General features: G+C 36.7%; 3 protein-coding genes and 1 non-coding gene across 10 annotated transcripts in view; 2 read left to right on the top strand and 2 right to left on the bottom strand.

The window, feature by feature from the left end:
* Positions 1-17,870: 17,870 nt before the first annotated feature.
* LMBRD2 (LMBR1 domain containing 2) lies at positions 17,871-65,808 on the bottom strand. Of its 4 annotated transcripts, none has more exons than XM_003925922.3 (18): positions 65,440-65,808; positions 56,775-57,005; positions 56,407-56,504; positions 54,986-55,081; positions 50,684-50,851; positions 49,424-49,634; positions 40,534-40,608; positions 39,286-39,399; positions 38,571-38,754; positions 35,006-35,187; positions 33,658-33,791; positions 30,824-30,929; positions 30,245-30,342; positions 26,215-26,318; positions 24,683-24,729; positions 23,282-23,387; positions 19,930-20,059; positions 17,871-18,964 (listed from the first exon to the last, which is right to left on the bottom strand). In XM_003925922.3, the coding sequence occupies exons 2-18, from the start codon at positions 56,946-56,948 to the stop codon at positions 18,904-18,906; spliced, it is 2,088 nt and encodes a 695-aa protein (XP_003925971.1). In that variant the 5' UTR covers positions 56,949-57,005; positions 65,440-65,808; the 3' UTR covers positions 17,871-18,903. The 4 variants fall into 4 exon arrangements, with proteins under 4 accessions (XP_003925971.1, XP_010334978.1, XP_074242709.1 ...); XM_010336676.3 differs by having other exon boundaries at positions 65,605-65,808; XM_074386608.1 differs by lacking the exon at positions 65,440-65,808 and adding an exon at positions 64,733-65,425.
* A 106-nt stretch (positions 65,809-65,914) lies between these two features.
* On the top strand, positions 65,915-100,758 carry SKP2 (S-phase kinase associated protein 2). 2 transcript variants are annotated; one of them, XM_010336675.3, is made up of 10 exons: positions 65,915-66,463; positions 66,676-66,947; positions 77,460-77,571; positions 80,405-80,548; positions 82,182-82,316; positions 84,230-84,328; positions 85,494-85,624; positions 94,199-94,250; positions 94,420-94,527; positions 99,023-100,758. In XM_010336675.3, exons 1-10 carry the CDS (start codon positions 66,390-66,392, stop codon positions 99,234-99,236), a joined length of 1,341 nt encoding a protein of 446 aa, XP_010334977.1. In that variant the 5' UTR covers positions 65,915-66,389; the 3' UTR covers positions 99,237-100,758. The 2 variants fall into 2 exon arrangements, with proteins under 2 accessions (XP_010334977.1, XP_003925970.1); XM_003925921.4 differs by having other exon boundaries at positions 65,916-66,161.
* LOC120365646 (U6 spliceosomal RNA) lies at positions 68,969-69,077 on the top strand. The gene has a single exon (XR_005580536.1). It is a non-coding gene; the product is annotated as a U6 spliceosomal RNA (small nuclear RNA).
* Positions 100,759-108,222: 7,464 nt separating the features above from the next.
* Positions 108,223-128,917, bottom strand: part of NADK2 (NAD kinase 2, mitochondrial) — a 49,697-nt gene continuing 29,002 nt past the window's right edge. The window contains exons 7-13 of one of the 3 annotated variants that reach the window (XM_039471286.2): positions 127,967-128,045; positions 125,245-125,310; positions 123,791-123,886; positions 114,357-114,412; positions 113,571-113,624; positions 111,114-111,237; positions 108,223-108,680 (exon numbers count right to left, since the gene is read on the bottom strand). In XM_039471286.2, coding sequence (XP_039327220.1) covers positions 108,542-108,680; positions 111,114-111,237; positions 113,571-113,624; positions 114,357-114,412; positions 123,791-123,886; positions 125,245-125,310; positions 127,967-128,045 — 614 coding nt within the window. In that variant the 3' untranslated portion in view covers positions 108,223-108,541. The remainder of the gene's footprint in view (positions 108,681-111,113; positions 111,238-113,570; positions 113,625-114,356; positions 114,413-123,790; positions 123,887-125,244; positions 125,311-127,966; positions 128,046-128,917) is intronic. The other 2 variants (XM_010336674.3, XM_039471289.2) reach the window with 2 other exon arrangements.

Raw genomic sequence — 128,917 nt, 5'->3', positions numbered from 1 at the left:
TTAATGGAACTTATGATCTACTAGACCAAGAGGCACCTATACAGTTCCTAAGTGTGCTCTTGCTAAGGAAGCATTGCTGTTAGTAGTTCTCTCAGTGGATAGAGCCAGGACGTATACACATGCAGATGTGCTTAATAGATATTCCATATATAAATCTCTACATCTCTTTCTCCACATCTTCACTATTGTGAATAGTCTTAAAATGAACATGCAAGCACTTGTGTCTTTTTGGTAGAATTATTCCTTTTATTTTGGATATATACCCAGTAATGGGATGGCTAGGTTGAGCGGTAGTTCTGTTTTTAGTTTTTGAGAAATCTCCAAACTGCTTTCCACAAAGGCTGAAGTCATTTACATTACCACCAACGGTATATAAGCATTCCCGTTTCTCCACAGCCTTGTCAGCATCTGTTATGTTTAGACCTTTTAAAAATAGCCATTCTGATTGATGTGAGATGGTATTTCATTGTACTTTTGATTCACATTTCTCTGATGATTAGTGATGCTGAGCATTTCGTCATATATTTGCTGGCTGCTCATATGTCTTCTCCTGAAAAGGGTCTGTTCATGTCCTTTCCCACTTTTTAATTCGTTGTTTGATCTTGTTGAGTTCCTTATAGCTTGTGAATCTTAGTCCTTTGTCAAAGGGATATTTTGCAAATATTTTCTCCCAATCCCTAGCTTGCCTGTTTACTCTGTCGATAGCTTCTTTTGCTGTGCAGAAACTCTTTGGTTTAATTAGGTCCCACTTGTTAATTTTTGTTATTGTTACAATTGCTTTTGAGAACTTAGTCAAATTCTTTTGCTTTGTTCATTAGAAAAAAAGATTTCTTTATTTTTATCTGACTGGGTTGATTTAAAGGATCCATCTTTGAGCTGTTAAATTATTTCTTCTGTTCAGAATAGTCTGTTGTCAAGGCTTCCAAATATATTTTGAAATTTCTGCAGTGTTTTTCTCTATTACAGAAGTTCAATTTGGTTTTAATCTTCTAGCTATGATGTCTTTCATATATTGGATTGGTTTTCTGGCTTCCTTGGATTAAATTTCAACCTTTTGGATCTCATTGAGCTTTCTCTGAAAAAGAAATTTTTCACAGATTCTGAATTGGGCCTCTATCTTTTCAGACATTTCAACCTGGTTAGGATTCATTGCTAGGGAGCTAGTGCAATTCTTTGGAGGTAATGAAACACCCTGACTTTTCGAATTGTCAAGAGTTCTTGCACTGGTTCCTTATCATCTGAGGGAACTGGGATTTCATATTCTTTTTGAACTTGGATGGGCTTTTGTTTTTATATTCTTTTTTCCCTTGATTGTTTGAATGCGGTTAATATTGAGTTTAGTTGGTTGCTTCTTTGCCGGGTGCTTTAAGAAGGCCGAGGCTCTGAATGGGTTCCTAGATTGCAGATGGGTTCCTGCCTCGGGTTTCAGAGGCATTGCATTGTTTGGTGGTGTAATTCAAGCTGCAGTCCAGTAGATGGCAATTAATGTAAGGCCCACAGACAGGCTCTTCCTCAGCCAGGCACCCCTTTTGTTTTACAGTAGGTTGGCAACAGTGCTCTGAAGAAGGGAAGCAGGGGCGAGAAATGATTTCTTTTCTGAGTCTGCTCCCAGGTGATATATCCTTCAACTACCAGCACTGCATCCACATTTCCTTTGCGTCAAGGGGGACTTTGAAAGGCTGTGCTCCCTCATACCTTACTTAGGGCCAATCCCAGCTGAGGGTTAAGTCACTAGGGGACTCACAACACCCTGGTGACATACCAATTCCTGTGCTTGTAAGAGTCATAGTAGGCTGTGGAATGTGTCTGGCTGGTGGTCTGGTGATGCAGTGAGTCAAGGGTGGAGTCTAGGTCCCTAGGCAGAACAAACTGCTTTCCACAGGGACTGAAGCAATTTACATCCCCACCAACAGTGTATAAACCTTTCCATTTCTCCATAGCCTGATCAACATCTGTTATTTTTAGACTTTTTAGTAATAACCATTCTGACTGGTGTAACATAGCATCTCATTGAAGTTTTCATTTGCATTTCTCTGATGATTATTGATGAGCAATTTTTTCTCTGTTTGTTAGCTGTTTGTATATTTTCCTTTGAGAAGGGTCTGTTCATGTCATTTGCCCAATTTTTAATGAGGTTATTCTTGTTTTTCTTGTTGGCTTAAGTTCCTTACAGACTGTGAACATTAACCCTTGGTCAGATGAATCATTTACAAATATTTTCTTCCTTATTTGTTGTTTGTTTTACTCTGTTGATAGTTTTTTTGTTGTTGTTTTGGTTTGGGTTTTTTGCTGTGCAGAAGCTCTTTAGTTTCATTAGGTCCTATTTGTCAATTTCTGTTTTTATTGCATTTGATTTTGAGGACATGGTGCCTAGGCCAATGTCCAGAAGTTTTATCTAGGTTTTTATCTAGGATTTTTATAGTCACAGGTCTTACACTGAGCATTTTATTCACCTTTTGTTAATTTTTGTACATGGTAGGATGTAGGGGCACAGTTTCATTCTTCTGCATATCTCTAGCCAATTTTCCAGCACCATTTATTGAATAGAGTACACTTTCTCCACTGTTCATTTTTGTCCACTTGCCAAATATCAATTGGTTGTAGGTGTGTGACTTTATTTCTAGATTCTCCATCCTGTTCCATTTATCCATGTGTCTATTTCTGTACCAGTCCCATGCTGTTTTGGTTACTATAGACTTGCAGTATAGTTTGAAGTTGGGTAATGTGATGCCTGGCTTTGTTGTTGTTTCATTTAAGATGGCTTCGGCTGTTTGGGTTCTTTCTTTGGTTCAATATGAATCTTGGAAGAGTTTTTTTCTAATCCTGTGAGAAAGGATGTTGGTAATTTGATAGAAATAGTGTTGAATCTGTAGATTCTTTGAGTGGTGTGGACATTTTAACAATATTGATTCTTAATCTATGAGCATGGCATGCTTTTCCATTTGCTTGTGTTGTCTATGAGTTTTTTGTTTTTTTTTTTTTTTTTTTTTTGCAGTGCTTTGTAGTTCTTTTTGTAGTGATCTTTCATCTCCTTGTTTAGATGTATTCTTGGGTATTTTGTGGAGTTCTATTGGTGATCATCAATAGGATCACCTTCTTTTTTGAGACCCAGTCTGATCTCAATTCACTGCAACCTCTGCCTCCCAGGTTTAAGCGATTCTCCTGCGTCAGCCTCCTGAGTAGCAGGGATTGTAGGTGCCTACCACCACACCCAGCTAATTTTCGTATTTTAGTAGAGACAGAGTTTCACCATGTCGGTCAGGCTGGTCTTGAACTCCTGACCTCAAGTGATCTGCCCCCGTTGGACTCCCAAAGTGCTGGGCTTACAGGCGTGAGCCACTGTGCCTGGCCTAGGGCATTTTTTTAATTTGAAAATTTTAATTTTTGTGGGTACATAGTAGGTATATATATTTATGGGGTACATGAGGTATTTTGGTACAGGCATGCAATGCATAATAGTCAGGATTGCATTTTTTATTTGGCTTTCAGCTTGAACATTGTTGATGTGTAAAAATGTTAATAATTTTGTACTTTTATTTTGTATCCTGAAACCTTACTGGTCATTTATCTAGTCTAGGTGCCTATTGGAATAAGCTTTAGGGTTTCTAGGCATAGAATCATATTGTCATTGAAAAGAGATAATTTTACTTTCTTTTTTAAAATGTGGATGTCTTACTTTTTTCTCTTGCCTGATGGCTCTGGCTGGGACTTCCAGGACTATGTTGAATAGAAATGGTAAGAGTGGATAGCCTTTCCTTTTTCCAGTTCTTAGGGGAAACGCTTTCAACTTTTGTTTATTCAGTATGGTGTTGGGTGTGGGTTTATTGTAGATGGTTCTCATGTATCTTTCTTTAATGCCTAATTTGTTTGATGTTTTTATAATGAAGGGGTGTTGGATTGATCAAAAGCTTTCCTGTGTATACTGAAATAACCAAATCTTATTTGGTTTTAATTCTGTTTATGTGGTGAATCTCATTTACTGATTTGCACATCTTGAAACATCATTGCTTCTCAGGAATAAAGCCCACTTGATCGTGGTGAATTATCTTTTTGATGTGCTGCTGATTTGGTTTGCTAGTATTTTGATTAGGATTTTTGCATCTATGTCCACCAGTGATATTGGCCTATAGTTTCATTTTTTTGTTGTGTCCTTGCAAGATTTTGTATCAAGATGACACTGGCTTCTTAGAATCTGAGTTATGGAGAAATCTGTCCTCCTCTACTTTTTGGAGTAATTTCAGTAAGACTGGTACCAGCTTTTCTTTGTATGTCTGCTAGAATTTGGCTGTAAATCCATCTACTCCAGGAGTTTTAAGAAAACAAAAACAAAAACAAACAAAAACGGTCTCACTCTGTTACCCAGGCTGCAGTGAAGTGGAATGATCATAGCTCATTGCAGCCTTGACTTTCTAGGCTCAATCTTCCTACCACAGCCTCCCAAACAACTGGGACTACTGGCACACACCACCACGACTGGCTAATTTTTGTATATTTTGTAGAGATGAGGTATTGCCATGGTGCCCAGGCTGGTCTCAAACTCCAGGGTGCAAGCATTCCACCCACCTCAGCCTCCCAAAGTGTTGGGATTACAGACATGAGCCACTGCACCTGGCCCAATTTTTTATTGTGGGTTAATTTTTTATTATTTACACAGCTCCAAAATTAATTATTTGTCTATTTATGGTTTCTATTTCTTCCTGGTTCAATTTTTGGAGGTTGGGTATTTCCAGGAATGTATTCATTTCCTCTAAATATTCTAATTTGTGCACATAGAGCATAGTAGTCTCTGAGGATCTTTTGTATTTCTATGGAATCAGTTGTAATGTCACCTTTACCGTTTCTGATTATAGTTATTTGGTTCTTCTCTCTTTTTTCCTGTATCTAGTTAGTGGTCTATCAATCTTGTTTATCTTTTGAAACAACTAAATTTTTATTTCATTGATCCTTTGTATGGCTCTGGGGTTCTCAATTTCATTTATTTCTGCTCTGATTTTATTTATTTCTTTTCTTCTGCCAGCTTTGAGTTTAGTTTGTTCTTGTATGTTTGTTCTAGTTCTTCTGTTTGTTCTTGTTCTTTCAGGTGCAACATTAAATTGTTAATTTGAGATTTCTCTATCTTTTTGATGTAAGCATTTAGGACTATAAACTTTCCTCTTACCACTGCTTGTGCTGTATTCCAGAGATTTTAGTATATTATGCCTCTATTTTCATTCATTTCAAATAATTTTTTATTTCTCCCTTAATTTTATTATGTACCCTTAAGACTTTCAGGAACAAGTTGTTTAGTTTCCATGTAATTGTATGGTTTTCAGAGTTCCTCTTGGTATTGATTTCTAATTTTATTCCACTGCAGTCCATTATGATACTTGGCATAATTTCAATTTTTAAAAATTTATTAGAATTTGCTTTATGACTGAGCGTGTGGCCAATCTTTGAGAAGGTTCTGTGTACAGATGAGAATGATACATATTCTGTGGTTGTTACGTAGAGTATTCACTAGATGTCTATTAGATCTGTTTGGTCAAGTATCAAATTTAAGTACAGAATTTGTTTTCTGTCTCTGTGTTCTGTCTAATGCTGTTATCATGTTATTATATGGCTGTTTATCTCCTTTCTTAGTTCTGGAAGTAGTTGTCTTATAAATCTGGGTGCTCCAATAATGAATGTCTATGTACTTAGGATAGTTAAATCATCTTGATGAACTGAACCATTTATCTTTGTATAATGCCCTTCTTTGTTCTCTTTTACTATTGTTGATTTAAAGTCTATTTTATCTGATACAAGAATTGCTACCCCTGCTCTTTTCTGTTTTCCACTTCAGTGATAGATCTTTCCCTATCCTTTTACTTTGAACCTATGAGTGTCATTACACATGAAATGGATGTCTTAAAGATAGCAGAAGTTAGATATGTTTTTTACCCATTTTGCCATTCTATCTCTTTTAAGGGGTGCATTTAGGCCATTTGCACTCAAGGTTAATATTGACATGTGAGGTTTTGTTTCCGTGTGGTATTGTTAGCCAGTTGCTAGTTGTTAGCTAGTTGCTTTGTGGTTTCAATTATGGAGTTGCTTTAGGTAGAGTCTATGGGCTTTACTTACACGTACTTTTGTTGAGCAGCTACTGTTCCATGTTTAGAATTCCTTTCAGCCTGCTCTGACGAGCAGGAGGCCTGGGTCTGCAGCTGCGGTTTGGGCAGCTACACTGGCACACGGGAGGGCAGAGTTTTCCTGGCCTGCTCCTGGTCCTCAAGAGCACAGTGAGCCTTAGATCTGCCTGTTCCGTGGGGCTGCGGCTCTGCCTGCTCCATGGGGCATGTGGCTCCTGCCTGCTCCTGGATCGTGCAACTCTGGCCACACCTCTCTGCTGCAGCCTGCATGATGGCAGCGGCAGGCCATCTGAAGCTGCCACAGCCATCTATTCTGCTTGGTCTCTTCTATTGTTATGTCTTCGAACTGTATTTTGAAATTTCTGTAGTGAATTTTTCTATTCCAGAAATTCTGTTTGGTTCTTCCTTAATATAACTATGTCAGCTTTCATATTCTGGATCATTTTCCTGGTTTCTTTGTATTAAATTTCAACTTTCTCTTGGATCTCATTGTGTTTCCTTGCAATTCAGATATTAGTTTATCTTTCATTTCAAACATTTCCATCTAGTTAGGATCCATTACTAGGCAGCTGGTGTGATCCTTTGGAGGTGTCAAAACACCGTTGATTTTTGAAGTTCCTTGCTGATTCCTTCTCATCTAAAGATAACTGTAGCTTCTTATTTTGAATTTGCTATCATTTGAGTGAGGCTTTAATTTTTTCCCTAGGGGGGTGTATGACTGTGGTGTATATTGTGTATGGTCATTTGGCTTAGCTTCTACATACTTTCAGGAGGCAAGTATTCTGTACAGGGCAAGTATTCCGTACGGGGTTGTGAATGGGTTCTAGGCAGTGGAACCTATCCAGAACGTATGTCAGACGCTGTTCCAGTGGTGTATTTTTGTTTAGCGGTGGAGTTCAGGTGCAGCCCAGTAGACGGCGCTAAAGAGTAAGAGCTACCAGGTATGCTGACACCCAGTGTACACGCCCTCCCAGATGCGGGTAGTGGGAAAAGATCCTGTTGGAGTACGCTGAAGTCTCAAGGGAAGGTGGAGCAGGAAGTGCACCAGCTCCTTGTCTTGAGCTGGCAGGAACGCTATCTGCTTTCAAATCATGCCCCTGTCAGAGCGCTCATGAGTCATTTACAAAGGCTTTGTTCTTGGGTTCCCGGCCACAGTGTGACTATACACTAAAGATTGATCTCTCTGACGGCTACCACTAGTATGGGGGTCAGGTGAGAACTTGCCCCAGTCCCGGGCAGGCAACTTCATGATGTGTCCTCAGTTGCCAAGGCACGGCGGCTCCATGTAGGGAGGGGAAGTTGAACCCCACCCTTCATCCCATTCTATTGTTAATGAGAATCTAGTTGTTACCAATTCTTGGCATTATAAATAAAGCTACAATGAACATTCTTATGCATGCCTTTTGTTGAAAATCTGCATTCATTTATCTTGGTATAAATCTAGAAATGGAATTCCTTGATCACAAGGTAGGGTAGGTTAAGCTTTCTTAAATATTACTAAAGAGTTATTCTAAGGCTTGTAACAGTTTCCACAACCATCAGCAATATATGAGAGTTCAGCTTGCCCTACAACCTTGCCAACTCTGGAATTGTCAATCTTTTTAGTGTTAGTTATTAATATCTCTTTGTTTTAACTTGCTAATTACTAATGATGTTCCATACTTCTGAAATATATTATTGGCAATTTGAGTAGCCTTGTTCATGAAATGCCTAATCAGGCATTTCGTTCATTTTTCAAATTATGTAGGATTTTTTGTCTTTTTTTTTTTTTTTTTTTTTTTTTGAAACGGAGTCTCACTCTGTTGCCCAGGCTGGAGTGCAGTGGTGCGATCTTGGCTCACTGCAACTTCTGCATCCTGGGTTCAAGCAATCCTCCTGCCTCAGCCTCTTGAGTAGCTGGGATTAAAGGCACCCACCACCACATCTGGCTAATTTTTGTATTTTTTTTCTTTTAAGTAGAGACAGGTTTTCACCATGTTGAGCAGGCTGCTCTCCAACTCCCGACCTCAGGTGATCCGCCTGCCTCAGCCTCCCAAAGTGCTGGGATTCCAGGTGTGAGCCACCGCACCGGCCTTTTTTTTTTTTTTTTTTTTTTTTTTTTTTTGTAGGAATTTATATATATTCTGGATCAGAGTCCTTTGTCCAATATACATTGGGCATTGTTTTCTCCCAATATATGGCTGGTCTTTTATTTGCTTAATGGTATCTTTTGATAAACGGAATTTCCTAATCATAATTCTAAGGTATTTATTATTTTTAGATTAGTTCTTTTTATACTGTCCAATACAAAATACCTTACATATTCTGAGTTCAAAAATGTATCACTTGCTTTTTCAAGACTCTTTATTATCTATTATACTTAGTTCAATGATTCATTTCAAATTTTCTGTGTATAGTGCTGGGTATTCTTTCCACATGAATATATAATTGCTTCAGCAACATTACTGGGAAAAAATTTTTACCTTTTATTTCTACATTGAATTGCATTGGGGTTTTGGTCATAAAACAAATGATCGCAATCCCAGCACTCTGGGAGGCCCAGGTTGGGGGATCACGAGGTCAGGAGTTCAAGACTAGACTGGCCAACATGGTGAAACCCTATCTCTGCTAAAATATACAAAAATTAGCTGGGCATGGTGTAATCCCAGCTACTTAGGAGGCTGAGGTAGGAGAATTGGTGAACTGGGACCCAAGAGGCGGAGGTTGCAGTGAGCCAAGATCACACCACTGCACTCCAGCCTGGGCTACAGAGCCAGACTCCATCTCTAAATAAATAAATAAATAAATAAATAAATAAATAAAATTTATTGTGGGGTTATTTCTGAATACTACTATCCTGTTTTATTGATTGGTCTTGATAGCTTATCCTAATATCTTACTGCCTTAATAGCTTGAAAGCAGTATCTTACTGCCTTAGTAGCTTGAAAGTAAATCTGGTCTCAAACTCCTCAGGCAATCCACCCACCTCAGCCTCTCAAAGTGCTGGTATTACAGGTGTGAGCCACTTCACCGGGCTCAAAGTTAAGAGATTTAAAAATTGTTATTCTCTTTAATTTTGAGAAACGGTCCTGCTCTGTCATCCAAGATGAAGTGCAGGGGTGGGATCTTTGCTCATAGTAACCTCTGCCTCCAGGTTTCAAGCCATTCTCCCATCTCAGCCTCCCCAGTAGCTGGGACTACAGGCGGTCACCACCATGTCTGGGTAATTTTTGTATTTTTTTTTTGTTGTTGTTGTTTAGAAATGGAGGTCTTATTGTGATGCCCAGACTTGTCTGGAACTCCTAAGCTCATGTGATCCACCTGCCCCAGTCTCCCCAAAGTGCTGAGATTACAAGCATGTGATTGTAATCTCATGTAAGCACTTGGCTGAGACTTTATTTTTTAGAGCAGTTTTAGGTTTACAAAAAAAAAAAAAAAAAAAAAAAAATGGAGCAGAAAGGGCAGCAAACCCCCACCTGTTTCCCTGTTAATTAACATCTTGCATTAGTATATTTGTTGATGTTAATAAGCCAATATTGATATATTAACTACAGCACACAATCTACATTAGGGTGCATGCTTTGTACAATTTAATGGGTTTTAACAAATGTGTAACATCACACATCTACCATTACAGTATCATAGAAAATAATTTCACTGCCCTAAATATCTCGAGCGCCACCTATTTATCCTTTCTCTTCCACCCTACCAACACTGGAACTCTGTTTTTACTGCTTCCATTGTTTTGCCTTTTCCAGAATGTCATATAGTTGGAATCACACAGTGTATATACTTTTCAGACTGGCTTCTTTCACTTAGTAATATGCATTCAATATTCCTCTTTGTCTTCTTATGGTTTGACAGTTCATTTTTGGGGTTGAATACTATTCCATTTTATGGATGTACAACAGTTTGCTTATTTATTCAACTGCTGAAGGACATCTTGGTTGCTTCCAGTCTGGGGCAATTAGGAATATAACTGTTATAAACATTTGTGTGTAGGTTTCTGAGTGGACATAAGTTTTCCATTCATTTGGGTAAACACCTATGAACATGATTGCTGAATCACATGGAAAAAACACATTAGCTTTGTAAGAAACTCTTAAACTGTCTTCCAAAGTGGCTTGCAATGAATGACAGTATCTGTTGCTCCACTCCCTTGCCAGCATTTGATGTTATTTAGTGTTTCAGATTTTAGCCATTCTAGTAAGTGGTATTTTACTGTTGTTTTAATTCACAATGACCTTATGATATATTCCCTTAAGCATCTTTTCATATGCTCATTAGCCATTCATATATCTTGCAAGGTGTCTGCTCAGATCCTTTGCCCACTTTTTAATTGGGTTTATTTTTGAGTTTTAAGAGTTCTTATATATATATTGGATATAAATCTTTTATATCTATTTTGCAAATATTTTTCTCAGTCTGTGGCTTGGCTTTTTAGCTTTTATTCCTTTAACAGTGCCTTTTGTGGAGCAGAAGTTTTAATTTTAATGAAGTCCAACTTGCAAGTTTTGTTCCATGGATTGTGATTTTGGTTCTGTATCTAGAAACTCATTGCCAAACCCAAGATCACCTACATTTTCTCTTATTTTCTAGAAGTTTTATAGTTTTGTGTTTTACTTTTATGTCTATGATCAGCTTTGAATTATTCAGTATCTACACTTATCTCTTTGAATGTGGATGTTCCAGGACCATTTGTTAAAAAGACTATCTCCATTAAATTGTCTTTGCTCCTTTGTCAAATATCAATGGACTACATTTATATGGGTCTATTTCTGGACTCTCTATTCTGGTCCATTGATCTGTTTATTCTTCACCAATACCACAATGCCTTAACTACTGGAGTGGAGCTTTATAGAAAGACTTGAAATTGAGTACTGTTAGTCCTGACTTTGTTCTTCAGTGTTGTGTTGGCGTTCCTAGGTCTTTTGTCTGTCTATGTAAACTTTAGAATCAGCCTGTCAATATCCACAAAATAACTTGCTAAGATTTTAAAGAAATTGCATTGAATATACAGATCAATTTTGGAAGAACTGACATATTGATAATACTGCATCTTCCTATATAAACATGGACTATTTCTCCATTTATTTAGTTCTTTGGTTAGTTTCCATTATACAGTTCCCATAGACGTTTCATTAGATTTATACCTAAGTATTTTATTTTTGGGGATGCCAATATGGATGTTATTGTGATTTTAATTTCAAATTCCACTTGTCCATTGCTGCTATATAGGAAAGTGACAAACTTTTGTATATAAATCTTGTTTCTTGTAACCTTGCTATAATGGCTTATTGTTCTAGGAGTTATTTTGTCTCTATTTTTGGACTTTCTACATAGACAATTATGTCATCTGTGAGTAAAAAAGCATCTGAACACTTTTTATTTCCCTTTCTTCTCTTATTGTATTAGCTAAGACTAATGCAAATGGTGTTGTGTTTTTAATTTCAAATTCCAATGGTTCATTTTTGGCATACAGGAAAGTAGCCTACTCTGTCTTCTTGGCTAACCTGGTTAAAATTCCATCAAATTTATTGATCTTTTCAAAATCTCAGGTTTTGGTTTTGTTTTCGCCACTGTTCTCCCATTTTCAATTTCATTGGTTTCTGATCTAATTTTCTTTAAACATTTTGTAGTGAGGGGGTTATCTTTTAAAAAATATTTAAAATGTTTTGTTTCAAATTGATACATAAGTATCTGTATTTGTGGGGTACAGTATGTTTCAACACATAATTACTTTTAAATGTAAGAAAAATTAACGTGGAAACTAAAGTACACATATTTATTTTAAAACATTTATTTTGTGATACTTGCTAATAAATTTGTAAGGAACAAAGAATGCTTGAATCTACTTAAAAGACTTTGCACACAAATGTTCATTGCAACACTGTTTACAATAGCAAAGACCTGGAACCAACCCAAATACCCATCGACGATAGACTGGACAGGGAAAATGTGGCACATATACACCATGGAATACTATGCAGCCATAAAAAAGGATGAGTTTGTGTCCTTTGTAGGGACATGGATGAACCTGGAAGCCATCATTCTCAGCAAACTGACACAAGAACAGAAAATCAAACACCACATGTTCTCACTCATAGGTGAGTATTGAACAATGAGAACACATAGACGCAGGGAGGGGAGCATCACACACTGGGGTCTGTCAAGGGGAAATAGGGGAAGGACAGTGCGGAGTGGGGAGTTGGGGAGAGAGAGCATGGGGAGAAATGCCAGATATAGGTGATGGGGAGGAAGGCAGCAAATCACACTGCCATGTGTGTACCTATGCAACAATCTTGCATGTTCTTCACATGTACCCCAAAACCTAAAATACAATAAAAAAGACCTTAATCTCAAATGAAGTAAAATGTATAATCAGCAAGATTCTTATTAACTTGTAGAAATGTAGTTTATTTCATGCGAAGCTACATACTTTCATATATTTAACAGCTAATCAAACATTTCAAAAATTCATTACATCACAATAAATTAAAATACTATAAAGGAACTGCAAGTCAATGAATTTGTCAAAACCGAATGAGAGAACACTATGCATAAATAAGGCTAAAGTTACTAATTTGCTTATAGGTAGCACTTTGCAGCTTTTTCCAAATATGTATTTGAAAACACAGTGAGAATCAACAGAGAAAAAAATAGTTAAATCTACAACTCAATGATCAGATAATAAAACATTTGTCATTACATATCAGGTAGCAATGGCTGACTAAAGATAAATTTGGCATCATGCAACAAGAATGACCACAGTAACGTTTTGAAAAATTATGATCATATGCACATTTGAAAAGATTAATTTTCCATTTCACCTAATCAACTGAATTAGATAAAGGCAAAATAGCAAGTATTTTATTAATGCAATGCAGAAATTAGGTTTTTGATATATTAATAATTTGCTTGGGTATTGGTATACATAAAAATCAAGGGAAACAGGAGTATTTTAAGCTCATACTGGATTACTGAACTTTAGAATATTATCCTAAGGAAATAGGTCTGGGCAGAACTTATTTGAGAAAGATTTTAAAACTATTCAAAAGCAATACTACAATTAGTTACTTACAAAAACATTTATAAAAATTAAATATCAGAAAGTGAGAACATCAGTATTAGAACTCTGTTGTATTATTCAATGTTATAATTTATAAATACATATTAGATTATAGTAATTTAAAACACAGAACCACATATTTTCTATCTTCTAAAATAAGAAAAATCCTTCAAATTGTTTTTAAAATATAAACAAAAACAAATCCATTGGATTGCTTTTAAAAAATAAATACAGTCTCTCCCCTATTACTTGATATACTAAATAGGGAAGATGCTCACCAGCATTGTTGAGAAATACAGTTCCAAATGAGTAGACTAATAACATTTATGCCAATATCAACTCTAAATGGCATTGAACAGTTTAAATAAATTATGATTTTACCCTACATATGTCTGCCATAGTGAACCATTCTTTCTATTCTTTTGAACTAAGTACAGTAAAATTCTTTCACAAAATGATCTGAGATCAAGAAAACTACAGAAGGAAATATTTTCAGTGAAAAGAAGTTAATTTTTCCCAAGGAGTAGGTAAAAAACAAATGTATTTTAGGATATTGATGAGAAGAGGAACATGCCAATATTCTTGCTTTATTAACATATTTTAAAAATTACAATGCGTACTCAATTGACCTCAATGGACAAATGTTTTGAAAACAGAAATAAAATTTTAGTTAAATCAATCTGGGTATGGAAGGAATCAGAGGTGAAGACATGTTCCTGCTGCAGTGGGAAGGAAGAGAGAGCAGGACTACAGCCTGCCCTGCTGGGGGAAATAGCTCCTAGGCCCTGGCCTCCAGGAGTTGGGAAAGGGGAAAACATTGCCTGGTCTTCTGAGTCTCTGGGCAAAAAGTCACTGAGTTGGAAAGAAGTACCTCATATAGATGGGAATTCATATTTTAGAAGACCTTCTGTAACCTTCTTATATTGTTTCAACTTTCCTAAGAAAAGTTTTGATGATGTATATCATTTATTAATTCCCCTTCATAAAAAGATGTCTCAAGAATCTAAATAAATCTTAAAATTTTTTGAAATCTATTTTATGTAAAAATATTACATTGAAAAGTAGGTCACTAAGGAGGACATTTCTTTTAGTGACCAAAAAGAAATTTTTCTGAGTATACCACTCATCAAAAACAACTATGTACACAAAACAGAAGGAAAATCTTTCAGCACATTACAAGTCATGCTATAAACATAGCCCTCAGAAAGGAAAAAGGTACAAAGGAATGAGAGAGGACATAAGAAAAGATGACAAAACCCTAAATCCATTTACTTCTAAACATTCAGAATTTAACACACATCCATTACATTTGGAGATTCAAGTATACTAAGATTTTCAGGGACATATTTTGTCACTTAGTGCAAATACATTTGTAATTTTTAGGCATGGTCCACTCAAATCCTAAGTACAAAACTCACCCTACTAAACAGTGTGAATTGCAATACGGAGAGTTTATTTTTTCTCTAATATGGTAATCAGTACATCATCAAGAACGTTCCCTAAACCTATTAATGCTATAAAAATGAGGTTACTGAACATAAACTAAATTTTTCCAACTATCAAGAACGTTCCCTAAGCCTATTAATGCTATAAAAATGAGGTTACTGAACATAAACTAAATTTCTCCATTAATACACTAAAATATACTTTTTTTTTTTTTTTTTTTTTGAGACAGAGTTTAGCTCTTGTTACCCAGACTGGAGTGCAATGGCGCGATCTCAGCTCACTGCAACCTCCACCTCCTGGGTTCAGGCAATTCTCCTGCCTCAGCCTCCTGAGTAGCTGGGATTACAGGCACGCACCACCATGTCCAGCTAATTTTTTGTATTTTTAGTAGAGATGGGGTTTCACCATGTTGACCAGGATGGTCTCGATCTCTTGGCCTCGTGATCCACCTGCCTTGGCCTCCTAAAGTGCTGGGATTACAGGTGTGAGCCACCGCACCCGGCTCTAAAATACACTTTAAAAAAACCATACACATTAATTTTCCTATGCTATAATTTACTTTGGGCATACATCCAGCTTAAATTTCAGAACTCATCATCTAATCAAATAGTAACCCAAAAAAATCAACTGGCAGAGTCTTTTTTTGAATGTCTGGATTGTCAGATTTTCTGATCTATTCTTTATAAAGGGAAAACTCTTGAATGTTTTGATTTAGTTCTTACCATTTTTGTAAAATGAGGGCCTCTTATGCAATGAGATTATTCAAAAGCCCTTGTATTCATTTGGTAAGAAAGCAAATTTTAATAATTAAACTTATACTTTTGTTTTTTTACAAAAATGCTCTATTGATAACAAGTTATTTATGTTGTAAATGAAATTAGTAATTTAGAGATGATTCATGAAATTAATTATTATTATTTTCTGCAATAGTTATTCTGAATTATTGGCTTACTGAAATTCTTACCTAACAACTATTTACAAAATAATTTGAAAATTTTTAAACAGATATTTATTATCGGGTAATAAAGTCATCAAAAATTACTGAAAATAATTCTTTAAGAAATGTACTTTGTGGCTGGGTGCAGTGGCTCACACCTGTGATCCCAGTACTTTGGGAAGCCAAGGCGGGCGGATTGCCTGAGATTAAGAGATTGAGACCATCCTAGCCAACATGGTGAAACCCCATCTCTACTAAAAATACAAAAATGGCCAGGCGCGGTGGCTCAAGCCTGTAATCCCAGCACTTTGGGAGGCCAAGGCAGGTGGATCACGAGGTTGAGAGATCGAGACCATCCTGGTCAACAAGGTGAAACCCCGTTTCTACTAAAAATACAAAAAATTAGCTGGGCATGGTGGCGCGTGCCTGTAATCCCAGCTACTCAGGAGGCTGAGGCAGGAGAATTGCCTGAACCCAGGAGGCGGAGGTTGCGGTGAGCCGAGATTGCGCCATTGCACTCCAGCCTGGGAAACGAGAGAAACTCCGTCTCATAAAAAAAAAAAAAAAAAAAAAAATACAAAAATTAGCTGGGCGTGGTGGTGTGCACCAGTAGTCCCAACTACTTGAGAGGCTGAGGCAGGAGAATTACTTGAAACTGAGAGGCAGTGATTGCAATGAGCCGAGATCACACCACTGCACTCTAGCCTGGTGACAGAGGGAGACTCCATCTCAAAAAAAAAAAAAAAAAAAAAAAAAAGAGAAAAGAAAGAAAGAAATTTACTTTGCATGTAAAGTATATGAATTTAGTAATTTAGTAGTACTATTTTATAGTAGATGTCATTACATTTTAATAAGCTTCTCAAAACAGAAAACTTGTACCCACTACAGTTTTTTACACAAGGTGGTTTAACAAATACTAACTTGACTCCCCAGCAATAAACTCAGTCTTCAGGGGTCAAGTCATTGCCTTCTGAATTCAAATTTATCCAACAAAATAACACTTTCATATGATCATATATAACATTCTGTAAGATAAATTCTGCTTAAAAAGTTGAATAATCTGAATCACTGAAACAACAAAATGTTATTTTAAATATAACATAAAAGTCATAGAGGAATCTATACTGTTTGTGAAGTATATGCATATATATATTTCAATTATTATAAACATAAAAAATTTAATACTAAAGAAAAGTGGTAACATTACCTTATACATGTTCCTACCAATCTATCTTAGTGCATTATTTATAACTTTAAAGTTATAAAAGTAATTGGTTAATTTCTTTTCCTTTTCTGCTTCTATTTCAATAACAGCATCTGAATTTCATGACAAACCTGATGAGAAACCACATTATACTTAAGAAATGATTCCAAAGTAAACCCAAAGACTAAATAAAACAAAACTACTTTCACAGGACTTTTGATGAATTAGTCCAAAAAGCATTTTGGCTTTAGGGACTTGTAAGCTTTTCTGTAATATCAAGAAACGAGACCCCTTTCTGGGATGATCATTTTCCCCATCTAATATTTCCAAGTATCACTAGGAAAAACAGCACAATTCTAAACTGCAGTACATAAACACCAACTTGACTTCCTTGTGATAGCTTTGTAAGGTAGCAGGTAAATAGCAAGTATCATCTCCATTCTGCAAATGAAGGTGCAGAATGAAGCTCTTGAAGCACCAAAAAGCTACATGATTTGCCCAAGGTATTCAATGAGTCAATCATGAAATTACAAACCCAGCATCAAGTTATCTCTGCTCCTGGCATACTGCTCTCTGACTACACTTCACATTAGAAGACTGTATGTATGTGTCCTCATGTGTAGTCTATATGGCCTTCAATTCAGAGTAAGTCTATCCACTGATAATTATTTTTAAAGGGATCTAATCTCAAAGATCACAAAAACTCAAAAATCAAAATTTTCAGATAATGAGAATTATGCTCTATTCCTTTCAATATCTGTATAGAGCTATGATTTTTTAAAAACTTACATGATAATATTTATTAAAGAGAAAAATAAAAAGTTTAAATTTATGTCTTGGAGAAAGAGTAACTTCAAGTTAGGGGAACTATACAATTCATTTTCAAACTGGGATACTTAAGGGTGAAACTGAGCACTAGTAATAAACAGGATACTAGGTGTTATACTGAGATTGTATTAGGCAAGCTGATGTATGGTCACCTAATGTAGCACGGATTCAGTAAGAGTTGCAAATATTCTAGGAACATAAGAAACTCTCTGCAAGCATGCTGTAATCAAACATGTTCACTTTGCAATAAAATACTAGTGCTTTAAAGTATAATACATAAATTTAGCTTAAACACAAAGGTTAAAAAACAATCTATTTAATAAGAATGTTTAACCAACAAGTTATTACACATTTCCATTCTAATATAGTTTTGTTTTATATAACCCACAAATTAGGTATCAGTAATAACAGTAAATTGATTCACTTTTTACCTTTGAATAGCCAATTTTTTTCTCAAAAAGTATAAACAGGTACCTTTAAATATTAAAGAATTTTGTTGGACTCTTTGACTACTAAAAAAGAAAAACTATTTTCCATTAATGCCTAGAATTTATCCTTGAATGGCAAGATTTAAATCAATATGTTAAATGATAATTGTGAACATAGCTTTCTGAAATGAAAACTTTTTATAAAGCAATATAGGAAGCATAAAAAAATCCAGTTACTACGAAGATTGAAGGAATACTATTATCACCTGATTACAGTATACATGCTAAATATACAAACACTTATCAGTTGAAGTATAATCTTAATCTTATACATGCAAAAATCCCCCACTAATTTGCAAACAGATTTGAAAAAGTACTTTTTACATTCAGTTATGTCTAGTAAGTAAGCCTTGTGTTTAAGACACGAGTTTTACAAATACAGTTATTATTTAAGGTCTCCACTCACATTTCTTTGGGAAATACAAGTTGAATATAGTTTTTAATAATAACAACAAGGTAACAATAAAACTGTATAATATTATTTAGTATGACTTATGGCTTCCTTGAATCTTTAAAATAACTCTCCTGAAAAAAAATATTAAACTGAAACAAACTGAACTGCATGTTCTTAACATATGTTGAGTTTTTAAACAATTCTTCCATTGTAACTGTACTTCTAAGGCAAATGCTTAGGAAATGATATGTAATAAATCTTGTTGGAAAAGATGATACTGTATTCAATGAACATTAAATGATTATTCCTAAGATTTAATTATCAGGGCTTTTTTTGTTATCTTGACACTTTTTACTGAGTGTATAGAGGAAATTCTAGGGTACACAGATGTTCATCAAGACTGATCTGATGTGTTGACCTTGGTTAGTGGTCCCACAAACTTTTTCAGACTTTAAACATCATTAAATATGTCACTGCGAGACATTGAGAGATATCGTCCACCAGGCTGATACCTAAAAGATGAACATAAAGAAACAATCTGAAGGGTCAAAAATAATAAAGGAAGAGACAAAACCAAGAGTACATTAAAAGGAAGTGGCCACATAATTTGTAAGCACTGTAAAATCTAGTCAGTAGCTGAAAGTAGAAACTTACCCTCCAATTACATTTTCCAAAAGGACTTAATTATAAATCAACCACCAACTGTTTTAGAGCCTAGAATATATGCATGACAGAGTGAGAGATGTAAAAAGAAGAGGCGGGGATGTAAGACACATCTGGGAGATTAATCAATTTAATAACCACTCTCAATTGTTGCATATAAACATAACCTAGGTTTTTACTGCATATAGGCAATACTATAGTAAACATTTTCATGCACATGATATTTTGCTTTTATTTAATTATGTCCTCATAGCACAATGGCTGAAAGTACAGACTCTGTAGCCAGAGTACTGGGGTTTGAATGCCTGACTTGCCATTTACAAGTTGTGTGACTCTAGGCAGTTTACTGAGCCTCTCTGGACTTAAATCCAATTGAATTTGCAACCATGCAATTACAATATTTTTGTTAAAGAGCTTAGAATAGTTCTGGCATCTAGACACTGCAATGCAGCAGTTACTAAATATAATAAATTTCACAAATGGCACAGTCAGAAATAGGCATATAAATATTGTCCCCATCCTTTGCTATATATTTCAAAATTATACTTTTTTATTTATAATACCAACTAGTATTGTGTGACGATAACGATTTCATTTACCGCTACTGGATAATTTTTAAAATATAAAAGCATTAAAAAGTCTAAAAAGGTATCAAAAATTACTTAACACATTTTTTATTATTAGAGAAAATGAACATTTTCGTTTACTTATAACTTGTTTACTTTTACCTTTATTCACTTGTTTTCAACCTTGTCAATAAGTTATCAAAATTGCAGAGGAATGCTAGAGCTAAAATGTCACAGCCAGAACTTACCTTCCTGATTCAGATTCAAGAGGATCATCAGTGAACGTTTCTGCATTAAAATCCAAAGGTTCTGCATCTTGGAGAAGTTCTATCCGGTCCCTTTCAGTCCTGTTATTAGCCCTGGTATATTTGAATGCAGCTGCAAAGGAAGGAGGAAAAATGTCTACTTCCCTACTGTATTTTAATGTATGGGTCACAGTCTATGGAGCTACAGAGAGAAAAATCAAAATTCTAAGGAAAGGAATCTGAATTTTCATTGTGAAGACAAAGAACATAAGATAACTACATGTTTACTTAAAATCAGATTAAAATTATAAGCAGTATGATAGAATATAGCAAGGAAAAGCAGATACAGTGTAAACATTTCAATAATATAACTCAGAATTAACATTTAACTATGGTATCACAATGGAGAAACTGTTCATTAACAAAAGTAGTTAGAGTTGGTTTCATAGTTAACTTCATTTCTTGGCTAGGACTTTAAGGTGTAATCAGCTCAAACTCTTAAAAAAAAGTGTCAGTCTTTTGACCATAAGGCAAGAGTATGGGTAGCACTAGCCCACAGAAATAGAATGCACGCCGACATTTAATTAGAAATTTTCTAGTAGTTATCTTAAAAAGAAACAAATGAAATTAATTTTAATATATTTAATTTAACAAAATATATCCAAAATATTATCATTTCAATATGTTGCAACTGCTCAACAGTTACACGTGGCTAATGATTATCATACCAGACAGCAGATATAGAAAACTAACTCTCCTTTCTCTACATAGACGTCGATTTCTTTATAAACAAACCAAATTTTCACAATGTTGTCCAGAGGAGTCCAAGTAGCTTTACAATAGCTTTATGACACAGTTCTTTCTGAAAACTTAAGGCAAGCCAATTCTCTCACATTTTTATATTTCTGTAAGCTTGGACTTTGTCCTAAATGCAAGTCTCTTCATCTTTTCTCTCACTCATTCAGCAAATTGCAATTGCCCAATACATGCAAGATTCTCTCTAATTTATCATCCTATAGCTTTGTGACTCCTCTTCTCCTAAGCATTGCCAGAGCTTTCCATTCTGAAAACTTCCTTCCACTCTATGGTAAGCAAGTGTCCAAATCCCTTTACGGAATCCTCACTATTTCCTAGGTTTAACTAAAGCTTTAGCTCTTTCCTACTTATTCTACCCTGAAGTCCTTCAAATAAATCCTTTTCTTTTCATCTCCAGGACCACTGCCTTATTTTATACCCTAATCATTTCTTGACTGCATCACCAAAACAGTCTCTTAAATGGTTTCTACGTCTCACTTCCCTAAAAATTATGCTTTACACTGCCATCAAATTCATCTTTTGAAACCACAAATCTTATCATACTTCCTCCCAGATTGAAATCTTACCATCAGGTCCAAATCCAACCTTTTTTTTGAGATGGAGTCTTGCTCTGTCACCCAGTCTGGAGTGCAATGATGCAATCTTGGCTCACTGCAACCTCTGCCTCCTGGGTTCAAGAGATTCTCCTGTTTCAGCCTCCTGAGTAGCTGGGATTACAGGTGCCTGCTACCATGCCTGGCTACTTTTAGTATTTTTACTAGAGATGGGGTTTCACCATGTTGCCCAGGCTATTCTCAAATTCCTGACCTCAGGTGATCCGCCCACCTCAGCCTCACAGGTGTGAGCCACCATGCCTGGCCCCAAATCCAAACTTTAGAGCATGACAATATCTGTTCCCCAAGCAGCTCTGTGGCCTCCTCTCTTGTTACCCTCCCGATGCTTAGGCTTTAGTTACAGAGAAAAACATAACATTTTCCCAAAGGTTCTCTTATGACACAGCGTCCTGTACTTAGCCTCCCTTCTAATTAAAATACCCTTCACCTGGCTAAGTACTATTCATTCCTAAATACTCAGCTAAGCATATCTTTATTACAGAAATATTTCTTCATTATAAAAATTCTTTCCTAAGATAAGCCCTCTTTTTCCATTCCCCAAGCTGAATTCCTTCTGCATCAGGTGTGCATCCTTCCATCAGAGCTGTCATGAGAAGTCTACAATATCATACATAGTCTGTAATTAAAATATTTTTAACATTTCTATTTAGTTCTTTTGTATAGTTTCCATCTCTCTGGTGAAATTCCCCCCATCTGTTCATGCACATTGTCCAAGCTTTCCACCAGATTATTTAACATACTAATTGGTTATTTTAAAGTCACTGCACTGTCTGATAATTTCAACATTTGAGCCACCTCTGGGTCTGGTATGTTCACTATTTTATATTTTGAAAATGGCTCATATTATCTTACTTTCTTGTATTTCTCATAATTTTGGGTTAAAAGCCATACATTATGCGTAAAGAAAGAAAAAAAATTGGGCACACCTCTTCTATTAGATCATCACTGTTGAGAGCTGATGTAGTTGATCTGCGTCTGGACTTGGTTATTGGTTTAGTTTCTTTAAATCCCCACAGACTTCACATTTCTCTAGTGATGAAATGCTATGACCTTGTACTTAGTAGGGCCTCAAGTGTCAGATGGTTTCTCTCAGTATTCTTTTTCCACTCTCAGATTTCAGTAGTCTTTTCATGGATATTCCACAGAGGGAGTCTTCTCCATGTTTCTATTCCTCATCCATTGGTACTCAGTGCAAAACTCAGAGCTGAGTGGGAGAGGATGTTCAGTTTTTCCTCCCCCATCCTCAGTCTTAAATCCTGTGCACCAAAGCCTCACCGGTGGGGCTCTTTCAGCAATCTTACATCTCTCCCAAAAACAACCTCCTCCTCCTACTCAGCTCAAGGTCCTAGGCAAAAACTGGTTTCTTGGTACCTCCTAAATAGCTTCTGCCTCATTTCAGTGTGGGATCAGTGATACAGGAAGGTCTCCTAACCCACCTGATGGCAGATGACTTCTGTCCATTTTCAGTCCCTCACTCAGTTATGACATCCTAAGGACAAGAAATATACCTTCTTTGTGTTGCCGTACACCTGGGAATATGCCTAACTTATATGGGTCAGTCAATAAATTATTATAAAAATGATCAAATAACCTATACCTACTAATAGGAAAGAAAAACATCAAGGTAAATGGTAGAAATAAACACCTGCCTAGAAAATACGTGGGATGAGTGCTTACATTACGTAGGGTTAGTATACTTACTACTATTCATTTGATGCCCCAGTTTCTCCTTTCTCTATCAGAGTACATATTTGAACTTCCCTTCTTTCTATATATTGAGAAATGTTTAAAAAAAAAAAAGTCACTGCAAATACACATTTATAATTCTGCAAAGGCATTTCTGGATGAGTTTTCTAACACTCAATCTCTATGCAAGCAAGCATAAGAAAACACTTTCCAAGTGAACTAGAAGATAAACTACTTACACCGGTTGGTATTAACATCTGAGAAGTTTGACTCTTTTGGGTCAGTATGAATATTTCTGTTCCTAGTGGAATCTTCTCTATTGTGTCCATAACGTTCTTTCCATTCCTAGAAAAGAAACACAAGTAAATATATAACAAGAGAACAGAAAATAATTCATTAATGTCAAGAGATGACATATGCAATGTAATATAACAATTATTTTCATCAGAAATTCATTAGTAATCAATATAATTATCCTAGCATCTTTAAAAATCATAGGTCAATGTTTTCATTTTTCCATGATTTATTGAAGTCACAGTCTCTATAAACTTTAACTTTTACAAATGACAGAGACATTCTGCTAACTTTGATTGTTACTCATCTATCTAAAATGTAAAACAATATTACTATGACAAGTTTGCCTTGACCATACAAAAGTTATGAGAACCCATAATGACTAATAGATGTTAACAAAATTTTCTTTCACTCAAATAAACTACAAGTAGTAAGAGCTAAAACATCAAGAGCTAAAGTTGTATACAAACATAGTCTATGACTCACATGGCATTATGAGTTATCCTAAATGCAGTAAAAGCATATTAACTGGATTCTACTCATTAAATTCTTAGAATTGAAAGGGACATCAGAAGTCACCTAAGGCAACTTTCCATGCAGTGCGGGGTCTCATTCTAAAACCTCCTTGCCAGATGCTTTTTGGCTCTCTGACTAGACAGCATGTAATTTTCTATGTCTGAGAAGCCTATTGCAATTCTGGTAAATTGCATAAATTAGAAATTCTCATAGAGAGGAGAAATCTATCTCTAGTAACTTCTACTCTTTGGTTCTAGTTGTGCCTTCTAAAATAAAGAAGATACACATATATGAAGATACACAAAGATAACTATAAAGTTTCCTGTTAGTCTTTGCCAGTATATACACCCATTTGTTAAAATGTGTGGTAATTATAATTAGATTTTACTCATTTTTTGCCTTTTCACTTTCTAGGTTAGTTTATCTCAGAAAATGGAGGCTTAAAGAAAAATTAACAAGGAATAAAATTAATGTTACATCATCAAAAAAGAGAAACAATTTTAAAGCAATCAAAGCCATTTTAACAGCAAGAATATATGTATTTATTTATTTACTCATTCAACAAATATTCATTGAGCAGCTACTTTAGGCAAGAAGCCCTCGATGCTAAATAGGAAGTAATTTATTACTAATGACTTTTAGAACAAGTCTATCAGGATACTTAGTGTGTACACCTGAAAGTATTAAAATTCCCTTTCTTTAAAAATATATATTTTAACATTTTCCCACTTTTTTTCTGTCTTTAGCTAATTATTCCAAATTAATAATATTCTTAAGAAATTTTATTTCAAATTAATCTTCAGATTATAGAAAATTAATACTGTACTTACTCTTCTTCGATTTTCACCTTCTTCTTGCCTTTGTCTTTTTCTCTTCTCTAAACACAGAAAAATAGTGTCAAATATGGCATAACATGGTTTAATCAGACATAGTGTAACTGAACTAAAGATATTGAACTATGTGATATTTATTTTAAATTGCCACAAAATCAAATGTTACAGGTTATTGCTGGAAAGAATTTTGAGAAGTTATCTCACTCAATAAATAGTGAATACCTTCTCTATTTTTGTTGGAGGTGGCCCTGTAGTCTCTGTTTAAATAACTTTAGGGAAGAAAGAGTTCTTTCTCACAATGAAATTTGTTTCTCTGTAAATCATATTCTCTTTTATTCCTGTCTTCTAAGTTAAGTTCATACTTCTTTTCTTTCTGTATGAGTCTCTTTCTATGTTACTCTCTTCAGGTTACAGACATGATGTTTTTCACTTTTTCCCCATAGGATGCACTCTATAGACTCATAAATCTAGCTGTCTGTCTCTAAATACTTTCTAATTTATCAGTCTTATTCTTTAAAATCTTACCTAGGACTGGATGTGCTACGTCATATGAGGTCTAACAGGAGAACACGTGAAGGCTACACTAGATTATTTTGGAGCTGTAATACATTTTGGCTTACACTCAACTTATAATCACACAAAGCCCCAGACTCAAGTAGGGAGAATGTGTAAGAACCTATAGCCCAAAAGTCAAGATTTTTTTTCCCTCCGTGGTACCATCATTTTGAACATCAACAAATTTAATACACTCAGTTTTGTGATTTGATTTGGCACTAGAGTGCCATGTATTCTAACAGGCTGTTAATGATCATCACACTCTAAAAAAGTAGCCTTTGCCTGAGTGATCTTCTATTCAGTATCAAACTGATGATTCTTTAAATTAGTTAGTTTTATAGTTGTACAGAACTTGGCAAATATGTTTCAAGGTAAACATGAAAATGATTCCAAGACCATACAAGGGTGTTATCTAGCTGCAAACATACTAATATTTAAGCTTCAGAATTTCTTTTTCTTTTTTTTTTGAGATGGAGTTTTGCTTTTGTTGCCCAGGCTGGATGGAGTGCAATGGCACAATCTCGGCTCACCTTAACCTCCACCTCTGGGTTCAAGCAATTCTCCTGCCTCAGCCTCCCGAGTAGCTGGGATTACAGGCATGTACCACCACACATGGCTAATTTTGTATTTTTAGTAGAGACAGGGTGTCTCCATGTTGGTCACGCTGGTCTCAAACTCAGACCTCAGGTGGTCCACCTACCTCAGCCTCCCAAAGTGCTGGGATTACAGGTGTGAGCCACCGCACCCAGCCTTAAGTTTCAGAATTTCTTAAAGACAAATAAAATAATTATTTATGTTTACAAATTATTTTTGCTAGGAAGGCTATATGTGCCTTTTTAGCTAAAATTTTGCATTAGTTTATAATTTTTTAGGATAGAGTACAAATTATTCACAAACTATACAAATATTAATTTTGTATTTTGAGCTTAGCATTTAGCATTTTCCCTTCATTTATTTTAAAAGACAAATCTTACCTTTTCTGATTAATTCTTTTCCTTCATTAACTAAGTCTGATGTCATATCATCATCTCCCATAAACTGCTGGAAACCAAGCAGATTCAAACAACGGGTTCCCAAACTAATAAAAGCAGATTTTTTAAAAAGACAAGCATTATTTCACATTGTACGTATTTAGATGAATTATTCTTTAGCATTGTCACTCCCAAAGAAGACTATGCTTCATTATCTGTTATCATATAGTTATCTATAGTCACATATGACATGCTTCAGGAAGTACCACTTATCTCCCTTTCTAAGCGTATGCCCTATACTTCACTGATTAGGGTATGCACTATATTCAGGTTTCTTAATAGATGTCAATTAAGTTATCAGCATACCTTCAGAAAACAATTATACAAAGATGCTAAAACGATAACTATAATAATGTAAGAGCAACTTTTTCCTCTGGTCTAGTTAACCATTTAAACAGCTTCTATATACTATAAATTGATTACTATATCTTATCTGAAGACTATTACATTGTATCTTATTTGCTATTTACTTTAAATTTGATTGTTGTACAAGACAATCATACTGAAAATATGGAAAACAAGGAAGGAAATGATAGGTGAACAGGCAGGATTAATATTTGTTAAGATCTAACTATACATCAATTTACAGATGACTTATTTAATTTTACTATCATTCTGAGATAAATATCACTTTACAGATGAGAAAATAGGCCTAAGTGGTTAAATAAATACTTTGCTAAAGATCACTTAATAAATGACATCTCTTATCCAAGCCAAAACACAAATCAAGCAGCTTTTTAAAATTATATTAGTTCTCAAATTTTTTCAGTGATATACTTCTATGCAGAGGGATGCAAAGGGAGGAGGAGAAAGTGGTGAAGGAGAGAGAGAGAGACAAAGGAAAAACAGGAAAGCAATTTAGAAAAAGTGAAGATCTCCTTTCCATTTTGCAGTCAAAATGTGTAAATATTTAGCTAATCCATAATATATCTACTTGTTTCATTCATATAAAAATGTTTTTTATGTATTACCATTCGGTAAAATTGGGGCTTTGTAGATGATCATGTTAATTCTCTGACTTCAAACATTTCCTTACCGTCTTCATATCCTTATGGGAGTACTAAACTCCCAGATGAGAAGATCAGAATTAGATCATCCTCTTTGGGGAGGTTTTATCTTTGTCTAAAGTGTCAGGAAACAATATTATACTCTCTAAGCAGGTAAGTCTGGATATTCACTTTGGGTGTGGCTGTATTGCTAATAGTGTGGAAATCAGTCTCATTATGGCAGCATTTTAAATGAAAATGAACTTATAAAATCAACCTATCATTGAGATGACAGTAAGGCATTGTTTCATATATTTCTATAACAAAACATCTATTTTGTGAGTTAATCTGAAAATTAAAAAATACAGTCTTTTGTTCTCCTAAAGATAAAATAGAACTAAAGTTTATCCAATTAACTCTAGAAAGACACTTTTAATGATATTTAACAATTTTTGTTTCAGACATAGTGATTTCTTATAGCTAAGATTTTATAGTTGACAGAGCACTATTCTACCCCATATCACTTGATCTATATAACCATCTAATAAGGTAAGAAGAAATGCTAATCTTGCCAACATCACTGCTAACATTAAAAAATCATTTTACATTACAAGTTCTTAATGTTTTACTTTATAAACTTTTCAAGTGAGTAAGCATGTAATAAAAACTTAGTTTCAGACACACAAAGTATGACTAATCTCTTCCTTTAATACATCATTTTCACACTGTAGATTTGTTACTGTCTTCTCCACCTTAAAGAAAACATTCAAAATATTAGATTTGATATTATTGATCAGTTCATATTAAAAGTATTATTTGAAGTTATAATCTTTTAGTTATTTTAAAGGAAGTAAAATATATTTTTTAAAATGCAATAGAGAATTTATTTTAAACAATATTTGTTTACTCATTACCCTAATGTTAGTAGATATTAACTGTAACATGTGGGGAACACTCCCGTGTGAGACCCCTAAAAGGCGTGAGTCTCACTATACGGTGAGTTTGATCCCAAACACAGTTTCCTACTGGAGGCAGTCGAGCTATCCGGAAATACAGGAACTGAAAGATGAATGATCAGTTTCTAATATCAACCACAATATTGTTTGGGCCTAAAACTATGAGTTGCTGCTAGACTGAGTGACCCCCTGCCAGCAACCGGTTCCTGCTTTTAACCTTTTTATGACTTTAAGAATAATCCTTAAACCTTACTTACCAGACTGCCTTGTACCCTAGATAATGGTTTAACTGTCAATATTTGCAAAGCAAAATGCCACCATAAGGGATGGCTTTGATTCCTGACTCAGAGATTCCTGAATGGGGAAATTTAGTTAAGTTGAGTTAGGAGTAGGCAAAGGAGAATCCGGTTAAAAGATATTCTGATAAGCAAAACCAGAAAACCTTTTCACATCTCAGTTCTAAAACAAGATCAAACCAGAGATACCTGCAGCCAGGAGGAATAAGGTCTGGATGTAAACAACCTTTGTGATCACAGGAAATTCTGTTACTTTTTACAACCACTGATTGTGTATCTGACTTTTCAATTGTATAGGCCATGTAAGGTATACATTTGCATTTCCTCTTGCAACCATTGTGTATCTGATTTCTCTATTGTATAGGCCATGTGAGGCATACATTTACATTCCTCTTACTATGAAGTAAACCAGAGCCAAGAAAGTGTATTTATTCCTGGCCTTTGAAAAATAAAATTTGCTGTTTAGGCACAGCCTATCAGCCCTCCAGACGCCTCGCTTTCTCTCTCTCTGTCTTTATTATTTTCCCAGGCGCACTCCCTCTTCCAGGTATTGGGACCCTCTTGCAGGTCGAGAGACCCCCGGGCAGACGTGCCTACCCATCCCGGATGGTCCACGACAGTAACAAACATAAAATAATACTGGAAGTGGTGTTTTTTTTTTTAGTTTTTCTTTTTTTTTTTTTTTTTTTTTGAGACTGAGTCTCACTCTGTCTCCCAGGCTAGAGTGAAGTGGTATGATCTCAGCTCACTGCAACCTCCACCTCCTGGGTTTTCAAGCAATTCTCCTGCCTCAGCCTCCTGAGTAGCTGGGATTGCAGGCACATGCCACCATACCCAGCTAGCTTTTGTATTTTTAGTAGAGACAGAGTTTCACCATGTTGGTCAGGCTGGTCTCAAACTCCTGAAATCCTGATCAATCTGCATCGGCCTCCCAAAGTGCTGGGATTACAGGTGTGAGCCACCGCACCCAGCCCCTATTGGAAGATTTAAATAAAGTAGGTAGATGAAATTTATTTTTCTCAGAAGAGTAAGCAATGAACATTTTTAAGTGTTTTTTGAAAAAGTGGCATTTTGGGCATGTTATGGAGCACTTAAGCAATGAAAGCGGGCAGACAGAGTACAGGATGAGGAAACTTGACATGTAAAAAGTAGGAAGGACAGATGCTAGAAGTCAAGTACACCTATCCTTTAACCCCATGTGAATCTCAACCCTGCCTAGATTCTACCATTCATTCTAATTCCATGAAAAGAGCATCCCATGTACTTTCCGACACAGGAGAAAATTTCTCCTCTAGTTTTAATGTACAACTTAATTACAATTGCTCCTCACCTGACCCTTTGTGCTGGCCATGGGTTGAAGCATCTAGACAGCCCGCAATAATTATGGAAAAGCTCTAAGGCTAATTTATGTCATTAGAAAGAAGCTGGACATAAGGGTGTTTTGCAGGCTAGACTAGCTGTCAATGTCAAAAGCCAGGACTTAAAGTTAATGTTCTGAAATTAATCCTTTCATTTTGTAGCCTAAATAGAATAATGCTAAAATTATTTATTGTAATAGAATAATAACTCTACCTCTTTTTTCTTTCTTTAAAATTTTTAGAGGAAGAATCTGACCTGATCACTCAGTAGTCTCTTCTAAAACAAACTGAAACTCTATCAGTAAACACTTAAAAGAACTTTAAAGAGAAAGGATATCCAGATTTAAGAGCAAAAGAAAAAATAATATGTTTCTTACCTAAAATAAGTAGCAATGCAGAGAATTACCACCAACATAGGATAATATATATAGAATCCATCTGCAATAAAGGATAAAACTTTCATGGAACCCATAATCTGAAGAGCAAGAAAAAAGTAGGTTAAATTGGAATAGTTCTATAATTTCCATTCCTTTCCATCATTAGAAAATTTGCCCAAAACCAGTTATACCAACCCATTTGAACCTTTTAAAAAGCAGAAACAAAGGAGTAAGTGAACTAATTTTTTAAAAATCTGCTTTTTATTGAGGTTTTTCTCTTAAGGAAAATTAATCCAAAATTATCCCATACATTGACTATAAATATAAAGTTAGTGTTAGTATAGGTAAGTTCTTTTGATATTGCTCAGCTAGACAACCTACATGAACCAAAACACATTTATATAATAAAAGAAGCAAAATCACGTTCATCTACTCAATAGTAATATATATACAATCTTTAAAAGAAAGTTTTACCAGTAACACTAAAAAACCTTTCTGCTAGCATTAAAATAAATTTCACAATAACAGCATCTCATATAGATAGTGAACCTAAGGAATTAGCTTTGTGACCATACTTACAGATGTATAAGCAGTTGGCTGAGTATTCTTGTGAGAGATGGATGAATCCATATGGGTCAAACCCAAGAAATTAAGACATAAAGGAGGTGTCAAACGGCAAAATAGCCTGCAACAAACATTTACAAATACATATATAAAAAGTAAAGCAGCAAAATACATTTTATTTATACTGAGGTTTATTAAAAACATGCATCTTCCAGCATGACAAGGACAGTAATGTCTTCAAGGTGAATTGTATTCAGTACAAAAAAGAACTGAAGTTGTATCAACATATGTCATTCTGATAAGTACAGGTACAGAGTTGTTCAATTCTGTCCAAATAAAAAGAGTGCCTTACATACCCACAGACTTGGAGAATTGGGGCTGAAAAGAATAAAGTATGGATACGTATAGGGATTCACTCAGGATGGTAGTCACAAACCTTCTTGGAAGGCCAAGAAGTTTGTGTAGTTTCAGTAGAAGTTTCAGCTGAAGGCAGCCTAAATCCCCTTTACATTCAGTTAATAAGAAAAGCAAATAGCTAGGGTATGTAGGGGAGTTTATCTGAATAACTTGTTTACTCATGTGATCTTAAAACTAAGCTGAGCCGGATGGCCCTCTTGCAGGGAGGTCGACCAGGAATATTACCCACTAACAGTGTTTGCTTTGGGCATTGGAACCTGTCCTTTAATCTTCAACCTCTAGTGGTGTTGACTCAAGCCTTTGTCAATTAAACTTTACAGAATAAATGTGAGTCTCATGACTAAAACACCAAAAGCAATGGCAACAAAAGCCAAGATAGACAAACGGGATCTAATTAAACTTCAGAGTTTCGGTACAGCAAAAGAAACAATCAATAGAGTGAACTGGCAACCAACAGAATGGGAAAAAATTTTGCAATCTACCTGTCTGACAAAGGGCTAATATCTGGAATCTACAAAGAACTAAAACAGATTTACAAGAAAAAAACAAACAAACCCATTCAAAAATGGGCAAAGGATATCAATAGACACTTCTCAAAAGAAGACATATATGAGGCCAACAAATATATGAAAAAATGCTTATCATCACCGGTCATTAGAGAAATGCAAACCGAAACAACATTGAGGTATCATCTCATGCCAGTTAGAATAGCGATCATTCAAAAATCTGGAGACAACAGATGCTGAAGAGGATGTGGAGAAATAGGAACACTCTTAACACTGTTGGTGAAAGTGTAAATTAGTTCAACCATTGTGGAAGAGAGTGTGGCAAGTCCTCAAGGAGCTAGAAATAGAAATTCTATTTGACCCAGCAATCCCATTACTGGGTATATACCCAAAGGATTATAAATCGTTCTATTATAAAGATACATGCACATGTATGTTCATTGTGAAACTGTGTACAATAGCAAAGACCTGGAACAAACCCAAATGCCCATCAATGATAGACTGGACAAAGAAAATGTGGCACATATACACCATGGAATACTATGAAGCCATAAAAAAACGAAGAGTTTGTGTCTTTGTAGGGACTTGGATGAATCTGGAAACCATCATTCTCAGCAAGCTGACACAAGAACAGAAAACCAGACACCACCACATGTTCTCACTCATCGGCAGGTGTTGAACAATGAGAACAGGTGGACTCAGGAAGAGAAGCATCACACACTGGGAGCAGTTGGGGGTGGGGAGGGATAACATGGGGAGAAATGCTGGATATAGATGAAGGGGGAATGGAGGCAGCAAACCACCTGGTTATGTATGCACCTATGCAACAACCTAGCATGACCTGCACATGTACCCCAGAACCTAAAGTACAATAAAAAATAAATAAATAAATAAATAAAATTTAAAAATGCGAGTCTCACTGGTTGGTGCCAGCCGGTATTCACAACTGTTTATAGCACTCTCTAGAGAGTCTGTAAGCCACCCAGACACACTCAGTCGAACTGGCAAAGCATAATATCTGTGTGTCAGTGTATTTTATACATCTGTCACTGAGTCAGGGTCTGCAGGATAGATCTCTGCAGGTGGTGACCCCAGGTATGAATAAAAAAGACACAATATGAAATATTTTGTGATGATAGAACTGTTCTAAATCTTGTGTTGGTGGCTATAGGAATCTATACACACATACACACATGTAAATGAATAAAGGATAAAAAAATGGTGAGAACTAAATAAAGTTTGTAGTAGAGTTAATAATAATGTTTTCCTCTCATTTCCTGGTTTTGATATCACTGGGGGCAGTGTGACGAAGGTTACATAGGACTTTTTGTACTATTTTTGCAATTTCCTGTGAGTCCATAATTATTTGGAAAACAATAAAAAAGATGCTTAAAAATATTTCAGATGTCAATTCCCCTATATTACCTAATTTCATCCTTTATAAATACCTAATAGGACTCATTTAACAATAAGAACAAGTAATGGATTGTACAATCTTGCCCAAGTTGAAGATACCTCTTTAAATCCTCTCTAAATTCTGCAGGAAAAATTGTTCTTGTTGGTTTTCTCAGTCCTCTTCAACTCAGTGAGAGACCACTGAACCTAAGAACACCATCTAGGTCTGACTTAGTCTCAAAACTCCATTGTTCCTGCTCCTTGCTAATCTCTGGTTGGTAAATCCAGGCTCACTAAGTATTGTTTTTTCTGCCTTCTAGCCTAACCTAGTATACCTACTTTAACCTTAAACCTCAAGCAGACATTAGCTGGCAATCAACAAACATGAATTTAATATTTAAACCTAATCAATTAGCTCATAGAGATATAGATGTTAGTAGTTAACGCCTGTAAACAACAAAAAAATAAAAGATCCATAAGAATACACTCAATGAAATAATTTCTCTGGTTTCTAAACACAATCCTACTTACATGCCACTGAAAAGAAGGCTATAAGCATCAGTCTGGTGATGTGAAGCCAAATAATAATAGTTAAATACACGAATCCTGAACACAGTAGAATAAACACAGATACTTAGGAAGAAGATGGAAAGGAAGCAAGCAATCTGGAAAAAAACAAAAACAAAGCAGTTTGTTTAGAACAAACAAACTTAACAATTACAAGTATTATCCTTCCTTTTTTTTAAAAAAAAAATAGTGTCCCACCTTCTCACCCTGTTGCCCAGGCTGGAGTGCAGTGGTATGATCTCGGCTTACTGCAACCTCCACCTCCTAGCTTCAAACGATTCTCCTGCCTCAGCCTCCCGAGTAGCTGGGATTACAGGAATGCACCACCATGACTGCATAATTTTTTCTATCTTTAGCAGAGACGGGGTTTCAACATGTTAGCCAGGCTGGTCTCAAACTCCTGACCTTGTGATCTGCCCACCTTGGCCTCCCAAAGTGATGGGATTACAGGTGTGAGCCACTGCACCCAGCCCAGTCTTCATTTCTAGCTAACATTTATTGATGTTGTAATTGAAATATGGGTAACAGAGAATTTTTTAATCACCTACTAAGACTATAGAAAAAAAAAAATCTCCATTTCAAACTGTTTAATATCTTAGATCCATAAGTTTCTAATCTACCTCCTAAAGTGAGCCTATTTTCCCATTCCCTTGGCAACTCTTCACATGAGGCCTATAAGTTATGTAGCTTTACTGGCATAAATATAATCAAAGTATTCCCAGGGTCAAGTGTGATGGTTCAGGTCTGTAATCCTAGCAATTTGGGAGGCTAAGGCAGGAGGATCACTTAAGCCCAAAAGTTCCAGATCAGCTTGGGCAAAATGGTGAAACGCTGATTCTACAAAAAATACAAAATTTAGCAGGGGATGGTGGTACATGGCTGTAGGCCCAGCTACTTGGGAGGCTAAGGTGAGAGGATCTCTTGAGCCTGGGAAGTCAAGGAAATCAAGAGGATCTCTTGAGACCTGGAAGTGGCGTGAACATGGCAGGAACAGTGAGCCATGTTCACACCACTATACTCCAGCCTGGGTGACCGCAAGATTCTGCCTCCAAAAAAAAAAAAGAAAGAAAGGAAAGAAAAAAAATATTCTCAGATTTTTGCACTATCTTGCAACTTTTTATGTCTCCTCAAATACAGTTCTTAGTTTCTATAGTGTGGGTAAAATAATGAAGCATACTTTTAGAAGTCTGAATAACAACACTGCCGAAAACTTCACTGATTTCATTGTCAGTAGAAGAAACACATGAAGAAAACAGTTAAGGATTATGCTATGAAGTGACATATATTTATGAAAGACATAAAATAAACTGACCTCAATATAAATATAATTATATGTTTTTTCTGCCAGCTGTATGAAGACTGCAAAGAGGGATAAGACAGGAGTAGTGCTAAAGAACGTGCACTCTGACCACACAACAATCACAGAGAAGATGGACAGAACCACAGCAAGTATCTTGTAAAACCATGGTCGCAAAAGACATTCCCAGTACCATTCTAGAAGATAAAAGAAAAAAATGATTAGGAAAATTATAAAAGAGTAACGGGGTATTTACATTGTCTTCAAAATATCTCCCAATAAGATACTTAATTACAAACAGAAAAACGACAATTTTACAGTGGAGAAACCAAGCAAATACCACCCTAACCAAACGATTACCCATAATGGGACAAGCTAGTATCATGTGCCTCATGCTATTATGTATTGAGAGGAACATGACATTGCTGCTGTGGTATTCCTACAAAAAAATGCAGAAACTGCATCTAATTTTAAAGAAACATCAAAGTCAAATTCAAGGACGTTCAACAAGAAACTGGCCTATACGCCCAAAAACATCTATATCGTAAAACACAAAGACTGAGAAACTGTGTCAGATTAGAGGAAACTAAGGAAACATAACAACTGAATGTGATGCATGATCTGGAATTTTATACAAAGAATACTATTGGGATATTTATAGCAAAATCTGAATAAGGCCTGTAAATAGTATAGTATAATATTAATTTTTGATTTTGATAGCTGTATTTGGCTACGTAAGAAAATATTTTTATTTTAGAAAATATATACTGAAACATTTAGGAATAAGGAGGCATCGTGTCTGGATACAACTCCAAAATAGTAAGAAAAAATATATACAGATAAAGCAAATCAGTATGGTAAAATGTTAACATTTGAAGAACCTGGTTGAAGGCTGTGTGGGAATATTTTGTACTATTTTGGTTTTAAGTCTGAATTTAGGTAAAAATAAAAATTTTAAAAAGCAAGCTCAATAAATTGAAAAAGCTGTATTTTTACTTCCTTTATTAAACAGTTGAGCTTCTGGCTCACTTTAATTCTTTACAACTGTCCTCTCATCATAATTCCTAGTGATTTCAATATCCACATAAATGATTCCCCTTTCATTACCCTTGTCTCTTATTTCCTTGAACTCCTCCTCTCCTCTAATGAACTTTCCTCCACCCTACCTCAATTACTTGTTGTCACAGTGATGCCTAAACCTTTTATTATCAGTATCTCCAACCCTTCCATATAATCTCATTTCAGCATCCTTGTCTCCAAACAATACATTCATCTAGTATGTACAGTATTTCAACGCCACCAACTGGCCATACCTGGACCAAAAATCAATTTATTCTATCATCTTTTTACTGTTATTTAACACTTTGATGTCCTTCCTCATGCAGCCCAGATTCCAGTCTTTGAGGACAGTATCCCACTTCCTTTGCCCTGCCTTGCTTCACTGTACCTGCTTAGCTAAACCACACCTGGTTAGATCCAACTCCCTGGCTAGTCTGTGCCTGCAACCACATAGCTGCACATTGCAGGAGAAAGACACACAACTTTGTTGACTGGTCTCACTTTAAATTCTGAATCACTAGCTTCAAGTGGATCCTCAGTACTGCCTAGTTAGCCTACTATAATTCCCGTCTTCTCCCATGACCACTTTCCTAGGCAACTATTTTGTACCTTCTCTTCCTTCTTCAAATCTGCCCTCCTATACTTATTCTTCACATTTCACTGAGAAAATAGAAGTGATCAGAATTTTCCAAAGTTTCTACCCTACACCTTCTCATCTAGTTACATCTGTGCCTTACCTCCACTATTCTCTTCATTGTTCACTATTTCCCATCTCATCTCTACTAATCATAAACATTGTCCTAGAAATTCTCTATTGTCTTATCAAATTCTATTATATCATTTACTAATTACATGTGATAATTTCTCTTGACTATGCCCCCAATCCTCTGTCAGCTACTACACCTTATGTCTGTTCTCTTTCATAAGGAAAACATTTTTAGAGTTTTCTACTCTGTCTCCAATTGCTCCTCTTCCTATTTCTTTTAAACTTCAGTCAGGCTTTTTTATCCTCACTTCTCTAAAATCCAATGGTCAAGTCTTAGTATTTATGATCCTTAATCTATGTGCAACATTTGAAAAGATGCTTTACATACTCTTTTCCTCAAAATACTTCATTGTCCTGATTTTCCTATTTCATTCCCTCCTTTTCTAGTCTTTTCTGCTGGTTACTTTCTCATTGACCTAATTTCTAAATTGTGGAACGCCTCGGGCTTGGTCCTCAGACTTTTCTCTTTTCTCTATCTCAATTACTTCTTTATTGATTTTATCCTGACCCCATGGTTCGCTACACATTGATCGCACCCTAATTCATACCTGCAGTTCAGACTTCTCTGTTGAATTTCAATTTCTCTGTCAATTGCCTATTCAGAATCTTTATGCCGTTATATGTTCATTGTCTGTTTTCCTCACTCCACAAAAGCAGGAATTTTTGTCTTTTTAAATTGATATATGCCAAGCTACCAAGCACCCAACAATATATAACACTAATGGGCCCAAATATTTGTTGAATGAATGAAAACAAATACTACATCATTCCTTTATTTAACTAGGAAGGATTTTTGTTAAAGAAGTTTTCTGAGATATTTATTACAGCCATTAGGTCTTCATACTCAAAACCAAACATGCAAATGAGAAACAAGTGAATATAACCATTTATTTGAATAAATAAGGTTTAATAAATTTTAATACTGTGATACTTTGGTACTTGCATTAAGTTTCTTCACACTAAATTTAACAACATTTGAAGGGAGTGTCATAAATTATCAAAAAGGAGAAAAATAAGAATGACTACAGAGTATAGGTTTTATAACAAGACTAATAAAGAGGACTACTTAGGGGAATATTTCAGTAGTATGTCAAGACTGAAAAAGAGATCCAAGCTTGTGATATAAAATTACTTAAAATTCTAACTATTTTAAGTACAGTCATGCGTCACATAACAACATTCCAGTCAATGATGGACTGCATATACAATGGTGATCCCATAAAATTACAACGCTACATGTTTATGATTATCTTTTCTATGTTTAGATACAGAAATACTTACCACTGTGTTACAACTGCCTACAATATTCAGTATAGTAACATACTGTATAGGTTTGTAGCCTAGGAGTAATAAGCCATACCACATAGCCTACATGTGTAGTGGGCTATAACATCTAGGTTCCATACATACTCTATCATGCTTATGTAATGATGAAATTGACTACACATTTCTCAGTATGAATCCATCATTAAGTAATGCATAATTGTATATATTATGCATTATACAAAATAGGCTTCATGTATACATGTTTTTAAATAGAATTTTTATTATTTGTGAAGTAACAGTGGAAACTGGTTTATGTTATATGATAAGTAAAATAGTTATTTTGGGGAAATGTTATCAGATACTTAATATCACAAAGTATAAATCAAATAATACAAATAAAAGTCAACTTTGCATTGGTGAAAATACATAATTTTTTTCTACAGAAAACTTTTCATCATTAAAGTTTGTAATTTATATCAAATTACATACCAAATGTAGGATTATAAAAATATTGGATAAATCGATTTTCTGGCTCTGGCGATTGAAAGGTGTGAACAAACTGACGAGTAGCACTAGTTTCATTTTTTGCTACATCTTCTAGATAAAATGCTTGTTCCAAAAGAATTTGCCATTGTACTTGAGTTCGACGGTGTCTCTGAACTGAATAAATCACCTAAAAAAGAGAATGGGGGTAGACCTGACAGTGTTCTGATCCAACAGTGGTTCACCTCCCCACTAGGGAGCATGTTTTGATTGTCACATCAATGGGGAAGTGCTAGTGCATTTACTGGGTCAGACTGAGAATATTAATGTTCTAAAATGATGTAACAGTTTTATGTAATGTAACAGTTATGCTCAGTGAAGAATTCTCCCTCCCCAAATGCCAACAGTACTCCTATTGGTATACACAAAGATAAACTATTTCAAGGAATAATGATAAGGACAGGAGCAAAATAAAGTTTTATATATACAGTCACTAAAAAGTCCTTTTTTGGCTGAGGCAGGAGAATTGCTTGAACGCAGGAGGCGGAGGTTGCAGTGAGCCGAGACTGCGCCACTGCACTCCAGCCTGGCGTCTAGCGACAAAGTGAGACTCTGTCTCAAAAAAAAAAAAAAAAAAAAAAATTCCTTTTTTTTATGAGCAATGATTATAAGTTAAACTAAAATCATCAGTAAGTGAAATATTTATAATTAACAAAGTTACCTGTTTATGCAGTTTTACCAGACTTTTTTCACTTGGGTAGATATTATGCTTTTCATCAAAATCTTCATAATCATCCATGTTCCTACCCATTTTTTCCTGATACTCTGTAGGGCACTAAAAGGAACAAGTAGATTTTTTAAAATCTTAATTGTAAAAAGATAAAAAATTGTTTTTATTAAAAATCTTTCATTCTTGAGCATCATTTTGACTTCTAATTTTCTCAAAAACCTCTTCCTACTTTATTGTCATCTCATTAGACTTCTACTTGCTAATATTTTCTTGAAAATGTCTTAAAAGGTGTACTGAGTTTCTTCTCACCTGTATAATATTAATCTTTATGCTCATATATACTAGATATATATGTATGGCTATCAGCAGGGAGCTTACCTACAGAAAGCAACTTGTATTTGAGAGGATTATTCTAAGTAGGGTAAATTATTTTTCTAGCTGAAGAATGAAGAAGCATCATGACAAATTCAAGATGCTGAATTTTTGAAAGGCATAGCACAGAGAAATAAATACATAAATTTAAAGTCTCTTCCACACCGCTACTCATTTATTACCTATATGAACTTGGGCAAGTTAGTTAACCTCTCTTAGTAGTTCTCAAAAAGTAGCAAATGTGAGAGAAATAGCTAGGAAAGTGATTCCTATGAGTATTATCTCAACAAAACAGAACACTAGACAACAATCAGTATAACAGATTAAAATCCAGGAAAATAAATACTTCCATGGTTCTGTAAGTTTAAGACAATTGGGGAACTGCAATACCCCTAATTCAATACCAATGCATCAAAACCTTAACTGTATGGTTTATTAAATACCTATGGTAATGTCACTCTTTTTATTATATATTTTATGAATATATTAACGAAATATATTTGCAAAATAACATGTGGGAAGCTGACTATAATGGAGACCTTTTATTTTCTTATAGGACATATACCTTTAGTGAACATATAAAATAACACTTTAAAGGTTTACTTCCATCATTGTCATGGCAATCCTTATGCATTAGTCAACCTCTATCTCCGTAATTCAACAAAAAATACTGCCAATAATTAGTGTTAAACTTGTAGTAATTTAAAAAAAAAACTTCCAAGTACAGATGGTTCATAGTTAATACTTCTATGAAAATGAGTTTAGAAGAAATGAGTTACTCAGCTATAGGCTGTATTTATACTTTTCTCGTACTTTTGGTATAATATTATATAAATGCGTATTTCAAAAGAAAACATATTTCATTACCTTTTTAAGTATTGTATCAACACATTTTCTCAATGGGTGGTTATACTTGATGCTTTCATTCACTTTACGAACCTCCTATTAAAAACAGTAAAATAAATAAAAATATTTCTATTTCTACAGATCACATATTCCAAATGAGAATGCACTAGGTACTATATATTTTCTCACAAGTTCAACTTCGACCCAAATTACTTTGCATTACATGAATAAAAGTTCTTAAGAACACAAGTAAAAGTACAAAGTCACTGAAATTCTGTACCCTAAACTTTTTCGTACTTTCTAAATTCACTCTCTCATCACTTCATAACATGGTATACAAAAAAAAAGAATAAGCATTGTTTAAAAGTCTGCAAAAGATCAGACAAACATTGTGGTCCTAAAAGAAAAGGGCTATGTTCCTCCACCTTACTCATCAAGATCAATTACCTCATTATCTAAAATGCAGCAAAAAACAAATGAAGTAGAAAAGGCTACAAATGTGACAAAGTGCCAGCTCCTTTCCAATAGTGTGCCAGCACACTGTCTGCTGGCCAGGCGCAGTGGCTCAGGCCTATAATCCCAGCACATTGGGATACCAAGGCAGATAGATTGCTTGACCCCCGGAGTCTGAGACCAGCTTTGGCAACACGGTGAAACCCTGTCTCTACCAAAAATACAAACATTAGCCAGTCTCATAACTCAACCTCAAAATAAATAAATTAATTAAATTTTTAAAATAGAATAAAATAAAAACAACTCACTCCAGTTAGAATGGCAATCATTAAAAAATCTGGAGACAACAGATGCTAGAGAGGATGTGGAGAAAAAGGAACACTTTTACACTGTTGGTAGAGTGTAAATTAGTTTAACCACTGTGGAAGAGAGTGTGGCAAGTCCTCAAGGAGCTAGAAATAGAAATTCCATTTGACTCAGCAATCCCATTACTGGGTATATACCCAAAGGATTATAAATCGTTCTGTTATAAAGACCCATGAACATGTATGTTCATTGCAGTGCTGTTTACAATAGCAAAGACCTGGAACCAACCCAAATGCCCATCGATGACAGACTGGACAAAGAAAATGTGGCATATATACACCAAGAAATACTATGCAGCCATAAAAAACAATGAGTTTGTGTCCTTTGTAGAGACATGGATGAATCTAGAAACCATAATTCTCAGCAAACTGACACAAGAAGAGAAAACCAAACACTGCATGTTTTCACTCATAGGCAGGTGATAAACAATGAGAACACTTGGGCACAGGGAAGAGAACAAAGAACAACACACACTGGGCTAGGTTGGGGGAGGGGTTGGACGGCAGGGAGGATGGGAAAGGGTAACACAGGAAGAAATACCTGATGTAGGTGACGGGGCGGCAGGGGGGATGGAGACAGCAAACCACATTGCCATGTGTGTAGCTATGCAACAATCCTGCAGAATGCAGGATGTGCACATGTACCCCAGAGCCCAAAGTACAATTAAAAAAAAAAAATGCACTATTTGCCAGTACTATGCTAAGTGTAAGGGCTCCATAATCCATACTGGAGGGTAGAGAGAGAAGTCAGGGAATTGTCATCTTAAAATTTCAGTCCAGTAATTAGATAATTATATAAACAATTCTGAGTATAAAAAGGCATAAAAGGGTTAAAGACTCTTTAGAACTAGTAGTACCTAAAGAATCACAATATTCTACAATATTCATGAAATCTTTAAAGAGTTGAAACCACTGTTTTAGTCAGATGAAATAGCATATTCACTACCTAAAAGCATAAGAGAATTGACCAGGATATTTAAAAGAACATTCTGGGGCATAGAGCAGAGCAGGGTTTTAAGGAATACAAAACTGAAGGCAGAGAAGCACACAAACAAAATTGTGAAAAAATATTTGTAATTTATATGACAAAGACTTATTATCCTTAATATGTGATGAACTCTTACAAATCAACAGAAGAATGGGAATATAGAAAAAAATATGATTGGCCAATAAATGTCTAAAAAGATATTTGAGCTAACTAAAAACAGTTATAAAATTTTTAAGGTTTTTTTTTTTCAAAATTGATACCATATAAAAAGGTGAGAAAACAGGCCCTCTTATACACAGTAAAAAGTAATATATTCTATTTAATTTCACAACATCTATCAAAATTTAGAATATGTATACTCTATAAATAATCTGCACCAGTAGACACTATTCCTGTCAAGGAATTTAGCTTAATGAGGAAAACAAATACAAGCAAACATAGAAAACTATTATCAGAGAAAAGCATGAGACGCTTTAATAAGGGATAATGTAGAGTGGGAGATTTTCTAATTAATTGATTATTTAAAATGAGATGAAACAAACTGTACTGGACTCAGTCAACCAAAGGGAGAGACAAGAATATTCCAGGCAGAGAGACAGAGACAGCACATACAAAGGCCTCCAGGCCTAAGTGAGCACATTACTTGAAGAGACTGAAAAAAGTCCAGTGTGATTACAGGGAAAGGAAGATCAAGGGTCTGCATAGCACTGGATCAGGCTGAAAGAGCAAGATCAAAGTGCCCCTAGAAGGCCTTAATCATGGTTTATTTTGAGGTTAATGTGTGAGGCCTACATATGACAGTGACAAGATAAGACTGGGGTTTTTAAAAGGTCACATGGAAGCATAATTACATCTATTTTCCATTACTAAGCTGCCTTAAAGTTTTTTGACTTGTTAGCACAAATTTATCATACTTTTAATATGAACTATACAATTTGTTTATATATTATGTGAAATATGCTCTTATTCTTTAGATTATTTAGCTTATTAAAAAACAAGTACTGAAACAGTTAATTAACATTTGCTATATCTGTTATAAATTTAGGGCTCCTTCAGAAGTTCATAATTTTAATTAAGCATGGCAAGTATTTGAAATATACTCCTTGCTTTCTTCATACAAAGTAACAAACTTTGAGCTCTTTCACCACTGTGCCTTGTCAAATTCTTTTCTAAGCAGGTCAGACAACATTCATGAAGGGAGGCTAATAGGCAGCTTTCAGTGGAAATAAGTAGCTGTTTCTCCCTCCCTAAAATTATCTAGAAAAATAACAAAAGGTAGAGGTGACCTTTTAGGTCATCTAGCAAATAACTTCTGAATGCTTTAACATAGCTTGTAAGTTTTATTAATGCTTCAAAGAAAGGTAATAGACATAGAAATGCATCTATCAATTTTAGAGATAAATATATCATAAAAATACCAAACAGTTTTTATAAAACTACATTTGGGAGATTAAATGGATAACTGAAAAAATAATTACCAATGAACTGACTAAACTTTGTTATCTGTCAAATGACTGGACTTTTCAGTATGGCATTTAAAGCCATGATATAGCTTTATCTTTCCAATGTAAACTTTATGCTCAAATTGATTTGGTTTTAAGACTTCTAAAATCTGCCTAGAATGGTATCAGCTTCAAAATTCTACCCATCTTTCAAGGCCCAGGTCATACTTCATGTCTTCTGACCACTATTCAAAAGTGATACCTCTCCATACTAGAGCATTTTCTTTTTATCATTCATGCCACATTGACCACATACTATAAGGGACTCTGTCCAATTTTCTACTCTAGAAAGTTAGAATAGAAATTTCTATTCTGACCAGTTCTGCATAGCACTTAACATGGAAGGAAGACAAAAGTACTTTTTAAATGATAAATACATTTATCCTCAAGTTTATAAGTTTCCAGATGTTCAGAAAGGCAGAAAGAATCCCAAAAAAACCTTGAAGTATGTGGTCAAAGAAATTCATACACAGGAAGTGGAGCAAGATGGCTGAACAGAAGTGTCTACTGATTGTCCTCCACACAGGAACACTAAATTAAGCAACTATCCACATAAAAATTACCTTCATGAAAAACAAAAAACAAGGTACAACCTCAGCCACTGTTGAGTATAGCACCAGGTGGGCTTTTGGGGTCCCAGATTGCAGGCTGTAGCTCTTAGACAGCATTGTGGAACCTTCTCTGGGTCAGAGGGGAGCCTGGTGCCCTGAAGGGAAAACCCTGGGCATTGCAGCATTCACCACAACCTGATTGAAGAGATGTTGGGCCTTGAATGAACACTGGGGTAGTGAGGATGTATTCACTGTGGCCCTGGGGCAGTAGTGGCCATGGGAGGAGACTCCTCTGCTTGTGGAAAGGGGAGGAAAGCATGGGAAGGACTTTGTCTTGTGACTTGGGTGCCAGTTTAGCCACAAGTAAATTCCTATAGTTTCTAGCTTCAGACCCTGGCTTCCAGATAGCATCTCTGTGGACACCCCAACTCAGGGAGAACTTGCCACTCCAAAGGGAAAAACATAAGCTGGGTTGGCTTCACCACCTGCTGACTGTAGAGAACCAGGGTCTTGAGCAAACATAGGCTCAGGAAGTGGTTACCGTGGGCCTTGGACAAGACCCAGTGCCATGATAACTTCAGGTCTAACCCAGTACAGTCCCAGTGGTGGTGGCCACAAAGGTACTTGTGACACCCCTCCCCCACCTCCAGGCAGCTTAGGGCAGAGAAAGAGACTCCAGTTGTTCAGGAGAAAGTAATAGAGAACCAGAGTCTCTGTCTGGTACTCCAGAGAATTCTTCTAGATCTTATCCAAGACCACCAAGGTGGCACATCCCTATAAGTCTATAAGAACTACAGCGTTAAGGGGCTTAGGGTGTCCCCTACTATAGAGACAGTTGCAGTGACCAAAAACTTAGATTACAATACCCAAGTCCCTTCAAATACCTGGAAAGCCTTCCCAAGAAGGATGGCTACAAGTAAGCCCATACTGCAAAGACTAACTTCAATGTCCAGACACCGATGAACATCCACAAGAATCAAGACCATCCAGAAAAACATGACCTCACCAAACAAACTAAATAAGTCACCAGGGCTGAGCACAGTTGCTCACTCCTTTAATCCCAACACACTGGGAGGCTGACGCTGGAGGTCACTTGAGCTCAGGAGTTGAGAACAGCCTGGGTAACGTGGCGAAACCTCATCTCTTCAAAAACACAAAAACTAGCTGGGTGTGGTGGTGTGTGCCTGTAGTACCAGCTACCAGCTACTTGGGAGGCTGAGGTGAGAGAATAACTTGAGCCCTGGAGGTAGAAGCTGCAGTGAGCCAAGATCATGCCCTTGCACTCCAGCCTGGGCAACATAGTGAGACCCTGCCTCAAAAAAATTAAATAAGATAAATAACAAGGCACCAGGGACCAATACTGAAGACACAGAGATATACGCCCTTTCAGACAGATAATTCAAAATAGCTGTTTTGAGGAAACTCAACAAAATTCAACGTAACACAGAGAAGGAATTTAGAATCCTATTAGATACAGTGCAAACTGTTGAAGGAATTTAAAATAATCAAGTAGAAATTCTGGAGTTGAAAAATGGACTGACATATTGAAGAATGCATGAGAGTCTCTTAACAGCAGAACTGACCAAGCAAAAGAAAGAATTAGTGAGCTAGAAGACACTTGAAAATTTGGCTATTTAAAAATACAGTTGGAGACAAAAAGTAATAATAATAAAAAAAAGAATAACAAATGTCTACGAATGCTAGCAGATAGCCTCAAAAGGGCAAATCTAAGAGTTATTGGCCTTAATGAGGAGACAGAGCAAGAGACAAGGGTAGAAAGTTTATTCAAAGTGCCAATAACAGACAGCTTCCCAAACCTAGAGAAAGATATCAATATTCAAGTACAAGGAGGTTCTAGAACACCAAGCAGAGTTATCCCATATAAGACTATCTCAAGGCATTTTATAATCAAACTCCCTAAGGTCATAAAAAAGAATAGGATTCAATCATTTGCAGTAATGTGGGTATAGCTAGAGGTCATTATGTTAAGTGAAATAAGCCAGGCACAGAAAGACAAACTTCACATGTTCCTACTTATTTATAGGGCTGGGAAGGGATGTGGGTGGGGGGAGGGTGGGAAATAGGAATAGTTAATGGGTACAAAATTATAGTTAGAGTGAATAATATCAGTATTTGATAGAACAGGGTGACTACAGTCAATAACAAAGTCAATAACAATGTAATTGCACATTAAAAAATAACTAAATGAGTATAACCGGATTATTTGTAATGTAAAGAAAAATAAAAGTTTGAGGTGATGCATACATACAAAAAATTTTAAAAACCCCAGGAATGCAAACAAACAAATAAGAAATTTATACCTGAGAAATCATGCACTGCTTTTGATGGAAAGAGGTTCAGAGTTTTCCTGCTGTGTATATGTACCAACTGCTATTTACAAAACATCCATTTTTAAAGAGTGGTTTCTTATCTAATATTTTTTACACAGTTTAAAACCTAAGAATACTATAGAAGAATAAAATAGAACAGAAGTAATCAATGCTGGCCCTTAATTTTCCACATCTTATTTCTAAGTAGAGGGGTCCTACTTAAAAATAACAAGAATAAAATATATTTTATTCAGAGAGCAAAGCTTCCTCCTAGGGAAAAATCCAGAACTCAAATAATAACTGGGTTTATTTTTTTTTGCAGGAATGTTTAATAAATTAGTGAAATCCAAATTCCTCAAATCTGAAACAACTGAATTTAATAGCAACTTTTGGATGGAACACTATCAAATTTAAAATATGTTAATTTCTTTTATCAAGTATAAGTATCTTATCAAAATATCAGTTTTCAACTACTTCAATTTTTTAAAAAATTCAAAATTTCAAATATAATTATAACATTTATCAAATATAAATTATCTTCTTTCAAAAGATGTAATAACATTCATCATAGGAATGTTGAATATAACAGGAAACGTAACAAATTTAAATAATACTATTTATAGACCTACTCCTACATTTGAATCAATATTTTCTGCTGTAGTTCTTATATTTTATAGCGAATAAATGCTGCAAAGCCCACATCATATTTTCTAATCACACTATACATTCATTTGTTCATTTATTCATTCACTTCAAAAACGGTTGCTGAGTGTTTAAGAGTCTGGAGGACCAGGGAAGATGTTATGGGTTCAACTGTGTCCCCTGAAACCTAAACTCCAGTATCTTAACATGGGATCCTATTTGGAATAGGGCTGTTGCAGATTTAATTAGCTAAGTTATGATGAGCTTATTATACTAAAGTGGGATGAACTCTAATCCAATATGACTGGTGTCCTTACAAAACAATAAAGTTTGGACCCAGGCACACAGGGGGAACACCAAGTGAAGGTGAAGGTGAAGGCAGAGGTCTAAAAGTCAAGGAATACCAAAGATCACAAACTACCAGAAGCTAGAAGACAAACATGGAGCAGATTTTCCCTGAGCCCTCAGAAGGAACCAACCCTGCAGACACCTTAATCTTAAACTTTTAGTCTCCAAACTGTGAGCCAACAATTTTCTATTGCTTAAGTCACCTAGTTTGTGGTAGTTTTGCTATAGCAGCTCTAGGAAGCTAATAAAGAAAACTTCCCTGAAGAACCCTCATTTATGTTAAGACCTAAAAATGAAATAGAAATTAGCTGAAGAAAGTGCTGAAAAGAACATTCTAATAGTTTGGTAATAGCATGCTCAAAGATAGAAAAGAAAGGCCATGTGTGTAATGATTAAGCATAGGGTCATCAAGCCAGATCAATTCAGTCCACTATTTGTTCTCATACTGGAACACACCCACACTCATTCATTTATTTACTAGCTATGGCTGCTTTCATGCTGCAATGACAGAGTAGTTGCGATAGAAATGATATTGCACACAAATCCTAAAATATTTACCATCTGGCCCTTTATAGAAAAAGTTAGTCAGTCCCTGTTAAAGCAAAGATTGCCTGGCTTCTATCACTTCTTAGCCATGTAGACATGGGAAAGTTACTTAATCTCTCTGTGCCTCATATTCTTCACTTATGGAATGGGGATTTTAAAAAATCTCTATCATAAAGTCATAAGAATTAAATATATGTATAGTGCTTAGAAAGACTTAGGCAACTAGTAAGTCTATATCATTATTTACTATAATTATCACCATTACTAAGTTTGAAGAACGAAAGTTGAGTGTTAGGCAAATATTAAGTCTATAAAATTGTTTATTATCTCATCACCATTAGCAAGTTTGAGAAACCAAAGATGACCAGTGTGAGGAAGATAGAGGTGTGGGATACAGCTGGAGAGCTAAACACAGGCCAAATTATTTTTTTGCAGGCTGCATTAAAACATTTTGGAGTTTATTCTAACATGAATGAAAACCATTCAACAGGAGTCTGTTTGGAGAGCTTCATCAGCTGAGTAGGATATTCTCCCAAGGGAGCAAAAATGTAAGGTGACTATAATAATCTCTTTAAATCCATCACAAAATTTTTACTTACAGAAAAATTTTATAATTTGTTGTATATTTTTATGTACAGTATTGAAAGATAAACTTTCAACAACTTTGTGAAACTGGTCCAAGTCATCAAGTAAAATGAAGTGTCTTATTAAGATTACAGATAGGAAACAAAATTTAGTACACAAACTCCCATGCAAATTGTTCTTTAAAGAGGTTTCCAGACTTAGTAGGAGTATCTTAGGTTAAACTTTTAGAAATAAGCATTCTCTGATCATTATTCTCACTTCTACTATGTTAGGGTAACCACAGAATTTATCATTTAATCTGGGAGACTTTTGAAAATAAAAGAGGGTACTATTAAAAGTTACCTCAAAATAATAGGCATAACCCTGCACTACTGAATTTTTTTCCATGAATCCTTGTCAGATAGAAGATGGACAAGACACATCATGAGGCTGAATGGCTAAAAAGTCATCCTGGATGAGACATCCTGAAGAATTGCACAACTCCTGTTTTGCAGTCTGAAGCACATCAACGTGCTAACAACAACAACAACAAACCAAAAGTGACTAAAAGAAGATACACATGACTTGGTGACTATTGTTTATAAGGTTCAAACTTGTTTACCTCCATGGCATCTTCTAAATTCTCTTCTGCATCTGCTTTCTCTGTCATCAGTTTGGCTGCCTTAAAATACGTTTTCATAAGTAGATAACCCCTTTTTGCTCCATTCCAGTATGACCGAGGAATTTCCACCAAGCCATACCCCAACAGCAGCACAAGAAGAAACAGACCCCATGTATTTGCAGCAGCTATCCCAATTGTCTGAAGCTGGTTCCTAAGAAAGAAAAACAGCAGATAATACGCATATTTTAATGGAAAGATAAAATGTGACTGCATAAACTGACGCTAACAAAGGAGACCCACAGCTTCTATTGCAGTTAAAATTAGCATCTGAATAATTCATGGTGATAATATGTATATATTTTCCCAAAGGAAACATTTTTCATTAGGTGCTTTCTTAAGAAGCCTCAAAAGGTTTCAAATTAACTTTGTTGCTTACCTAGCAAATCTCATGAATGCAATAGTGAGACCTAGTACTGCTGATCTATTCCTAAATTTTCAGAGGTAGACCTTCACATATGTTAAGTTATAAGTATAAAACAGATTTCAATTTTATTGAAATATCTAAATCTAAGATAACAGTAAGAACAAATATGCCCCCAAATTATAATCAAAACAAGGAAAAAAAATCACAAGTTCCAATAAAAAATAAAACCAGTTATTTTATCATATAAAAATTTTGAAGACTGGGTGTGGTGGCTCCCCTGTAATCCCAGTATTTTGGGAGGCTGAGGTGGGTGGATCACCTGAGGTTGGGAGTTCAAGACCAGCCTGACCAACATGGAGAAAACCCATCTCTACTAAAAATACAAAAGTTAGCCAGGCATGGTGGCACATGCCTGTAATCCCACCTACTTGAGAGGCTGAAACAGGAGAATCGCTTGAACCTGGGAGGCGGAGGTTGCAGTGAGCTGAGATTGCACCATTGCACTCCAGCCTGGGCAACAAGAATGAAACTCTGTCTCAGAAAAAAAAAAAAAAAAAATTGAAATTCTATTAAAAAAAATCATAAGGGTTATCACTTTTAATATATAGCCATTAGACTAACCATTAATCTTTTGCCTAAAATGTGCATTTTGAAATGTCATTCCATATTTTCTTTCTTGGTAATATGGATTATTCACATATTCTTTTGGAGAAAAATATATAACAAAATGTTTCTCAATGAAATGTCTGTTTAAATCTGCACATATGAAGTTAAAAATGAATTTTTAAAAATGCAAACATACGCAAAAGCAATGTTAAGAAGACTACTTTTCTTACCATTCTAAATGTAAATGTGGGTTTACAGCTACATAAATTAAAAATGCTCCAAAAATCAGCAAATAGGTGCCATAGTAGATTGCATTCTCAATTAGTGCAGTTTTGATCTTCCCAGTGATGGAAAACCCTCCTGATCTTGCATACGACTGCATAAAAGGTAAGAGAATCCTAGATGGATAGAAAACCAAAACAATTGATATATCTGTTTAATCTCAAAATACCAGAAATCAGTGAATCTCAATTTTAATGTATAGATCTTCTCATTAATAAATGTTTATGAGTAATCATTAATATTTAATAAACTATAATAGATGGTTAAGTATTTTTGTAATATAAAATTTTAGGGAAAACAAAGGCTCTAAGGCAGGAGAAAGCAAGGCACATTCCTGGAATCAAAGGAGGCCACAATGACCAGCAAGTGTGAATGATTGAAGATGAGTCTAAAATGGGCCTTTAAAGCCTTTATGAAGAGTCTGGACTGCATTCAAACAAAACACTTTGAATCAAATTTTAGTTTTCTAAGGCTTCAGCATGGAGAATGGATAAAAAGGGAGCAAAGTTGGAACTAGTTGAGAAGGGGAAGGGTGGTGATAGTGGTACGAACTGAAAAGGGAGAAGATTGGTTGACAACATACTGACTTTGAAGTAGTACCTAGAGACATCTATGAGAAGCTGCACACAAAGTAGTTTGCTACCAGCTTCAGAATTCAGGAGAGAGAACTAAAAATATGGATAGCTTCTAGAGTCATCACTGTGTCAACAGCACTGAAATAACATCAATAGATACTCATCTGGAAGCATGAATATGAAGAATGTGAAGGAAAGAACTGAGATAGATCTCTGAAAAATACCAACTTTTAAGAAAGAGGTAGAGCAACAGAAGGAGGATGGACCACCAAAAGAGACCAAGACAGAATAGTAGTGGGGAAAGGAAGAAAATCAAAGAGCATGTCGATTAGGAACTAGGATAGGAAAGTGAAAGTGGAGAGAGAGAACAATAGAATCAAATGCTGCCAAGAGGTGAAGTAAATTAAGAGCCTGTATGTATGAGTGGTGGAGTGAGAATAGAAAGCAGAGTACTGTGGGTTGAGGAACAAGTAAACAATGAGCAAATGGAGATATCAAATATAGAGAATTCATTTAAGAAGTTTGGCTGGGTAGGATAAACTATGGCATATACATATAATGAGATATTTTACAGAAATGGAAAAGAACAGAATAATGATACATGAAACACAACACAGATGAATTTCCCAAATATGTGAGCAAAGAGAGATGCAAAAAAAGTTCACAGTGCATAATTCTATGCTTATAAAGTTCATAAACAGGTAAAAACTAATCTATGGTGAGGGAAGTCAGAATCATGGTTACCTTTGGGGAGTGTGGGATGACTACACAGGAAGTATGAGCAAGGCTTCTGGGACATTGCTAATGTTCTATATCATCATCTGAGTGCTGGTGTAAATGAGTGTATTCACTTTGTAAAAAGTCAAACTAAACACAATCCATGCACTTTTCGGTATGAATTTATGCTTCAATTTTAGAAAGTTTCTAAAAAAATTTAGTTGTGATCAGATCAACAAGGCAGAGCTGGAAAGGGATCTGAATTGAGAGACTTATTTTTGTTCCTGTTTTCTTTTCAAAGGATGAGAGAAATGTGCATGCTTTGTTGAACTTGAAAGCTACAAGTATGTAACAAGAGCTGAAGGAGATGGATCCATATTTTAGGAAGAAGTGATGGCAGCAGCGGCCTGTCTGGAGCGGCCCCTGAAAAGATACTGGCTGCAACGGAGGAGGCCTGGTGGGGGCTGTGTGAACCATGGAGTTGGCAGGAGCTGGAAAGAGATGGGAGCCCCACCCACTTCCGAGTTGGTGGGGCAGGAGCCCTGCCTTCTCCAGCACAGCTGCAGCTGCCCAGCTGTGGCTGCGGACCCAGGCATGCTGCACTCTCAGGGACCCAGGAAGCCCCTCACAGGTTTGGAAGTACCTGTTCCTGCTGCCTGACCTCTCTCTGCGCCCAGCGGATACTCTGATTTTGGAAAAAAGTTGTGACTGAATCTAGGCACTATTGCAACCAGGCTGGGTATGCACACATACTCAGGAGAGCACTGACACACCAGCCCCCTGCTGCCTCAGCCCCTCTGGTCTTTGGACATCAACCAGCATGGGGGGGAGGCTGAGAGTGGGGCTGAGGGCAGCTCAGCGTGGGCCTGCAGGAACCATTTGGTATGAACAGCCTGGGCACCATGAATGATATGATTGGTGGTGGCAGGAGGCAGACAGGCTCCTGGGCAAAAGGGGGCAGGTCTCGGGTGAAGCCCTACCTTCAAGCCAGGGACAGCCTGAAGCCTGGGGACCAGGCCACCAGTTCTGTGGACCAGAGTGAGAACTCAGGATGCTTTTTCCAGGCCAGCCCATGACCCAGTCAGCACACACTTCCTCTACTCTGAAGCCCATAAAAACCCCAGCCAAGCCGGATTCAGGCAGATGAAGGAACAACCTGTCTCAGATAAGAGCTATCTACTCCAGTTTCCTCTCTGCTGAGGGCAGCACAGACAATGGGATAACCGGCCTGCAAGTAGGAGCTACCCACTATGGATCTCCTCTTCACTGAGAGCTGCAATTGTCAGGACGACCTGCCTGCAGAAAGGAGCTACCCACTTTGGGTCTCCTGAAAGCTGTACTATCATTGAAGAAAGCACCTTTTCACCTTGCTCACCCTCCAGTTGTCCGCATACTTCATTCTTCCTGGATGCAGGACAAGAACTCAGGACACGCCGAATGGTGGAACTCGTCCCTGCCACTCGCCATGTTGCAGGAGAGGAGGAGAGAAGAGCTGCGGCCCCTCCGGGAGCCCAGACCTAGGGGCTCCCCAAGGCAGGGCTGTGACACCCTCTTTGGGGCTCTGAGGTTTCTAGCATCTCCAGGCTTCTGGATACTACCACATTCTCCTCATCCCGATGCGGGTGCCCACAGCAGAAGCTGCTTGCAGAGCTGGCACCTGTGCTGGTGCCTGGAGCTGCCCACCCTGCCACAGCAGCCAGCATGCCTGGCTGTGCTCAGTGGCCTAACACCATGCTTACTTGCTCACACACACCCCTTGCCTCTCCACGCCTGGCTCACCCTTAGGAGGCGTGGGATCAGAGCCAGTAGCAGGAGCTGAGTGCAATCTGCCAGGGTGAGTGGGCAGAACGAGCCCAGCAAGCCTACCTAAAACTCAGGCAAAGGCACTACTGGCTACAGAGGTTTCCAGCTGGCAAAACACCCCTAAGAATCCTGTGACAGAAGGACTGGCTTTAACAAGCATGACTCTTCTGTCTCTGGAGGGGAAAGAAAAAAAGATGAGTAAGTATGTAGATTCGTTGGTGAGAAGCTGAAAGAGCTGCCGTCTGATGACTCCTGTTTTCACTGCTGGATGGAAGTAGTCTTTTGCTAAAAGTAAAGATGATTATGTTATTGTTCTTGTCATTGTTGATAGGGAGTACGAGGAAGAAAGCCACAAAAAGGACAGAAGTTTGAAGTGACTAGAAATATTTCTTGTAGAAAATGGAGAGAAAGCAAACTAAAAAAACAAAGTCGAAAAGTCTGGCAATGTTGAGGGCCCAGTTGAATTTAATAGACATGAATATACAAGAGCACTACTCTGCTATGTGATTTTTCTCTTGCAATGTTCAGTACCTCCAGTTTAACAGTGCAGTTGTTTGCAGATCTAAGAGATGCTTAGTACGCAGTGGATAAGTATAAGATTGGAACATAGCAGAAAGATAAAACTATAATGGGTAGAAAGATTCAGAATCCATTATTGGTCGATGAAACCATGGCTATAATTACAGCTATGCAGGGAGAGTCTGACAAGATGACCAAGATAGGACTCTAGGGAAGATCAACATTTAGAAAATGGGCAACAGAAGTGGCATCCATAAAGAAAATTCAGAAGGTTGGGGAAAGCAGACAGAAAGAAAACCAGAGTAAAATGACTTTAGCAAGGGCAATTTCATATAATAATGGGGCTGGAAGAAGGATTGGACTGAAGGGCAAAAGAGAAGGCAATAACGGGAAGGATATAATAACAAGAAAACCTTTGTTTCTGTTTTCTATTTTCTATTTGTGTGTGTGTGTGTTTTTTTCTTTTTCTTTTTTCTGTATGATGGGTCAAACCTGAGAGAGCAGAAAGGGGGAAAATAGAGATTTAAGGAAAAAATTAAACATAAATAAATTCCAAAAGTTAAAGATTCACTGAAAAAATAATGTTTTATTCCATTAGCCAAAATTTTTAAAATTTTATCCTTTACTGTAACTTACCAAGTTAAAAATTGTGATGTCCAATACACTACCCTCCAGAAAATTGGCATGATTCCATCAGGAATGTAACTCCATGGTTTGAAACACGGATGCTGGCTGTCGAATTAAAAATTTAAAGCCAATTTAATCATAAACAATGAGTACTTAAATGAATTATACAATTAATTTGCATGTGGCCAAGTTAATTTACATTCAGATTTTAAATCATTGACTCTAATAATCAAAAACCCATAAAATTCCACATAAATTTTAAAATTCAAAGCTGACTGTCAAACTAAAAAAAAAAAAACCCACAAAGTCAACAAAATAGTTTGTTCTGAATACACCATTTAAGTTTTCAACTTTCAGTGTACTTTTAGTCATTGGGTAAAAAGAAAACTTAATGTTCAACTAATAGACTAAAGTTCAACAATCATTAAAAGCGTATGTATTATAAAATAACATTTCTGATGATTACCTTTAAAATACATACTCACCCTATTTATAAGGTTAGGTACTCCCCCTCACCAACCCATCCCTCAATGTCTTGCAGGGCATAGGGATTGGGAGGGGAAAACAATAGGTGATTAATTCCTGAAAACTGGAATGCTAATTAAATCACTCATTATACCATAGCTTATATGGAGATGCATGCTAGCAACATAATTCTGTTTAACTTTCTGAACACATGATGAGTCTCTGATCATAAATTCATTTATGTAGCCATATTCCTAAGCTATAAGGATATCCCAAGAACTTCCAACAATCTGTAGTTGCTGCTGATCTTTATCCATTTTTTTAATAGTGCTTCAAATGAAAGTAACATCTGCATTTTAAATTTACCTTTTCTCAAGTTATATATTTTTTTTAAATACGCATAAAGAAACACGCAAATACTACTGAAAGCATTCTTAAAGGCTACAGTCAACATATATATGCTTTTTACTTAAAAGTTTGGTATGAATTCAGTATAATCTTTGGACAATTTGAACTTCATTCATTTTTTATGTAAACCTATAATGTTTTTGAAGGATGTGCAATATGAAAGGAATATCATAAGTACAGAAATACTTGTCCTTTATTATAGCCTTGTAAATTAAGCAAAAGTCAAAATGCATGCCACATTTTTAAATCAGAGATAGGCTGAGAGAAAAAACAGGTTTTAGAAATTACATACTCAGTAAAGAAAAACCAAAAAATCAGGTCTTCTTCAAGTTTTTCAGTACCATCTACTGAAGGGCCTTGTGGACCAGTAAATATTAAAAATTAGATTTAATTAGAATATGATGTAATAAAAAGTCTACTAGCAAAGAACTGAGGTAGCGGGAATCAGTAGAAAATGAGAATACTTACAAAAATATAAAATCTGGATGGTAAAAACTTTCAATTTTTAAAGAATTTGTCCCCTATAATTTTCATATATTTTTTTAAAAAGGAAATACCTTGGAACAGGATTAGCAGTTGCGTACAATCCTGTAATGTTGCTATTCTCAGGAGGGCTTGAATTTGCAGCAGCATGCTTGCACCGGTTGTATATTGTCTAAAGCAACGAACATATGGTTTAAAAATGAGAATCAAAAGGTTACCAAGTACTTAAAGGATATCAGAGTTTATAGAGTTTATAATTCTATCTATTTAAACTTACCTTCCCGGCTATGCTTTTTAATGACCAAATATCCACATAATCTTTTAATTCAAAATATAAGTACAAATTGACATAACTTAGCTGTCTTAAGAAATAACATTATTTCCAACATGCTGTATGATTACAATTATCTTTGAAATTGTGAAAATAAGTTTCACTCCTTACCGTACTAACATCCAGAGGCAGTATGAAGACAATAAGAAAGCAGAGATACCAAGCAAGCAGTGTTCCAATAATTACAAGTCTATGCTGTTTCTTAAAGTCTCCATATCGATGAAGTAGAAATAATGCCAGAAAAAAGACAAAAACAATCTCAAGTCCCAAAGCTGCACCACTCATTATTGAATATTTCACTCTGACTAATCAAAGTTATTCATGTACAGATCTGGACCATATCTGTGAAGTGAAAAGAAAATTAAAATGCATCATTAACATAGGAAATGACACTTGGAAATTTCCTAAATATTAATACATTAATAAACTATTTGGAGAAATGCCATGCTTTATATTGGACTACGAATAAGGTTGAAAGAGTAATTCCTATCCACCAGCACTTATATTTTATTTTTTAAAGCACACTTTAAAAATTTCATATGCCTTGTATTTTTAAAAACTTAGCAAAAATTGTACTAGTTCTTACAATATTACTAATTAAGATATTCTTAATTTAGATATCAACAGTTTTAATACAGTGTCATTTGGAGTTTGTTTCTTAATGCTATAAGTTCTAACAGAATAGCTTATACAAATAAGCTATTCACTAAATCCTAGAAAATCAGATACTTAGTAAAATACATTTTTCTAAGATTATTCATCCTCTATAAGATTTTTTAAAAGAGGGGGAGGAAAAAATGGAAAGACACCATTTAAAAGCAACCTTTCCTTTGAAACAGTATTTTTCTTTTGTGCTAATTTTGCCTAACAACTTTCATGACTCGAAATTATTACTCACTGCTTCACAAAATATATTTATTACTTCCCATTTATCTACATAAATCTTTAAACTTACTTTAACAAATTCTCATTTTTAATTTTTTTACTATTTTATATGCAGAAAATTTATCAATGACTATTGAATAAAGTCATAAATTTGAAAATATTCTTAATTTTATGATACAGTCATCAGCAAGTAGTTTACCTAATACCTCTCTACTCAAAAAAATTAGAGCATAAAGATTCAAAGTCTCTATTTTAAAATTAAAAAATTTGAGACCAGGCGAAGTGGCTCAGGCCTGTAATCCCAGCAATTTGGGAGGCTGAGGCGGGTGGATCACCTGAGATTGGAAGATCGAGACCAGCCTGACCAACATAGAGAAACCCCATCTTTACTTAAAAAAAAAAAAAAAAAAAAAATTAGCCAAGCATAGTGGCCCATGCCTGTAATCCCAACTGCTCAGAAGGCTGAGGCAGGAGAATTGTTTGAACTCAGGAGGCAGAGGTTGTGGTGGGCTGAAATCATGTCACTGCACTCCAGCCTGGGCAACAAGAGCAAAGCTCTGTCTAAAAAAAAAATTGATATCTCTCTATACTTAAAAAAAAATTTACTAATTGAAGGCAATATGAACTTTTTACCTTTGTTAGACTTTTGTTTATCTACGTACTACAATATTACAAGGAATTGATTACTATCCTAACATAGAGAATCAAGATTGTGATACAACCCAACAAATTAAAATAAGGGGCCGGGCACGGTGGCTCACACCTGTAATTCCAGCACTTTGTGAGGCCAAGGCAGGCAGATCACCTGAGGTCAGGAGTTCAAATCAGCCAGGCCAACATGGTGAAACCTTGTCTCTACTAAAAATACAAAAATTAGCCAGGCATGGTAGTGGGTGCCTGTAATCCCAGCTACTTGGGAGGCTGAGGTAGGAGACTTGCTTGAGCCTGGGAGGTGGAGGTTACAGTGAGCCGAGATCGCACCATTGCACTCAAGCCCGGGCAACAAGAGCAAAACTCCATCTCAAAAAATAAACAATAAAATAAGGGAGAATCAATAAAATACTTAAAATCAACAAACATCTCTAAAACTAGTTAGAATAATAAAAAAGAAAGTTTGAGTACTTTAAAGGGTTAAATTTAAATTTATATATAAAATACTCCTACATGAAATATCACAAACAAAAATCACATTTAATAAACAATTTTCTTCACTATTTCTTTATATTATTAAGCAGTTTCCACTTCAACTATCAATACTTTCATTTTTCTTATATGTCTAAAACTGAACCTCTTTCATCACTCTCTACCCTCTTATCCTGCTATATTTTTCTTCAATGCACTTACCCATCTGATATGATACACATTCTTTGTATTTATTGTCTCTCTGAACCTCTCCCCTTACACTAGAGACTCCATGAGAGCACAGACTTGACTATTTTATTCCACACTATATTCCAGTCTAATGTAGTGCCTAGCATATAGTAATATCAATAAATATTTGTTGAAATAAAAAAATACTGTTACTTTAATACATACACTATTTTTCTATTACTGCTAATTTCAAAGGCAATGTAAAACTCTTGTAATGGTAAACTGATTTTACAAATACTTATTACATCTCAAAAGGCTTAAAACTGTGAACATTACCAAATACCACTCAAATTTTCAAATTTCATATGCTATGAAACAACTTATACCACAAGAGTAAGTCAAATCTTATTTTTTTTAAAATAGACAAGGTTTTATCATGTTGCCCAGGCTGGTCTTGAACTCCTGAGCTCAAGTGATCCACCTGCCTCAGCTCCCAAGGTGCTGCAATTATAGGCATGTGCCACAGCACCCAGCCAAATCTTATTTTTAAGCCAACCATAGATTAAGCACTTGGCTGAAAGCTCAATGCAGAATGTGCTGATGACAAAACCATCTTCAAGATCTAGGTTTTTTTTCCTTTAAAAAAAAACCACTAGATGTGAGATTAAATATAACATAATTATCTGAAAATTCTTTTATGATGTGAACTAGACCTGAAATTGTCCAGTGAAAGGAATATGACAATCATAAGGAAAAAAGACTAAATATTAGAGATTACCAAAGGAATGCTAAATAAAGTATGACAGAGCCAAATGATGATATAATACTGTAGTGTAAGAAATATTTGTTAAGATTATTTAATAATATCAAAAAATTACTCTAACAGCAATTGAAAATTTGACACATTTTAACATAAGCATAAAAAAGAGTAAGGTAACAATGAAATATACTAAAATATCAATAATCTTTAGGTGGTAAGATATGTGCATAATAAGCAAACAATAGGCTGTGCACGGTAGCTCCCACCTGTAATCCCAGCACTTTGGGAGGCTGAGGCAGGCGGATCACCTGAGATCAGGAGTTTGAGACTAGCCTGGCCAACATGGTGAAGCCCCATCTCTACTAAAAATAAAAAATTAGCCAGGTGTGGTGGCACACACCTGTAGTCCCAGCTACTCAGGAGGCTGAGGCTGGAGAATCACTTGAACCTGGGAGGCAGAGGTTGCAGTGAGCCAAGATCACACCACTGCCCTCCAGCCTGGGCAACAGAGTAAGACTCTGTTTCAAAAAAAAAAAAAAAAAAAGCAAACAACAAAATCAGTTATAAACCTGACACTAGCTATTAATTTTTTTTACTATAGCACTCAGTTTTTTAGTTTGATTCATAGTCAGCACTTTAAAGCGTTGTGGATGAATAAATAGAATTATGGATCCTTTATTCTAGTGATAAATGATTTGGTTACATCCCTTTCCACACTTAGCATGTTGGTCTCCTACCACAGCTGTAACAAACTGCTACAAACTTAGTGACTTTAAACAACACTTATTTATTATTAATAGCTTACAGTTTCTGTAGGTCAGAAATTCAAACACAGCATAGTTCAACTTAGTTCTCTGCTTAGGGTAACACAAGTTTAAAATCAAGGTCAGCAGGTTTGCATTTTTCTCTGAAGAAGAATCCATTTTGAAGCTCATTCAGGCTACTGGCAGGGCCTCATACTGTAGCTCAGGCTGGAGTGCAGTGGAATGGTCATGGCTCAGCATAACCTTGGGCTCCCGGACTCAACTGACCCTCCCACTTCAGCTTCCAGAGTAGCTAGGATTATAGGTGCACATCACCATGCCTGGCTAATTTAAAAAAAAAAAAATTTTTTTTTTTTTTTTAGAGGCAGGGCCTTGCTATGTTGCCCAGGCTGGACTCAAATGCCTGGCCTCAAGTGATCCTCTCACCTTGGCCTCCCAAAGCACTGAGATTAAAGGCATGACCCACCTAGCCAAGCCAAAACTCAGTTCTTTATGGTTATAGGACTGAGATTCCCTGTTCCCCTGCAAGCTGACAGTAGGCACTTGACCTTAGCTCTACAGACCTCTCCCCAGTCTTTGCATGTGGCTCTGTATATCTTTTTCTAATTGTATACATTTAAAGTACACAACAGTAATGTTTTAATATACTGTACATATACAGTGAAATACAAACCATAGTCAAACAAATTAACATAACTATGTCCTCACATACTTCTCTTTCTGTGTATGTGTGTGTGGTCCTGTATATTTTAAAAGCGCAATGGCTTGTTAACTTCTCCTCATGCCTGAAATCTCTATTTTTTAAGGCTCATCTGATTACACTGGAACTACCTGAATAATCTAGTCATTTTTACTGATTCCAGAGATTAGGAGATAGACATTCTTAGGGTAAACATTATTCTGTTTACCATACCATCTATTTCTGTTGAGGCTTAAATATATTGCCTTCTTATGACATACAGCTAGGACAAGTGATCCCATAAAATTGGAGATAAAAATTGGTTTTCTGAACTTGAGATGAGAAAATAATAGTTTCAAAGTCCATATCTTTAACCTTGTACCAACATTCAAGTGAGGAGTTGCAAGGTTTAAGAAAGAAGAAGAAAGGAGATGATAATGATGATGATGATGACGACAACGATGATACTAAAATGAGGAGGCAAATAAAAATTCAGTGCCATGTGATTAAGCCCACAGTAGCAAAACTTGATTATACTCAAAATCAAAATGCCAATTCATTAAAACTACCAGATTTTAGTGCCTGATGTGTGGGCATATCGTACCCTTCAAAATATCAGTTCTGAAAGTCTTAAATATTTAAAATCCAATTCAATCTTTTTCCAATCATCAAAATATTATTTCGAATTACTTTCAAATGCCTTTATAATGGTTTCATAATTAGCATGTTAATGTTACTGACTTGAAGTACTGTTTCCTGAGTACTTTATGGCTGATAATAGTTTTTCAGGTCAAACACCCTTTGATGAAATTTTAGAGGTTAAGATAATTTTGAAGTTTGAAGAATTCCAAATGTTTTGAGAGACAGAGAAAGAATGGGTAGTAGTTGATCAGAATACAAACAAAACACTGACAAAAATTTTGTCAAAACCAAAGATTCTGAAACCAAATGAAAAATTTATGACTGGAACCTAATGATTCATCAGACTCAAATACTGTTAACTTAAATATCTGAGTCTGATGATCATTAGGTACCAATGAGAAATTTTACTTAATGTATCTGTATTTTTACTCAGATATATGAAATAAAAACTAAAAGACAACTCAAAATCACAATGAAAAATCAAAAGAACCAGAACCAGAAGTGAATAAGTCAACAATTTTCCACCAAAAATAAAAATTTAAATCTTCCAAACATAATTGTTATTCTCAAAGATTTCAGGTATAGAGAGAGTTCAGTTTAAGGCACAGACTACTGCAAGGAGACTATTACTTCCATTCTGAAAATGAAAAAAAAAAGTCATAATTATTTCATAAAGAAATATATCTAAGAGCTGAGTTGGTGAACCAACCAGGTAACCTGAATTCGAAAATGTGGCAAGCCCCTGAGGTAAAGCATACCTACAAACCGCTTTACCTTTTGCAAGGCATGAAGAGAAGAGGTAGCAATCATGTAAGCATATAAAAAAAAGAACTGAAATGTTACTGAATTCTTAAAGATTTCATATATAGAAATTGCAAGACATCTTGATAGAGAATAATCTGTAAAGCGTTTCCTAATAAAGAATTTTTTAAAAATTAGTATCTAACATTTGGTATGTGTTAACCAAATTTTAAGCATTGTATTAATACTAGTACCTACCATGCTTTATCAAATTAGATGTTACAACCTAGTAAGAAAGGACTGTTCGTTTCCTTGTTTAACAGAAAAAAAGTGCCGAGAGGGTGAGTAATTTGTCCAAGTTAACAGAGTTGGTGAATGGTAAAGCTAGGATTCAAAGAGAGGCATCTTCACTATAGAGCCTGGATCATAATTACACGTCTCTTCTCCAGTCCAGACGTACTTTCTTAATGCAATTTAAATTCCTTAATGATTTATTTTTTTCAGTCTTCACAGAGAACAAATTAGGAACATTCTCCCGTGATTCTTTTAGATATAGCAAGACAGAATGCTAAATCATGTTTAATACAAAATTTAACACAAACTTTTTGCCTTAAGATTATACTACCATTACTTGATTTAAGAGTAATATATGACTCTACTGTACATGGGAAAAGTGGAAAACACAGAGCAAATTAGAACCTTTTTGTTCTTGCCCCAATCTGCTTATCATAGAGCATTAAATTGCAATGAATTAAAGATCTACTTTAAAATTAATCAAGGAAAAAAGGTCCTATTGAAATTTTATTGGCAGATAGAAACTTCTTGATATGTAATGTTTCTCAGTCATTTGCTCCCCTAAGCTAAATAATATAAGTAAAAAACTAAAGAAATTTTAGCATTTACTTCGTGTTATGACAGAACTAAGGAAAAATATACAGCCCCTCTGTTTAAATAGAATCTCTTCTGTCATATTTCATCTCCAATAATGGCATACCTACTAAATATATATTTACAACTTGTAGTCAGTTATGACTGCCAGTCCTTTTTGGCCCCTCCTGTTCCCTGATATTGATCATCTTTTAATTTGCGGTTATGACTGCTTAACTGACATTGCTTTTGCCTCTCTCAAGCATCTCATGTTGTATGATAAACAGTCACTGTAGATTTGCCGATTTACAGTCACTTTGTATTCTATCTGAAGCTTCCAAAAGGGTACTAGTAATTACTCATCCTAATTTCATTTGTATTATTTTAAAAATGGCTTTTGTCTTGGATACTGATAGAGTAATTCCAATTCTAGAAAAATGGTATATTTCTCATTAAAATGGAACACGGAGTGCACTGAGTGAAATAAAACCAATGAAATTAATCAGAAAAAATAAGATGCATCAATAGCAATCACAATACAGTTCTTTGTCACCAGAGAACAACCTCTATGTACCTACTAATCTCATCTTCAATGGACACAATTCCTTACATTAAAAAGAATCGATTATACCAATTTAAACTTGTATTTATTATACTAAGGTAATAGCCATGATTAGAAGGAATGTAAAAAAATTATTCCCATATTAGGAAGATAAAGTATTTCTGTTACTGGGGCAAACTATTAGACTAATTTTCAAAGTTGACAGGCTACCCCTGAAGTCCTACAGAGGACCTTGTGTTCACTAATTGAGATGTTGCAAGTATTCTATTAATCAGGCAACTTCCTAGTAAAACCAAGACTGAACAAAAATATTTCTCATCTTTAAATTTAGAATCATCTCATCGATTAGACCTTCCTATTTATGAGATCTATATCTAAAGTGGGCTCTTGCAATTACATCTCAAAATTGTTTATTCTCATTATTTTGGCATATTATGGCATCTTACATATTTTTGTTTATTCTTTCTCCTCCATTAGCTTACAGGTTCTGTTTTGTTCCCTTTCCTGAAGGAAATTATAATTTTTGTGTCAATGTTTTCTCCTATGATTTGCAATCTTAAGGGAAAGGATGTAGAGTCAAACTAAGGCAACTGCTTTCTCCTTGGCCAAAGTAACATAAAGGTCACTTTGTGTAAAAAATCAGGATATTGCATTTTTAAATGTTTTCCATACATTAGTTTAATGACTGGCTCAGCCTAGTATTCTGCACCTAATTCCAATCAAAATCAAGTTGTGAACAGATTCGTTATTTACACCAATCTCACCTTTCAAGAACAAGCTAAAGGTTCATGAATTCCTTCCTTCCTCAAGAGGCAGTTACTTTTCAAGCTAAGGACCAAGGCTGAAACAAACACATACCTGGGCCAGGAAGGTTTAATTTCACTACAGAGCGAATCATTTTTTCAAGGAAACCAGAGGGTGTGTCATACAGCATCACTGAATATTCTAATATGCGATGAAGATGTTATGCTTCCTTAGGAACTTCATAAATCTTCATCTTCATGAGGTTTAGAATTCATCCCCCTTCCCTCTTCCACTGTTTTCTCGGGGTCACAGTTGTAGTATAGTTTGCCCAATAGATTTCGCATGGTCATTGTACCTAGAATATGTCACCCTCCCTACTTTAACCACCCCCAAAATCTTCTCAGCAGATAGGCTGAAAACAGCTCGCTTTCAGGCGGCGACGCAAACACACGTAGCCCGCTGAGCGTCAGCAAGCAACCAAAAGTCTTTGCTGGAGGCCCCCTGCGTTGCATGGGTAAAGCCCGTTTCAAAATACAGTCCTTTCATTTATTCCCATGCTACTATTTATGAGACCTGTCAAGGCTGCAAGGGCATGCGCAGCCTTCCCACCACAAAGGACCCGCTGGGGTCTCCGGCTCCCCTAAAATTAAACCACTGTTTTTCGTTCCAACTGCGTTTTTAGCTATTGTGCGTATTTTACAGATAAAGGAAGGATCCTGTCCACAGACCCAATTCTAAGGGCCGCCTCCTCCCCGAAGGAGAAAGCAGCTTCCTGGCAAAGGGACGAACAGGTGTGACGCCCGCGGTTCGCAGCCTCTCACCTGGCCGGCGGGCTGGGCTACAGCCACCACTCAGCGGCCAGAGATGTGGGCCCCGCGGCGGCGGCGGCGGCCACTCGGGGTCTCCCGGGTCCCCTCTCTTGCCGCCTGCGCTCGGCCCGGGTCCCCAGACACCAAAGCGTCTCACGCGTTCCCCCTCAGGCTCACCGTCCGATCTCGCCAGACAGCATCTGGATGGGACCAGGAAACGGCGGCCGCCACAGCTGTCTAGGTTCTGGGATCCACGCTCAGAGACGATAGCGCTGGCGATCACCAGAAGGCCTGCAGGCTCCCGGGAAAAGAATATCCGTCTACAGTCAAGCTGCTGACATTTCCCAGTCAGCCTTAGCGCCGCCCGCTTCCGCCTCCCCGCCTACCCCGTGGACCAGCCAGTCCCGCTCCCGCGGGGGGTTGTGGGTATCTCGAAGGCCGGCAAAACTGCCAGGGAAGGAAGTAAGGGCGAGCCAGTCGGACTACGAAACAGGACGGAAACTACAATTCCCAGCAGGCCGCGGGGCCGCAGTGCCCCGCGAAGCAGAGCGGGCTTGTAGAGTCTTGCGCGCGCTGCTGGGATGGAACGTTGCTAGACTTAGCGGGTCTAGCTGCTGGGGGCCCGAGCAGCAAGCTCGGAGCCGCCGCGCGCCAAAGCGGGAATCCGGGAGGCCGGCAGCTCTGCAATTAATGCACATATTTTAAACTCCTGAACCTGAGGACGCTATGCACAGGTAAACAGATTGCAAAAAGTGGAAGAGCATGAATGGACCCTCTTAATAATTCTTTTAGGCCCCGAATATCGCTACTGGCTAATATTGTTGTAAGGCTGTTAAGTGAATGGTTGCTTAGCCCCTTCTTGTGGAAAGAGTGAATGGCTGGATGCTTTAGTGCGGGGATCAGCGTGCGGTTTTATTTGGCTTCCCTAATTGAGCTTTTCTGCCACCGTTTTCAATCAGTGTATGATTGCCCTCTCTCTCTCTCTCCTTGTCTGTTCCCTCCACTGGGAGAAATTCTTGAGGCCTTCTGCAGTATCGTAAGTCAAAAACCCTTTTCGATTTGTTCTTTAAATTTCTTTTTTTTTTTTTTTTTTTCTTGAAAACTCGCCGCGAGCGTGTAAAAAGGGCGATTCTGTTAGCCGCTGTAAAGGTTCTCTACAATGCATAAATTCTAGCTTCTTTAATGCCTCCCTTGGAATTCTTTATGGGTGTTTTCGAAAGGAACCGGGGGTATTGTGCACTTCTGCAGGAAGCACCTCCAGGAGATTCCAGACCTGAGTAGCAACGTTGCCACTAGCTTCACGTGGGGATGGGATTCCAGCAAGACTTCTGAACTGCTCTCAGGCATGGGGGTCTCCGCCCTGGAGAAAGAGGAGCCCGACAGTGAGAACATCCCCCAGGAACTGCTCTCAAACCTGGGCCTCCCGCAGAGCCCCCCAAGGAAACGGCTGAAGAGTAAAGGGAGTGACAAAGACTTTGTGATTATCCGCAGGCCTAAGCTAAATCGAGAGAACTTTCCAGGTAAGGCTATGAGGGTTAAAAAATGTCAGTTACGCAAAGGGTGGATTTAGCTATGCAGTTGGGAAACCTTTGTTCAGGGATCTTTACCATGGGTTCCTTTTAAGATTGCCTAATTCTGAAGTTATTTTTTCAACAAAATGGGGGAAGTCGTCAAGTATGCAGGAATCTTGGTGGGTATATATGTTTTGGTGCATAATCACCTTGAAAGTTTTAACCCATGAGAAGACGCTGCTGCCTTTTTCCTTAGAAGGGAATCTGCCTGCCCGAAGGCCAGCTCGGTGCCACCGATGAATAGAAACATAAACAGTGGTCTTCTTGTAGGATTCCTTTTGCTTTGTACCCCTGAGTGAGCTTTTTGTCTTAATCACTTTGGGTATTTATCAGTGGACTGCTGAAGTGAATGTTTACCTAAGTGGAGGAGATTTATCTCCCCATGTTCACTCCCACTCCCATATTGGCTTCTCCTGTGTGTTCTGTCTCCATTACTGCTAATAATATATTGTTTAATCACCCAACCCAAAAACCTGGAGTCAGTAAGATTCCCACCTTCCCACAACATCCAGTCGTTCATCACATCTTGTCCTCTTCTCTGGTAACTATTTCTTAAGTTCTCATCACCTCTTGCCTGAACTGTTGGAGTAGATTTATAATTCCAACCTTCTTCTCCCCAGAGCTATCCCACAGAACTGGAACGGATTGACTGAAATGTAGAACTCACTGTGTCTTCCCTCCTTAAGAGCTCCCCATCCCCTAGTTTCTCAAGCAGGTGAACGAGTGCCTCCCAGAGTGAACCAGAACCCTGGAGTACGCAAAAGCCATAGGGTAAACATAGGGCATTGACCTGGGGTTATCAGTTTTTCTCTAAGTCAGTAAGACATTTAAAACAGTAATACAGCAAATATTTGCTGAGCACATACCATGTGCTAGGCAGTGTTCCAGGTGCTGGAGATACAGGAGTGAATACAACATAAACATTTCTCTCTCAGGGAGCATCCATTCTAGTGAGAGAATACAATAAACACAATAAATATGTTGAGGTAGTATGTTAGAAGGTGATAAGTGCTATGGCTAAAAACACAAATAGAACAAGCCAAGAGGGAATGCAGGTCCTTGGGTGGGAAGATAGAGTGTACTTTTAAACCAGGTATTGAGAGAAAGCCAAAATTGGACAGTGACCTTTAAGCAAAGACATAAAGGAGGCCAGGGAGTGTGCCATGCAAATATTTTGGAGAAAAGAGTTCCATGCAGAAGGAACAGCCATTGCAAAGATCCTGGTGCATAAACGTGACATGTTTGTTCCAGGAACAGGGAGGTGGTATTCTAAGAGTGGAATGAGCAAAGTGGGGAGTCAGGAGATCAGACTGGAAGTAATGTTGGGCAGAGGTGTGATGGGACCCGATTTAACCTTTTAAAAAGGACACACTGATGTGTTGACTCAATTGCAGGTGTGCCAAGGGTAGAAACTTGGAACTTTTTAAAATTTTATATTTTCAAAGATGGAGTCATGCTCTGTCGCCCAGGCTGGCGTGCAGTGGTATGATTTTGGCTTTTGGCTCAGTGTCTTCACCTCCTGGATTCAAGTGATTCTCCTGTCTCAGGTCCCCATGTAACTAAGACTACAGGCATGCACCACCACACCCAGCTAATTTTTACTTTTTATAGAGATGGGATCTCACTGTCTTGCCCAGGATGGTCTCAAACTCCTGGACTCCTTCAGCCTTGGTCTCCCAAAATGCTAGGATCACAGGCATGAGCTACCTACCACACCTGGCCAAAGCTTGGAGTGCTGTTGGGGATGAAGGTGGTCAGGTTCCAGATAAATTCTGATGTTAAAGTCAACAATTTAGGAGGCTATTGAAATCTGTGGAAGAGGTGATCAGAGTCTAAATTGAGATCAGGTTGGGGATTAAAGGTTTAAAGATGAAGTCTTAAAGACCCAAGATAATTAAGTATGTTCGTAAATCCTCCCATCTGGTTTCCTTTGCAGAAGGGTTGATAGATTGGTTGTTTTAGTTGGTTGGTTGCTCTCTCACTTCAGCAGCACATATACTAAAATTGGAAATACAGAGAAGATTAGCATGGCCCCTGCGCAAGGATGACATGCAGATTCGTGAAGTGTTCCTCTACTTTCTTAATTAAAAAAAAAATACATTTGTTTTCAGCCTTTTCTTTAGGAAAGAGAACTTTGTCTAATTTATGGTCTGAGAATATATATCAGGAACTGGATTAATTAGAGAGGCAGTAGAGGGTTGTAGTGAAGTCAGATCTGAGTTTGAATCCTTATTCTGCTGTTTACCAGCCTTGGAACATTGCTTTCTCTGCCTTAGTTCCTTCATCTGTGAAATGGAGTGCTGTAGTAATACCCGCTTCACAGGTCATTGTGAAGATTAAATGAGAGTGATGTAAAACCCTTAGCATGCCACTGACCCATAACACTCAATAAATAAACCAACAAAATTCCTGACACCAATTTTGGAGGCTAATGGGCTTTTATTTTATTTTATTTTTTTGTTTTTAATACTGTTAGTCTGACCCTGTTAGTGTAGAATTTTTTTCCTTCAAAATTTAATGCTCACCGCTGTTTTTCATGTCTGGAATGTAGCCCTAGCAATTTTGTGCTTGACCAACCAAATATGGTGAAAGATACTTCCTGCTTAGATGAACAGCTTTTTATTAACTTGTTCAGTGCCGATAGCTTTTGACATAGTGTGATTGCTATATGCCCTTCCACAAGTGAAAAATACTTTTTTTTTTAGGCAAGGCACTGTGGGAACAAGACAGAAGTTTCTGGAGTCTTTGCTGTCTCCCAGGGATTTGCAAGTAAAGTTGAGTAGAAAATACAATAAAAAATAAGAGCAGTTCACACACAGCAATTCATGGAGATTAGCAGCAGATGAGTAGCTTAGGCAGTGAGTGCTGTAGGGGGCCACAGGGAGGAAGCCTTCTGTGCCCAAGTAACCCAAAGCCTCCCAGAGGCAGAGGTCTCCTGCAGTGATTCCCGTTCAGGTGGATGTGGAAGATCTTCCTCCTTCCACTCAACAAAAATGGAGGTTCTGCGGAAAGAGAAGGATTGAAAATGGTGTCATCAGTGTCTTGATCGTTGTTAAAGTTGACTTGAAAAGTATGTATCTGAAGTGAGAGAGAAAGAATAGTGACTTTTATGTTTATTGCCTATAGAGAGGCACAGAGGGAAACCAATGTACATGGACTTACAGCAGAGGTTGCTTAATTGGTATGGAGGGGGAAGGGTGAACCCAATGTTGCAGGATGAGGGACAGCTGGTATAGAGGATTCCCAATGGGCCTTTGGAAGCCTGGGCCTCCAGTGGAGCCAGATTGTCATTCCAAGGAGTTTTGTCTGCAGTTGTCAGGACAGGTGGCTATTAGCTTTGCCAGGATTAGGGTAGAGCAGGCCACACCTGCTGTACATAGATATCTGATGACTGGTTCTGGGCTGCGACTTTTTGTTCTTTGCTAAGCAATGTCTCCCTCAGGCCCCCGTCCAGCCTTACATCTGGCAACTAAATCCTCTTCATCTGTTTATCTTGGAAGATGAAAGCTCTGTGGCCAACCTGTAGCACAACAGGTCCGATTGGCCCTTGGAGTGAGTGTATGGAAAGACTTGGGGAGGAAATGGTCCAGCAATTAGGTCAGTAACAGGCGGAAAGAGGACAATAACATTTTATTTATGGTCATGAGATTCTTGTCCCCCACCCTTTAAAGAGGTGATAGAATGAAAATGGAGTTGAACTAATTTGCTGATCAGCTCTTCTATGACTGTTAAATGCTTGAAATTTCAGATCCTACAGTGGCTTTCAGACTGGAGATACTAAAATTTAGAGTATATCAGAATCCCCGCGGGAACTTGTTCAAAGTGCAAAATTCCTGAGATTCTGATCCAGGAAGTCCTGGCCTGAGCCTGGGAATCTGTGTCTTAATACCCTTAGGCAAGCATTTTTCTCCAACTTTTTTTTTAACCAGTAAGAAACATATTTTACATTGCAATCCTAGGTATGTGTCTGAAACAGCAGTTTTACAAAACTATATTTCCCCTTACTAAGATATTTTCTATTCTGTTCTAGTTCCTTCCTTAAAATATATATATATATATATGCTAGTCAAATCTCACTAAATTGATTTCATGACCTATGTGAGTCTCAGCCTACAGTTACTAAACTCAGCACTGGAAGAGCCTTTATGGGATCTTTCCCAATCATTATTTGTTCCACATCTTCCTTTCATTCATTCATTAAGCAAATATTTCTTGAGCACCATTCTAGGGATTGGGACTACAACACTGAACCCAACAGGCAAGAGACCCTGCCCTCCTAGTACTTACATACTGTTCCATATTTCTGCAAATCCCAGCTTATGTTGTTTCTTCATTCCACCCGCTACACCTCAGGGTTGAGCAAGTCTTTCATAGAAATAAAGGGTTGTGGGACCAAAGGGTACGTGGGGGAATCCTTGTTAAGTTTGGCTGTGTTTTGCTTTTTCCAGTTTTGCCCACCTAGCTAAAAAACCAAAAACACCCAAAACTAGCATGGTTTCAAGTTTGTTCTTTATGGTTTGTGGAAAGAGGAAGGAGAACTCATCTGGGATGGCACCATCTGTTTGTAGTTCCCCAGAAAGAAAGCATGGGGTATTGCTACTTAAAACAAGCCACAAAAGCAATCATGAGGTGAGCACCTCCTAACTCCCTGAAAAAAATGTACACACACACAAACCAGGTCCTCAGTGCACATTTCTACTGCAAGTATAATTTGATTATCTATGCTTAAAGAGAAGAGCAATTTTTGAAGTCAAAAGTTTGATTATGGTTAGGATTACTTTGGATTTTCTTGAATTTGAGTAGAGTGATGTTCTGAAAAATAAATATATCAAGTAAGATGCATTACCTAAACTACAAAGATGGAATGCATAGAAAACGCTCCAGTTTAAGGCCCTCTTCCCAGAGAATATCAGGCAGCATGAGAGATGATAAAGTTACGGAAGTGGGAAACCGGGTTTCCAACCGAGAAATAATTGGAAACAGTGGTAGGCAAGAGTGACTGTAGCAGGTTTGCTGGTTTGGCCCAGTTTTCACCCTTTCCTGGCCTTGAAGTACATTTAACTGCTATCCATGTCATTGAAGACTGGAGACCTTGGGCTCAGCAATTATATCTTTTAATGTGGGGCTGGAATGCAGCTGCAGCCTTGCTGGATTTAGCAGAGGCCAGTGGAGAAAAGACCCCTGGATTTTTCCTTCCGCTCTCCGAAAACAGACCAGGCAGCAGTGTCATCAAGAATTCAGGAAACAGATGGCTAATGTTTTGAGAATTAAATATGGCAAGGAAAATTAGATTAAGCGTATCACAGCCTGGATGCCTGTTACTAGAGTAGCTATTAAAGACAAACTTCTGCCCCACTTGCTAGGACAGCAGCCCATATCAGGCCCTGGCACCCCCACCCAGGGCTCCTAGGATTATTGTCATCCTGTGGTCAGTGGAGTAGATCACTGAGTACTTGACTGCTAGCTGAGGCTCTGCGTTTTCTAGGCCCTTGCTGCTTCCATTTGGTGGTGAACGCGTTGATATCTTTCAGCATCTTTGTTTTATTTCCTCTCTCCTCTTCCACTCACTCTCTAGCCCTGATTGATTTCTTTTTTCATAGCAAGTTGGGTTTAATTCTCACCTTTTCAAAATTTGTACTCATAGTAGAGGAGAGCACAGAATATTAGAAACCCCTAGGATGGAAAGGGCATGATTTGAAGTCAGACCTGAGTTTGAATTCCCTCTCTTGTCACTTACTGATTGTGTGACCTTGTCTCTTTTGTCATAGTTTCATGTTCTCTTGAAGCCCAGCCCCCATCTCCCAGAGACTACTGGTATAAGATGACATTCCCTTCTGCTCTGGGTTTTTGTCTTCAGCCCCATCCCCTCCATATGCCAACAGTGCTGTGCATGTAGTTGTCAATTGGTTAACAAGGGTTGGCCAATCACACTAATAGAGAATTAGCACATTCACCATTTGCATTAAAGGGACAATAGATACATTTAGCAAATATTTATAGATTCCTGTTAATGTGCCAGGCATTGTGTTAGATAAGTGATGTGTAAATCTGGGCATGGGGTCTGTGGTGGTATCCTGGGTGGGAATACTTCTTTGAGCAGATGCTATTTAAGCTGAAATCTGGAGGAGTTGGGAAGGCAAAGATGGAAGTTGCAACAAAAAGTCCTCCAAACTCTGGAGTCCCACGTGCGGTTCTTCATTGGTTAGGTCTGCTGACCTCTGCATTCATCATTATGCCAAATTTTCCTCTAGTACTTTAATTATCCAGCTGCTATTGCTCTTTTAATTGTTCCTGATTTCTCATATCTTCCTAATAAAATAGAAAGCACCAAGTTTTTAAATTAATTTCTCCTGCCCTGTACTTCATAGCAAGCTTTTCTAATTTCCTTTCCCCAGTCAGAATTTCTGTTGGTGCCCTATCTATAGCCTCTTGAAGACCACCATTCCCATACATGTCAAAGCTCTTGCCTACACATAGATGAGTTTCCATGCCTTAGAGCTTTCTCTGGGCAGGAATGCTGGGGAGTACCCAAATAGTGAGTGACAGCACTTGAACCCCCAATCAGTGACTGACAGAAGCTTTGAACCCCAATTGCCTATACTGATAACCTGCTTATTAGTCTACTCCAGGTTGGCTTTCTTCCCTTCCACCTTCTATCCTCTCCTCTCTCTAGTGCTTCCTGGCATCATTTCCTAAATAAACTGCTTGAAGTCAGATCTTCAGAATCTGCTTCTGGGAGACCCAATCTTAAATAGAGGGCAGATACGGGGTTTTGGTAAGTCATACCATGCAGACTTTGTCCAAACCCTATTCAGACCTTGAATGTCTGCCCGTGAGTGAAAACTCAGAGCAGCATAGGAAAGGACATTGCATGAAGAAAATATGCAGACTTAAGTGGGAGAGGAACATAGAAAAGAAAGTTTTACTCCCTGCTGCATTATTTAATCTTTTCTTGTACCTCATTTACTCTTCACTGAACAACTTTGCAAGATAAATTTGTCAATTTCCTTTCCTACGGGTAAAGAAACTGAGACCAGAAAGATTAAGTGACTTGCCCAAGTCACAGGCTTGGGGCAAGTCAAAGCTGTGCTGCTTTCTCAGTCCAGTAGTTCTCAAACATGTTGAGGAGGCCAAGCTCATGGTGTCAGTATGATTTTTACAGATCATAGTAAAATCTCAACATATTAGATTCAAAATAGCTAAGTATGTTATTTAAGTATAGTTAAGCTCATTCTTCCTTAGAGGCCACTTCCTCCAGGAAGCCTTCCTTAACCCGTACAGCATTCCCAAATGCTGCACCACACCCTGAATCCTGCCGTAGCCCATCAGGATAGTTTATTGAAATTTCCTGTTTGTTTGTCTATATCTCTCAAACTCTGAGTAGAATAAGGGTCAGGATTGTACCTTATCGTTGTGTCCGAAAACCTCAGTGTATAGTACATATTTAATAAATATGTGAACAGACCTCAGTGTATAGTACATATTTAATAAATACCTGAGTGGATGACTATACTTACAGCTAAATATAGTTATGCTCAATTACTAGATTCTGATCTAGATATGTAAGAGGCAACAGAGGTCTGAGAGAGTTGAATTAATGGGAGAAAAATTGAGAAAATCCTGCCATTCAACTTTGTTTTCAATTTGGCGAGCAAGGCAAGAACCTGGTTTGAGAACCTTTGTGCCCTGCCCATGTTGACTTTGGAGGAACTTTGTGGCAGTCACGGAACAGCTGCCACATTGAGGAGCCTCCTCATAACCTCCAGCTGCCTCCCCAGGTCAGCAGGGGTTATATGCCTTCAGCTTTCTACCCTTAGCTTTCAGGGTTTCAGTCAGTCCTTTAATTTTGATCCCTGAAGGGTGGGGGGTGGGGGGATGGGGGTGCGCAAGGAGAACAGGCATTAATTGAGGAATTGTGTATCTCCTATTCATTCTTCAAGAGAGGCCACTTCCTGCAGGAAAGCTTCCCTAACTCCTGCACCATTCCCATAAACTGCACAGCATCCTGAATCCTACTATAGCCCATTAGGATAGTTTATTGAAATTTCCTGTTTATTCGTTTGTCTCTAACTCTCAAACTCTGAGCAGAATAAGGGTCAGCATTGTACCTTATTTATCATTTTGTCCCTAAAACCTAGAATAGACCTCCGTGTATAGTACGTATTTTATAAATATGGGAGTAGATGAATGCATCAACTTTATGCTAGTTCCTGGAAATACCAAATTTAAAAAAAAAAAAATGGGTTTTTGTTCTCAAGAACCCCTGGGGTTCTAGAGAGATGAGTAAGTAAATAATGAAATTATGGTACCTAAGTGACCTGTCCTTGTTGATGTCGTGGGCAGCCTTCTGTAGGAACTGGAGCTTCAATTTGATTTTAAATGAATAGCAGTTGGAGGAGAGAACAGCATGTGCAGAGGCATTGAGGTATGACACACAATGACTCATTCTAAGAATTACAGGTAGCTTCAAACAGCTGGAACACATTTCTAGATAACAAACCTAGAAACACAAGTTGGGACGTGGCTGAAAGCTTTTAACTTTGTATTAAGCATTGGGGACTTGAGCCTAAATATCTGAGGTGTACCACTGAATGATTCTAATTCAGAGAAAGACATGGTGGTTTAGAAAGTCTGCCCAGGGCAGCAGGTATTTGTCACACTCCTTGGTGCTTTTCTGCCTGTGTCCTCAAACCTGCCTACACAGGGCCTGGTACAATTGACATGCCCAGTAAATACTGGCACCTTTAAATGGGAGTGGAAGGAGAGAATATCACCAGAATTGGTATAGAAGATCCATCAGAGGTGGAAAGAGTAGGAAGGTAGTCATTGAACTCATCTGACCATTTTTCAGGATCCTTCATTGTGCATTTATTTCCTTCTTGGCAGTTCTCATATTATCCTGACCTTGTTGGGATTATTCTATATATTCACATGTAAGAGTTTTCATACTTGTTTAATAATTAGAGATTGCTTTTATGAAAAAGAAAACTGATCTTCCTACATCCACCTTTCTCCTGTTCTAAACACAGCAGCCAGAGTGATCCTTTTTGAACTTACATGAGAGCCTGTCGTTCCTGTGCTCAGAATCTTCTACTGTCTCCTAATTGAGTTCAGAGTCAAAGCCAAAGGCTTTATTATGACATAGAAAGCCTGCATGACCTGGCTGCTCTCTGATTTCTTTTCTACCACCCTCTTCGCTCACTCTGGTCCTCTGCACTGGCCTCCTTGCTATTCCTCAAAACACATATGCTGTTCCTTGCATCCAGAACACACCCCAGATACACACAGGGCTCATTCCCTCACTTTGTTCAACCCTTTGCTTAGTGATTGTTATCTCAGGCCTTTCCTGACCATTGTGTTCAAACTTAATAACATCTGTCCTAACTCTCTGCTCTCTCCTTTGCCCTGTTTAATTTTTCTGCACAGCACAAATCAATGTTATTATGTCATATGATGTACTTTTTGGTGTGTGATTGTCTGTTCTCCATCACTGGAATGAAGCTCCATGAAGGTAGTGTTTTAGGTCTGATTTACTGCTCTTTCCCAACACCTAAAATGAAACCTGGCACCAGAGTAGGAGCTCAGTAAATATTTGTTAAATTAAGAAATGAGAGCACACTTTTGTATTGCTCTTTGAGGTAAACTGCTCTCTGTAAACTGGAAAGAAAGAGTATTAGTCTATTCTCATGCTGCTAATAAAGACACACCCAAGACTGGGTAATTCATAAAGGAAAGAGGTTTAATTGACTTCAATTCAGACTGATTGGGGAAGCCTCAGGAGACTTACAAGCATGGTGGAAGGGGAAGCAAACATGTCCTTCTTCACATGGTGGCATCAAGAAGTGCAGTGAAGGGGATGAGGAAGCCCCTTATAAAACCATCTGATCTTGTGAGAATTCACTCACTTATCACCAGAACAGCATCAAATCACAGGGGTGGTTATCACCAGATAACCATCCTGTGATTTGATTACCTCACATGGGTCCCTCCCACAACACATGGGGATTATGGGAACTACAATCCAAGATGAGATTTGGGTGGGGACACAGCCAAACCATATCAGAAAGGGAAGAAGATTTATTTGCCTTTTAAAGAAGGTCACTACTGAGTCCACATCAGAGGGAAACAAGGCCTTCCTTTGCACCCCGGAGCACCACAATATCTTAGCCATCAGTGAACGACACTTGAGAGGTGGGACTTGCTCTACACCAGTGTTCATGTCCCAGCCTCTGATTGGCCAGCTAGAGCTGAAGGGAAGAAGAATAGGAAAAGTCTTCTTGGTTTTCTCTTTTCATTTGCTGAGAGAGTGTTAAACAGAAAGATAATTTTGGTGACGAGTAATTTAATTTGTACTAAATTCCCCATTTAAGCTAAATGTTGTAGATTATGTGATTGAAAAGACTCAGTAGACTTGATAGTGTGAAAGAATGGTGATGGCAAACATGTTTTCCCTCGTCAAAGGTGTTTCATGGGATTCCCTTCCGGATGAGCTGCTTTTGGGGATCTTTTCCTGTCTGTGCCTCCCTGAGCTGCTAAAGGTCTCTGGTGTTTGTAAGAGGTGGTATCGCCTAGCGTAAGTATTTTTTATTTATTTATTCATTTTGGTCTGATGAAACTAAAAACCGAGAAAAATAGAGCAGCACAAAGCAAACTAGGGGAGATCAGATGGAAGGGAATCTAATAAAGATTCTACAAAGCCAATAATAATTATTTAAAAGTTTAACAAGGCTCCTATCATTATAGTTTTATTAATATTTTTGTTAATATCTTCATATTTTTATTAATAAGTGTCCCCATTTCACAGTGGAAGAGGAATTTCCTGGGAGGTGTAAACTTATCAATGCTTGGAAACCTCTTTGCCCTGTATTCAGTGCAGCCTGTGTTTATTGGATGCTGACCGTGGGCCAGGCAGTGTGCTCTAAGAGCAGAGGGAATTACAGAGGTGCATGCAGACAGCGGTTCCTCACGCCAGTAGGCTGAGCAGTGAGCACAATGGGGAAAGGGAACACAGGCTTGGTGTGAGACCCGAGTGCACACCCAGCCTTTGCTGCTTATGTTCTGCATGACCTAAGCCAGTTACTTGACACTGCTGAGCCTTAGTCTCCCCGTATGTAAATGGGGATAATGGTTATGAAGATGAAACCACTGGTTATGAGGATGAAATGTGAAGATGCTGGTGCAATACCTGACCCATAGACATGTTCAGCACAGAGTAGCCATTGGTGCGGTTTTGCTGGGTTTTTTTGGCAACAATTTTCAGGTGTTGACGGTGAGCTGCCCGTGGAAAGATCTGGTGACCTGGGAAGGCAATCACAGGCCTGGAGCAAGAAAAAGGCTTTGTTTTTCAACTGCAACTTTTTACTATCTTCATGCCTTCTCATCCCTATTCTACTCTCTGGTTGTTCTTTGCTTTGTGTTTAAAGGTCATCCGTCGGGCTTCTTTCTCGACATACCTAGAATTCCCTTTGTGAGATAGCAGGAGGCTCTTGCCTTCAAGGGTGTGCTGGTATTTACAGGTGTGGGTTTTTGCTTGGAAGAGCTGCAGAGAGGTTTGCACACCTGGAATACTAGTGCAAGTGGCAGGCAAGTTTCACTTACCCTCACTCCACTCAAGGAACCCCACTTTCTGTTTCTGCCGGCTGTGCATATGTCCTTTTCTTGCAGCATCTATTAATCTCATTTTAAAATTTTATTGTATATATACATGCAAGTGAAATGGCTACTGTAATCAAGTACATTAACATATTCATGATCTCACATAGTTACCCCTTTTTTGTGGCAAAAGCACCTGAAATTTACTCTTTTAGCAAAAGTCCTGACTACAATACAGTATCATTGACTGTAATCCTCCTGTTGTACACTACATCTTTGGATATGTTCATCCTGCGTATCTGTGGCTTTGTATTCTTTGACTACGTCTCCCCTAGAATCCGTTAAATTTCATCTCAGTTGCATAAAAGTAATAACTGACATTTATTAAGCACTTGCTATGTGACAGTTGCAGTGTTTGTTGTTTAATCCTTCTCACTTAAGTGATGGTGTTTGGTCATCTCAGTTTCAGAGATGAGGAAACTGCGGTGTCAGGAATAGTAGGTTGAGACATAAGTGGAAAGACAGGAATCTAAAGTCTGGCTAATTCCAGTCTTCACCATCACACCATATCTAGTTTTGCTTGGCTTAGGGTTCAGGTAGCTCCCAAATTCATTTTTCTGTGAGGTGTTCATCTTCCTGAAAAATGTATATTAGGAAGAAAATGAATTTTCCAAAACTTTTCCTAGGTTGTTACTGAATGCTGGTTAAGCTATAGTTTGCCTTCGTGCAAGAGGAGACATCAAGCATGAGCTTCAAGACAACCAGAGCAGTGCTGATCTGGTGCCAATCAGTGCTGACCTTGGAGGCCAAAATGGATTTCTGTCTGAGCAAGAAAGATACAAAAGTGTGCTACTCTCTTACAGATATCTTATCTACAGTCCACCTTTTTAATGATAGAGGTCAAATCACACACTGATAATTTCTCTATGATGAAATTATTTCATAACTCTGGCCAGTGGTCCCCTTATTTCAAGCACTATTAAAAAAGAAGATTCTAGAACATTTAAGCATTTAAAAAGTTCCTTCATGTGCTTGTATTTTACATTTTCTTTTTTTAAATTGAATTCAAGTATGGATATTAAAACTCTGTTTCTGTGCTATTCAGTACAGTTTTTGAATGTCCTTTTTGTTTTAGAAGCATCATCTTTTATATGATCTTTTATAAAAGATTTTATGATCTTTTATAAAAATATAACAAAAAGTTATATTTTTCCTTTCTGTTTTAACATTAGTTCACACACACATATACTCGTGTGTGTTTTAAGCTTAAAAGATGTTCTAAGGCACATTTGAATTATGGCTGTTCCTACTGGCTATCTACGACAACCTTATTTCACAATAAAATAATGCTAACTTTCCTTCCTTTAGCAATATTTCCATGTTATTACAGTAATCGTGGTAATTGCTTAACAAAAGTGGCTAATAAGATCCTCTAAGAAGTTTTGAATCTACTTGCCTAGTATTATAATAATTAATTGATTTGAGCAATCATTTTTTAAATTTGTCAGCTTGAATGCTGGAATATTATTCTCTGGTTCTAGATCACGGCAGTGCCAGTGTTCACATTGAACCATCTAAATTGGAAGTATGTAGAAAGAGAAAGATGGAAGCTTTTCCTTGGTGAGATCGAGAAAAATTTTCTAGTGCCTTAAAAATATCATAACTAATTGTATAGTCAACTTAAAAACAAAGGTTGTTTCAGAATGCGCTTGAAGGGGATTTAACAGCAGTGCTCTCCTTGTTAGTAATGTTGTTGAGGGTCTCCAGCATTTAGTGTGACCAACTGGCCAAATTAAGCACGTCCTCTTTTCTAGGTTTGACGAGTCTCTATGGCAAACCTTAGACCTCACAGGTAAAAATCTGCACCCGGATGTTACTGGTCGGTTGCTGTCTCAAGGGGTGATTGCCTTCCGCTGCCCACGATCGTTTATGGACCAACCATTAGCTGAACATTTCAGGTAAAGATGAAAAATCCCTGGAAAAGATGATTTTTAAATTTTGAGGTAGAAACAGATCAAAACTTTTTTTCTTTATTCAGCCTTATAGCCTATGATAGGTTATCTTTGCAGTGTGAGATATTAATTGCATACTTTGCTTTGGGGACTTTATGCTGAAACATAGCATAGATTTCAATGACACTGTTCCCATTTCACTCAAGGTTACTGTTAGTCTCTTCCTAGGGTGAAAAAAGCACAATTATCTTCTCAAGTCCTCAGCTGATGGGGGCTGTGAGTCCCACAAGGCAGGCACAAGTAAAGCACTCACTGGCAGATGCAAGGCTGCCCAGTTATTTTCCCACCACCCATTTCTGATTAAAAAGAAAAAAGAAAGTGAGGCATGTTTTCGTATTTGTAGCTTGGAGTTTATGATTTTGTCGGGGAGAAATTTGGAACCTGAAAAAATTGCCCTCTTTTTGTTCATTTTGTAGAATATTTTGAAAAAGAATTTTCTGTTACTGATAACGTTGTAATACTAAGGTTACTGCTATCACATACTTGAGTAGAATAACTAGGTACTGAACAGAAAAAAACTGAAGACCACAGAGCTAAAGATAAAACATGTCTCTTGACTTCAAAACTTTTTTCCTTTCTTTCTGTAGTCAGAATCACATCTCCCGCTGCTTTTTAATCCCGTTCTCCTGTGGCTGTTCCTTCTCAGTCTCCTCCACACGTGTGATTTCATTTGTTTACTCTGGGGTTGGTTCCTGGCTGCTGCCTTTTTCAAATCCAAATGCTGTGTCCTATACACCCACATTTATGCCCAGGACTCGCAGTTCCTCATCTATAGCTTGGCCCTCTTTCAAACTCCCAAATTTCTAATTACCTAAAAATTTCTGTACCTGAATTTCTTACAAGTACTTCAGTATTAACATAACTAAAATTAAATTTGGCTTCCCTTCCCTCCCCTTCTGCAAGATGGAGTCTCGCTCTTTCACCCAGGCTGGAGTGTCGTGGCATAATCTTGGCTCTCTGCAACCTCCACCTACTGTGCTCAAGCAGTTCTTCTGTTTCAGCCTCTCTAGTAGCTGGGACTATGGGTGTCCTCCACCATGCCTGGCTACTTTTTTGTATTTTTAGTGGAGATGGGGTTTCACCATGCTGGCCAGGCTGATCTCAAACTCCTGACCTCATGATCGGCCCTCCTCTGCCTCCCAGAGTGCTGGGATTACAAGCGTGAGCCACTGTGCCTGGCCTGGCCTCCCTTTAAAACTTGCTCTTCCACTGTCTTCCCTGTTCCACTGCTGCTCACCCACTCACCCTTGCCAGAAACCAGGAGCCATTATAGTCTTAATCTCCTTGTCACCCACATCCAGCTCCTTGTTGTGATGCACATTCATTGTTTCCTAAGTGGGACTATATTGGCAGCAACATCTGTACTTGGCAAAAATCCTCTTGAATTTTAAAATGAATGAGGGTGGGAATACACTAGTAGCAATTTTTTTATGACCAAAGCTATAGTTAATGCTTGAAGTGTATATTTCGGGTCTTGTTGGTGATTGGTTGCTCATTTGGGGAGAAGGAGGGGTCTGATTCAATCTGAATGTACCTTTGAGAGCCACCTATGGAGCCCCTTTTTTCTCTCCGTGTTTAGCCCTTTTCGTGTGCAGCACATGGACCTGTCGAACTCCGTTATTGAAGTGTCCACCCTCCAGGGCATTCTGTCTCAGTGTTCCAAGTTGCAGAATCTAAGCCTGGAAGGCCTGCGGCTGTCAGATCCCATTGTCAAGTGAGTGGCAGCCAGAGTGTCACAAAGGCAGTTGTTTTTATGTGTATGAATTTTTTCCCTGTATATAACTAGGGTGCCCTTCTAGCCATATCCAGGTGGATACATAAAGCATCTAGTGCAGTGCTCAAGCTTCTGCAGAACTTTTCAGGACTCATTGAAGCAACAAAAGCTCGAATGCTAACTATATGCCAGACCCTGTGCTAGGTTCTAGAGATACAAGGGTGAACAATGCATGTGTATTATTTGGGAAGAAAATGAATGTTCCAAAACGCTTTCCAGGTTGTTAGTGAATGCTGATTAAGCTACAGTTTACCTTCTTGCAAGAGGAAACATGGAGCAAGACATGTCTGTTTCCTCTTGCAAGAAGGTAAACTATTTATGAGCCAGACAGATAATTACCATGCAGTGTGTTTATTAAATGTTTCAGTGAATATGTGGCAACACGGGCGGCCTTCTTAAAGGAAGTGACTCTTAAGCTGAGTATTGAAGATATCTAGGTAGGAGATCTCCAGGTAATAAGACAAAGGAACCAGCCTAGGTAAAGCTTTCTGTGTGGTTCTAAACGCTTAAGTAGTTGGAAGTTGCTGGCACACAGGACTCAGGAAGGGGAGTGACAGGAGGTGAGGAGAGTCAGGGACCAGATTGTAATGGGCCTCTACATTTTACTGCAAGAAGAATGGACTCTTCCATCAAGAGGGAAGCATGGGCTGGTCGTGGTGGCTGACACCTGCCAGCACTTTGGGAGACTGAGGTGGGCGGATCATCTGAGATTGGGAGTTCAAGACCAGCCTGGCCCACGTGGTAAAACCCCATCTCTACTAAAAGTACAAAAATTAGCTGGGCATAGTGGCAGATGCCTGTAATCCCAGCTACTAGGAGGCTGAGGCAGGAGAATAGCTTGAACCCAGGAGGCAGAGGTTGCAGTGAGCTGAGACCATGCCATTGGATTCCAGCCTGGGTGACAAGAGCAAAACTCGGCCTCAAAAAAAAAAAAAAAAAAAAAAGAGGGAAGCATGATGGAGAGAGTAGTTCTGAGAAAGAAAGGAACATGTCGAGAGTTGAAATTTAGGAAATTAACCTATCAGGGACCATGAAGGGTCCATCGAGGATAGAAGAAACTAGAGTAGTTAAGGATACTGCTGTGTTCATTCAGGTGAGAGAAGATGAAGTCTAATATAAAACAGATAGCAATAATGGCAGCTAATGTTTGGGGGAATGTATTATGTGCCAGACAGTGAATTTTGTAAATGTGTTCTCATTTAATTCTGATAGTAACCCCATGGAGTATAATCTTGTTTCCTTTTTATAGATGTGGAAACTGAGACACAGGGAGACTGAATAACTTTTCCAGGGTCACACTGTTAGTAGGTGGCTGAACCAAGATATGAACCTAGTGATATAGTATTCCAGAATTCTTGCTCTTAATCACTAAGTTTTACAGGACATTTGGGGATGTTGTAGAGAAGATAGCAAATTTGAGAGATGTATAGTCAAAAGAACCTGGTGATTTTACAAGTAGAAGTTTGTCTGCAAGCTAATTCTGAATGAAATTGGATATATGTTTATTCCGTTGTCTTTTTAACTGAAAAAGTACACTGATATATATACTTGTGTATTTGCTTTGTAGTAAGTCTTTTATTACATTATCATTTAATCTTCTTAATAACTCTACCAAGAAGGTTTGATAATATCATTTCACAGATGAGTAAACTGAGGTAAGTTATCCTGTTTGATGTCTCAGAAATAGTGAGATAATTTAAATAATAAATGTATATTTAAAATAATATACATTTTCAACTCACTCTGACTCAAAGAGCTGGAGCTTAACTCTCATTGCCTGCTTTCATGTAAATGTTGATGAATAAATAGTATCTTATTGGTCTTTTTCTTCTGATGTTTTTCTCTTTTTCCAGTAATCTCGCGCAAAACTCAAATTTAGTTCGACTTAACCTTTGTGGGTGTTCTGGATTCTCTGAATTTGCCCTGCAGACTTTGCTAAGTGGCTGTTCCAGGTACAAAAGATATGAGACTTGATTATAGACTCTTATATCAAATTATCCCTCACATCTATATAAAATTGGTTGAACTTTGTGAGCTTTCTGCAACTTTCCAGGCTCTTGATTTTGTGAATGCAAAATGTTTCGCCCTCCAAACTTCCTGTTCAAACTCAGGAGCCAAGTCAATTCAGTTTGCAAGTGATACTAGTATAGTGATCTTTTTTTTATTTGTAACTGTTAAAATAAGGAAAATACAGTAGTGTCTATCAACTGTATGGTTGTAAGAAATCTGCTCACACTTAACAATACAGTCAGGTTTTTCCCCCTATGGTATTTGTAGACCTAACTTAAAATTTTTAATGAAATTTGGTGTGTTATAAATATATACCATAAATAAATTTGGTCAGTTCTATTAACAATATCTCTTATAATAATGTTAGCACATAAAGGATACAGAATTACAAATATTGCTAAGTGAGGGGAATATATGGTTTTTGGAATACACAGTACTATGCATATGTGTGTTTTTTAAAGATATCTCTTGGTCTCCATGGTACAGCATTTGTATCTGTGCCTTGTTAATGGTCCATTTAAAATAGATTGCCTCCGGATATGAATGTTACCAGTGAGATCAAATGTGTAGCCCTATATTTAGTCAGCAGTGCCAGGAAATGGGGAGTGGGGATGAACGGTTGTATGTTGTCTCTGAAACAACTCATTTTGCTTAGTTAGCAGAGGCATGGTAAGGTGAAGTGGCTTTTTGCAATGTCAGCATCTCTTTATTACGAATCCTTGGTGCATTCCATCAGTTGTTTAAAACATCCTGAGTTATTGATCATCTGGGTTGTGTAGTTGGTAGTTTGAGAAAGCAAACATAAAAGACTAGCATTTCTACCTGCAGTACTGGAATAAGATTTGAGCCATCAAGAAGAGAGTGCTTCCCTCCATTTCCAGAAGGAGGCAGCATTCACCAAGGCCTCTGCGCTGACCCTCTGGCAACTTTCAAGAGTAAACAGGGTATATACTCAGGTGACAAAAAGTAGCTGCCATTAACGAAGCGGGTGTTCTGTGTGTGAAATAAGGAATCACTGGCTTTGCATTTTCTTTCTTTGTGGTTTAAGACAAACTCATTCCCATGTGATGGTTTCATATTTTCTTTGTTAACCCCTCTTTTGTGCAGACTGGATGAGCTGAACCTCTCCTGGTGCTTTGATTTCACTGAGAAGCATGTGCAGGTGGCTGTTGCGCATGTGTCAGAGACCATCACCCAGCTGAATCTTAGTGGCTACCGAAAGAATCTCCAGAAATCAGGTTAGAGCTTCCAAGCCTGGACCACTGAGGCCTTCACAGCATAATAGATTAGATTCATTGAGCTTCTCCTAATTGTTCCTCCTCATATGTTTTCTGATTTAATCCAGTGCCTGTGTTATTCCCCTCTTTCAGGTGGGGTAGCTGTAGATCTGAAGATCAGGTAAAGGTAAACAGCTAGTGAACTAGAGCCAAGGTTTGAATTCAGGATCTAACAGTAGAAACCTTTATATTTAAAAACAATGTATTTTATTTATTTATTTATTATTTATTTTTTTTTTTTGAGACGGAGTTTTGCTCTTGTTACCCAGGCTGGAGTGCAATGGCGTGATCTTGGCTCACCACAACCTCCGCCTCCTGGGTTCAGGCAATTCTCCTGCCTCAGCCTCTTGAGTAGCTGGGATTACAGGCACGCGCCACCATGCCCAGCTAATTTTTGTATTTTTAGTAGAGACGGGGTTTCACCATGTTAACCAAGATGGTCTCGATCTCTTGACCTCGTGATCCACCCGCCTCGGCCTCCCAAAGTGCTGGGATTACAGGCTTGAGCCACCGCGCCTGGCAATGTATTTTTAATCAGAAAAACTTTTAATCAACTAAATGATTAGATAAATCTCAACATAAAAATGCATAAATGCAGCATTTGATTAGTATAAAGTAGTAGTTCTTCATTAGGGGCTATTTTGTCTGTACCGGGGCATTTGTGAATGTCTGGAGACAGATTTTATTGTCACAGCTGTGGTGTGCTGCTGGTCTCTCATAGGTGGAAGCAGGAATGCTGCCAGATGGTGTATAGGATAGGAGAATAGCACGCACAATAATCTGGTCCAAACATCAGTGTCAGGGTTGAAAAACTCTGTTATAAACCCTGTTAATACGTTCACATTTATGACGTTTACTTTGTATTCAGTCCAAGTGGGCAATGAGGCTTTTTAGGCGAAGACAGGCATTGGAAGTCGGGGTAGCGGGTAACAGTCTTTACAAACATTAATATTCAGTTATGCTTTATTTTATTTGTATGTTAATGAGAAAAGTCCTGATTTGTAAAGGCAAGTGCTTGCAAATGGCAAGTTTTTTAAATGGCTTCGCCGTCTCAGGCCAACATTCAGCCTGTGGGCTATACAAAACCTGGTTAAACCAGCCACCCACGTCGCCATATCTTGATGTTAGTACTAGCTTATTTGAGTGTGTTTTGTTTATTATAGTTTTTATTATTCTGAAAAAGATTTGAAGCAAACATCAGCAGAATATATCTTAAAATTTAAGTAGTGTAAAACTACTTCTCCAGGACAGACATCCTCTGGTAAGAGATAAAAAGCTATAGAAAATAATTACTAGACTCATGAGTGGGTAGAGATTTGAGTCTTTTGCCTGTGCGAGGACTCAAATTTGGGCTTCTGCCATTCCAACCCTTGCATTTTCAGACAAGGTGAACGCTTTCTTTAGTGAACCATAAAAGTAGGAATCATGTCTTTATTTTTTACCAATCTCCCCACCCAGTATTTATCTGTACTATTTTAAACCTGATCATAGTGTTATGTAGTCTTTTTCAAAAGTATGTAAAATATGGAAAAACACAAAGGGAAGCAAATCACCAATAATGAACATCTTGCTAGGCTTTTTCCTGTATAAAAACAGTTTTATTTAAATGGAGCATAATACATGAAATACTTTGTAATATGCTTTTCCCCGCCCCCCAATAACTCCATTTTCAGTGGCTACGTTATATCATCAGTGACTATGTGATAGTCCATCAAATAGCTATGTAATAATTTATATTAAATCAATATAACAATTTATGCAGTTGATCACCTTCTAATGGACATTCAGAATCTTCTGTTTTTCTGTCCTATAAACAATTTTATGAGTGACAGAGAAAAATCTTTGGATGCATTTCTAAGGATGGATTCTTAAAGTGGAATTGCTGAGTCCAGCATTAGGTACTATCCTCAAGTTTTGGATAGCTTTTGTCAAATTTTCCTCCAAGAAGTTTAAACTCCCACCCACAAGCCATCCTCTTGGTGTGAAATCCCATCACTCTTGGCTCTTCTCTGTTCATCCGCAGGTGAAGGGAAGGCAGTGCCTTGTTTATATTTCTTGACCACATCTGGATCTTCCTCTACTTCACTGAAAGATTTTCTGACATGAACTGAGGCTCTGGGTGCAAGGTTGAGAAACTGCTGTAGGCAAAGTGCTGTTGGTTTTGTCCAAGTTTAGCTTAAAACCTTTCCCTTTGTTTCTCCAAGAAAGAGAACAGAGAGCCTGTTTACCGAGTTTTTGGCAGAAATAGTAGGTATTAAAATTCTGCTTGCTAGACACATTCAGGAAAGAGAGACAATATAAATTGAAGTGTTTGTTTTTTAATTATTCAATGGGGATAAAAAGGTTTTTAATGTCACTAACAATAGCACACACCATTTCATTATGTCAGAGATAATATGGATTTGGTTTTAGCTCATAGAGTGGTACCAGATGGCCTGGGTTCAAATACCCACTCTGCCATTTGCTGGGTAGACGTGGGCAAGTTGCTAAATTTACCTGTTCCTTAGTTCTCTGAACAGTAAAATGGAGATAAGTAGAACTCACCTCTTAGAGTTACAGGAAAGAATAAATGAGTTAAGATACGTACAGCCTGTAGAACATTTCTTGGCACATGGTAAGAGTTCACTTACTGTTGGCTGTTATTACTGTTCCTTCCCCACTACCCGCATCACTACCTTTCCATGGAACAATGGATGAGGCACAGAAACCTTTGGTTTTGGATTTGACCTTGACTTACGTAGCTGAAATCACCTCTCCTTTGAAGTGACAGATTAGATTACATGGTTTCTAAGATCCCTTCTAGCTCAGGTTGGGTCTACTGTTTGTGGTGAAATTAAGGGGACAGTGAAGAGGGAAACTCGGCAGTGACTACTGTTTACTAACCCTTCCTGCTCAGGGAGGACAGAGCTTAAGTGTGGGGCAGAGAAGTAGACTAATCCACTTTATCCCTGAATGTTTAGTTCTTTCTTCAGTGGTGTCAAAGTATGAGTACATTTGATTTTGCTGATGGCTAGTTGGCTGGCTAGATGATTGGTCCCTCAGAACGTTATTGTGTACTTTTTTTATTTTTTGGTCATTCATTAAATGTTTATTGGGCACCTACAATGATTGAAGCTCTGTTCCAGACCCAGGAGAGGTAACCTTGAACAAAACAGAGAAAGTCACCCTTACGAAGTTTACTTTCTAGTAAGGTAGCCAGAAAGTGAACATATTTCATGAATGTTACGAAAGGAGGCGAAACTGCAAAGAAGAAAAGCAAAGCAGAGTAACCGGGTAGAATGTGGAGAAAGGGGACGACTTTTAGATGGAATAGTTAAAGACAGGGCCTCTCCGAGGAGGCTGCACTGGAGCCAGGTACCTGACTGAGTGAAAGAGGAATCCACATGCATATGTGAGAGAACATTTAAGGACAAAGGACCTGCAAGTGCTAAGACCTTGACGTGGAACCAGTGTGTGAGAGGGAGCAGGGAGAACAGTGAGAAGAGAGAGATGGCCAAGGGCTGTCTGAGCCAAGACAAAAGCTTTGAATTTCCCCTGTGTGAGATGGGAAGCCATTGGCATATTTCGAACAGAACAATGATATGACTGACTTAATTTTAAAAGACTTAATTTTAAAGCTGGTGCTGTGCTGAGAAAAGTCTGTAGGGGGAAGTATGAAGCAGGGAGACCAGTTAGGGGACTAGGGTGATGACACTTAAGGTGGTAAGAAATGATCAGATTTAGACACATTTTTAAAACCAACACCATGAGATTTGGTCACAGAATGAATGTGGGATGTGAGAAAAACAGTCCACTATGATTTCAAGGGTTTTGGCTGTAGCCCCTGGATTCGTGAAATTATCACTTGCTGAGATGGGAAAGAGTTTATGGAAGAAGGAAATTTAGGGGAGAAATTTGAGTGTTTGGTTTTAGACATAAATTTGGAGGCCTATTACATATCCAAACAGTATGTTGAGGAGGCAGCTGGAAATGCAAGTCCAGAATTTAGGGGAGGGGATATACCTGTGAGACGAAAAGACCCTCAAATGTTTGCCTGCCTGTGGTTCTAAATAAGTAACATTTATTGATTTATTTTCTGATTGCCAAGTAGCTCACCTGACTTTCTTCCAAATTCTGAAAAGTTGTCTGTAATCCTGACACCCTTGAATACTGAAGTTAACATTTTGGATGTATTTCCTTCCAGCCTTTTTTTTTTCTCTTTCTTTCTGTATACATGTTTGTGTGTAAATGTGAGTTGGAGTGTGTTTTGGCTAAGTTGAAATTATAATGCATTGTATATATTTTGTTTACAATCGTTTTTTTTTTTTTCTGTATAAAATGTTATCAGAAAACTTAAATAATGATTAGCATGTATTTCATGGAATGGATAAGGTTAACATATTAAACTAATTGGAAGAGGGACTAATATAACTGTTGCCACATTGAATATATTCATACACATCTATACTTTTCTAAAAGTGGAATAACTGGACCAAAGGTAAAGTGTGTAATTCTCTGAATTCTTAAAAAAAAAAAAATAGTTTACTATCCAAAAATAATCAATTCAGGCTCCTGAAAGCCCACAAATAAAATCAAGTATCTATACCTGTAGTGTACTTTATGATAGAACTGTTTTTCACTTGATGGCTGAGAAGCAGTATTTCTAATTTTCTTTGGTATTTCTTGCTCCTTTTTATAATCTTGGTATTTTATAATGTAGATTTGTTCATGTTCATTGCCTATTTTTGATTTATCTTTTCTCTCTTTATATAAGATTAACTCCCTTTATAATGTGTGTTGAAAACATTTATTTCCAGTTTTCTGATACTTTTTAAATTGTTTTAATGTGTTAGAGTTTTAAATTTTTATGTAGTAAATTTATGTGTTCCCTATGTTTTCTTTTAGGTTTAGAAATGCCTTATCCCAAGATTCAATTAAATAATCATCCTAAATTATTAATAATTTTTAGTATTTATTGTTGCCCTAAATATGCAAAAATATTTTTGTATTTAGAACTACTTATGTGAAATGTATTTAAATATGTTATTTGAGTTGGAGAAATAATTTTTCCAGTTATAGTAGCACTGTTTCTTTTTTTAAAATTATACTTTAAGTTCTGGCATGCATGTGCAGAACATGCAGGTTTGTTATATAGGTATACACGTGCCATGGTGGTTGACTGCATCCATCACCCCATCATCTACATTAGGTGTTTCTCCTAATGCTATGCTTCCCTATCCCCCAACCCTACCACAGGCCGTGGTGTGTGATGTTCCCCTTCTTGTGTCCATGTGTTCTCATTGTTCAACTCCCACTTATGAGTGAGAACATGAGGTGTTTGGTTTTCTGATCTGTGTTACTTTGCTGAGTATGATGGTTTCCAGCTTCATCCACGTCCCTGCAAAAGACATAAACCCATCTTTTTTTATGGCTGCATATTATTCCATGGTGTATATATGCCACATTTTCTTTATCCAGTCTTTCATTGATGGGCATTTGGGTTGGTTCCAAGTCTTTGCTATTGTGAATAGTGCTACAATAAACATATGTGTGCATGTGTCTTTATAGTAGAATGATTTACAATCCTTTGGGTATATACCCAGTAATGGAATTGCTGCATTATACAGTATTGCTGGTTCTAGATCCTTGAGGAATTGCCACATTATCTTCCACAATGGTTGAACTAATTGACGCTCCCACTGACAGTGTAAAAGCATTCCTATTTTTCCATATCCTCTCCAGCATCCATTATTTCCTGACTTTTTAATGATTGCCATTCTAACTGGTGTAATATGGTATCTCATTGTGGTTTTGATTTGCATTTCTCTCATGACCAGTGATGATGAGCTTTTTTTCTTATGTTTGTTGGCCACATAAATGTCTTCTTTTGGAAGTGTCTGTTCATATCCTTCGCCCACTTTTTGATGGGGTTTGTTTTTTGCTTGTACATTTGTTTAAGTTCTTCGTAGATTCTGGATATGAGCCCTTTGTCAGATGGGTAGATTGCAAAAATTTTCTCTCATTCTGTAGGTTGCCTGTTCACTCTAATGACAGTTTCTTTTGTTGTGCAAAAGCTTTTTAGCTTAATGAGATCCCATTTGTCAATTTGGCCTTTATTGCCATTGCTTTTGGTGTTGTAGTCATAAAGTCTTTGCCCATGCCTATGTCCTGAATGGTTGCCTCGGTTTTCTTCTACAATTTTTGTGGTTTTTAGGTATTACATTTAAGTTTTTAATCCAGGCATCCCCAAACTATGGCCCGCGGGCCGCATGTGGCCTCCTGAGGCCATTTATCCGGCCCTCTGCCGCACTTGAAGGGGCACCTCTTTCATTGGTGGTCAGTGAGAGGAGCACAGTATGTGGCGGCCCTCCAATGGTCTGAGGGACAGTGAACTGCCCCCCTTTGTAAAAAGTTTGGGGATGCCTGCTTTAATCTATCTTGAGTTAATTTTTGTATAAGGTGTAATTAAGGGGTCCAGTTTCAGTTTTCTGCATATGGCTAGCCAGTTTTTTCAGCACCATTTATTAAATAGGGAATTCTTTCCCCATTGCTTGTTTTTCTCAGGTTTGTCAAAGATCAGATGTGTGGTGTTATTTCTGAGCCCTCTGTTCTGTTCCATTGGTCTATATATCTGTTTTGGTACCAGTATCTTGATGTTTTTGTTACTGTTGCCTAGTAATATAGTTTGAAGTCAGGTAGCATGATGCCTCCAGCTTTGTTCTTTTCACTTAGGATTGTCTTGGCTATGTGGGCTCTTTTTTTGTTCCATAAGAAATTTAAAGTAGTTTTTTCTAATTCTGTGAAGAAATTCAGTGGTAGCTTGAAGGGGATAGCATTGAATCTGTAAATTACTTTGGGCAGTATGGCCATTTTCACGATACTGATTCTTTCTATCCATGAACATGCAGTGTTTTTCCATTTGTTTGGCTCTTATTTCCTTGAGCAGTGGTTTGTAGTTCTCCTTGAAGAGATCCTTTACACCCCTTGTTAGTTGTATTCATAGGTATTTTATTCTCTTTGTAGCAATTGGGAATGGGTGTTCACTTATGATTTAGCTTTCTGGTTGTCTGTTAACTGTTATGTAATGCCCTTCTTTGTCTTTTTTGATGTTCATTGGTTTAAAGTCTATTTTATCAGCTACTAGGATTGCAATCCCTGCTTTTTATTTGCTTTCCATTTGCTTGGTGAATATTCCTCCACCCGTTTATTTTGAGCCTACGTGTGTCTTTGCACATAAGATGGGTCTCCTGAATACAGCACATGAATGGGTCTTGACTCTTTATCCAGTTTGCCAGTCTGTATCTTTTAATTAGGACATTTTGCCCATTTACATTTACTATCATTTTACTATCATTTACTATTTAATACTATATATAATACTATTTACTATTTTAATATTTACTATTTACTATCATTTTAATTAGGACATTTAATTAGGACATTTTGCCCGTTTACATTTAAGGTGTGAATTGTTAGGTGTGAATTTGATTCTGCCATTTTGATGCTAGCTGGTTATTTTGCCCATTAGTTAATGCAGTTTCTTCATATTGTTGATGGTCTTTACAATTTGATATTTTTTTGCAGTGGCTGGTACCAGTTTTTCCTTTCCATATTTAGTGCCTCCTTCAGGAGCTCTTATAAGGCAGGCCTGGTGGTGACAAAACCTCTCAGCATTTGCATATCTGTAAAGGATTTTCTTTCTTCTTTGCTTATGAAGCTTAGTTTGGCTGGATATGAAATTCTGGATAGAAACTTTTTTAAGAATGTTGAATATTGACCCCTACTTTCTTCTGGCCTGTAGGGTTTCTGCAGAAAGACCTGCTGTGAGTCTGATAGGCTTCCCTTTGTAGGTAACCTGATATTTCTCTCTGGCTGCCCTTAACATTTTTTCCTTCAGTTCAACCCTTGTGAATCTGATGATTAGCATCTTGGTGTTGTGCTTCTCAAGGAGTATCTTTGTGGTATTCTCTGTATTTCCTGAATTTGAATGTTGGCCTGTCCTGCTTGGTTGGGGCAGTTCTCCTGGATAATATCCTGAAGAGTGTTTTCCAACTTGGTTTTATTTCTCCATCATTTTCAGGTACACTGCCTTCTGTGTTGATCTCACTGGGACCTACAGACCAGAGCTCTTCCTATTCAGCCATCTTGCCAGCCTCCTCCTATTTCTTTTTACTGATCTGTTATTTCTCTTGCTGATCTGAGGTGCTACCTTTGTAATATATTGTTTGCTTATATACTGATGTTTAATTTTGCTTTTTGCTATTGTGAGTGGGATTTTTTTTCTCATTATTTTTTCAAACTGCTATTACTGATACATAGATAAGCTAAAAATTGTTGTTAACCAGTCATTTTATACAGTTCTCTTTTTCAGGTGATCTGTTGGGCTTTTGAGGCAGATAATTTTATATTCCAAGATGATAATTTTTTCTAATAGTGTGTGCTTCTAACTGCATTGTTCTGAACTTCCAGCATGATGTTCAACGATAGAGTGATAGCAAATATCCTTGTCTTGTTCCTCACTTAATAGTGACCACCATGTTTGTTTGCTTTTCCTAGATCTCTCTACTTTAGTTAGAAGATGCCCCAATCTTGTCCACCTAGACTTAAGGTATTTTTTAATTTGTTTATTTTAGATCAAAAGTTGAAAATTTTTGATTTCTCATTTAATGGAGAAAGGATTCTAATGTTGAATTGAAGGAACTAAGAAGTGGGTTATTTCTGTCTTTATCTAGGATCAGTGTGTGATTTTCAATATTTTTTTTTCTGCTCTCTTACAGTGATAGTATCATGCTAAAGAATGACTGTTTCCCGGAATTTTTCCAGCTCAGCTACCTCCAACACCTGTCTCTCAGTCGGTGCTATGATATAATACCTGAAACTTTACTGTAAGTATGTTTTGTTTTTAATGCTTAATAGAAGGCAGGAAACAACAGAGCTGCCCCTTGGTGTGAAAAATCCATTATTATTAATAGACATGTGAAACTGAAACATTAGTGATTACTATAGCACAGACTGGCTATGAAAGACTAGCAGAGTGTTGCTTAAACTGTCTGGAGAAATTGAGTTGATTCAAATGGTTCACTAAACATTTATTGTTTAGCTGTAAGCAGTTTTAATGAGTAGCCTGCTGTCTTAGTATCTGTGAGAAGAATTAGCAAAGAAGCAGAAGATAACCTTTTCCTCCAGGAAACTCAGACTATATTAGGAAGGCAGACTCAATGTGGGTGTCTTATTTTCTTCCCAATTTTTTCGGATTAACTCCAGTTGAGGTTTTCATCTAGGCTTAAAATTCTGTATCTTCTCCTGATCTATGTCCTGGATAGTCAAGGAATAGGAAGGATATAAGCCTGTAGATGGTATGCATTGTAAGTCTGATGCTGTTTTGAACAGGGTTGTGTTAAGGTCTAAAAAGTGAAGTGACTTATTCAAGCCTTATGGTGAGTTGGTGGCTGACCTGGGTCTAAATCCTAGGTCTCCTAGGCAGAAGCAAAATAATCACTATCTAATTCAGTAGTTCACACAAGGGTTAGTTTTACCTGCTCAGCAACTTCCACGGAATCAAGGGAGTGCAAGAAAGAAGCAGCCTGGTCTATCTTTCCTTTGGGAAGCACCATACCCAACTCATCCTGAAAATCGTATTTTTATTGTTTTAAAAGGTTTCCTGTATTTCATCCCTAAGGGCTGGAAGAGTCTTCCCTAATGGCAAATGTAAATTTGTAGCAATTTTATTGAAAACCACAAGAGGTCAGTAGAGTAGGTCAGGTGCCCAACATGCCCTCAGTGTGGCTGCTGGACTCATTTATGTAGCTCGCTATTTAAATGATGGTTAATTTAGCTTCCAGCTCCTACCTAGGAACAGTGGTGAATTTGAACAAAGAATTTTAGTCCCCAGAATCAGACTGGATCTTTTAAGTTAGTTTCAAGAATTAATGAATAAATCTGATACCTCAGCTACACAGTTAGCTAGTAGAATTAGGAAATCTGGCAATTATGCGTTTTAATTAATCATTTTAATTAATTTTGGGGTTCAGGGTCTGAGCTGGTATCTCGTTTGGGAAAGGACTGCCTAAAATAGGATGGTAGGATTTACTTTCCCAGCTCTCAAATGTTGGGGTTTAAATTCATGTGCATAAAACTTATTGAAATCCCTGCCCTCTCTATTTTCTGGCATCCAGAACTCCTAGGAGCTTCTAGCATCTATCCAAAAAGGTTTCTCTGTCATCCATTCTTTCCTGTCCTTGTCATCTGGGCTCCTGTTTCTTTGCATGTGCAACCCCCTGGGAGTGTGGTGATAATTCTTTTTGGGTTGCTTTTCTTAAGAGAATCTATCCATGTGTCTTGCTTTTGTTCCTTCTCTGCAGAAAGAAAGAAGCTAAGCAGGTAATAACCCAAATGCTTTTTCTCAAGCAGAGCCAAGGGGAAGGCTGTGAGCTTTTCATTTTAGTATTTTTATCCAGTGGGATAATAGTGATAGTAATTGTGATACCTGCATAATAATTGCATGGTAATACCTGGAGGCAGTGTGAATTGATGTTTACAAACATGGGCCTGAAGTCACAGAACTAGTTGTGAACCTTCACTGCATTATTATTTCTTTTATGTACAAACCTTATGAAATAAAAGGAACAGGGACATTAGGAGTTTAGTTACAAGTCAGACCACTAGAATAGAGAAGAAGAAAGATCCTGTCCTTGAAATTTAAGGTTAAAGAATCTATTTCTTTGGGCGTTGTATAAATTGTACACTGATTTGCATTGTGAATTCTTAAGATGAGTTTGTTGATACTTAAAAGTTTCTCAAGATAAAATGAGAATTAGAATGACTCTAATTTCAATCATTTTGGCCACTGATATATTTGAGATTTATAATGAAAATTCCAGGACGCTTCCGTAAGAATTTCCAGAGAACCATCTATGCTAAAGAACTTAAGGCTATTTATTTCTCAGAAAGTGGGAAAATACAATTTGAATGTCTTACTTCTGTAGTAATGTTTTTAAAATAGTTGAGAAACCGTACGTTTTTCTTCTTCCCCAGGACCTTTCCCATTGTATTTATTCCCTTCTTAATTGGTCTTCTCCTCTGTGTCTAAACTTCCTTCTAATTCTTCCCTATTTCTCATTCAAGTAAGAAACCCAAGCTGGAGGTAGTAAACTAATCTAAGATTACAGAAGACTAAAAGACTTCTGTGGTAGGAGCATTTGTAGTTGAGGCCTTTAAGATTTTATAAATAAAACAAGATTATCATATAGATGAGGTAAGGAACAATCCTGTGAAAGAGTTCATAAATATCTTTTATTTTCTAAAATTCAAGATACAGAAGACATTGGTGTCATTTTATACTTCTTACATTAGAAATAATGGCTCTTGAACTACTTATTTCTATTTGCTATCCCTTAGTTTGCTCTTCAGTCTCTTCCATTGTAGTTTTTAAAAAATGCTTGCAAAGTTTTTATTCTGAGTTGTAGGTAATGGTACATACCAGGAGGTATTTTTGTTTTTTTCTCTTCTCCTTAAAATTTTAGAGACCTTCTGGATTTTTTACTTGGGAACTGGTTCTTCATCCATCATCTTATCTTATATAAGCCCCTTCTTATATATAACACTCTAGTGTGTTCTGAGAGTCTGCTCTTAATTTCTTTCCTCACCAAATCTCTTTCCCAACGCTGTTGCAAGAACATTCCCTCCTCTGCCATCTGCCATTCCTCCTTTTCTTACTCCCTCCTACAGTTTCTTCCTTTAAATATTCTCCAATGCAGAATGGCTCACAATTTGGCTAATTTGGATATCCCAGAACCAGAATTCTCATAACAACATTTCTCAAATTTCATATGAGGGATTCAAAGTTGGAGCTGGATTGCTGTCATTGTAAGTGATAAGTATAAACATCTGTGTATTGTGATCTTACTTTGATACTGTTTCTACATTCCAGAAAGCAGTTTACTTAAAGAATGACAGCAATTTGTTCTTTCTGATTTTCTTTGGTTGTACCTTTAGATCTTATTGTCCCCTTGTGAACAAGTATATTTATTTCATTTGGAGTGCTTTTATTTCATAAATTAGCCTTCATCTTGTACTCAGCTAACGTATAATAAACATTTATGGGGTTTAAGACACCTTGTGGAATGTAAAATAAATATATTTAGGGGAGTAGTGGGAAGACTGGAAGAGCAGGTTAAACACAGAAGGTCTTCAGGCTAGCTGAACAGCCTGGGTTCTGTAAACACAAGGGAAGCATCCAAGGTTTTGGAGCAGATGAATGACTAATCTAAGCTAGGCTTTAGGAGGATGCCTCGGAAATTGGTATATAGAATAGGCCAGAAAGAAGAAAGACTGAAGGTCAGGTGACAGTTATTGTAAGGAAAGTTTGGGGCTTTTTAAAACGTAATTACTGACAATGTGAAAATATAAAGGATGTTTCTGACTCTAGGTCATTGATGTGTTCATTGACCTGTGGTAGGATTTTGTTGAAATTCCAAAATAAATGTTCTCTTTCCCAAGACTTTGTACTGTGTGTCCCAACCTTCGGCAAATACAGATCAGAGAGATGAATTTCTAGGCACATAGATCTCAGTTAAGAAGAAAAAAATCATTACCAACACCAAACAGTGTTTAGTTCGCAGAAATAGGTTCCCTTTTTTGTAAAACAGAGTTTCAGTTAACAGAGTTGAATTTCATCTAATGTGAAATACCTAAAGGGACTGGCTTATCTATGCAGAAAAAAATGATAATATGTAGAGAGGTAAGATGGCTATTGCCTCCTATAAAGGATGTGATTTTTCACCCATGTCTTCCACCTGTACCCAACTACATAACCCTATCTAAAGTATCTTAGGGAAGTCAGTGGTAGTTTTCATCACACAGAATGGACTTGTTGACTATGAACCGTTATTAAGAAGTTCATGAATCCTGCCAACATCTCCTTTTGAGAGATGAGCCTAGTTCACATAAAGGTTAAGCTCATATCCTTAATTTGCATGTAACCTATGGTGGTTGCAACTGGCACCACAGTAAAACATTTGCTTTTTACCATCACTAGCTTGCTAGTTTCTTCTCACAACACAGTAACCCCATTCAGATCACTGTATAAATCACAGCTGGAGAAAGAAAGCAAATATGGTTGGATTTTAAATAAACCTGAGTTTCTAAGGTTATTAGGAACTTCATTCAATAAAATGCACCAGTGCATTTCCTAAAACCATGTGGCTCAAGCTATGTGGTCTGTGCTTTCCAGTTTAATTTGCTATTTTCTCAAGTCATTTATTACAAATTTTATTTTCAGACTGCATTTTGTAGATGATACAAATTGTAAAGTTTGGGTCATATAACTCTAGTCAATTTCCATAGATACTGCTATTCTAAAAGTCTTTTCTTCCTTTCCAGTGAACTTGGAGAAATTCCCACACTAAAAACACTACAAGTTTTTGGAATTGTGCCAGATGGTACCCTTCAACTGTTAAAGGAAGCCCTTCCTCATCTACAGATTAATTGCTCCCATTTCACCACCATTGCCAGGCCAACTATTGACAACCAAAAGAACCAGGAGATATGGGGCATCAAATGCCGACTGACCCTGCAAAAGCCCAGTTGTCTGTGAAACATTTATTACAGGATGGTGTCTCTTCTTTAGAACAGGGAAAGTAGGCAGGAAGCCCAATTGATGGAGTACTTAGCTAGTTTTATTCTTGGTTTTCCCTTTGCCCTTTGCCTTCATTCTGCAAGTATATTAGGGAACCATTTGAGAGGGAAAACTATGAAATCTTGCTTTTTGAAATGATTCTAAAAGCTTCTATCACTGCTTTGCTCTTAAGAGCCAAAGTTGTAGGCCTTTTAAAATTTTGGGAGAGTGAGCCTATAATTTCAAGGTACCTTAAAGAGCAAAATTTGAGCCACCTTTTTTCAAGTGCCCTTCTTATTAAGTCTATTCAGAATCAAGCTTAAAAATTACCACCAGCAAATAATCTTCATAGCTTATATAACTTTTATCTATTTAATTTTATAGTACTGCTTTATAAGACAGCTTAGAAGAATAATAAGCTATTTGTATTATGAGCTGAACAAAAAGAGAATCATAGGATAGTAGCATATGAGGCCATTGAGGAAGAGAAAAATGCATTTTAATTTTGCCTTTAGATTTGAAATTATGTTAATAGAAATTAGTAGCCACTTAATTCACCTTAAAACTTACAAAAGACCAAACATTACAAAAACCAGAAGTATAATGAAGGCCCAGGAGACAGCTTTCTACGACAGGTTAATTTGAAGTATCTCATAATGTTCATTAAGTGACTGTGTTTCTAGAATTCTAAATTAGATGAGAAATATAATTGTTTTCTAACTTGATAATCAAATTATGTGAACATGGGTCCTTAAGATTTTAAAATGACTTGCTTTGTTTTAGAAAGGTGCTATTAATCTAGTCTTTATTCTTGAACATTTGGATGGAAGAATTCTGAAGTTGCCTGCTGTTTCCCTTTAGCGCTGAGGTTCTTAAGGTTACTTTTATATTCTAAAATCAAGTATTTTAAATTGTCTTTTTTTTTTTAAATGATCTCTCACCAATAATTGTTTGAAAGTATTTATAAGGGTATCAGACCTAAAGTCCAAGGAACTGCACTCCCTTCAATCAGAAATATACAATAGAAGCAGGTATATGTTTCATGCAGTTTCAGTAGTATGCACTACTTATACCTACATAAGAGTTACAATTCAGATGTGGGACCTTTTGATACCATCAGTGATATTTTTTTAAAACTGATATACTTAGAAGTGAAAAGATTAAATTCTATTTCTTAAAAATCACAAAAAACTAGTTTAAATGGACTTCTTCGTATGTTCAAATTGTAACACCAAGAAAAGCCAAAACCTGTCATTTGTATTAACTTTTTTTTAATCAAAAATTGTTAACGTTAGAAACATAGTATGAAGTGCCTTTATCTGCTTAGACCTAAGGAAGATTTTAAAGTTGGGTTACACAGGAAATGATTATGTTTAAATTTCTTAGTAAACAGTGCTAAATACTACTTGAAATTATTGTTTACAGATTAGTGACAAGAGCTGGGGTTAGGATTCAGTTGGACTCTGACATCCAGATACCCTCAAACATACAGAACTTCCAAACTCAAGTCCAGCCATAAGCTATTTTGCCAACATGTCAGAGTAATCTGTATTTTTGTATGTGATTTCTACTTTTATAGACTTGTTTTAAAATAAAATACATTTTTATAAAAATGAGTACTTAAGCTAAGTTGTATTCCTTTTTTCTCTCATTTTAAGTACTGTGATTAAAATTTGAAAGCATTTAGTGTGGTGTGCCACAGAGACCTCTAAATAATAACCTTCAAAACAGCCCTGGGATGGTCCTTTTTGACCCATCTACTTTATATGCTTGTCACATTCAAAAAAATGAGTTTATAATGCCTTTTGAAAAGGAGCTAATACAGGCTCATTATCTTTAAAGTGCATCCAGTAGTAATGTATCTACAAAGCACTTGAATTCAAGTGACAAAGGTGAAATTCAAGTACTATCAATAAAAGTCAACTAGTAGCAGTTTTCAAATATATTTGATCAGGTTATGCTATGTGTTTTACTGTCATTCAGAAACTATTTGAATGTTCATTGTGTGCCCAGAGGTCTTCCAAGAATTCTATTCCTTTTTAACCTTTCCATTCGAATGGTAGGATGGTGATTCCTTTTACATTAGCACTGTTATGCCTTTTTTGTTTTTAATGATGAAAAACATCAAATATGTTTAAAAAAAAAAAAAGATGATGAACCCCATCATCCAATTTCAACTATCATTGACTCCTGACCAATCTCACTTTATCCATGATCTCAACCATTCCCCTCCAATACAGGTAATTTTGGAGCAAAACCCAGACCCATAATTTCCTATTTCAGTATAGACCTCTAAAACATAGGGATTCTCCTGCATGAATCCTGAAGCATTATATATCAAGATGATATTGAAAAATCCTCAATTCTTCAATGGGTTTATTTTGCTCAAAACCTAAACATGGTGTACACATTGCATTTGATTTAAATTCTCTAAATCTTAACCTTAGGATTTCTTCCTTTCCTTGTAATTTATGTATTGAAGAAACTATGTTATCTGTCCTGTGTTCCACATTCTGGATTTTGCATCTATCCCTAGAGTGATAGGTTAATCTGTCCCCTATTTCCATAAACTCGTAGTTAGATCTAGCAACAAAAGCTCTAGACCAGGGGTGACTTCCCCCAACCCAGGAGATACTTGGTAACATCTGAAGACATTTTTGCTGATCACAAGAGAAGTGCTATTGGCATATAGGCAATAGAGGCTAAGGATGATGCTAACCTTCCTAAAACAGAACAGCCCCCCAACAACAAAGAATTGCTTGGACAAAACATCAATAGTGTCAATGTTGAGAAACTGCTCCAGAGGCTTGTATCATTAAATTCTTTCTTTCAGCAAGGAGACACTTGGTAAGTAATCTGTTTTTCTATTCAGAGACATACCTGTGTCTCGTTTTCACTGCTGCCACTTTACCTCCTCTTGGGCTCTTGATTCCTCTCTAATAGACCCTATCCACAAGCTCCAGAGACATGAGAGACACTGGCCAAGTGCAAAACTTTGTCTGCATAGAGTGCTTTTTAAACCTGGTGAACCCAATTACACTTCAACATTTATTGACCATCTACAATGTGCAGGATACTGTGTATAAATAGCACAGGGGAAGATGCAGAGCCTATAAGGAAAGAAAGGCAAGTAGTCTAGAGACCGGACAAACTAGATAGAAACCTCTTATTGCATACCCTAACCAAGGAACAAGCAAAAAGGCAACTTCCTCTTTCTTTACTTTTCTTCCCCACCTAGCCAAATATCCCAGAAAGTCGAAGGTTTCTTCACCGAGAGACTATAACCCTTCCAGATACAGGTCAAAGCCCTAAAAGCCTGTACTACTTTTATGTATAACTCAAAATATAACTGCTTAATGTTTTAGCAGATCTAAATATTAAAATGCTGATATTTTTACATTTCTCTAAATACCAGAATATCTAAATTGTAATTTTGAGCATCAAAATCACTGTATTTAAGGTATTCATATTAACTTAAAATATGCTTTTCTACTTTTTAATCTCTAGCTTTAGTCAGTGATTTTTCTTAAAAAAAAGTCTTAAATCCTGTAAAACTTAAAAACTTTTCATACCTTTCTTGTAGAAACTTTAATAAGCCTTGTCACTGACTTATGCCCTAATCCCCTGCATATTTTTCAGTCAAGAATAAACTGCCTTTGACAAAATAAAACTGAACTATTCTTTAGCAATTCATTAGTACATTTACTCTTATCTTCCCACCATTTTATTTAGGTGTTGCAATATCCCTGGAATTTTTTTGCACAATTGTCTTGGCAGATGCTGTTCTTAAGTATAAGGATACATAAGTAATATTGGTACAATGGAGACAGAGAGACCCAAGATGGCTGACTAGCACCAGCTCAGGATTGCAGCTCTCAGTGAAGGTGCAGGGAGTGAGTGGACGTCAGACTTCTATTCAAGTTTTTGTTACTCATGGACCAGGAGATTCCCAGCAGAGGAACCCCATGGGTCGCCAGCACGACTCTTTTGGCCGGTGCAGCTGTTTTGCCGGCATCCTGGCGTGGTAGTTCTCAGTGTAGTGTGCGGGACTGGGTGCCCTTTTGGTGGCGTTTGGAGTTCCGGGAAGGCAGAGTCACCCATTCAGCTGATTGAAAGGGGGACTGAAGCAGGGAGCCAGAACGGGAGATGCCCCGGCAGAAGAGTGCCAAGAATCTCAGCGCTGCTGTTTCAACCGGCGCAGTCACCACACGGGAAACTGCACAGATGTCTGGGCCTTTTTGGTGGGCGACTGGGGCACCTGGGAAAGAATCGACTGTTCAATTAGGAAAAGAGAAAAAGGTGGCTCCGAGGTGGGGAGCCAGGTGATCAGGCTCGGCTGGTCCCACCCCCACAAAAAAAACAGCAATTGGAAACACTGATGGTTGAGTTTCACAGCAAGCACAGCTGAACCTGGGAAGGTCCAGCTCTGTGGGGGGTGGCATCCACCAAAGGAAAACAAACAAATAACATCACCACTGACAAGCTGGACGTCCACTCAGAGACCCAATCTGAAAGTCAGCAATTACAAAGATGACAGGTGGATAAATCCACAAAGATGGGAAGAAACCAGTGCAAAAAGGCTGAAAACACCCGAAATCAGAATGCCTCTCCTCCTTCAGGGGATCACAGTTCATCAGCAAGGGAACAAGGCCTGATGGAGAATGAGTGTGATGAATTGTCAGAATCAGGCTTCAGAAGGTGGATAATAAGAAACCTCTGTGAGCTAAAAGAACATGTTCTAACCCAATGCAAAGAAACTAAGAACCTTGAAAAAAGTTTGACAAAATGCTAATGAGAATAGACAACTTAGAGAGGAATATACGTGAATTAATGGAGCTGAAAAACACAATACGAGAACTTTGCGAAGTATGCACAAGTTTTAACAGTCGAATTGACCAAGCAGAAGAAAGGATATCAGAGGTCAAAGACAATAAAATAAAACAAGAAGATTAGAGAAAAAAGGGTAAAAAGGAATGAGCAAAGTCTCCAAGAAATATGGGACTATGTGAAAAGACCTAATCTACATTTGACAGGTGTACCTGAATGTGACAAAGAGAATGAATCCAAGCTGGAAAATATTCCTCAGGATATTATTCAGGAAAACTTTCCCAACCTAGCAAGGCAGAACAATATTCAACTCCAGGTAATACAGAGAATACCACAAAGATATTCCTCAAGAAGAGCAACCCCAAGGCACATAATCGTCAGATTCACCAGGGTTGAAATGAAGGAGAAAATGATAAGGGCAGCCAGAGAGAAAGGTCAGGTTACCCACAAAGGGAAGCCTATCAGACTCACAGCAGATCTCTCAGCAGAAACCCTACAAGCCAGAAGAGAGTGGGGGCCAATATTTAACATCCTTAAAGAAAAGAACTTTCAACCCAGAATTTCATATCCAGCCAAACTAAGCTTCATAAGTGAAGGAAAAATAAAATCTTTTGTAAATAAGCAAGTACTCAGAGATTTCATCACCACCAGGCCTGCTTTACAAGAGCTTCTGAAATATGTCAGAAGCACTACACATAGAAAGGAACAACCAGTATCAGCCATTCCAAAAATATACCAAAAGGTAAAGAGCATCAACATAATGAAGAATCTACATCAACTAATAGACAAAACAGCCAGCTAGCCTTAAATGACAGTATTAAACTCACATATATTAATATTAATCCTAAATCTAAATCGACTAAATGTCCCAGTCAAAAGACACAGACAGGCAAATTGGATAAAAAGCCAAAACACATCGGTATGCAGCATCCAGACCCATCTCACATGCAAGGATACACAAAGACTCAAAGGGATGGAGGAAGATTTACCAACCAAATGGAGAGCAAAAAAATGTAAAAACAAAAAGCAGGAGTTGCAATCCTTGCCTCTGATAAAATAGACTTTAAAGCAACAAAGATCAAAAGAGGCAAAGCAGGACATTACATAATGGTAAAAGGATCAATGCAACAAGAAGAGCTAACGATCCTAAATACATATGCACCCAGTACAGGAGCACCCAGATACATAAGGCAAGTTCTTAATGACTTACAAAGAGACTTAGACTCCCACACAATAATAGTGGGAGACTTTAACATCACATTGTCAATATTAGACAGATCAATGAGACAGAAAATTAACAAGGATATCTAGGACTTGAACTCAGACATGGAACAAGTAAACTTAATAAACATTTACAGAACTCTCCACCCCAAATCCACAAAACATACATTCTTCTCAGTACCACATCACACCTACTCTAAAAGTGACTACATAATTGGAAGTAAATCACTCCTCAGTAATTGCATAGCATTTCACAGGTTTAAATGAAATATTGGTTGGCTGCTTGTTTATTTTCCTCCCTTATTCCTTCCTGTCTCCATTGTTAAGCACAATTCTTGGCATAAAAGAGGTTTTTAATACCCATTTTCAGACTGCATTCTAGCCTGGGCAATAAAGCAATACTCCTGTTCTCGCTCCCTCTTTCTCTTCCTCTTTCTATCTTCTATTCTTTTTTTCCTTTCTTTCTCTTTCTTTTTTTCTTTCTAAAAACAAACAAACAAAAACTATTGGTACAATGGAATGAATTTAACTGATTTAAATTCTAAATGTACATTATTTTTACAACTGAGCAATATATAATGTATCAAACTTGTATTTGACAACTTTTTCAACTCAAGTAAACATTTTACAATAAAAATGTGTTAGCTGGCTCTTTCTGCTTATTAAAAAGTGAAATCAATGTAGTAAAACATGTAATATGACTTAATGTATAGGAGCCATGAATGTAAATATGCAATGAGCATCAAAAATACTAAGTCAAAATTATCTGAAGAGCCTACATTGACAGGTAAGCACTTCATCCTCTGATTTAATAACTAATCATTCTATGTCAAATGTCAACAGTGAATGAAGTCAACAGGGCACAGAATAATGCACAGCAGTGGGGAAACATTTCTGAAACATAACACTTTGTATAAACTAGTTTTCAAATAATGACCCCTTAAGAGTTAAGGAAATAAGAAATGTTAAAAAGAAGAGGTAACAGTGGTGTAATTTTATTCACATAGGGTTACCATTAAAAGTTAACTCACTCAAAAATATTTTTGCTATGCTAACATCCTTTGCCTCTCATTCTTACAAATAAATCCCCACCAAAAGCAGAAATGTTAGAAATTATATCACAAATGAAGCACATTATTTTTAAAACTTTTTGAAATATGGCTTATAATATTACACATCAAGTTATCTATTAATATGTTACATATTAACAGATCTGTTTGGACAATCAGATTTCCTTGAGATTAAGGATGGAGTTGGCATTTTTTCTTTAAGAAGGTATTTTAAGCCTGTTAGGGGAGCTTCTATAGTGTGGAGCTTTTTTATAAAGTGGTATTCTTATGTATATCATTAAAACAAACAAACAAACAAAATCAAGCCAGAAACTAGATCTAGCTCTGGGAAAACAATAAATTTTAATTTATTTCTACCTGATATGTCATAAATTCTTTGCTATGAATGTCTACGCAGATACTTTAGGAAAAATTGATTCTTCTGGATACACATCAAAATCTGATTAACTTTGTACATTAACATTTATTTTTAAAAATTGATAAGAATGGCTGGGCGCGGTGGCTCACACCTGTAATCCCAGCACTTTGGGAGGCTGAGGCGTGTGGATCACGAGGTCAAGAGATCGAGACCATCCTGGTCAACATGGTGAAACCCCGTCTCTACTAAAAATACAAAAAATTAGCTGGGCATGGTAGCGCGTGCCTGTAATCCCAGCTACTCAGGAGGCTGAGGCAGGAGAATTGCCTGAACCCAGGAGGCAGCGGTTGTGGTGAGCCGAGATCCCGCCATTGCACTCCAGACTGGGTAACAAGAACGAAACTCTGTCTCAAAAAAAAAAAAAAAAAAAAAAAAAAAAAAAAAAAATGATAAGAACATGTTAAATACTGGCAAAACTAAAAGGACTCAATTTGACTATCCATCTAGCTTTTACATTATTTACTTCTGAGCCCACGAGACTCAAATTGCATAAGGATAGAGTCTTTCATTTATCAACATATCCAGCACATGGTACAGAGTGGGTAATCAATAAATAGTTGTCAATGATTGAACAGCAATTTTCAGCAGCAAATGAAAGAAACACATGACTGAACAATGGCACAAGAATACCAACTGTTTCATTATGCAATGACAGGATCTTCTGGCAAAAATTCTAGGATTACTTATAAGTAGATCAAGAATTAGATAACAATTTCCTCCAAAAATAAATTCTCATAATGAGAAAAAAAAAAAAGCCTTAACATTTTATCCTAAAAGCTATTCTGTAAAACTTGGAATATAAGCTAGGTGAAAACCACAATACTAAGAAGGCAATTCCAAAATTATTGTGTTTTACATATTTATTAAAGAATCCATTCTTATAATACTCCTAACAGGTGAAAATATTTTTACAATATTTTACCAAACTCCTAATAGAAAATGTCTTATCAGTTTATCCTTTTAGTCCCTGAATCCATGTTTAAGCATTTTAAAGATGGAAGAAACCTGTAAGAATCATATTATTTTTTAAAAATTGACTTAAAACACTTACTGGATTACTAACACATTTGTAACAGTATCATGATTTGTTCTGATATATGTATTTCACCCAGCACTGCTGAAATTAAACAGAATGAAAGTCAAAAGCATTCATCTATAATTTCAAAAATGATTGTTTGAAATTTTTAAATCAATAGAGTCATAACATCATTATGTTCTGAAATTAGAAAATTCTTAGCACATATACAAACCCATTTACCTATTTCAATTAGGTCAGTGTCAGGATTTATCAAAATTCTCCATCAAAATTTTTTCAAAATCTTTATTTTCAGGTACTATAAAAAATATGCACTAATCAAATGATATGTGTTCAGTTCTGACAATTCCACAATTAGGAGGAAAGGAAGGAAAAAACACTTATACAGTTAAATTTCAAATCCTAAATATTTAGTCCTTTATTTAAACCTGGCCCTCTAAATTTAAAAAGATATCAGTACTCTTGGTTACCGACTGTAAGCAATATAAAAATTTCACTGGTATCAATTCTAATTAGTTCAGTCCATCCATTTTCTTATACCGTGAATGTCTTTTTTCTATCAGAATTCAACAGAAGAATAATGCAAATCTCACTTCTGAGCCCACAGGCAAGCAGTCTCAACAATAACCAAAAAAATTTCACTTTATGATTGGCAGTCTGTTTCTGAAGTAAAAATATTTTCTCCAGTAATCATTTGTCATGAGGAAATCCTTCACTGTTCTAGAAGCACAGTTCGAAGCTCATCTTCTTTATTGATCATCATTGAAGCAATTGCACCATCATTAAACTCAAAAGAAGTTCCTCCATCCACAACCATACAGGCGTCCCAACAACGAGAACGGACACAAACCCTAGGTAAAAGGAAATATCTCATTAAAAAGTAATAATTTTCTTAATCTTAAGTAATAGATTGTTTTAATCCTGAATTTTAACCTAACCTAGCAGATCATCTGGCTTCCATTTTAAAAAGTTGTTCTCTGGTATGAGAAAATTAGTGACTGTGTAAATACAGGTATATTATAAAGATCTCGAAATGTAAATGTTCATATGATTGTATGTTGAATTACTAACATTACAAATATTTTAAGTATTGAACAAGAGTGTTAACTATTTTCATGTAAAATTTTTACTTAAGTATACACATATACAGAAGAGTTGGGTATATATAATTATGTGTAGAGGTATAAACCCAAATTATTAATGTACAGTTCAATGTACACACTTATGTAATGATCACCCAACTCAGGAATCAACTGTTACCCAGCTTGCTGGAAGCTCCCTCACTGCCCTGTCCCAGTCTCTATCCCTGCTCCCTCCTCCAGCATACCCTTCTAATTTCTATCACTTTGTAGTAATAGCTTCCTAATTTCGATCACTGTTGTAGTAATAGCTTTGTCTGTTCTTGGACTTTATATAAATGGAAGAATATAATATGCACAGTGGTGTCTGTCTTCTTTTGCTCAATAGTATGTTTGTGAAATTCATCTATGTTATTACATGTAGTAGTAGTGTAGTGTGTTCATTTTTAATGCCATATGTAAACACTTCTATTGTATGAAAACACCAAAATTTATGTCTCTCCTACTATTCACGGACATTTGGATTTTTGTCTATTGGCAGTACAGCTGCTATGAATATTCTTGAATGTTTCTGTGCACATCTTTCTGTTGGTGCATATATTTCTGTTGGATATATATCTCAAAGGGGAATTAGTGGGTCACCGTGTATGCTATGTTCCGGTTTGCTAGGTAATTGCCAAACAATTTTCCAAGCTATATATTCCTAAGAAAAATTATATGAAAGTTGTAGTTACTACTCCTTGCCAACAATTGGTACCCTAGCCATTCTGGTGGGTATATATGGCATGGTATTATGTAGTTTTAATTAGCATTTCTCAGGTGAATCATAAGGTCAATCATCTTTTTCATATGTTTATTAGCCATCTGAATATTACCTTTTGTGAAATACCTGACGTTGGCCATTTTTCTATCATGTTGCCTGTCTTTTTCTTATTGTAGGAATTTTTATATGCTAAATATTCTGGCTATGAGCCCACTGTTGGATATAGGTCCTGAAAATATCTTTCTCACTCTGCCTTTTTTTTTTCTCCTTAATCGTATCTTTTGATTACTGGCAGTTCTTAATTCTAGCGTAGTTCAATATGTCAATCTTTTGTTGTTATAGTGCTTTTTATTGCCCAGGCTGTAGTGCAGTGGTGCTATCTCGGCTCACTGCAATCTCCACCTCCTGAGTTCAAGCAATTCTCCTGCCTCAGCCTCCCGAGTAGGTGGGACTACAGGCGTGCATCACCACACCCAGCTAATTTTTTTTTTTTTTTTGTATTTTTAGTAGGGACAGAGTTTTGCCATGTTGGCCAGGACGGTCTTGATTTCCTGACCTCGTGTTCCACCTGCCTCGGCCTCCCAAAGTGTTGGGATTACAGGTGTAAGCCACTGTGCCCAGCCACAAAAATTTAAATATAAATAGTATATTTATATTGAAGACTCCTTTGAAGGAGTCTTTGTAGTCTCACTTAAACTGAGTACACATCTGTGGATTAATTAAAATTAACTCTCAAATGACAACATGAATTTTAAGATAAAGTTTCTCATTTGTGACAAACCTGGGGAAAAATGTATGTTTATAAAAAGAAAACATGTACACTAAGGTCAGCAATTTCTAATTGCTCAAATCGTTTTCTCCTTGCCATGAGAGAGATGACATTTTCTCGGAATTACAGATTTTCTTGTTAATTTGGAAAACTTATCTTTACAAAATAAGAATTACATCCATTTTTTTATATCCTGTCTCCTCAAAAGTGAAATGAAACAAATTCAATAGGTGGGAGGTCACTTTTAGGGAAAACCTAAAAGAAATAAATATTATTCTAAAGGTGTATTGCTATGCAATCTAAGTTTTCTGTGTTCATCTTGTTTTTATATACAGCTTATGAAAAAGAAGTGGCTTCTTTTACAGCCCCTTCATCTTCTTTTACAATCATCGTGTCTTGGTTCATTTTTTAAAAACCAACAAATCACTGAAATAACTGTACCCTTTATAGTCACTTAAGTTTTAGCTTCTCTAAAATGGCACAATAAGTGTAAAAGAAAATATGATTTTAGCCAGGTTAGCGTGATACCTTGTTACTTTCCCAGGTTCTATGTTTCCTGCTAGATTAAGTTTGAACGAGAAAATTTAATGAAATTATATATTTTTCCAGCCAAGTGTGCTTAGTAGCAATGAAAGGGATGAAAACAGTCACAAGTCAGACCAAGGATGCTTACTTTGAGGAGAAACAACGCTGACGACTGCTTGAGAAAACTCTATTTGCTATTGGTTCTCGAATACTGAAAAGTATTTTTGGTTCTTCCGGACTGTAGAGCAGTGATTCGTTATATTCATTTGTTACTTCAAACAACAAAAAAATATATATTAGCACATTCAATAAAAGATGGTCACTTCTGAGAAGTGCAGAACAAAAAATAATAGATGCCATGCCCCATTTAAAATTAATTATGTTCCAAAAGTCTATTTGGGAGCAAGTTTCTTGAAACTTGTGACACATATTCCATTAAAACCAGTAACAAAAAACCTTATAAATAAGAATTATGTATCATGATTTGCCCAGAGAAACATACATCACCCACAATACAGTCGAAATAGGTACAACTGGGGAAAAACAAAAAACACTAGCTACAAAGCTTGTAATTAAACAAGAGGAACTAGATAGATGCACTCAAAAAAGGAACCTGAGGTGCCTGCCATATTGTCCTGCCAAGTACTTTCCAAAATACCATGTCAAAGAGCTCATAACTATGATAATAAGCAAACAGGCTTGATATAAAATGCAGTCTCAAACAATGACAGGCAATATCCTTTCTCTAATACACCTGCCATTACTCAAGATATTTTTAGACATCTTTCGGACCTGCTTTCTCTCTAACCAAGAGGCATATGACGGCTGAAATACAACGCATAAATTGGTTGAGAAAACTACAAAGATACCAGGCTTGAAAAAAACTTTGAGTACCCCATTAAAAAAATTAAAAGACTGCCAGATAATCTATCTTATTTATGAAAGTTTCACTTGGATTACCAGCTTTTTTAAAAAAAAAAAAAAAATCAATCTAATTCACTCACAAAAATAAAAATTTGGCTCCATGAGAACACGTCACAGAAAAGCATGCTAGTTTTGAAGAAAATTTCAAAAGAGTACTTTCAGAAGTGTCTAACTGTGATTGCACCACTGGAATTCACTATTGCTTCTGAAGATAGTCAAATCTTGAAAGGAGTAACATTCATTAAAATAAAACTTTGGTATGTTTATTAAAAGAAGAAAATCACATACATATTATATATATAATCACATATATATATATATATATATATATATATATATATACTCTTAATTCATATAGATACCTGACATAAATTTCAGTTATTTTATATATATGTTTTAGGTTGAATTACATAATTAAGAAGCAATCACTATATGTGCCTAACTTTCCTTTGATACAGATTTAATGGTGGTGCTAACTCGTGAACCATGATTAACATAATCTTGTAGGCCTCAAACTGAGTAAAGGAGACCAGAATCCATTTTAGAAGGCTGAACAGGGCTTGAGAGATTTGTTACTGTTTTCAAACTGTTTTAGAGGCAAACCGTCCCCTCAACAAAGGAAGTCTTACTGGAAATCTAACAATAAAGATAAACTGACACTGTTAAAATATTGTATTGGGTTAAAAGGTATTGCTAACTCATTTTAAGGTAACCTATGAGAATAAGGCTGTTCTGATAAATCCAAGCATTTGTGTTTATGGATGGCAGTTGCAGTCTTACATGTGTTAATATTCACTTTGTGTCTATATGTTGTTTGTCATATATGTTGAGAAAATCCTTACATAGGTAGGTAGATGTAACTATAAACACATTTGCTTTTGGGATTTTTTAAAAAACAATTTACCTTGACATTTTAGGATATTCTTCAATGGAGATAGAAAAAAAAGCTTTAAATTGAAGTATGTACAAAAATGATCTTGTTAGGTAAGTAGACTTCAGTGTGTTACAATCTGCTATGTAAATCAAATGAATGTTTTTCAGTTTAAAAATTTAATTTTTTAAAAATAAAATTTAAAGAATACATTTGAAGAACTTCTAGTAACACCAGCTAGATGATCTACTTCAACCCCTCTTAACAACTGTGGAGGAACGTAGCCTTGCCCAAGTTTCACAGCTGAAGTAGTAGATCTGGGACTGGAACCTATTATTTCAGATTTCTTGGTAAGTATTCCTTCTCTAACAGCACTAATTCTCTTAAAGGAATTGTGAGGTAATCAGGCAAAACTAGGGAGGAGAATGTTAAAAGAATATTTGCGTGAATAAGAAAATAAGCACTATAGCTCAGTGAATTCTCATTCAGGGGATATTCATGGCATACTGAATTTGGGTATGCATTTCCTATTTGTGAGATAAAGATTTTTCTGTAATTTCCTATCTCCCAGGACATTTTTTCCAGTTATACTGCTTTGACTTAAGAGTTATATTTCAGAGTTCACTAAAAATCACAACAAAAATCCAACTTTAATCCTTATATTGCTTAAAAACACTTAAGGGGATACTGTATTAAAAGCATGTTTGAGTCCAAAAAAAGTACTTTGCTAATTAAACAACACTTTGCACTATCATCCTCAAAACTGAAACAGAACTAAACTGTTATGGGTTATTATCATTTGTCACTGACCTTTCTCTACCAATTCTCTGCTCAATGGAAGACTCAAATTACCTTGTCGATTTGCTATTGAAAAAGGAGTAAAGTATCATGATTAAAATTTATATATGATATAAATATACATGTTATATAACAATAGCCAATATAAAATAACATGTATACATTATTAATAAACAGTACCTCCCCATTAGCACTTTTGCTTTCCATGCTTTCACTCTTCCAGTTTCAGTTACCAGCAGACAACCATGATACAAAAAATATTACATGGAAAAATTATAGAAATCAACAATTTATCTTTTAAATTGCACATCATTCTGAGTAGCATGGTGAAATCTCACACAGTCCTGCTTTAACCCACCTGGGATGTGAGTCATCCTTCTGCCCAGCTTACCATTTTATATATGCTACTGGTCCATTAGTCACTTAGTAGCTGACTTGGTTTTTAGATCGACTATCATGGTATCAAAATGCTTGTGTTTAAGTAACTCTTATTGAACTTAATAATGGCTCCAAGGCACAAGTAGTGATGTTGGCAAATCAGATATACCAGACAGAAGCCATAAAATGCTTCCTTTACATGAAAAGGTGAAAATTCTCAAAGAAAAAGGTCATATGCTGAGGTTGCTAAGATCTACAATCAGATACATGAACCTTCTATCAGTGATATTGTGAAGAAGGAAAAAGAAATTAATGGTTTAAGGGTTTGGTACTACCTAAGGTTTCAGTATCCACTGGGGTCCTGGAACATGTCCCCTGCAGATAAGAGGGGACTACTGTAATAGGTGTTTTGGTACTCACCAATATTTAAAACATCTTCTACAGCCTGAGTTGCAACCCTGTTAATATTGAATGACCTAGAAACAAAAATCAAATAATTCTTATTTTGAATTCTAAAAACATGCTGAAAATCAAAAAGAAACAACCTACTTAAAATATAAAGAATTCTTAAAAAGTAATTGGAAAAAGCTCTAAATGAACAAAGTTAAAAACTGGTAAATAATGTACTAGTATGGATATGATGAGACAAAAATTTTCTCCTTTTTTTTTTGGAGACGGAGTTTCGCTCTTGTTACCCGGGCTGGAGTGCAATGGCGCGATCTCGGCTCACTGCAACCTCCGCCTCCTGGGTTCAGGCAATTCTCCTGCCTCAGCCTCCCAAGTAGCTGGGATTACAGGCACGCACCACTATGTCCAGCTAATTTCTTGTATCTTTAGTAGAGATGGGGTTTCACCATGTTGACCAGGATGGTCTCGATCTCTTGACCTCGTGATCCACCCGCCTCGGCCTCCCAAAGTGCTGGGATTACAGGCTTGAGCCACTGCACCCAGCCGAGACAAATATTTTCATACACTGATGGGAACAGAGATATTGCAGTTGGAGAGCAATTATGCACTATCAAAATTAAAATGAACATATTCTTCAATCTAGTAATTTAACCTGAAAAACACTTCCAGCTACAATACAAAAGATAGGTAAAAAAATATTAGCTGAAAAGCTGTTTATAACAGCAGAACAACTCAAATATGTATCCACAGAAAGCTGATTAAATATATTATAACTACTCATTATGATATTTAAAATAATACAAATATATGTGCTGATATGTAGGGATAATCAAAATATTAAGTTAAAAAACAAAAGGCATTGTACAGTGTATATATTTGTTTCACTTTAAAAACATATATAGTATGACTGTAGAGATGAATGTAGAAGTACTAGGAAGTACTAGAATCTACTAGAAGTACTCTGAATATAGAATATGAATGTAGAAGTACTAGAGATATGAAATGAAATGGAGACTAGCTTTTTGCTGTACACGTTTTTGTACTTTTTAACATAGGCAAGTGTTCTTTAAATTATAAAATAGTTTGCTTGAAGGTAAGAAATATTTTACATGTGCAATGCCTTGCTTAACCACTAAAAAACAAGCATTAATACAAACATGGATAACTGTTCAAAAGAGTTCTGTCCTGGGGTCTATAAAGATCACTAAGAAAAGGTTGTTTTATAAACCTATATATAAATAAAATATATAAATAAAAATATATATATTCCCAGTAATTTTGAATTCTTCTACTGCCTCATAACTCTTCATACATGATCTCAATAGATAATCCCAAGGAACAGGAATATCCTATGAGTCATCGAGTTAGAACTCAGAATGCAGAAACTAACTCAGAACCGCACAGCTTCATGGAAACTGAACAACTTGCTCTTGAATGTTGACTGGATAAACAATGAAATGAAGGCAGAAATAAAGATGTTCTTCGAAACCAATGAGAACGAAAACACAACATACCAGAATCTCTGGGACACATTTAAAGCAGTCTCTAGAGAAAAATATATAGCAATGAGTGCCCACATGAGAAGAAAGGAGAGATCTAAAATTGACACCCTATCATCAAAATTGAAAGAGCTAGAGGAGCAAGATCAAAAACACTCAAAACCTAGCAGAAGACAGGAAATAACTAAGATCAGAGCAGAACTGAAGGAAATAGAGACACAAAAAACTCTTCAAAAAATCAATAAATCCAGGAGCTGGTTTTTTGAAAAGATCAACAAAATAGACAGACCACTAGCCAGATTAATAAAAAAGAAAAGAGAGAATAACCAAATTGATGCAATAAAAAACGATAAAGGGGATATCACCACAGATTCCAAAGAAATCCAAACCATCATCAGGGATTATTACAAACAACTCTATGCACATAAACTAGTAAATCTGGAAGAAATGGATAAATTCCTGGACACCTGCAACCTCCCAAGCCTAAACCTGGAAGAAGCCGAAACCCTGAATAGACCAATAACACAGTCTGAAGTCAAGGCAGCAATAAAGAGCCTACCACCCAAAAAAAGCCCAGGTCCAGATGGGTTCACAGCTTAATTCTACCAGACATACAAAGAGGAGCTGATAACATTCCTTCTGAAACTATTCCAGACAATCCAAAAAGAGGGAATCCTTCCCAAATCATTTTACGAGACAAATATCATCCTGATACCAAAACCCAGCAGAGACTCAACAAGAAAAGAAAATTTCAGGCCAATATCCATGATGAACATAGATGCAAAAATCTTCAATAAAATTCTGGCAAACCGATTGCAACAGCATATCTAAAAGCTCATCCACCATGATCAAGTAGGATTCATCCCGGGGATGCAAGGCTGGTTCAACATACGCAAGTCCATAAACGTAATTCACCACATAAACAGAACCAAAGACAAAAACCACATGATTATCTCGATTGATGCAGAGAAGGCTTTTGACAAAATTCAACAACCCTTTATGCTAAAAACCCTCAATAAACTAGGTATTGACGGAACGTATCTCAAAACAATAAAAGCTATTTACGACAAACCAACAGCCAATATCATACTGAATGGGCAAAAACTGGAAGCATTCCCTTTGAAATCTGGCACTAGACAAGGATGCCCTCTCTCACCACTCCTATTCAATATAGTACTGGAAGTTCTAGCCAGAGCAATCAGGCAAGAAAAAGAAATAAAGGGTATCCAAATTGGAAAGGAGGAAATCAAATTGTCTCTATTTGCAGATGACATGATTGTATATCTGGAAGACCCCATCATCTCAGCCCAAAATCTCCTGAAACTGATAAACAACTTCAGCAAAGTCTCAGGATACAAAATCAACGTGCAAAAATCACAAGCATTCCTATACACCAGTAATAGACTTCAAGAGAGCCAAATCAAGAATGAACTGCCATTCACAATTGCTACAAAGAGAATAAAGTACCTAGGAATACAACTAACAAGGAACGTAAAGGACCTCTTCAAGGAGAACTACAAGCCATTGCTCAACGAAATAAGAGAGGATACAAACAGATGGAGAAACATTCCATGTTCATGGTTAGGAAGAATCAACATCGTGAAAATGGCCATACTGCCCAAAGTAATTTACAGATTCAACACTATTCCCATCGAGCTACCAATGACCTTCTTCACAGAACTGGAAAAAAACACCTTAAACTTCATATGGAACCAAAAGAGAGCCCGCATAGTCAAGTCAATTCTAAGCAAAAAGAACAAAGCAGGAGGCATCACACTACCGGACTTCAAACTATACTACAAGGCTACAGTAATCAAAACAGCATGGTACTGGTACCAAAACAGAGATATAGACCAATGGAACAGAACAGAGGCCTCAGAGGAAATACAACATACCTACAACCATCTGATCTTCGACAAACCTGACAAAAACAAGCAATGGGGAAAGGACTCCCTGTTTAATAAATGGTGTTGGGAAAACTGGCTAGCCATGTGCAGAAAGCAGAAACAGGACCCCTTCCTGACACCTTACACCAAAATTAACTCCAGATGGATTAAAGACTTAAACATCAGACCTAATACCATAAAAACCTTAGAAGAAAATCTAGGCAAAAGCATTCAGGACATAGGTGTAGGCAAGGACTTCATGACCAAAACGCCAAAAGCAATAGCAACAAAAGCCAAAATAGACAAATGGGACCTAATCAAACTCCACAGCTTCTGCACGGCAAAAGAAACAGTCAGTAGAGTGAATCGGCAACCAACAGAATGGGAAAAAATTTTTGCAGCCTAGCCATCAGACAAGGGGCTGATATCCAGAATTTACAAAGAACTAAAGCAGATCTACAAGAAAAAAACAAACAAGCCCATTCAAAAATGGGCAAAGGATATGAACAGATACTTTACAAAAGAAGACATACAGGAGGCCAACAAACATATGAAAAAATGCTCATCATCACTGGTCATCAGAGAAATGCAAATCAAAACCACATTGAGATACCATCTCACACCAGTTAGAATGGCGATCATTAAAAAATCGGGAAACAACAGATGCTGGAGAGGATGCGGAGAAATAGGAACACTTTTACACTGTTGGTGGGAATGTAAATTAATTCAATCATTGTGGAAGACAGTGTGGCCATTCCTCAAGGACCTAAAAATAGAAATCCCATTTGACCCAGCAATCCCATTACTGGGTATATATCCAAAGGATTATAAATCATTCTACTACAAGGACACGTGCACACGAATGTTCATTGCAGCACTGTTTACAATAGCAAAGACCTGGAACCAACCCAAATGCCCAACGATGATAGACTGGATAGGGAAAATGTGGTACATATACACCATGGAATATTACGCAGCCATCAAAAACGATGAGTTCACGTCCTTTGTAGGGACATGGATGAACCTGGAAACCATCATTCTCAGCAAACTGACACAAGAGCAGAAAATCAAACACCGTATATTCTCACTCATAGGCGGGTGTTGAACAATGAGAACATATGGACACAGGGAGGGGAGCACTACACACTGGGGTCCGTTGGGGGGGGATGGGGGAGGGGCGGGGGGGTGGGGAGGTGGGAAGAGATAGCATGGGGAGAAATGATAGATACAGGTGAGGGGACGGAAGGCAGCAAACCACACTGCTATGTGTGTACCTATGCAACAATCTTGCATGTTCATCACATGTACCCCAAAACCTAAAATGCAATAAAAAAAAAAAAGAACCTGAGTCAACACAACTCTAAACCTAAATCACTGGTTCTTAACTTTTTGGGGAAGGGAGAGTAGGAGATACTCTTATACCTGCTAACCCTATACTCTTCAAGTTTGGAGAAATGCAAAAGCATGACTTTTTTCTTAGGTCTGCAACCTTCACCATTCTAAGAATTCTCATTTAAAATCAGACATATCCTCTGCTAGCAAACTGGAAGCAAACTGTGTATCACATCTTCATCAACTACTAAAACTCTGTCTCCTAAAAACACATCTTCATTCTTAATTAAGTCTGGTAGTACAGCATGTAAGGAGAAAAAGGACTGAGAACGACCTTTTTTTTTTTTTTTTTTTTTTTTTTTTTCCCCTTGAGACGGAGTTTTGCTCTTGTTACCCAGGCTGGAGTGCAATGGCGCAGTCTCCGCTCACCACAACCTCCGCCTCCTGGGTTTAGGCAATTCTCCTGCCTCAGCCTCCTGAGTAGCTGGGATTACAGGCATGTGCCACCATGCCCAGCTAATTTTTTGTATTTTTAATAGAGATGGGGTTTCACCATGTTGACCAGGATGGTCTCGATCTCTTGACCTCGTGATCCACATGCCTCAGCCTCCCAAAGTGCTGGGATTACAGGCGTGAGCCACCGCACCCAGCCCCTGAGAACAATCTTAAGAAGAAACTAACTGAAACATACAGTGATCTGGCTCTGCAGTACCTCTCTCAGTGTATGCAGTAAATCTTATTCCCCCTGAACAGAGAACTGACATGATAACGGGACAATTCAGAGACATTTGCTATGTAATACCACCCCTATATCCCATGTCATGTGGAAGAACTTCTGGAGATGCAGAGATGGAAGAGCTATTCCCCAAACATGTTTTTCTTCCTGAATGCATAAGTTGTTATTTTCTAGCCCTTCATGCCATATAGTCATGTGACTGAGTTGTAGCTAATAGAATCAGAGTGGACATGATGAACACTACTTCAAAGCCTGGCTCACAGCCTCCCATGTGCACCCTCCATGCTCTTCCACCTTCTGTAGCAAAGCAACTGGAGGAGCTATGCTTAGAAGGTGGCAGAGCCACATGATGGAAGGACCCTGGCTCCTTGAATAACTACTTACAGGAGAGCCACTTGCCAATTACACTGCAGACTTTACAAGAACAAGAAATAGACTCATACTGTGTGAAGCCACTGAGATTGGTGGTTTATCTTTTATAACAAATAGCTAACCCTGAATCCCACATTTCCACATTTCATATTGAAAGCAAAGACTAATTAAAAAATTTCATACAAGAAAACAAGCACCTATCAAGAATTAAAAGAGAAAAACAGATTATTCTAATATTTTCTTTCCAGTGATTCCTCAGGGGTCTACGGTTTACAGTTAAGTTTAAAATTTAAATCACAACTTCACCATTTATTAGCCACATAGCTTTAGGAAAGTCAGTTAACCTATGAGACTTTCTGGATTCTACTAATGAAAACAAAATCACCTACTTCCAGAGTATTTGCGAGAATTTAAACAAGATCAACTAATTAGCTTGGAACAAAATATGTGCTCAGAGATGTAGTATGATAAAAACAAAAATTATTAATGTATAGAAATATATTGCTTTCCCCCAGCCCCTCAGGCTCCTAGGCTTCCCTTCTCTTCCTACATTTTTTAAAAGAGAAAAGGAAAAAAGATGAATGGGAATTGCAATCACAGCAAAAGAATCATCAGTAATGGGAGAAGGGAGAACCTGTTAGATGCAAATAAGCTGCATGGGGCCTGGTAGAGAAGAGACTGAGTAACCAAGGTGTCAGGGATAAGATACAGCTTGTGAGAAAGACTTTTATACCAGAGCACAGGAAATAACAGAATAATTTAAAGAGCAACATAGAGAAGGCTGAGATTTTAATCTAAGCCATGCTTACTGAAACGCAACATCAACACAGGACTCAACTGCTGGGTGCATGTGGGAGGCAAGGAATGCTTTAAAAGCATTGTAGTGGCTGTCATTGCTTACTCTCTGAAAGGTTGAAAACTTGAACTATCAAAATTACACTCCTCCCCAGACAGAAGCCCCACCGCCTCTAGCATAAGTACTACTTCACTGAGATTAATTGGCAAATTTATCTTGATAAATCTTCAATACAACCTAGTGATTCTTCTTTCAACTACGTGACTTCTATTAGCTCAGAACCCCTCTCCTTCTCCATTTAAAAGCTGACCTTCCCTTGTGAAGCAACACAAGTAGTAATGACAGTGAAAAGGGCACTGATTTTGCAGTCCAGCACACTTGGGCTTATATCCAGGTTCTGACTCTCGCTTATTGTATAATTTTGGCCTAAATATTTATCCTTGCTAATCCTTAACTTACTCCTTTATAAAATGGGGATGCTACTATTTTGTTCCAGGATTTCTAAAAGGATTAGTTAATGTATAAAAGTACCTAGCACACTACAAAGTTGCAGGGGCTATATAACTGATAGCTTATATTACAATGCACAAAACATAAACACACAGAATCACAGAAGTTCAGAAGGCGAAGTAATCTTACTTACTATTTTATCAGTTCAAATTCCTGCATTTTGCAGACAAGGAAATTTGTACATAGTTGTAAAGCTAGTCCATGGTTTAATCAGGTCTCTTAACTCCTGGGCCAGTATTCTTCTCAGTGATACCACTTTGCCCATTTTTTATGGTAAGAATACTGGATAAAGAAAATCTCTATTTCTAATAGAAATTTCCATTTCTATTTCTAATTTTACTCCAGTTTTCAACAAGTAGCATAGCATGTTCAATAGGAAAGATGCTATCATGATAAATGAAAGCTGTTAACTGTAATGTTTTCAGTTTAATCTATGAGATGGTTACAAAATAATTTTATAACATATTAAAAGGATTAAATTTTTCAAACAATTACTGGAAAATTCATTTTAGAAATGTTCCTCTCATCAGCCTTCAGGAAAATAAGTTATTAACCTATCTTTTTAATGATACTTATTATTTTTTCCAAAACACTATTTATTTGGCTAAGACTAAGATTTTTTTATTGAATACTTATGAATTAAATGATATCTGAAAATTACTTCAAAATAAAAAGAACAAAAGTAGATACGTAGGGGTACAGAGGTAACAAGATTGGCCATGTGTTGATAATTACTGAAACTAGCTACTGGTATGTGCAGATTCATTACATTATTTTCTCATTCTCATACATATTAAAAAAAATTTTATAGCAAAATAGTTTAAGAAGTCATGCTAAACAAGTAAGAAATAAAATTCTAAATTAAACTATCCAAATTTAAACATTTGATAAGCATTGTTTTAGCTACATACAATTGTGAGCATATAGTCATTTACTCAAAAAATACTTGAGTGAATATATATAAGGTACTGTGCACATAAAAGATTAGGCAGGAAAAAAAAATCTTCTATCACCATCCCAAATCCATAAAATTGCTTTAACTAGCTTGGTAGTAGCACATTAGATAACTGATAATGTAACAAGGGCTATAATAGTGCCATGAGAAAAAGTGTTAGGGAAGGATAAGAAAGGATTAATTCATTGTTTTTAAGAAAGCACTGAGTGTTAAAAATTTGCAAAAGAGAATGACATTTGAAGACCGGATTTTTAGCCAGTGGATAGAAAGTAGAGTGTTTAGGCATTCAAAGCAGGAAGAAGTTGCATTGAGCAAAAATAAAAAGCCAAGCGAGAAGAAGTGTGCTGAGAATTCCAAGTAGATGTGATGTTTCTAGTGTGCCATAGATGGGGGTAAGGGTAGGGCAGGAATAAGGCCAATAAGGTAACTAAGGTCATATGGTAATGGGTCTCAAATGATAGACTAAGCAATCTCAACAGAGGTCAATGAAAGCTGTAAAGCAAAGAAGAGAGACAGTCAGATTCATCTACATTTTAGAAGTATTACTCTGTTGTAGTGTAGATGACAGCCTGAAGAATAAAAGGTCAGGCACTAAGAATATCAACTAAAAAGGTGCAGGCTTCGACCAAAGCAGCAGCAGCATAAACTCAAAAAAAGTAGACTAAGACTTCAGAAGTACAATTAATAGGGTTTAGAGACTGGGATATATAGAGGGGAGAATGAAGAATGGAAAACTCCAAAGGTAAGAACAAGATTTTTGAGAAATCATGTTTTGCTTTTTTCTCTAGAGTGTGGAGTCGGGGTAAATGCTGCTGGTTTTAAGCAATATAAAGAAAAACTGAAGACAATAGATTCAGTTTTGGATGTGTTGAATTTGAAGCGCTACTAACATCCTACCTGCCATGTAATTTTAGAATATGAGTTTGTACTCAGGGGAGAGTATGTTTGGGGGGCATCTGTGTGGAATGTACCAAAAAGTAGAAGAGATTACCCAGAGGGAGGTTATAGAGTAAACAGGACATAGGATGCTAAACCTCCAGCCTATTTTTTAAATTATACTTTGTATTCATTTCCTATTATTTAAAATATTTTTCATTTTTAAGTGAAGACAGTCCCCAAACCACTTCTCATTTCCTTAGCTTTACAAACCTAGTGCTCAATAATGACCAAATGCAGGCTGTAACTGTAATCCAAGAAGTCAAGGCAGGACTACTAGACCCAAATGATGAACTGAAACTTGGCCTGCCTACATAACACCACCAGGCCACCTCTTCTACATTAGAGGCCTTAGATGTGCCGATATATTACATAACTAAAAATATTTTACAAAACTTGATAAGCAACATCCCAAGTTACTTACCAGGCCTTTGATCCTGTTCCAGTACACAAATTGAGCCCTGAACTCTTCTGTTTTTCCCACGGACCATCATCAACTGAAATCTCATAGTAGGAAGCCCTGTGAATTGAGAATATAAAACTGTTCACTGAGCTTATGGTTCACAGTAAATAAGATAGTCTTCTTCAGAACTAAGGAAATCTAAGTAAGTCAGCTTACCCAAGAAATACTTGACTTAGTAGGCACACACATCATGATGCTAATTCCAATTTGATTAAGTGAAAATGTTAGAAGAAATAAAAAAAAACTACATGTATGCACGCCTACCTGATCTATACATTCCTTTCTATCAATACCTTAATATTGCATATAGGAGCTTCTTGCAAATTTTTAGCTCGCTTTGCTGCTATTGCTCTTACGGAATCTAACATACACAGAGCCTCATTGCAGAATTCAAAAAAGAAAATTCTATTTTTAAGTGAGTTTCATTCTTGGTACCTAGTCCTTGATATATTTTAAAGTTGACCCTAATTCTTCAAAGCATTCACAGTTTCTACTAAACTCTTGTTTCTTAAATTACATACTTAATGTATCTTTTGAATTGGTAGTAAGCTAACAGAGACTGGAATATAAAGCTATTAAAAAATTCTCAACTAATATTGGATTAGTGGACAAAACTAGAAATAAAACCAGAACTATACATTTCTTGAGATTTACATTTCTTAAAATATTTCATAAATATTAAATCAAATGGGTTTTCTGGCAAAAGCAAAAATAGCACTATTCTTTAACTCCATGAATGCATAAATGATTTGTAACTATGCAAAGAACTTTAGAAATGTCTAAAAGCCTATTTTGTAGACTCTTTCTTAAAATAATGGTGTCACTGATCAACACCAAATTTTTCTCTCCAGCAAATAAAAAAGTTAAAACAAACCCGTAATAAAATATAACTTTTCAAAATAATAATTACTAGACATTGTTAGTAAACACTAACACTGTGGATAATTTATCTCTTATTCTAACCTTTTCAATTTCTCCTGTAAGTTCTTAATTTGTGAGGGTTTTGCATAATACAACTCCTTTACATTTTTTTCTCTAAAGTCAGAATTTCTTATTAAAAATAACAGATAGCAGGCCTAATATTCACATTTGATCTACATCATAGCTTTGTTGTATCTTCCTAGAAAACACACATTAGGAGCCTATTATGTACAGACAAGCCAGCCAAATCCATAGAAATGGCTACTACTAGGCCAGAATCATGTAGAAACAAAAGAGATTAGAGGATAGGGGGTGTGGGCAGAAAAGAAGCAGAGCCAGAGAGAAAGACAAGTATAGTCAGGTGAGAGATGCTGAGCCCAAAATAATGAGCAAATTTAGTGCCATTCTCACATGCAAGTTTAATCTAGATTAGTTAATTCACAGAATTTTTGTTTCAGGGAAATTATTTTTTTTAAGGCAGCAATAAAACTCACAGTCCCTTTAGAGTGGGTATACTTCTTCTTAAACTGTCCACTGCTACAGCCCAAGAATAAGACATTCTAGGTTAGAACAAATAGGAGAAAAGAAAACAAAATTGGGCCTTTAAAATGTTCTTAAATCTAAGAACATTATAAATGAGGCAGGAATAATATTGCTGCACTTCATATTTTTCAAGCAAGGCACTTAAGTTTTCAGAGCATAGTAAAGCCTTAATACAGAATCTAGAATCAGAAATACTGGGTTTATATTTCAGTTCTAATGCTAGCTAATTATATGACCTTGGGCTATTTATCTGAACTCTCCAAGTCTGAATTTTTTCACTAATAAATACCACTACCCTTCTCACAGGGTTGCTATGAGCATTAAATGAGACAGCATACACAATAAACGCAGTGCCTGACACTTAGCAGACGTCCAATACATATTCATTTCCTTTCTGTGTAAGGGTCTATGTCATAAAATCTTTAAAAGTAAGCTCTAATACCTGTAGTAAACTGTTTTCAACAGCATCAGAAGTCAATCTATTGCTGTCTTTACTTAGTAAAAACAGAAGGTGAGACGTCAAAGAACACAAAAAGCAGCAGCATCAGACGTTATTTATGAGATAAACGAACCAGATCACTACTGCCACAGAAAATAAAAGCATTCGATTAAAAATGCCCTCATGAAACTTCACTGACTCCCTTGTAATCTATCAACTAATCCCAGTTTTCCTCCTTTTATAAGTTATTTAATTTTTTAGTAAGTACAAAATTACAAAGCAAAGCTACAAGCTCTCAGCAGTTACTTTTAAAATATACAAACAATAAAATAATTCATTCAATGGCTTCCCTGGAGTAAGGATAAACTCACAAAACATTTTTATCATTGCATCTATTTAAGGTAGACTTTCTCCAATCTCTTAAAGTTTTTCCTCTCTTCTCTATCTTACGTCTTTAGCAATAAGACTGATTGTATCAGTAGAGTTACATTTTCATTCTCTTCTCATCTACCATATAGTATCTGTAAGTCATGTCTGTATTGCTTCTTTATATGTAGTGAAAGAAAAAACTTTATATTATAGCATAAGTCTTGCTGTGTTAAAATATATTTTTACACTTTACTGGTTTTGTTTCCTAAATATTTTATTTCTTTGAGTAATAAATTTTACTTTTAATTCTTTTCAAAATTATGTATGACTCTCCAAAAAAAATAAGATATCACTACCTTTCTTATTTATCTTTACATGCCTAGTGACTCATGTATTACACACAACACGTGCATGACGTAGTTTTGTTAAACAAATATTATGTAAACAAAATAACTGCAAATCAAAAAAACCTGTTCAAACCATTCTGCTGAATCAAACTTCCATTCTTTTTCAACACAACCTGAGTTGAATCATTGGTACAATGAGAATATCTTTTTTAGTTAAGACAAGTTTTTCTCACTATAATTAAAGCTCTTATGAAAGGGTATGACTGACAGCAAATAAAATTTCAGAATTTATGGAACTCTAAGCAAACAAGGGATCCAGTAACATAACCTTTAAAGGGTAACTCACATGGTTCTGGCAGCAGTAAAGTAGGAAATAAAACTCATCTCTAATCTTCTACCCTTAATTTACTTACATCTACAAGGATGAGAAACCAAGTTCTAAAGTACTACCAAGAGTTAACTTTACATCACTGTAGTCATTTTATAGCTTGTCATTATGTTCCACAAATATGTTTTGCAAAAAAATTCTGTTGATAATGTAAGCCTAAGTTATATTCAAGTCTCACAAAACAGATTCCGCCAGTAATGTAACACAAACATTTTTATGTTCCTAATAAGGAACTACATTAACCTTAATTTTTGTAATAATGGTTACAATCTTGAACGGTCCAGGCATTTGCCTTATGATGTATTACACTAAAAGGGATACAATATCACCTATGGAGCATTTCTGTCAAAAACGCCTAGTCTGAATCTTAACATGAAAAAAAAATCATACAAATTTAAAATAAGGGATATTCTGCAATCCAACTTAGACCATTCAAAAATACTGATATCATGAATAACAAAAACAGATGAAGCTAAGAAAGCGTTCTGAATTTTAAAAGGCCACGATGGCCAAATGCAATGTGTGATCCTTAATTGGATCCTGGATAAAAATAAGCAAACAAATTATAAAAACAAGCAAGCAAATGAATCAATTAATAGAAAATTTTAATACCAATTGACAGGAAATTTTAATATGAACTGCCTATAAAACTTTTCTATCAATTGCAAATTTATACTTAGTATACTACTCTCTTAAATATAAGCTGGGAACAGTGGCATGTATGTCTATTCCCTGCTGTTCAAGAAGCTGAGGAAGGAGGATCGCTGCAGCCCAGATTTAAAGGCCAACCTGGGCAACATTTAGAGATGGTGAGATGCCATCTCTAAAAAACAAAAAATAAAAATAAAACATTAAAGCATCTATAGAAACAGATTAAAGGCTCTGGGAAGCAGTGCAATAACTTTATTTAATCTAGGGATTCACAAACTTTTTTGTCATAGAACATTCTTTCCCCTTAATACTTATTAACATCTATGAAGGTTCTGGAAATATCTCATTAAATAATGAACTGCCATTACTTACAGAGTATTAGTTATTCACCAATCTTAGCCAGGTTGTAGAAACTGAATAAATATCCAAAAGCACTGTAATATTAAATTCCATATTCAAGATCACAGGTTTAAAAGTACCTGGATGACAGACTCTCCCCAATGAAGACTTCATTTAGTGCTCTCACTGGCAAAAGTTGGGGTCCGGAAGCCTCAGACCCTGCATGTAATTTAAGAAAAAGAAAAACCAAGATTGCTCTTTGATTTCTACAAATATTATTATAAAAAATTTATAAAATTTTGGAACTTTTATATTTTTGTTTTTGAAAGAATCACATGCTTTAATATAATTAACATTTAAATTATCTTTACTTAATGCGTCCATAACATAAACCTTAAAGTCACCTAACCTTATACCTGTAATGAAGGCCCTCTCTCTCCAATAAACTTTAATTCTTCTTGAACAATTTCTCGAGAGTGATGAAATATATTTATCCATCTCATAAGATTCCTGTTGTTACACTTGTATATCTTGGAGGCTTCAGAGGTATAACTTATCAATTAAAAGGAGAACTATTTTGGATTTAAGCAGCAAATTACATGCACAGCTTGGATGCTGGAAACCAAACCAGGTATGTTATCAATTTTTTTTTCCAAATAGAAAACCTCAAGAGTGGCTTTAGCAACAGTAGCATTGGAGGAATATTTCCCACATCCCCCTTCATCACTTCTGAAAAAAGTTTTCTTTTTTTGAGTCTATACAGTTGTATGCACAGTTTAAGTAATCTTCCTTCAAAATTACTTAAACATTACACCATCAAACAAAATCCTCCAAAGGATTCCCAGTGCTTTCTGGTTCAAATTTGTGACTGTCCCCTTCAAACGGTTCCCTTTACTTATTTTATTAGTTTCCAAATGGAAATGCCAACTCTGTCTCCTCCGTGTCACCACTATCAGATTTATTGGACTTCAGTCTCTCCCATTAGGCAAGCAACATTTATTGGATTTTATCAGACAACACTGATCTATTCTTTTTCTCTGACTTGGTAGCCTAATTATTATATTCGTCTGTTTATTATGTTTATGAAACTT

The sequence above is a fragment of the Saimiri boliviensis genome, chromosome 1, assembly GCF_048565385.1.
Source record: "Saimiri boliviensis isolate mSaiBol1 chromosome 1, mSaiBol1.pri, whole genome shotgun sequence".
In the NCBI taxonomy this organism is placed as follows: domain Eukaryota; kingdom Metazoa; phylum Chordata; class Mammalia; order Primates; family Cebidae; genus Saimiri; species Saimiri boliviensis.
This window is presented reverse-complemented; position numbering and strand designations above follow the sequence as displayed.

Coding starts and splice junctions, on each gene's coding strand:
- LMBRD2 (XM_003925922.3), bottom strand. CDS start 56,948: ATGAGTGGTGCAGCTTTGGGACTTGAGATTGTTTTTGTCTTTTTTCTG. Junction 33,792..35,005: donor ATAATTATATTTATATTGAG/GTCAGTTTATTT, acceptor GTTTTTTTCCAG/ATTGCTTGCTTCCTTTCCAT. Junction 23,388..24,682: donor AAGGTGAAAATCGAAGAAGA/GTAAGTACAGTA, acceptor TTTCTTTTCTAG/GAATGGAAAGAACGTTATGG.
- SKP2 (XM_010336675.3), top strand. CDS start 66,390: ATGATTGCCCTCTCTCTCTCTCTCCTTGTCTGTTCCCTCCACTGGGAG. Junction 77,572..80,404: donor AAGAGGTGGTATCGCCTAGC/GTAAGTATTTTT, acceptor CCTCTTTTCTAG/GTTTGACGAGTCTCTATGGC. Junction 84,329..85,493: donor TTGCTAAGTGGCTGTTCCAG/GTACAAAAGATA, acceptor TCTTTTGTGCAG/ACTGGATGAGCTGAACCTCT.